At 38.7% G+C, this 144,179-nt stretch overlaps 2 protein-coding genes and 1 long non-coding RNA gene across 3 annotated transcripts; 2 read left to right on the top strand and 1 right to left on the bottom strand.

Moving 5' to 3' along the window:
• Positions 1–15,687: 15,687 nt before the first annotated feature.
• LOC127968774 (uncharacterized) lies at positions 15,688–16,706 on the top strand. Its single transcript, XR_008156127.1, has 3 exons — positions 15,688–16,062; positions 16,259–16,330; positions 16,603–16,706. It is a non-coding gene; the product is annotated as an uncharacterized LOC127968774 (long non-coding RNA).
• Positions 16,707–35,617: 18,911 nt separating this feature from the next.
• On the top strand, positions 35,618–42,332 carry LOC127981137 (CD209 antigen-like protein C). The gene is made up of 4 exons (XM_052585485.1): positions 35,618–35,873; positions 41,537–41,664; positions 41,985–42,091; positions 42,200–42,332. Exons 1-4 carry the CDS (start codon positions 35,618–35,620, stop codon positions 42,330–42,332), a joined length of 624 nt encoding a protein of 207 aa, XP_052441445.1.
• Positions 42,333–57,523: 15,191 nt separating this feature from the next.
• Positions 57,524–96,583, bottom strand: LOC127981121 (uncharacterized). Its single transcript, XM_052585484.1, has 6 exons — positions 96,557–96,583; positions 95,572–95,658; positions 95,137–95,229; positions 88,392–92,985; positions 85,133–85,212; positions 57,524–57,679 (listed from the first exon to the last, which is right to left on the bottom strand). The coding sequence occupies exons 1-6, from the start codon at positions 96,581–96,583 to the stop codon at positions 57,524–57,526; spliced, it is 5,037 nt and encodes a 1,678-aa protein (XP_052441444.1).
• Positions 96,584–144,179: the final 47,596 nt, after the last annotated feature.

Raw genomic sequence — 144,179 nt, 5'->3', positions numbered from 1 at the left:
GTACTCGCATAGTACCTGAAGAAGTTGATTAGCACGTCAGGTTAGCACATATTTTCAACTGCACATTGTATTGAACTTTTAATGGATGCGACTGATTTATCAATTTCGGCATCTTAACTTTAAACTAGTATCATTGGAAAAGTTTAAAGAAACAGGCCAGAAACAGCCAGGATCACCTACAGTTTACTCTTCCCTACTGAGTGATTCATGCAACAAGCGTCATTACTAAGTACATAGCGTTCAGCTGCGTCTTCTTCTTCTAGAGTCTGTTGCAATCTCAGATGTCGTTCTGTCACTATCTGGTGCAGGTCACAGCTGATGGGGTCGGTTCAGCCAGGTCCTGGGGGGAGCGTTATCACTCCAGTAGGTGTGTCATTGTCTGTACTGCTCCACAGCTGCATGTGTCTTCTGTCTGGTGGTAGCAATGCCAGCTAGGGAGTAGAGGCACGGGACTGGCGTTGTCTTTAGGCATCCTGTGATATTGCGGCAGGTGTCATTGAGGGCTGTGTCAATCAGTTTGGTGTGATGGGAGCGGCTCCAGTTTGAGCAGGCGTATTCAGCTTTGGGGAAGCACTGACTGGGCCCTTAACCAAGAAATGCTGCTACCATCCGACCATGTTACTGAGTGAGATCCTCTCATTGCACAGAATATGATGTGTATGAGTCAGTGAATGTGATAGACCAAAAACTTGTAACCAATCTCTTTGTAGGGCTCTTTACATGAAGTTGATCTTGGAGGATTATAGTTTCAATTCAATCATGCTCTGTAGAACAGTCTAATCCAGACGAGAGTAATTCCCCTACTATGCTACTCATGTTCATGCATGTATCATGCACATTAAGTAGACAAGCACATCAAACCCTCCCACATATACTCAAACCTTTCCCACATCCCCAATGTATCATCTGTTATATACATCAGCTTATGTACAGTATACACCAGCTCTTCCATAAGTTAAAGTTTGCATCTGAGTTGCAGCTGAAACATACTGTTGTGGAGCTGGTGTCTGTTAGACATAACACTGGCACAGTTTAACGTAGACATAAAGCCCTTATTATTGTTTTTAGATTATGTTGTTTTCTTTCAGATCGAGAAGCTGAATGCAGTGGGCTGGAGGCATATACTTTTTCTTGAGTACCCCAACAAGGAGGTCAAGATGCTGCTGACGGAGGGGCTCAAATTACGTTCAGGGGAGAAGATATGTGTTAATAACATGAACGCGATCTACAGCATGATAGTTGAAGATGATTCCACATTTACTGTGCATTATAACATCTTTAAATAATCCAAATTATGAAAGATTCGGGACAATGTTAAAATTAAAGACATCAAATAACATAATTCAAGTTTTATGAGAGATATTGGTTTACTTTGCATCACTCCTACCTTTCACATTTTTATGAGAGTTTTCTTTACCAGCATATTATTATCATTGTTGTAGTATATTATTATCATCGTATATTCTGTGTGTACACCTTTTGCAGAGACTCTCCTTTAAGCCAGCCCTGCCACCACCACCAACGAGAGGGCAGAGATTAGCACTGAGCCTGACTCTGCATTTTGTATTTTAAGGCGGGCGTACACGGTGTGAATTCGGATGGTCTGAAGATCATTTGTCCACACACACGGCATGAATGAGTTTATCTGAAAATTGTACGGACGAGATGATATACAACACGATTTTATAACCTGCGAATTCCAGAAACAATCTCACGAAGTTCATAGACGCGTTCGATTTGAAGCACCGCTGCACAGAAAGATCACTGTATGACATTAAAGTACTGCGAGAGCGATAAGAGAGCACACATATCCAATGCATTCGAATCGCTCTCGCCGTAGTTTGATGTCATACATGTGATCACTCTGTGCAGCGCTGCTTCAAGTCGAACGCGCCTAATATAACAGCTCTCCCTCTCTCATAACCAGGGGCGGCGTTAGGGGTGGGCTAAGGGAGCTGGAGCCCCGAATGTTTTTATTACCACCATGACATCAATGAGTTTTCATGCCCAATAAAGTAATTTAAATTAGAATATAATTAAATAAATAAATATCTCTCGACTCTCATGTCTATAATATCTGTCAATTTACGTGGTGTCATTCACACATGACGAAAACCGCCCACTGAGTCTAGTGCTTCTGACTGACATGTAAACTGGCCAACCATCGATGAGCGTCTGTATGATCCAGCCAATGAAATTAGATCTTTTGGAGCCAGGCGGTTTGTTGGCGTGTTGTATTTTACTAGATCAATTTATTTGAAAATTAAAATGGATATTTCAGAATTCTTCTTCTTCAAAAAAAAAAAAAAACAGCCCAGCCAACACTTGAACGCCAAGATAAAACAGCTTCAGGTATCTGTAAATTTTAATCATAGTATTATATTTCTTTTTCGGTTTTAAGTTGTGTCTGATTTAACGTTACATTTTGAACAGCTAACAGTTAACGGTTGCGCAGCACAGTCTCTAGGACACACACACACACACACACACACACGTAGAGAGAGAAAGCGGTTATAATGTTTGGTTTGCACGTTCTGTGGCAGACTTTTTGTGTCAGGGCAACAATGCAATAAACAAGATAATAATAAAAAGACATATTTCGCAAAGGAAATGGTTCCAAACAAAGCATGTTGTTGTGCTCTGTAGCAACACACAGCGGTGTTAACTGAATAAATTTGCTTGAGTAAATGATTCACTGACCCATTCATAAAAAGCAGTTGCTTACTTTATTTCTGAATGAATCATCCGTTTCAAACGATTCCATTGATTAAATGACTGACCGACTCACTCATTAAGGCAGTGGCATGCCGCCATCTAGTGGCAAAGTACCATGCATTTTTTATTTTTTTTCATATTTCTGTATTCCAATTTTTATATTTGATGGTTTTTTCTGGGCTATGCCCCGGATCTCAACTCACTCTAGAACCGTCCCTGCTCATAACTGCATATAAAATATTGATACAAGTCGTGACTGTTTCCTTACACGTACAGGTTATTTTTCAGCAATAGGAAACAGGGACGTTTGGTCACCCTGTGTGTGTGTTCTTGTATATTGTTTATAAATATCTGAAATAGGTATTACAACGTAAACATGGTTTGTGAGGACAATCCTGTGCCCTCGTAAACAAAATGGCTTTAAAAAATACTATACGATGCATTTTCCGTGATGGATAGAGGTATAGTGTATGAGGATATACATTATAGAATACCGTTACGCCTATGGAGAGTCCCTGTAAACTACATGTGCGTGTGAGAGAGAGAGAGAGAGAGAGAGAGAGAGAGAGAAAACTAAAAAGGCATTGGAGCACGTTGCTAGAAACCTCATACAGTGCTCGTTGTTCCTGTTAGACTTCAGCGAGTTTATCCTCCTTGGTCAATAGTCCACATTCGCCGTGGCGCTGCCATCTTCGTCTTTCTTCTTCTGTGGTTTTCCTAGTTCGTGATTGGTCAACTTCAGATAAATCAACAAATCGACTCGTTCAACCGCACGTCACGAATTCAAACCGATAGCTCACAAACTTTTTAGACATGTTTAAAAATGATCGGGAGGTCGGGAAGTGCTCGCCTTTAGTCTTAGAAGCATTTAAGTGGAAATTAAGGCAACTTGACAGGTTGGATCAGAGGCTCTGATAGCTGGTTTATTGCAGTGTAATACAGCAGGACACAGACTATAGAAGTGGAATATTCTATAGTAGGGGTGGCACAGTTCAACTTTTTCACGGTTCGGTTTGTTTCACGGTTTTAGAGTCACGGTTTTCAGTACAGTTTGGTATGTGTTATGTTTATGGAAAACTATACTTTCTAATAAAAAAAAGAAAAAGAATATTCTATTAAACTACAAGCAACAGCACAAATAAATACAACAGAGTAAAGATACAAACAATAAACAGTGAATTTCAGTTTTTTTATTTTATTTTTATTTTTAGGCAGGTCTAGCATATGTTTTTAGGTACAGAAATTGAATGAAGTTATCAAATGTAAAACAGCATTACATATTGGACTGTATAAATTTTACTTGCTTTTTAATCAAGAGCAGTGAGTGATTTCTTTGTTGTTGCTGTTCGATTAATATAAAGACTGTTACTTTAAGAGAATGCACTGATCCAACAGGCCTACGTTAAGCCGGCTATGTCTGCTGTAGGATACTTACCAAAACTGGCATTTTGACATAATTTTTGTGTGAATTTGTCCATTTAAACACAATACTTCAGAGAGAGCTTATATTTGCGCGTGTTCTGAGGCGCGGGTTTGCGCGCATGCACAAATCTTCTTACTGTGCGCGCGAGCTCGCGTCTTCTGGCTCTTAAATGTTTAAACTGACAAAGCTTAAATGAGTTTAGTTTAAACAGATATCAACGTGTGCTGTTAAGATCTCATCTGTGCACGCGTGCTGTCAACACTGGGGTGATGACGAAATAAATGTCTGCTCATATCCCAGCATGAGTCATTCACATTGAACAAGAGTGCATGGTTTGTACAGGGTTTTTGTTCTTTTTCTCATTTCTCATCGCTATTGTTGTAATGTCTGGGAATCAAGAATGTGTATTCATCAGCAGAAACATATTAGCTGAACACTGTTTGTTTTACAAGCTATTTATAGTAAACCATATTACAGATGCTTTGTCAGATTTAAGTTGAACCGTGGTCCCAGCGCCTGCTGGGTGTATGAGACTCCTCCACTGGCTCAACTAGGTACCCAGCTTGAACAAAGTATTTCATCTGCTTGTGTTCAGTATCCAAGCACTGAAAAGCTTTGGCTACATTTGTGAATTGCAGATTCAGCTGTTGACCTTCAGGAGTCTCACTTTGGCCAATCCTTTGTAAGAATGACAATGTCTGTCTTTGTAAAGCACCAAAAATATCAAAGACCAAACTAGATGTTTGCTGAACTACAAAGTGGACAGTAGACAGGGTCATAGATGATTTTGCCCTCAATTTTGATAAAAACAAGTCCACTCGATCTGTGAAAGTGTTCTGCTCTAACTCATCCCGTTCCATGTCATCAGCAGCATTATCTTCAGCAGCGTTATCTTCAGCAGCGTTATCATCAGCAGCATTATCTTCAACAGCATTATCATCAACAGGATTATCATCAGCAGAATTATCTTCAGCAGCATTATCTTCAGCATTATCATCAGCAGAATTATCTTCAGCAGCGTTATCTTCAGCATTATCTTCAGTAGCATTATCTTGAGCAGCATTATCTTCAGCAGCATTATCATCAGCAGCATTATCTTCAACAGCATTTTCATCAGCATCATTATCATCAGCAGCATTATCATCAGCAGCATTATCTTCAGCAGCGTTATCTTCAGCAGCATTATCTTCAGCAGCGTTATCTTCAGCAGCGTTATCATCAGCATTATCATCAGCAGCATTATCTTCAACAGCATTATCATCAGCAGCATTATCATCAGCAGCATTATCATCAGCAGCATTATCATCAGCAGCATTATCTTCAGTAGCGTCATCTTCAGCAGCGTCATCTTCAGCAGCGTCGTCATCAGCAGCATTATCTTCAGCAGCATTATCATCAGCAGCATTATCAGCAGCGTTATCTTCAGCAGCGTTATCTTCAACAGCGTTATCATCAGCAGCATTATCATCAGCATTATCTTCAGCAGCGTTATCTTCAGCAGCGTTATCTTCAGCAGCGTTATCTTCAGCAGCGTTATCATCATCAGCGTTATCTTCAGCAGCGTTATCTTCAGCAGCGTTATCATCATCAGCGTTATCATCATCAGCGTTATCTTCAGCAGCGTTATCATCAGCAGCATTATCATCAGCGTTATCATCATCAGCGTTATCAACATCAGCGTTATCTTCAGCAGCGTTATCTTCAGCAGCGTTATCATCATCAGCGTTATCTTCAGCAGCATTATCATCATCAGCATGATCTTCAGCAGCGTTATCTTCAGCAGCGTTATCTTCAGCAGCATTATCTTCCTCCTCAAAAGGCTCACTCTGAGAAGCCGTCAGTCTACTGTCAGACCTCAATGTCATTGTCTGAGGCAAGTGTGTTGTCTGGCTGGATACTTCTGCCTCAGACTCTACACGGCGCTGAAGCAGATGCCTCTTAAATGATCTGCTGTAATTAAATGTCCTTTGACACCTGGCTTGACCACACTCAAAATAACTTGATGAACTATATACATTATGCATTCTTCTTAGATGCGAAAACAAAAAAAACGAACATTGGCCCCAACAGTCTTTTTGCACTTAAAGCAGATATATCCATCTTAAATGTGCATTTCTTCAATCACAAGCAGCTCTCTCAGGTGCTTTTTAAATTTCAATCGCAGGCCTATTTTTGGTATCATAGCTTCTAGTGATTTTTCATCAAGCAGCAGGAGGGTTTCTTCATCAGTTTGTTCATCTGTAAAGAGAAAGAGAAGAAAAAAGACGAGAATAGAAGAAGGTAAGAAAACTGTCTTACTCAGAACACACTAGGTTACACACTAGGTTATAATGAACATACAGAGAGGTGCATTTTAATTTTACATGAATAAAGTTTATCTTTAAAGCTTGGTATCAGGACTTCCAAGATACATTCTTTCAGCTTCTTCTGTATAAAAATATCCATTATTCTGCAGCCTGTCAGTGGGAGTATGAGCAAAGAAGTTTTTATGGATTTTAAGTAGGCATCACATTTAAAAACATTAAAAGCATTCAAAATTAGACACAATGGTGTGTATATCAAAAAGATAAGCGCATGAGAAAGTCTAATACACTAACATTAACTTTTGAGCATATAAGCATATACTAAAAAGACAGCTTTGTACAAGGGCAGGGGTGGTCAATATCAGTTCTGCTCAGTTGTGCTCCAGTCTTGATAAAAAAAAGGTCACCTGCATGTAGCTTTTGTAGTAACCCTTAGACCTTGATTAACTTCTTCAGGTGTGTTTGATAAGGGATGGAACAGAACTCTGCAGAACTGTGGGTCTCCAGGACCGAAGCTGGCCACCCATGCACTAGGGCAGTGGTTCTCAACCGGTGGGGGGGGGGGGGGTCACGAGTAGGCTACAGGACGGGAAGAAAAAAACCCTGTAAAAAATTAACTTTTTAATCTCTAAACTACTGTCATAAAAAGTTGTTTTGTATATACATGAATCCTGAATACAATTTTTAATGTTTTGTCGATAGTGAGCACAAATGCAGGTGATAAAAGGTTTTATTAAGCGAGTCATTGAGTCGTTCATTCAAACGATTCGTTCAAACGGCCAATTCATCAAGAATGAGACAGATGTTTGTGAATGGGTCATTGAATCTTTGACTCAAACTATTTGATCAAAACACTGAATCATTTAATACACGATTGAGTGTTTCTGTGAGATGCGCTATGTTGTGATCTTTGTTTGGATTCATGCTCAATGAACCAGCTTTGGGGGGACCCAGCTTACAAAAGTTGAGAAACACCAATACCAATTTTTTGCCTGATACAGATTTTTTTCATTTCATCACTTATTTGAACTTTTCTCATTAAAACATGTTTCGATCATGTTTACAGTTATCAAAGGACAAAAACATGCATTAAGAAATACTGGATATTTTATTGCTGCATAATAATCTCTTTCACTAAACAGGGACATTTAATATTCAAGAGAAAAACATTATTATTATTATTATTTTTATTGTCTTACTCTATTTTGAACAGATTCCATTTGTTTCTGCAAATATTTTATTACTTTACTAAGAGAAAAATTGATTATTCAACAGACATATTCAGTGTCTTTATGTAGTTAATTAATAAAACATACAGTCTTAGTCTACAGCATCTTCTACCAAAGCGCTCTTTAAATTTACAGCTCCTTAAAATAGCAATGCACCAGCAATGTGGCTGAATACACCTCTTTTTTTAGACCAGCATGCCCATGGGCGCACAAATGGGCACAAATGAATTTGCTAATTAAACGATGTTGTGCTGGACGGGAAAATGCAAACGGTGCCGAACTAAAACTAGCGAACACACTTGTGCTCCGCCTTGCATCGCATTGCACGGGGGTACGATAGAGCAAAAGAGACTCAAATAGATATATATTTTTAGAAAATGACCGCTGACTTGCAGATAAGATCTGAGTTTTTCAACAGAAGTTGATTTTCTCACCCTCAAGCTAGGCGTATATGACTTCCTCTTTTCAGACGAATCCAGTTGGAGTTATATTAAGATGTCAAACAGGAAGTCATCAATCAAAAAGTTGACGTGTGGTGTTTCTATCACTATTAAAAGAAAAGTTTGTTACATTTTAACCCATATACACTACAAAATATCATTATATAGATATTAACATATGCACATATACACATTTTACGTTACAAAATGACACATTTACCCACATTAATATTAGGAATATAGCTCAACATTGGTATTAATCTACGTTCACTCTTCCCCCTGCACTAAAATGACTGTATCTAAAATGACTGTATCTAGATGCTGTAAATTTAGCTATGGTCAAACATGATGTGTGAAGAGTGTCATGTATTCAGTAACTGATGAGAGGAAGTGTGCTGAAGAAGTGTTAAGACAGACTGTCGCTTCATACTCTGCAAAATTCTTGTTGTTTATAGAATTCTATAAATCCAGCCTTACATCCTTCGATGAGATCAACTATATATTAAATCTGATAATACCTCAGCAGAGGATGATTAAACAACTCCACAAACAGCTTTCCCAGCTTCCCTTATCCCTAAACAGTTAGACTTGATTTCTTTTGCATGTCTACAGAAGTTCATATTGAGAATGAACAGAGGTTTATCTCTAGTCAATGCTGAACTCTACTGCAGTCAATCAGAAGAGGGACACAGTCTCGTCTCTCGACGTCTGTCTCAGTGTCACATACACAGAGTATGTTTTCAGTCATATATCTGAATAACTTTTGTTAATTGATAAACAATATTTTTCCAGTACATCCTCCACAGCAGGCGTATGCAGTGCTGAATCTATGTGATGAAATAAAGGAGTGTGATTCAGTGTCTCAGACATGCAGCATTATTACAGTGGAGAATATTAGTGTACCTCCAGAAATGAACATTAAGAGAATTACTCTGGTGTCATGTGTGAGTTAATGAGACATGTACTTAATAATTTGTGTCTTTACAAATATAAATGACTGAGTTTGGTTTATTTCTGTTATTTCAGCAGTCAGATGTGTTTCATTTGCTGAAGCTGTTGGAGCTTCAGATGCTCAGATTACTGTAGATCTGGTGACTCTTAACTGCAGTTTTACTTCACATTTAAAGCTCTGAATCTCTTGAGGCCTGTCACTGAATCATGGGTAACATCTCCTCCATCACCACAGCAGTTCAGATGGAAACAGACTTCACATCAATTTGTTCCAGTAGAAGAATAGGGCAAGTTTTATACATTACACAATTTAAGTGTTTTATCTATCTTTATGTTGACAATCACATGAAGAGGATGAAAAGGGGATCTGCTGTAAAAGAGAGTTTTCTCATGAAATGTGAAGTGAACCACCAACAGCAGGTTTTTGTCAGACCACGTCTGTAGTTTCTTCATCACACAACCAGAACCAGACACTCAGTGGTTTCTCAGCTCACTTCCTTTAGTCACAGTCTCTTCTGAGAAAACTCTCTTCAATAAAGTCTTCTTGTCCAGTAAACAGTGTCTTTGTGTCTTACTTTACAAATATCTCACAAATGTACACAATTATTCACTTAAATTCAATTAACATTTAATTCACATGAATGTTACACATAAAATAATTGTGAAAATGAAATGAACTTCTAGCCTGTGATTGTATAGTTGTTTTTGTTAAAGGGTCACTTTTATGCTCGTTTACATATTTATGATTTTGTTAAGGGGGTCAACTAGAAAAGGTTTACATGATTTAATGTTGACAAAATTATTTCTTTTTTTCTAATATTCACGAGTTCACACTTGCATATAATTAGCTGAAGTATTATAATGCATTTTTGTAATCAGTGGGCAACCAGGGCAGATAACTGACCAAGAGGACCCATGAAGCCTCTGACTGGAGATCAATACTCAGGACGACGGACGTGTAGGTCCTCTCAGTTGAGCAGATAAACAGTATTGAGCTCCCAGTGCTCTCGGCTCAATACTCACTGCATCAGACGGGTAAGCCTCGCCGGCCGGGGAGCGGGAAAAGGAAAACCTGACTGCTTAGGCTCTCGCCACATCCGATGGGAGATCTGGACATCGAAAGGGTAAGCCTCACCAGTGCGGGGAGAAAAGATTTGGACAGCATTTGGTGGGAGGTCGAGACTCTTGTCGTTGTATGGCTGAGCCTTGTCACCCGTCAAACAGGAATGAAAAGTTAGGAGGCTGTGAGACTCAATACTCAGAGCATCAAACTGTTAAGCCTCTCCAACCGTAGCATGGATAAAGTAAAGTTTATGTGGCTGGGAGATTCTCTGGCATCCAATGGGAGCATCGAATGTGTAAGCATCGCCAACCATAGAAAGGAAAAGGTAAAGTTGTCTAGCCGGGAGGCTCTCGTCGTTGTCCGATGGGAGCTCAATACTGACAGCATCGGAAAGGTAAGCCTTTTTTTGATCATAGGATGAAAAAAGTAAGTTGTCTAGCCTGGAGACTCTCGCTGACATCCAACGGGACCTCAATACTCACAGCGTTGAATGTGTAAACCTCGCCAACCGTAGAAAGGAAAAAGTAATGTCTAAACGGGAGGCTCTTGCCAACATCTGATGGGCGGTAAATACTCACAACATCAAGCGGGAAAGCCTCTCCAAATATAAGATGGAAAGGTAAAGTTGAATGGGCAATATTTGGCCAGACAGAGAAGAGTTAGAGTTGTTTTTTTGTTTTGTTTCTTTGAGTCGTATAAAAATAGAGGTTTGTGGGGGAATTGCGTCTGAGAATTTCTAAGGATGAGGTAGTCGAAGATGGACTAGGATGGCTAGTAAAAGAAGAGAAAAGAAAAGTTCGGGTAAAAAGAAAAGAAAAAGTAGTTGTCTAGCCAGGAGGCTTTCATCAAAATCCGACGGGAGCTCAATACTCACTGCATCGAACGAGTAGCCTCACTGATGTAAGACAGAAAGGTAGGGTTGTGTAGCCGGGAAGCTCTTGTCGCAATTAGATAGGAGCTCAATATTCACGGCATGAACAGGCTTCTCTGGTAGTCGGATGGAAAGGCCAAGATTGCTTAACCGGGAGTTCAATACTAAGAACATTTTGGTTGTCTAAAAGGGCTGACGCTATGAGGATTACTTGCATAATTGTTTAACAAATCCAAATAGCTGCTTCCGATAACATGTCAGAAAAACTTGTTGTACTCAAAAATAAAAAATAAGCGTACAAAAAATACATCGAATTTCCTGTGCCTAGTGTACCCCAAATAAGTGCCATGAATCAGCGATCTGGTCATTTGTCAAATCATCATATTGTCAGCACGTGAGAACGACGATATTATCATGGGTGGAGTAAGAGAGAGACTCTTTGCTCTTGTCATAGCGTAACCACTTAGTGTTTTAAACCGTGCAGGTGCACGAGAGAGAGCCTATGGAATCATTAAAAATATATAAATACAAAAATAAATTATATATATATATATATATATATATATATATATATATAAACTACTATATAAATATTATTTAAAACAGTGTTGTGGAAATTCTAACTCAATTACACTTTTTAGAGACTGAAAATGAAAAACCAAATGGAGTTTTGTCTTTGTATTGCTTTAATTCTCTGCAGAAAATGATCTAGTTTATGCACAGCTTGAGTCTGTGTGCAAAGAAATTACACGCAGACTCACTTCTTTTACAGCATGTAAAAAGATACATTGAAGGACAAACTAGGACCTTTGTGCCATTCATGTTGCTCAGTCCACATTACCCCATAACACATGCACATCTCATCGTAGATGCCTGGTTACTCTCAGTCCGTCCCTAGTAAACAGTTGGTTAACTGTCCGTCCCTAGTAAATAGTTTCCCGTTAAATGTTGTTTTTCAACCTAAAGCAGTTACAGTAGGTAGACATCCAAAACGCCCCTTCTACCGCCGTGTGTACCGGTAAACTGCTAACACTTTGCATTTTTGAATTATGCCTTATGTGTGACGAAAATTTAGTATTTTCTGTTTCAGCTGTTTAATCGTACTGGAGCCTCACGCACATATTCATTGCAAACAACAGCAGTTCACCATGACATTCGGCTCAAACAGCGGTCCACTTTGGCATATTGCTCATTATGATTTTTTTACGTCGATACTGAAACACGCGTGAACTACAAAGCCTATTTTACCTCACGAATAATAGTTAAGCTTCAAATGGGCAACATCACGAATATGGAAACTGATTTTTCCTGAGTGAGAGAATGTGAGAGCCCAACCTTACCTTATGTTTCGCTTTAAATTATTATTTTTTTTTTGTTTTGTTTATAACTAAGTCTATATTATTATTTACTGCAATTATATTTATCCATTAGAATTCTATATTTTTAATTATTGTTTTGTTCTGATATATTTGTTAAATTTAAAGGATTTGTTGTAAAGTGAAGGGAACTAAATATATCCTGTTGGTACATTATAACATTATTAGGCCAGCCGTTATTATTTCTAAATGTAATAAAATGCAACTTATACATGACTTTTTTTTTTCTTTCACAAACTTCATTAATTTTTTGGAGTGTTTTAAGACAACATGCAGCAAACGAAAGTAGGTGATTAATCCGTTAAAATGCAACTTATACATGACTCACAAACGTAATTTATTTTTTAGCGTGTTAAAAAATTTATTTTTTAAATTTGTTACTAATTATTATATACTGAGGAACAGAGCCTGGGCCTAATCTAGGCTATCTAGTTTTTTATTTATTTTTTCTCATTGCATTTTGCATAACTTTGTGCATCACATTCACTTCACACGCTCTGGCGCAGATCCACCTCCTGAGTTGCTCAGCTGTGGACGATTTAAAAATTGCTGCCCCATTTTATACAGGAATTGTTCTTTAAAAAAAATAAAAAATTATATTGTTAGTTGTCATTATATTGTTAAGACAAGTTCATTTAGACTATTGCACTGTGTCATTTTACCCTTTTTAACTCCTTGAGAATTTAAAGTTAGTTTATTAGTATTTAAATTCAAATTTAAAAAGGTTTTAATTGCTTACATTATTTATATTAATTAATATGTTATATTGAAGGAAGTTTGTGGAAGTGTAAATAAAACTGTAAGTGTAAATTAAATTTGCAATGCCAAAGATATGCTTGAAATGCGATTTACACCTTCACAAACTTAAGAAAAAAATATTTGCAGAATTTTACTGTAACTCATAAGTGTAATTCAAGTATTGTGAAACTGCAGCTTCATGCTAAGTCAAAATAAATATGATCTGCATGCATCTGACTTACATTTTTCTGCGCTTACACTTTTGGCATGTTGTTTTTCCCAAAAATATGGTCAAAAGTACTGAAAATTTATTTGCAAGCGATAACAACACTTTAAAGAAATGCAAAACAGATCAACTGCATAAAACCAGTCTGTGTGTGTGAAAAAACTTACTGTTGCAAATGTCTAAATGACATGCTGTGCATGTGGGGCAAAAAGTTCCCGAAATAAACCGATATGTACAGCTCCGTCTTTCTTTTCTCTGCGCTTACAATTTTGACATGATTCTCTCACTGACTGAGATTTGCAAGCGAGAGGGCGGGTCCACTACCTTCTGGTAGCCAATCACATGAGGCTCTGCTGACTCTCCATTTACTCTCATCTGATTGGTTAAATAAACATATCATATGCCAAAACATTAATATTCATTTAGTTCTGGATCGTTCTCACTGCCACTGCCAGAATGGTATTTTTAACGTACACATAGGCTACATTAAAAATACAAATGTAACAAATTATATAAAGCATGATACTTTACATTTAGGTTTTTACATGCAATTATCCAAATTAAAACCAAACAAGGTTTGTAATGAAGATAAAACAATTAAGAATAAATGCTGCATGTTGCACTCAGCATCACGCACCGCGTAAACCTTGCAAACATTTTACACACATGCACTTCATTGCAGCTGCAATTTTTTTTCATATTAAATTATATGAAAGGAAGTAGGGCTGGGTGATAAATCGACTTTAGCGATTAACTCGAATGTGTAATTTACATCGTTTGAAAATCTGTTTTCTTTTTAACATACACCGACGCACCACTCAGGGCTCAACCTGACAGAGACATGCTGCCGAACAGAGGATGAGCGGAGCGTGTGATTCTGACTGGAGCGAGGAGAGGATATTTTTAATTATTTTCGGGTTAAAGGTGCCATGTGTAAAAATTGAGGTAAAAATATCATAAAAAATGACCTACATGCATTAAAAGAATGAGAAGAAATAAGGGCGATGATGTCATAAAAAAAATGTCAAGTTATAGTGCTGCAGAGATATAAACATTAATTAGCATTAGCATTACTAGCCCCGGCCTGACAGGTGTCGTAATACCAGTCTCGGCCATGGGAGGCGGTATGCGGGCAACATAACCACCAGCCAACCTGCAATACACGAATAACTCACACGGCTTGTGGGCGTACTTGAACCTGATGACAATCATGTGGAAAGTACAGCCCACTACTTCATTTCAGTTCAGGGAAGAGAGCGGAAGGATGGCTGAAGCCCTTGGCAAGAGACACCTACCACCACCACCCGCTACAGGGAAACAACCGCGATCAGAATCAAAAATCAAATCCGATAAGAAAAGGAGCCGAACCAGAGTAAACATCGCCACTGCTTTCCATCGCTAGAGACAACTGATGGACTTGAAAGAAATGAGGTTCGACTCCGAACTTGCAACATTTCTTTTTGATTGGTAAGATGCTGTTAGTATTTCGCTAGAAGTTTGTTTTATATGTTTGCGTATTTTTTTCGGGAAGTTATAACATAGAAATGTATCAAAGGCTGTTCGATAAATGTGCTAATGTTAGCGATGGCTAACTGTAGCTGCGTTTGAAAATTAGCTAGCTATAACACCCACAGATCCGATCCGGTTTTCACCTGTTATCTACCAAAGCCCGTCTCTACCAAAGCCCGTCTTTACCAAGATGATGCTAAAATGTAACATTACCTAAGAAGCTTGAAATGTCTTCAATGATAAAGAACCCGAGAGAGAGAGAGAGAGCGCCCCGGCCGCGCGCGCACTCACTCACTATATTCAGAGCGGTCAAGTTTTTGCTAATGAAAATCAAACTTGATATATGCTGCTAAATTAGCATCAGGCGGTGTAGCAGTCGATTCTGTTCCCCTCGGACTGTCTGTTTCCCCTCGGGTTGCCAGGTCCCTGTAATAAACCCAACCAAAGAGTTAATCAAACATTTTCCCAAAGTTGCCTAAATTCCGCGGATTTGGCAACATTCCCGCATGCAAATAGACCAAACACACCTGGATGTAAGGAAAGCAAAAAGGGACAAATTTCTTGTTACACTGCCGCATAGTAAAATGATTCTCACACTCCCGTTTATGTTCTTTTTTTATTATTCATCTTGCAGTTGTTCCGTTATTTTTGTCTTATGTTTTTACATTTCAAGTCGAAAAACCTCTCGTCTTAAATGTATTTTCAAGTTTAAGATTTAGGACGGTATTTTGAACTATTTGACTTGCCGTACATTCAGTCACGCTTCTTGCACACGTTAGTTCTGATCGTACGTATAGTAACTCGCCAACTACGCAAGAATTGTAGTATGTTTGCGTAAAGGGGAACAGACATTCAGAGGGGAACAGAATCGACTGCTACACCGGGCAGCATACGTAACACTCTAAATAGATGTTGTCCCTATTTTCACTTGTATATGTGCAGCTAAGAATACTTTATCATTTTTAACTAAACTACAACAGTTTTGACGATGTTATGTAAAGTGATGGTGAAGTAAGTTATGCATTGGCGATCGACTGGCTAGCTGATTTTGGGATCTGAGACTAGTTCCGGCATTAGGCATAACATTTGTTACTGTAGTGTTGAACTGTGTTAATTTTTTTTTAGGTATGAAGGACCACTGTCATCCACTCCCATGAAAAAACGGCCAGTACTGACAGATCTCACTCTAATGAGCATCGGGTCAAGTGATTCTGATAAGTGAGTGTGCCTGCCTTGTCTCAAGTCCTACTTTGCCCATGTTTCCTCACAGGCATGTTTTACTGTGACCTAGATTCATTAGTCATTATCATGACTAATTGAAAAGTTCACATTTCTGCCACAGACCGTAATGTCACATTACCTTTTTATTCTTACATGTAGGTCCACTCATTTTTTTGTGTTCAACCTGTTACAGAGACAAGCATACCTCAGAAAAGGCCAGCAAGTGCTCGGCAGGTGTGGAAGAATTGGCCAGGCTTGAGTGCAGGTAGTTCATAATTTGCACTGTTATTGCAGTTTCTTCTAAGAGCTTTTCAGTGTTACTTCTTTCTGATTTTGTGTTAATTTAATATTCTATCTTATATAATGCTGTTTCTAAGCCTTGGTGAAATGAGCATTGGTGCAGAGGAACATCTGGATGAACAAGTCATAAATGACTTGAGGAATAGCACGTGCGTATTTCGATCAACTGAGTTGATGTTGTATCTGAAGAATGTTATCTTAGTGTATATTATGTTATTGACTGTTTTGTCTCATCAGGATTGACTGGGCAGTTAACCCTCCACCTGTAAAGGCATAAGATACTGATGATGAGGAGCAGGACAGCTCTGATGAAGAGTACATCCCTCCACTTTCTCTTCAGTAAGTTTCCTAATGTCTCTTGTACTGCAACTTAATACTACCATCAGGTCACAAATGTATAGCTGCACAATTCTTGGCTCACCATCTCAGCTACACTCTGGTATTCTGTTCCCCTTATTCTGACACATGCATTTTTTTTTTTACTTCCTTGTATGTGTATAAACTTCCGTTATGACACTTGCCTTCATACACATCCATTCTATTTTCATGAAATGTGAAGGCAAAACTCCTCACACTAGCCATTGAAACACAGGTTTTACTGATGAAAACAGCCTGGTTGTTCTGGTGACCTACTCTACAAACCTGTTTGATTATGGAGGCACAACTTTATAAAAAGACAACAGGTCAGTGTCATGTCTGCCCCCATGTTTGCATGTGGAATAAGGTGAATAGGTGACATTTTTCATGCGTCAGCTAGGATGTTGATACAAGGACTCAAATGCCAGTTCTTCTCTCCACAACTTTGCGAAACAGAGTAGATCCTTCAGACACTGCCTTGCAATGAAAATGTTTGTTCACATGTTTTTGGTAACATTTCTATGTTTGTACAGTTTGACTGAAACAGGTTGGGTGGAGCTTTACCAAATGTTTCAAATGTTGATGCGCTGCCAGTAATTGGTTTGGAAGAGACTGTACACGACCTCACTGCAGATTTTGAGTCTGAACCATCTACAGATCCTGACAGCTCCACTGCCTCACCAGCTGATTCAAATGTGCCAACTATACAGAAGGCAGAGGACATTGTTGGTGCCAAGGCATCGGTTGTGTATGATGACTGCTTGAAGTACCTTGCGGCCTTTGTTACACCACCAGTGAAACGGTGCACAGCAATAAATGTGACCGGTGCTACATGCCAACACCATCCACCATTCCTGGTAAACATCAAAGGGAAAGGCACTGCAAGCATGTTAGAATGGGTATGTGACACTTTTGTTATTACAATAACTATGTGAATGTACAATTCAAATGGACACAAACATGTACCCTTACCTCCAAATGTTTTTATGAAAAAGTTAACCGGTACAAAAACTACTATAGCTGTTATATAAGTCTATTTGCTCTTATCATTAGAGCTGTGCTGATGGACACATTGTGTGGCGATGGGTTTCACAGCCCTTGATGAAGTACGGACTCCAGGCTGGAGACTTTATGCTGAACACCAACATCCTGCTATCAGGAAACAACTATGCTTAAATTGCACTGCTATTTATATTTATGAACATGGCCATTTTTGGCCCAAACTATTTTTTCTCCATCCAAGACGCGTACTGCGTTGACTCCATCAAAAAGTACTGGATGGAAAAAAGGGCAGATGTGATTGCAAGACTTTTTGTCCTTGGTTAGTGATACACATACAGTTTATCTTTCTAAAAATTATGATGCAGTATTTTTATCTAACACAAACTACACATCTAGCTGATGGCAGAAACGACACTCCGGGTCACTGTGCGCAGTACTGTAGTTACACTACAATGGAAAACGACACATTGGAGATCATCAGTGTGGTCACAGTAGACAAAAGACAAACTGACAGATGGTCTGCCATGATGGAGATTTAATTCTTATTTAATTCCATTAATTCTTATACCCAGGCGGCCCAGGTAAAAGAACTGTCTGTCTTACTCCTTTGGCTGAAAGATATGAGAATATATTTGAGAATAACGCCTGAAACCGGACAATTCCAAGTGGTACCCACTGTAATTGTTGTTTCTTTTTATGTTGTTTATTACAATTGTTGACACTGTGGGCAGGCCTTTTACATCATGTCTGCAACAAGCATGAGTGGGCTATGGGCAGCTGTAAACATGGGCAGCTGGCAGACTCGGAGAAACAATGGATTCAAAGAGATTCTAAAGCACACAAGGCTCTTGTGGAGATAATCCTCAAGAAACGATAGTTGAAGGATGTGCACAAATACCTGCGCTTTAGGTATGTGTGAGAATTGGGGTGAAAGTGTTCATTTGACCAACAACTGCTCAGTTCTGCTTAGTTGTCATAATTTGTTCTGTTTTAATTTCATTACAGATCAACGGCAGACCTCGAATCCTTTCAAAATCATATATTAATGTATGCCAGCAAGCGCTTTGCCTTCAGTCCACCAGCCCTGGACTACAACTACCTTCGGGACCGACCAATTGAGAAGAGGGCAGATGGTACAGAGATGTAAGTATCACAAGAACTACTGAAATCTTTCTTGTTACTTGTCTCCATGTTTTTCTTTAACATTAATATTAACACCCTATTTTCAGGTACAGACGAGTGTACAAGAAGAATGCTAAACAGTACAGTGTCTATGTGCGCAAGACTCCCAAAAGCTACAGCTACATTGGGGAACTACAGACGCTGGTGGTGAGATGTAGGCTGGAGAGTGGCTCTGGAATGCCCAGGACAAGAACCCTAAGGCCAGATGACCCACGAAGTCTTGGTTTACTTCCACCTGTACCACCCCCACCAACGGCAGAGCTTGTACAAAGACAAGTCAGGAGAGGTCTAGGTATGCAAAAATTAACTCCTGTTTAGGGTTTGGGTGTGTACAAGCAAACATACCACTGGTTAATGGCTGTAGTTGAATGAATGTCCTTCTCTTTCAGATAGCAGTGTTAAACTGGCATAACGTGTACCTCAGTGACGTGTAGTAAATGAGTGCAAAATAATAGGATCTGGTGGATCCGGACACTGTTCACCCCATTGAAGCCAGAAGTGCAGCATCCAGTGTACGCATAGGTGAGTAAAATGCACTGTCAGGTTGCTTCATTTTTGTCTGACATGTAAAATGTATTGCAATCATATTGTCATTGCCTTTTGCAACTTCTTACAACTGTTCATTTCCACTTGTCACAGTACAAGCCTCCGGCAGAGAGAAGGATTGGGACCAATGGCACACCCACCAACATTCACACTGTCCATGAAAATATGAGTCAATTTGAATTTAGTTTACCATCTTACTTAATTTGAATTCCTGTAATGTTTTTTACAGGGTGACTAAAATTTGTTATAGTTTTTGCAAGTTTTGTAAATAAAACATTGGAACCAACCTATTATCACTACCATTTCATGCTTTACCCCAGGTCTTTCAGTCTATAACACATAATGTTGCAGAGTTTCAGTCTGTCTGTCCTAAACGTTATTAGAGAGTAATTTGTTCCAGACTGGCAAGAATTATTCTACTGCTTTCTTTCTTGTACACAAATGGTAAGAACTGGCCTCAGGGTTTGATTGTCAATGATGGACAGAAAGGTTTATTAAGTTTATTATTGTACCTGATACAGTTATACTAACATGTGGTAAAAAGAACATTTTACACACTGAATTCAGTCTTTCCAGTTTGAACAAATTGGTTAACGCAAAACAAAGTAATGTAACAACACAATTTACAGTAAACCTTATGAAAGTGAAATAAAAATAGTTAAATAGTTATGTAAACTGAAAGTTAAGAACAAAAAGGTAAACTAAAAGCCAGGAAGAAAACCTGTGTATTGGCCCTGAGGATCCGGAAATGTGTCCCTGATTTTACAGACACAACAACTCGGTATTACAAGTCTGTTCCCAGCTCCTAGGGACCCATGCTGCCAGTAAATGTAATGTCTATAGGCGGCATAATGAAACTCTCGGCTCTCTGACCCTGGTTCTCTGGCACGGCCAAGCACTGTAACGTCTTCCCTATACTGGCGGTGAATACGCAGGAAGCCTCCATCCAGGCAGTAATCCCTAAAGAGGTTGCTAATCCAGTTGTTTAGTGTCTGGCGGCAGCATTTTCTCTCCCTGTCGGTGGGCATGTCCCTGCAGTTCTGACAGGTTCACCATGGCACCCCTGGCAGACCAGCTGATGGAGGGAGGGCATTATTCTGGCCTAATGCCAGGACGTCAAACACCAAGCCTGGTTGCCACTGTAGAATATCATTTGTGAAGGACCTCAGTTGCTCAAAGCTCAAATTTTGCAGGAGGTTCTGCAAGGCCATAAGGTGTAGGTTAATTATGTGCAAATCATCACTGCATAATGTGGAACATTTACTACTCATAATATTCAATGGTTATCTCTTCTAATAAGCTAACTGTCCAGGATGACATGTGTGGCCAGTGAAATCCACTTGAAATACTACAAACTGGTTGGGCATAGACAAAGTTTAGTTTCAGGGACACCACGTCCAAGTAGCCTAACCTGAGTTGCGGACATTCTCTCACGGCGACGCTCCTCTACTCTTCTGTCCTCTTCAGCCCTGGCTGCTACTGCCCTATTTGCTTGTGTGCGTGTGCCGGTGCCCCTGCCCCTGCCCCTGCCCCTGCCTCTGCCTCTTTCTACAGAATCACCCCTTTTCTTTCTGGTCAGACTGCTCTGACTAGGCCGTGTCTGGCTGGACACTGGGGTAATCTTCATCATCATCACTCTGCCTTAACAGATAAAAACGGCCTGCTGGTTATTTATTTACGCAAATGTTGGCTCAACATTAGCGCTTGACATTGGCTAACATTACCATAGCTGCCAAAACATGTTACAATGTTTACGTGGTACAATTTCTGGTATGCTACGCTTTTTTAATATTTCAGTTAAGTTCAATTATTGTGATTTGATTTAGTATTGACTCATGTAGATAAATATTTGGTACTTAAGGTAGGTGTTATGTTTTCTAAACAAAAAAAAAATAAATCACCTAATGCTGTAAACATACAGAGAGTCCTATCAGCCCTATTGACCTCTAACGTTGACAAAAAAAAAACACTGATTGATCGATATTATGTATGAGGAATACATTTTGGTCATTTGTAGCCTACTGTATCTTTTTTTTAACTGTATTTTTTTTACTATAGTAGAGATGATCGGTTCACGTGCGCTACGGATCTGCCGTGTAACATTTACAAGTGCCAAAACGGTATTGTTTGAATTGCGTCATAAAATTGACAGAATCTGATATTTTTTTATATCATATCTAAACTGCTCTGTCTAGTCTGTTGGTCTCGGTGTCCTCTTTGCTTCGTGGTTTTTCTGTGCATGAGAAAATTGATGTGTGGCGTGAAAGCGTGTGAAAAGAGTCAATTGCGTGTGTCTCACGGTGAATGCTTGAGAGTTGGCAGCTCTGGTTACGTTGGTTGGCACTAGCTTGGTCAACATCAGCTGTCTGATGTTGACAGAATGCTGTCTGTCAAATTAATTTAATTCAAATAATGTGTATATACAACTCAAAATGTAATATGAACAAAACGAATAGGAACATATTGACTGGTAAAGGTGAAGGGGAGTAGCTTGAAGATGTCATGTTTCAAAATCACTTGACATCACCCAACGTTCCTCTGGAGGCAAAACGTCCTCTTAAGCCCTATTCGGACGGGACTAGTTTTACAGGGGGTCGTTAGAGAAATCGGTGTTTCACAGACGTACTTGGTGATTTTAATCCCGTCCGAATCTGCCACGTCTGTGTTTTTCTCACACAACCTCTGTGATAATTCCAGAGCAAATTACCTACTGTTTTTCAGCAAACTCAGTGATCCTCTGAGAAAACTAATCCCATCCGAATGCGAATGTCTGTGATTGCCGGTGATATTTTATTTCACAACGCGTTTCCTTGTGTGTTTTGGCCAACGTGAATTACCGTAGATGTTCTTACCACGCGCATGTTTGATATATTTGCTTAGCGGCAAATAAATAATAAAAAATAATAATACAAATAATAAAATCAAGAGCAAGATCGCGTTAACTGTTAATACCGGCTATTGTAATATCAGCATCAGGTAAGATTACTCACGTTCATTTATGTACTCAGTTACATAATGTTTTAATTACATTTAATTAAAAAAAAAGAAAAAAAAGAAGGAAAACAAGTTAAACTAAAGGAACCTCACATTAATATGGTTTTGCTATACTAGCCATTTAGTATTTATTGTGTAATAATACTAAGGCAATCATTCTGAATGAATGCAATGCACGCATACAGAGCGCGTGATCTCTGTGACACCCAGATGCACAAATCAGACCCTCCCACCTCTGTAATAAACACGGAGATACTAGTCCCGTCCGAATTGGTACATGAAAATCACAGACGTCAGGTGGTAAGAATCGAAACTCAAACGTAGTTTAGAAAACTAGTCCCGTCCGAATAGTGCTTTAGGCTTCGGCTATGGCTGTAGTGTTGTTGTGAAGGTAGCATAGAGACTATGCCGTTTCTTGTTTGTTACTCTAGAGTAGACCAATTCACTTTATTGAGGCATACTACCCCCATCTGGTTTGGAATGTGGAGTATGACTTGATTTTTTTGCCAGACATGACAGATGGCACCTTTAAAGCATGATTTAAACAGATACAGCACATTCACACGCAATCAAACAAATGTGATCTTACAGTGCTACTACATTATCAGTAGGCTATTTGATTTTGAAATCTTGAAGAAATTCATCGATCTGTTTAGATAAAATAACTGACAAAAATGTACTGTTATTTTCATTACAAGAAAAGCACAGCAGAAAGCAGCAATTAAAGATTTAATGCTTACAATGTTATTAGTTTGGCATGTAATAAGGAATCAAGTTTACACACAATAGCCTAAGCCACTTTGAAACTCTCCTGTTATTATTATTATTTTTTTTATAGGCTACGTTATGAACATAACATTTCAAACATACTGAAATGCTTTATCCACGGAGTGAAGGCAGTGCGTGTTTCTGGTATCAGTGCGCAGGATTGGAGTGATTATTAAATGCTCTGAGCGCGGAGGAGAAGTTGTTGCTGCTCACAGGCTCTGCTGCTGAGTGAGAGAGATGTTTCACCCAACGAAATGAAGACGCCCGAAAACTCAAAAAAAAAAAAAAAAAATATATATATAAACTATATACAAAGAACATTTACAACTATTTACATGCAGGAATAAAAATGATCCTGCCTGGAAGAGGGAGGAGTGAGGGCCAAAGTGAAGGAGAGGAGAAAGGAGAGAAAGTCTGCTTCATTGCCTGCAGAGATTGCTGCCTCTTTTAAAAAACTAATCTTGTTCCAGATTCAGCAGAACTGTGCTGCTTTCATAAATTAACTTATGTATTTGAAATTTGACGAATTCTTTCTTTCTTCTTGTTGGTGCTGTATCAAATAATAACATTTTGTACAATGAGCAGGCAGAAAAGGTTTAAACTCATTCACAAACCATCAGTGTGAGGCTATGAGTGCATACTGTAAGTGTAATATGGATGTAAACATGGCCATTACTGACTGTACACCCCTGTGGGTACAGCAGCAGATGTTGAAGGGACAGCAGTGGAAGCTGAAGCAGCAGCAGGTTCTGTAGGGGACCCAGACTCACTGCCATCAAAAGAACCAGCTGGCTCTGTCATGACAAAAGTAAATATAAATATTATTATATACATAAATATTAATATCTTTACACACCTTGCACATTATACCAGACAGAGAGAAATTAATTTAGACTTTTCATCGTAAAAAAAAGAACATATATGCCCTGTTGTGCTGCTTCACTTGTCACCAGATCTCCTGTCTCTGAGTGCCCTGCTGCTTCTGTCTCCTGGTCCTCGGGGTGCTTGTACCCTGGGGCTCGATTCTCCTCATCCCCCCTCTCCATATTCCCGCTGGTCTCCCGTGAGGGGACAAAGGGGTCGAGGAAAGACAGGACCACAGAGTACTTCCACTTTTTCCCTGCCCCTGCTGCTGACCCACTCCTCTTCTCTGTCTCCTTTCTCCTCACTTTTAAATATGTGTCCCTCAGACTCTTCCACTTTTTTCTGCACACTTCCTCTGAATAAACACATCAACTCAATATGTATATATAGCTCAAATTGAGTAAAGAGTGTTTTTTTACAACTTACCAGATTGTCCGACCTCCTCACTTACTTTCTTCCAAGCAAGATCCTTTTTATTTCTGTTTCTATAGAAGTATGAAGAAGTATCATACAGCTCCAGGTATCCACGTACAGCGATTACAAGTTTGTCCTCCATTGTTGTTTTGGATCTTCCCTCCGCTCGCTACGTCGTAATCACGTCACTACCAGAGCAAGCTCCTGATTGGTTAACACGGCACGAAATTTTGCCAAAGTTCAGATTTTTCAACTCGCGTGAATCGTGCGTCAAAATGCTTAATTCGCACCGCAGGTTGTCTATTCGTGTCTTTGCATTGACTTAACATTGAAATCACTCGCGGCAGATGCTCTTCGCATCTGGTGTCAACACACCTTAAGAGATGCACATTATTTCGTAAGTACCAAACTTTCATCTGTGAATATTAAATATTTTAAATATTTAAAGGGGGGGTGAAATGCTCGTTTTCACTCAATATCCTGTTAATCTTGTGTACCTATAGAGTAGTACTGCATTCTTCATAACTCCAAAAAGTCTTTAGTTTTATTATATTTATAAGAGAAAGATAGTCTGTACCGTTTTTTTCCCGGAAAAACCCGAGCGCCTGGTGGCGTGACGTGTGGGCGGAGCTAAAGAATCACGAGCGCAAGTAGGCTTTTGCGTTGAGAGCATCTGGAAACTCTGACATTACCGTGAGGAAAAAAAAACAAACCATGGCTAACAGTCAGATTCAGCCGTATATTTATGATCCAGAATCAGATCCAGAGACTGAAATTTAACAAGAGCAGCATCAGCAAAGGCTTCTCTATGTGGTATGTACTGAAACTGTATATATTTGCTAAGCGGTTTTGGAAAATGACTAAGTTCCACTTTATGTCGTCTTTTTTTAATTTTTTTTATTTAAGGTGTAGTTACATGTGGAAAGTGCAGTTTGATGACAACATCGCATGTTGTTTACTTGATGTGCTTACGCGCCGATAGCTAAGTTAACAACACACAGATATTTGAAGCAGTTTTACTCACCGCCTGCGGTTCCAACACACGATCGTGACCCTTTTTCGTGGGGACTGCATTATCCTTAAGAAATAAATGATAAGCAAATCCGGCGTCAAACTGGGCCTTGTTTGTAAAACAAGCATCTTCGAAATGCAAGAGGAACAAACACTTGCAACAACTCTGTTGATGCTCTGTAAAAATAAACTCCATCCACTGGTCCCTTAATGCTGTTTTTTTTTTTTTGGTAATCTGTGCAGGGTTGTCTTGCCCTGGCAACCAAAAACACACTTCTTTTGTGACATTTCGGTCCCTCGCTCTGATCAGTGAATGTCTCTGCTCTGCTATACGGGAGCACGCGCTCTTCCGGCAGAAGTGCCTCAGGACCCATATAAGGAAATTCCGCTCCATCTAACGTCACACAGAGCCATACTCGAAAAAAACTTTCCGAAACTTGTGACAAACCGGAAGGAGCATTTTTGGAACAAAAATACTCCTTCAAACGTACAAATTAATTTTTGAAACTTTGTCCATGTTTAGCATGAGAATCCAACTCTTTAACAGTGTAAAAAACTCAGTATGCATGAAATAGTATTTCACCTCCCCTTTAAAGGTCCCCTTCTTCGTGATTCCATGTTTTAAACTTTAGTTAGTGTGTAATGTTGTTGTTAGAGTATAAATAATATCTGTAAAATTCCAAAGCTCAAAGTTCAATGCCAAGCGAGATATTTTATTTAACAGAATTTGCCTACAAAAAACGACCCGTTTGGACTACATCCCTCTAGTTCCTGCAGTAATGACGCCAATAAAACAGTTTTTTCACTAACCTCCGCCCACATGAATACACAAAAGTGAATACACATGAATACACATGAATTACACAAAGGGCAACGCTGTTTAGCTTTGTTAACTAGATGTTAGGGCTGTGCAAAAAAACGAATGTGATTTTCATGCGCATCTCTTCAGTAAAAACGCTCCTGTGACTATAAATACATCTCCAGCACACACTCCTGCCCACTTGCTTCTCAAACCTTCTCCAAAACTAGTCCAACTAGCGTTTGCAGGAGGGCAGCGTGCACTCAGCTGCTGTCAAATCACAACACAGGAACCGCCGGCCCAATCAGAACTGGTTACGTATTTCTGAAGGAGAGGCTTCATAGAACAGGGAAGTCATCAGCCCATTTTTGTGACAGTGAAAACAGCGGTATACAGATAGGTGAATTGTGTGAAAAATACTGTTCTTTTACACGCGAAACATGAACACGTTATATTGCACACTGTAAACACAATCAAAGCTTCAAAAAAGCGTGTAAAGCGGGACCTTTTAACTATAGTGTTTTTCTTTCATTTTCCACATCAGCGAGGCAAAACTGACGTTTATTTGCGAAAATATGCTTTGATGCGCTTGTTTGATAACTTCTGGTTAAAGCGCCACTCAGCGGTCAAAGGCTGCAAATGCACTTTACAGACGCCGCGGCGGTAGAAGGGGCGTTTCGGATGTCTACCTACTGTACCTGTATAAAGCTGCAGAAGTAGTTTCCCATAATCAGATTTTAGTCTCTTTCAATATTGTGTGGAAGTGGAATGACTTACAGTTCGTCTTTAGACCTAATAATTACACATTTCCATTTGAGTGGTTGAGGATGGACAGCAAATATATTATTAGACAATATATAAATGTTGAGGATATACTGTATTTAGCTGAACATCTCTAAAACAAAATTATTTAACTAAAACACAGAATCTGCTTGTGGTGGATGCAGAAATTCCCCAATTCTCACTCTTGAAAGACACCAGGGTCATAATTTCAAAGAATGATCCATCAATTTGTATATATTTACCAAGTGCAGTATGTCTTGTTTGGTACCACATAATAGCACATTTTTTCTTGGTGCTACACATTTACCAGTGATATGTCATTAGTATGGACAGTAATTTGTCTTATTAGTTACCATATACGGACACTGTAAGGATGTGCCTGTTTGTACCCACTTGTCCGTAAGTACTACATATTTACAATGTATGTAGATTAGTAAGTACAGTACAGAAAAAAATTAGTTTCCATGTATGTAAACTACCTCTTAGTGATTGTTATTACCCACGTTTGTCTGTATGTATTATCATACATGTACTACTGTTAAGATCCGCCGTGTTTCTTATTTGTTACCATGTTCATACACTTCAGGTAAGTACCTTATGTTACCACTCATTTCCTGTAGGTACAAGATATGTATCAGGGAAGTACATGTACTGTAAAAGGAAGTTACATTAAATTGAAACAAAGTTAAATGATTTCGTTACATGTTTGTAATATGTGTGTGACAAATAAAGCCAATTTGTGAGGAACAGATTGACATTTATGCACCTGTCAAATCTCATTCAGTGTCATCTCATTATTTTTCCTAATGTCTCCATTAGTTCGTTAACACACCTGATTCATCGGCTCTATGATTGAAACTGTGATTAAACTCAACTGGATGTGAATGTCTGTTAATGCTTTTCTAAATCATAATATAAAGGTTAACCAGTTATAAATGAAGCAGGTTGAAGCCCTCTGCATTACTGTGACACAAATACACCTGTATTGATTATTTACTCATGTTAATTTTATTTGTTCAAATTTGAATCATAAACATTTATCTATTGAAACTGCCATTCAATATGAAATATCATCAGAGGTCAAAAACACTGGTTTCAAGCATGTTTGTATACTGGAAATAATAATTTCAGAAGAATAAATCAAAGTTTTGATTTGTCAGGTAAAATGTATCATGGATGAAGATCTGCTGATCAGTTAAAGCAGTCAGTGATGCTGCACACATGAACACAAACACATGAAATATCCCTTACACTGCCAGCAAACAGAGATTCGGTCTGTCTGTGGTGGCTCTTGTAGCGATTCAAGAGGTTTCATGTTTTCTGACACCTTTAAAAAAAAGAGAATAACGACCACAAAAAACGCTGAGCATCTCAGAACAAAATCTCCAGATGCTCTCCTGAGAACCAGACTGAAAACCTGATCAGCTGTCTGGACTTTTGATCTACCAGCAACAACCTGAACATTTCAGAAACTTTACATCAACACCTTGAACCTCATTTAAACACAATCCTCATAGTTGAAACACTTATTTTCAGTGTCCTTCTGCAGTGAGTTGAAGTTCCCTTTTACACAAATACTTGAAGTATTTGACAGGGTTCTCAAGTCTCACACTTTGGCCATGACTCACACAGTACGCACGCTCACACACCACACCGTGTATTTCTCACGCTGAAAAGGCAATGCCAACCAAGTTGTCCTGCAAGCTTTATATATAACGGTGTATATAATGCGGGAAGGAATGAAGATGTATTTCTTCATTTTATTTTAAATTATGTATTATACTGTATTACAGTTTTTTTCAATCGCTAACAAGCGCTTAACCATACTTTAGATACTTTTTCTAAACTCTTAACACAGACTAACACCTACAAAACACAATTGGCCAAATGGATAATTTTCTTCTCAAAAACACATTTTGTTAAATATATACTAAATCTTCATTTCAAAATAGAACACATCTTTCTCTGCACACACCAACTTTACCAAAACACTGGAAATCTGACTCAAAATTAAATTATTCTGTCAAAGAATAACACTTGTTTTCACCTCACAAGGTAAATGCAGTCAAGTACACCAGGTTTCAAAATACTGGCTATTGTTGACATTACAAAAACTGCATAGACTTTTCAGTCTCAGTTTTACAGGTATTTGCATGCAAAACATGCAATTCACTGTTTTACACTAAATTTCTTGGTTAGGAACTGTATGTCAAAATGTACAGTAATGTTCACATTCAAAAGCATTCCAGTAAAAAGCTATTTTTTTCCTTTACTGTTTACTGCAGGAGGTACAGTAGAAACACGGTATGATAGAACAGAAAAGGTTTGACAGTATTGCCTACAGTGAACAAAATATCCATGAAGCACATAAGAGCATTCCGAACAAAAAAACAACAACAGCAAAATGCCCAGATAAAAAAGGAAGGGGGGGGGGGTAAAATAAAAACAATCTCTCACTGCTCCTCTCACTGCATCTCTCACCGCTCCTGCTCCTCTCACTGCTCCTGCACCTCTCACTGCATCTCTCACCACTCCTGATCCTCTCACTGCTCCTGCACCTCTCTCTGCTCCTGCTCCTCTCACTGCTCCTGCTCCTCTCACTGCATCTCTCACTGCTCCTGCTCCTCTCACTGCTCCTCTCACTGCTCCTGCTCGTCTCACTGCTCCTCTCACTGCTCCTGCTCCTCTCACTGCTCCTCTCACTGCTCCTGCTCCTCTCACTGTTCCTCTCACTGCATCTCTCACTGCTCCTGCTCCTCTCATTGCTCCTCTCACTGCTCCTGCTCCTCTCACTGTTCCTCTCACTGCATCTCTCACTGCTCCTGCTCCTCTCACTGCATCTCTCACTGCTCCTGCTCCTCTCACTGCATCTCTCACTGCTCCTGCTCCTCTCACTGCATCTCTCACCGCTACTGCTCCTCTCACTGCATCTCTCACCGCTCCTGCTCCACTCACTGCTCCTGCACCTCTCACTGCTCCTCTCACTACTCCTGCTCCTCTCACTGCTCCTCTCACTGCATCTCTCACTGCTCCTGCTCCTCTCACTGCATCTCTCACCGCTACTGCTCCTCTCACTGCATCTCTCACCGCTCCTGCTCCACTCACTGCTCCTGCACCTCTCACTGCTCCTGCTCCTCTCACTGCTCCTCTCACTACTCCTGCTCCTCTCACTGCTCCTCTCACTGCATCTCTCACTGCTCCTGCTCCTCTCACTGCTCCTGCTCCTCTCACTGCATCTCTCACTGCTCCTGCTCCTCTCACTGCATCTCTCACTGCTCCTGCTCCTCTCACTGCATCTCTCACTGCTCCTGCTCCTCTCACTGCATCTCTCACTGCTCCTGCTCCTCTCACTGCATCTCTCACCGCTCCTGCTCCTCTCACTGGGCCTGCTCTTCTCCCTGGGCCCCTTGCTCTTACTCTTCCTCATCCATACATTACAGTGTTTGTCTTTTTCTGTTTCTGTTTCCAAAAACATCACTCTTCAAAGTCCTCCTTTTATTGTATAAGTGTCAATGTAATAGAAAAAAATAACCCCTGCCATTGAGTCTAAGCCAGATAGGAATCAGCTGTGGTTGGCCCAATTTACACAACATAAATCAGCTAAGATATATTGTTTTTGAACTGATATCATTGCAGAAGCAGAGGTTTTTATACTGTATCTAAGGTTTGGAACATTGTTTTTGCTATTGTGGGATGTTGTGTGTTAACATTTGTAAATACTACAAAAACGATCCATAATTTTGTTGGGAGGTATAGCTTGTCTGTTCAGAAAATGTAAGCATTGTGGAAATTTATTTAATGACTCCATATTGTGTGAAAACGACATGAAATGTGTGAATGGTATGGCCACAATAGACAGATGCTGTGCTAATTGTGTTTAGAGTTTTGAAAATGTGACAACTGCTTGGACAAATGCTTGTTAGCGACTGAAAAAAACTGTAATAATATTTCTAATTACATTTGGGGGGGAAGTCGTGGCCTAATGGTTAGAGAGTCGGACTCACAATCGAAAGGTTGTGAGTTTGAGTCTCGGGCCGGCAGGAATTGTGGGTGGGGGGAGTGCATGTACGGTTCTCTCTCCACCTTCAATACCACGACTTAGAAAGGCACTGAACCCCCAACTGCTCCCCAGGCTGCCCACTGCTCCGGGTGCGTGTTCACAGTAGCCGCATTTCCCCTGTCGGGCCAGTGCGAGCCAGGGCTTAAAGCGGGTCGGGCGGGGCTCATAGCCCCGGGCCAGTAGCACGAGGCCAGAATAGCGCAGGGTTTCCACAGTGGAGCTTGAAGCACCGCTGCACGTCACTAAAACACTCCCTTTACACGCCTCTCAGAACAACGTCATGCAAAATTAATCACACATAAACACACTTATTTCTATTTTATTTCTTTATTTATTTTTAACGCTTATGAAAATAGCCTGCTTATTCAGTCGAGTCTGTTTCTGTTTATTAGCCACAGTATAGCTGTCATATTTAGAATGAATGGATGGTGAATGGTAATATCTCTATTCTTATAATAGCTCCCGAACAAAAACATTATTAGGCTATATTCTTTTATGATAGGCAACATGAGATAAACTCTCGAGACGAGGCTTGTGACAGATAATATAAGTTACTTAATAAATACACGATTGTGATAGAGAATAAGAAGCTGACGTCTGATTTCTTCAAGCGGTCATATTTACCATGTTTACTATGGTAATATGTTTAGCCTGCATATCTTTTACATCGCTTATAAATATTTCTGCCTTGTTTAGTGATTATAATCCAGATCGGATCAAGTTATTTCAAACACTCGCTGCTGACTGAAAGAAAGTTTTGAGCTCGACTTAATTAAAAAAGTGTTTAATGCTGGTGGTAAAGCTGTTATCTTTCTGAAATGATCCGCAGTGCAGACTCGCTATTTTTATAAAAGCTCCCGAACAAAAATCATTATTATATTTTGATGATATGCAACGAGGAGCTAAACTCACGAAACGAGACGACAGATAAAATGTTACTTAATAAATACACATTTGTGATAGAGAATTAGAAGCTGACGTCTGATTTATCCAAGCGGTCATATTTACCATGTTTACTATGGTAACGTTAATGTTTAGCGTGCATAGTCTTTTACATCGCTTATAAATATTTCTGCATTGTTTAGTGATTATAATCCACATCGGATCAAGTTATTTAAAACACTTGCTGCTAACTAAGAGTGAGTTTTGAGCTCAACTGATTTTAAAACGTCTTTAAGGCTGGTGTTAAAGCTGTTATCTTTCTGAAATGATCCGCGCTGACGCTCTCCAGACGCGGAGAAACTCCGCCTTTGTTCATAACCCCTCCTCTAGCCCCAGCTGGCCCACTTTGGCCCAAGGTTTTCGTCGGGCCAAAAAACCTGGCCGTTGACCCCGAGGAAGCCCCGGCGAGGCACGATCAAGCCTCGGAAGTGACAGTGGAAACGCGACTGGCCCTGGCACGCACTAGCACGCCCGGTCTTAGCTCGATAGTGGAAACATTGCATTTGTATTCTTGTAACACTTACAACACAAAACACATTTCATAAACTGGAGTGTGTACTCTTGTTCACACACACACACATACCTTAACCCCTTACTAGTAACCCCCCTTTGTTGGCATGGAGACAGAAATGACATACCCAAAATAAAAAGGTTTCTGCTCATGATTCTTTCTGACTAGATACATAATCAACCTTTGTTCACAAAGCTGACACTTCAAAGTTTACTGTTCAGGAATCAGAATCACTCAGACTATTATGATAATAGAGATATATGAGCTCAAACATAAAAACAAAAATAAAAATATTAAAAACATATGTTTTAAATATATTTAAAAAATTGTTGATGTAGGATATGAGTTTGAAAACAGTGTAGCTAAGGCCACAAGTCTTCCAAAACTTCATAAAAAATGTCATAATCGAATCTGTAAAACTGTGAATTTTATGAAATATTTTCTAAGGCCATGTCATGTGTGTTTTTAGAGAAGGCTAATCAGATTGATTTATGGCCCTTGTCATCTTTGTAAGATCTCACATGTAAGCTCTCCTGTGTATTTTGTGTGTGTTGGCTTTGCAAAACTCCCCGATTCATTGTTGTATTGTTCTCACGAAACGAGTATCTCACACCTCCGCCAGGTATGACACATTATCCGCATTATTCTTTTATCATTATTCTTTTGTTTTTATTCCACCTTTATTAGCCTTGATTGTGGTTTTTCAGGCTTTACAAAGCAACAAAGCAGCGATCTCACTTCAGTCCCTCTTTGCATTTAGCCCTTATTTATCAAAAGTCTTACTATAAAAATACAACAAAACATTTTCTTACGACCTTACGTGAATTATTGAGACAAAAATGCATTATGAAGAAGAAATGCACCTGCTATTAGTAGCATTGGAGCTAACGTTAGCATCAAGCTACATCAGACAATTTATGAAATTATTAGTACACTTTTACTCAAAACTCACTTTAAACCCCGATCGAGTGTTTATAATAACTTCCTTTAGCGATCAGGGGTGGAATTTGGTCGTTTACTGTTGTAAAAATATGTTATTTGTAGCCTTTTTCATTGCTGCACAAGTTAGCATTTCCGATGTACATTTTTTTTATAAAAACGCCCCAGATCTCAAGAAAGTCTTATAGCAAGCTTTACTATCGTAATCGCGGGTTTATTATTTGGATATTTCGTGTGTACAGAGGTGTTTCAGTGTTGTTTTGGCCAGATAACTACCAGGAAGTGTGCAGGAAGCATGTGACATGATGTGGCGGTGTCCGGTTATGACACTCTAATATTTACATGGCGAAGGCCCAATCAGAGTCTGAGCCACACAGCACGAGCTGCCGGCACAGCAAACACATACACAGATCGCTGGGAGAGGCTGTTTATCATCAGATCACGTAAATCCGTGGAAAATGAATAGAAATGACAATTCTGTCTGAAGAAATATGAAGTAAACATCAGTAAATATATCCATATATCTCCGCAGATATGCATCTTTGGTCTGTAAATCCTTATTGACGCTGTTCAGTGAGTCTATGTGAACACAAATAAACCGCTGCTGACGTGACTGAATATGAGTGAGTGGTGAATTTCTATTCAAAATGTGGCATAATACGGATTTATTATTTTGCACTCCTGACATAAATCACTAAATATCTGTCACTGCAACAATGTTTTATCAAAATATTGGTCAAATATCGAAACTAGAGTCTTTAAACTTTCAATTGATGCACAGTTTGTCCAGATGAAGTAAGACAGTGATGTTTAATGTGCTGTGAAAGTGAAACAATAATAAACTGGGGCCGTCGGCGATGTTTGCACGTAAAGGGGTTTTAATACACTAATATGTCCATTTGTTCCCAATGTCCCACCACACAATAAATCATTATACCATTTCTACTAGACACATTCAAAATGCAAAAATATTTGTTTTTCCAAACTGTGCAATATGAGCAATATGTTATATTTTTGTAATTTTTGTATGTGTAATTTTGAAATATAACATTAAAGAGTATGTTTGATGTGAAGAATTGCTCTGTCATTTATCATTTAGCAATTAATATATTTAACTATAGTTGTAAATTCAATTTGTCCTGGTAAATTATCAACAATGAGTCAAATTGGGGGTGGGGCTCCATTAAGCTCCTCCCCTAACTTCATGTGATCTCACTCTAAGCTTTTGAAAAAACTTGAGAACCCTGATTTCCAAAAAAAACACTTCCTTTCTGCATAAATACTGGCCACACAAACAGATGAGGAACACAACACAGTCCACTACAGAGAGAGAAACTAGTGTTAGTTTACTGAATGTGGAAATGAAAATATAGAAAAGGGTAAAACTCAGCAGATTCAACGCCACGAGAATCCAGTCATATAGTATGGATAAAGGTTCAATAATGGACTCAGAAGACCGAACAGAAAGGATTGTTGATATCTACGTCAGTGCAGAGGCTGTAAGAGACATGAAACATAAGAACGAGACAGAAGACTTCAACAAAGAAGATCCCCGAACACCTCGACACACAGAAGACTTCAACACAGAAGAACCCCAAACACCTCGACACACAGAAGACTTCAACACAGAAGAACCCCAAACACCTCGACACACAGGTAACTGAGATTTAAGGACATTTTCTGATTATTCACTCTCTTCCAGGTCCTCCAGTATGATCTGACATGCTCCATTTGTTGATGGTGGTTAATGCTTTATTTTTGTCCTGAAAGTGACTGATCGTTTTGCTAGAGAAGACACTTATTTGTCAAATACATTGAAACTCAGATGTGTAAATAATCAGCAAACCATTTTTGAGTGAACTGTTCCTCTGCATTTACTCACAAAACACAAGAACATAAACCACACTAATAAACGTCTGACAAGCGTTAAAGTTAGTCTACAGTTCACATGTTTCAGAAGATGTGAGTATGATATGAGGAAGTAAAGTGACTAACATCATATCTATCCTCTTCAGGAAGTGATGGTGTGACGATCTCCAGAGCAGCTGGTGTGTGTTTGGGGCTGATGTGTGTTCTTCTGATGACTGCAGTCATAGTGTTGTGTGTCACCTTCATTCAAGAGAGACAACAGCTGCTGACTAAGATCACCAACCTCACAGAAGAGAGAGACCAGCTGAAGACTAAGATCACCAACATCACTCAAGAGAGACAACAATTACTAACCAACAATATGAGCCTCACAGAAAAGAAAGACCAGACACAAACCAACAATATGAACATCACAGAAGAGAGAGACCAGTTGAAATCCGAAAGGAATGATCTTAAGAAGTTTGTGGGTAAGTTTCTTCAGCCTTAACTTGATGTAAAGCAGACTGTCCTGGATCTGTTGTGTAGCTAATGCTTGTAAATTGACCTTTCTTTATCAATAATCATTATAAACATAAAGAGTTAGAGATCTCAGCTGAGTATAAATAATAATTTGAGACATATCTTAAATTGACTTTATAAGTCAGTATTCATTTAATTGAGCATAAGCATTTTGTCTTTACGGTTTTTGATGCTAACACAATTCATGAAACAAAATTCACCATTTTCTCACAACTGTAAGCACAATCTCAAAACTACACACCAACTTGTTCAAACTTCCAAGTTAAAATCAGATATTTACAGGTTTTTTCAATTGTTTAAACACAATTTTGAAAACAGGGCTCGGTTTTTCAAACCCCTTCACACAATTAGCACAACACTACACCAAAGTAGCACAACACTTCTATACAATGTCTTATAAAAACCTTATTTTGTTGTCATAAACACAACCATCATATGGTCTGACTCTGTTTGAATCCGTTAAACACTCCTGTGCTCAACCTAAAACACTTTTAGCATTTACACAAAGTGTAAAAATAAATTCACCAACACCACATGACACCAATTGTGCAGACTGATGAAAATATTTATTTATTTTCATGTACTCAAGTCAGTCAATACTGAACATTTCAACAAAACATTTTTCAGTTTTCATATATTACAGTATTACTGAACGTACCACTGTACTCTAAGCTTACAGTAATACTGTAACATTACAGATCCAGTTCAGTACTGAAAAAAAGAAAAACACTAAACACCTCCGCCTAGCTGGATCTGGCCACAGGGCCTCGTCAACATCACAGGCTATATTTTCATTTGCAAGGCAACGTGGGAAGAATCTTTTCGAGTGACGAATCCACCCTTGTATGGATGCTGGTTCAATTTGATCACATAGCTTGGAGGAAGCATGTGATAGCAATGTATTGCATCTGGTCCCTTTGGTTTGCTGCTGTGATGATATTGTGTAATCGGTCTAAAAATGTAAGAATGAGTTCAGTGTTGTAAGGACCCAAGTTGGGATGGCGGTGGACGACCCCATTCTGTGTAATGGCAGCACAAAGGGTAATGTTACCCCCACGTTGCCCTGGTACATTGACAATAGCCCTGTGGCCGATGATGTTTCTTCCCCTTCTTCGTACTGTTGTCAGGTTAAATCCAGCCTCAATGTAAATAAACTCATGCGGGACTTCCTCTGAATCCATTTGCAAAACTCTCTGAAATACAGTAAAAGATCACATTGTGTAGATCAGTATACTGTAGGTCTGCTATACAGTAAAATAACATGTACAGTAAAAGGTTATGTGTGCAGTACACAATACTACAGTCAGTGAACAACACGTACCACCACATATTCACGCCGCTGGACTTTCATCTGAATTTCTTTCTAATGGCACTTTATACAGTTGTTTCATCAGAACTTGATGTTTTCTAAGGATACAGGCTATTGTTGACAGAGAGACCTGTTTGACATTATTGAAAATTAGGTGATCATTGACAATATGGGCTTGAATTTCTCAAAGTCTGATTGCATTATTGGCCAAAACGAGGTTTATGATCTCTTCCTCTCCCTCTTCCCCCTCTCATCCACACTCTCTCTCTTCCTCTTCCTCTTCCTCTTCCTGGTACTCTCTGGATTCCCCCTCTCATCCGCACTCTCCCTCTTCCTCTTCCTCTCCCTCTTCCTGGTACTCTCTGGATTCCCCCTCTCATCCGCACTCTCTCTCTCCCTCTTCCTGGTACTCTCTGGATTCCCCCTCTCATCCGCACTCTCCCTCTTCCTCTTCCTCTCCCTCTTCCTGGTACTCTCTGGATTCCCCCTCTCATCCGCACTCTCTCTCTTCCTCTTCCTCTCCCTCTTCCTGGTACTCTCTGGATTCCCCCTCTCATCCACACTCTCTCTCTCCCTCTTCCTCTTCCTGGTACTCTCTGGATTCCCCCTCTCATCCGCACTCTCTCTCTCCCTCTTCCTGGTACTCTCTGGATTCCCCCTCTCATCCGCACTCTCTCTCTTCCTCTCCCTCTTCCTCTTCCTGGTACTCTCTGGATTCCCCCTCTCATCCGCACTCTCCCTCTCCCTCTTCCTGGTACTCTCTGGATTCCCCCTCTCATCCGCACTCTCTCTCTCCCTCTTCCTCTCCCTCTTCCTGGTACTCTCTGGATTCCCCCTCTCATCCGCACTCTCTCTCTCCCTCTTCCTCTCCCTCTTCCTGGTACTCTCTGGATTCCCCCTCTCATCCGCACTCTCTCTCTCCCTCTTCCTCTTCCTGGTACTCTCTGGATTCCCCCTCTCATCCGCACTCTCTCTCTCCCTCTTCCTCTCCCTCTTCCTGGTACTCTCTGGATTCCCCCTCTCATCCGCACTCTCCCTCTCCCTCTTCCTCTCCCTCTTCCTGGTACTCTCTGGATTCCCCCTCTCATCCGCACTCTCCCTCTCCCTCTTCCTCTTCCTCTTCCTGGTACTCTCTGGATTCCCCCTCTCATCCGCACTCTCTCTCTCCCTCTTCCTCTTCCTGGTACTCTCTGGATTCCCCCTCTCATCCGCACTCTCTCTCTCCCTCTTCCTCTCCCTCTTCCTGGTACTCTCTGGATTCCCCCTCTCATCCGCACTCTCCCTCTCCCTCTTCCTCTCCCTCTTCCTGGTACTCTCTGGATTCCCCCTCTCATCCGCACTCTCCCTCTTCCTCTTCCTGGTACTCTCTGGATTCCCCCTCTCATCCGCACTCTTCCTCTTCCTCTTCCTGGTACTCTCTGGATTCCCCCTCTCATCCGCACTCTCCCTCTTCCTCTTCCTGTTACTCTCTGGATTCCCCCTCTCATCCGCACTCTTCCTCTCCCTCTTCCTGGTACTCTCTGGATTCCCCCTCTCATCTGCACTCTCCCTCTTCCTCTGACACCATCTATTTTTGTTGAAGACAGGTGAACTTACCTGTTGCCTTTTTATAGTGCTTTAACCTGATGTGTGCACACCTGGTGCCTGTGTTTAACCAATTGGTTCATGGGTGTGTTCATTTGAAAGCCTTTGTTTTGAAATTGCAAGGAAATTACATCATGATAAATTTCTGTGTCAAATGCATACAAGTGTGTTTAGTGTTTTGCAAATCACTGTGTGTAATGTTTTGTAAAAAGTGTGAAGCTGACATTGTGCTTAAAGTTGTGCAAATCTAGGCCGGTGTTTTGCTCCTTGAGTGTAAGGCCGGGTTCACACCGCAAGCTGCAGCAGAGCAGAAGCAGCGCGTATTTTTTTCGGTGCCTATGTTAACAGATGAGAGCGTTCACACTGCGCGCAGAGGCTGCGCGGCAGAGCGTTGCAGGAGCAGAGCAGAAGCAGCAGTGCCGCGATCGTTTCGGCGCTGGGTCTATTTTTGCTGCGCTGCTGACGCTCAGTTAAAGTGAAAGTACACCTTTGATGGACAAAATAAATATGGTTTCACACAAAAAGTGCTCTAAATGCACAAAATAAGCACATCTAGGGTGTTTTAACAAGAACTAGAGTATGTTAGGAAAGAAAATTAATATAAAAAAATATCAATATAAGATAAAGTGACACTGATCATGGCCAAAATACACATGTACTGAAACGAAAAGTAATTTTGCCCAAAATTTGCATTAATGATATCGTATGTGCTTTTTGCAAATTACATAAGAAATGTATGATATTTAAATTCACGTATTTTTCTGTTTTTTTTTATTATATTATTATTAATTTTTTTTACAAAATCGGTCAAAGTACTTACAGTTCTAAACAAAAATAAACTTTTTTTTGCCGAAATACAAAAACAACTTTTATACTGCTAGTTTAGCCTTAGAGATTTGCATCTGCATCTCCATAATATAATGCTGACAATCATAAACAACAGCACGTGGTGTCACAGGCGGTGATCTTCAGAGTGCACCTGGAAAGACAATAATGGACGACACTCGTCTAATCGTGGAAGTTGAGAAATATCAAGTTCTTTATGATCCACAAAATGTATTTTACAAAGACTTGCAGGAGAAGGAAAAGCATGGGATGAAGTTTCAACGGCTCTTATTGCAGATGGTAAGTAGCCTAATTGTATAATATTTTTGACGCTTTCACTGGCACACGAGCAAACAACTCAATATTTGATTCAAAATTGATTCAACTGCAACCATTTATTTACAATTTCTAAATTACACATAAGCACACAAATAAAAAAAGCAGGTGATACGTGCATATATAATAAACAAGTAAATGCTGATTTCAAGATGAGCAGGAACTCAGGTTGTGAACCATTTACAATACACAGAATTTAAAACGGTATTAAATTGGTTTTCAGGGTGTCCTTTGGTAAATTTGCTTGCAAACAAACCCAGTGACAAGATGGTAATATGCACAATGTTCTCTCCTACGTCGGTTAATGGGATTAACCCAAAGTCTGCGTCTTTTTCATAGTCTCTAATAACAAATATAGCGCGATGGCCTTTCTTCTATCAACAACACGTACTGCACGGAAAACAAAGACAGCAAAACAAAGATGCAACAAAAGTTACAATGAAATTATTAATTTAAAAAGCTTCTTGCCAAGTCTGTTTATTTAAATGTATTTTAAATGGAAATAAAGCAATGCGAACTAGAGTACTCTGTCCAAAACCCGCTGTTCAGTTGCGCGCTGCCTCCGCTGCCGGTGTGAAAGCAAAATAGGCGCGCGCTGCTTCTGCTCTGCCTACCTGCTGCTAACGCGCTGCTTCTGCTCTGCTGCAGCTTGCGGTGTGAACCCGGCCTAAGGTTTTGCTAATTGTGGGAAAGTTCTAATGTTAGTGTGTAAGCAATTGACAAAACTGTAAGTCAAAAACATGATCTTTTGTGATAATCAATCTTTGGCCTCAGATAAGACACAAACCTGTCAAATACACAGAGTACTTCAGTGTCTAGAGAACACTAATGAGATCAGTTTAAAACACTGTGTCAGAAACCTTCCTTTGAGAAACAGGTTTCCTTCTGAAAGTCATTGTTTGTTACAGTATACAACATAAACAGAGCGTACAGATACAGTGAAATTAAGAGATAAACTGTAAAGAGCTCTTGCAGTAGATTAAAAGCACTCGCAACTATAATAAAATATACACTACTAGTACAAGTACTATAAATAACCTTTTTAATTTGGTTTAGATTCAAATTTAGTTCAAGCCCTAGTAAAAAAATATATATTTATTATAACATTTATATTTCAGCTTTATTTGTAGTGCTGCTTGTGCACAATGCACATCTCTCAATATTAAGCCTACAGTGTGTTTAAATGTCACTGTTGATGAAGATTGTATGATCTCTGAATAATATTTAATGTCTTTAAATGCAAGATATTTCAAGTGTACCTGAAGTATAATTGCTATAGTCCCACTTTAACACAATCAAATAAACTTCAGTGTATCTTTAGTTCCACTTCAGCACTACTTCTGCACAATTCAAATGAATAAAGTACAAAGTTAGTAGTTCCAGTTTAGCAGACTTTAAGTTTACCAGTTTAATATACCAAAAGTATAATTGCAGTGTATTTTTATTAAGTGCATAAATATGTAAATGTTTGTAGTATAGTTATCATGAAATAAATGTATTTCAAATGCATTTTAATGTATTTATATTTCACTAGGGATGTCTTATCTGTGTTTATAGATGGATTGAAGTGTCATCAATCAACTCTTTACTTCTTTTCCTCTGAGAAGAAGAACTGGAATGAGAGCAGAAGATACTGTAGAGAGAGAGGAACAGATCTGATCATCATCAATAACAGAGAGGAACAAGTGAGTGTGTGTGTATGTGTGTGTGTGTGTGTGTGTGTGTGTGATCGTGTGTGTGAGGGAGAGAGAGAGAGTGTGTGTGTGTGTGTGTGTGTGTGAGAGAGAGAGAGAGAGTATGTGTGTGTGTGTGTGTGTGTGTCTGTGTGTGTGTGTGTGTGTGTGTGTGTGATCGTGTGTGTGAGGGAGAGAGAGAGAGAGTGTGTGTGTGTGTGTGTGTGTGTGTGTGTGTGTGTGATCATGGTGTTTCATTTTTAAATTAAGGAGAATGTGCTGAAATGTGTCTTTGCTCATGTTATAAATCATGTTATTGTTTCTCTTCTCAGGATTTTGTGAAGAATATTTGTGGTTCTGATCATTTCTGGATTGGTTTGACTGATGTTGAAGAGGAGGGCAGATGGAAATGGGTTGATGGCAGCACACTGACCTCTGGGTGAGAAATGACTGAACTGAACTGATTATTATCTAATAAATGATTGTCTCAGTCAGTATCATATCACACAGAAAGCAGCTCTGATCTAACTCTGATCTGTTGATGCAGGTTCTGGGCGTCTGGAGAGCCAAACGACTATCTGGGAAAAGAAGACTGTGCTAACACTCGTTCATCAGGATGGTTTGATGCTCAATGTGATGGTAGTGTTAAATGGATCTGTGAGAAGAGTATTCTTAAATGATACATTATAATAGAAATGTACATATATGCAGTATGAACAAATAAATATGTCAGTAATTTTACTTTTTTTTTAATGGCACATTAATTAGGTTATTCTGTAAAAACAAATAAAAAATAAATAGAAAAAAACATTGTAATATTAAAATTTTCATATAAAACTTTTTAAAATAATTTTGTTTTTAATTTTTGGATCTGAACTAAAATCTGAATGTGAAAAACAACAGCGATGTTTCTACAGACTGAAATGAAATCAGTAATACACTGATATAATAGAAATATTCATAAAAACAGCATTGATCCAATATTGTTAACCAAAATGATCATGATTTTAGGAGTATTACTCAGTACATCAGTAAAGTTTGATTTGAAATGTGACTCTTGTAATTACAGTATGACAATAAACCAACTTGACGATGATTTACTTGTTTTCAAAAACTGGTTTATTTCCTGAACCATGTGAAGATAAATAATAATGGAAAGTTGCATAAACAGCTTCTAATGTTTGACTGAGAATATGAACAATAGTCTGACTGTAGAAATCAGGATATGTAACAAATATTCTTCTTTATAAACACTTTCTAGCATCAGTATGATCGGTACATCACCAAATATAAGGAGTCATTCGTTATCACTATATGAAACTATTACATGTTATTTATTTAAAACATCTTTATGACTGTTTGTTTTATGCTAGTGAAAGCCAAAAATTGCTTACACAGCAAGCCCAGATTTTACCCCAAAATGACTGACAGTCCAGCCTCGTTAAAGTGAGTGAATAATGGACTGAAGGAAGAGCATCAGATGCAGTCGCTGCTAAAAACTGTTCATCCGTCTGAACTTCTGATGAAACGACCTGAAGCTCATCAAACATCGAAGGGTTTCAACACCTGGGCCCGTATGTATAAAACTTCTAAGAAATGCTCTTAAGTATAGTCTTAAGTGTCAGAAAATACTTAGTAAAGAGTAGGACTTTTCTAAGAGTAGGAGACATTTATAAAGCAGCTAAAAGCAACTTTAAGTAAAGTATAAGACTGATTCTTAAGTGCTGACTGAAGTGGGACTTACAGTCTTGTTCAAAATAATAGCAGTACAATGTGACTAACCAGAATAATCAAGGTTTTTAGTATATTTTTTATTGCTACGTGGCAAACAAGTTACCAGTAGGTTCAGTAGATTCTCAGAAAACAAACAAGACCCAGCATTCATGATATGCACGCTCTTAAGGCTGTGCAATTGGGCAATTAGTTGAAAGGGGTGTGTTAAAAAAAATAGCAGTGTCTACCTTTGACTGTACTAACTCAAAACTATTTTGTACAAACATTTTTTTTTTCTGGGATTTAGCAATCCTGTGAATCACTAAACTAATATTTAGTTGTATGACCACAGATTTTTAAAACTGCTTGACATCTGTGTGGCATGGAGTCAACCAACTTGTGGCACCTCTCAGCTGTTATTCCACTCCATGATTCTTTAACAACATTCCACAATTCATTCACATTTCTTGGTTTTGCTTCAGAAACAGCATTTTTGATATCACCCCACAAGTTCTCAATTGGATTAAGGTCTGGAGATTGGGCTGGCCACTCCATAACATTAATTTTGTTGGTTTGGAACCAAGACTTTGCCCGTTTACTAGTGTGTTTTGGGTCATTGTCTTGTTGAAACAACCATTTCAAGGGCATGTCCTCTTCAGCATAGGGCAACATGACCTCTTCAAGTATTTTAACATATGCAAACTGATCCATGATCCCTGGTATGCGATAAATAGGCCCAACACCATAGTAGGAGAAACATGCCCATATCATGATGCTTGCACCTCCATGCTTCACTGTCTTCACTGTGTACTGTGGCTTGAATTCAGAGTTTGGGGGTCGTCTCACAAACTGCCTGTGGCCCTTGGACCCAAAAAGAACAATTTTACTCTCATCAGTCCACAAAATGTTCCTCCATTTCTCTTTAGGCCAGTTGATGTGTTCTTTGGCAAATTGTAACCTCTTCTGCACATGCCTTTTTTTTAACAGAGGGACTTTGCGGGGGATTCTTGAAAATAGATTAGCTTCACACAGACGTCTTCTAACTGTCACAGTACTTACAGGTAACTCCAGACTGTCTTTGATCATCCTGGAGGTGATCATTGGCTGAGCCTTTGCCATTCTGGTTATTCTTCTATCCATTTTGATGGTTGTCTTCCGTTTTCTTCCACGTCTCTCTGATTTTGCTCTCCATTTTAAGGCATTGGAGATCATTTTAGCTGAACAGCCTATCATTTTTTGCACCTCTTTATAGGTTTTCCCCTCTCTAATCAACTTTTTAATCAAAGTACGCTGTTCTTCTGAACAATGTCTTGAACGACCCATTTCCTCAGCTTTCAAATGCATGTTCAACAAGTGTTGGCTTCATCCTTAAATAGGGGCCACCTGATTCACACCTGTTTCTTCACAAAATTGATGACCTCAGTGATTGAATGCCACACTGCTATTTTTTTGAACACACCCCTTTCAACTAATTCAACTAATTGCCCAATTGCACAGCCTTAAGAGCGTGCATATCATGAATGCTGGGTCTCATTTGTTTTCTGAGAATCTACTGAACCTACTGGTAACTTGTTTGCCACGTAGCAATAAAAAAATATACGAAAAACCTTGATTATTCTGGTTAGTCACATTGTACTGCTATTATTTTGAACAATACTGTATATATATATATATATATATATATATATATATATATATATAAGCTCATATATAAACCTTACAAGTCCAGAAAAGTGGAACAACAGTATAAGCCTGACCAGGCTCTCTTTTGCTCAGGCAACATGAAATGGGAGACCGCACGTGGATAAAGATACAAAATTGTGATTTATTACAGTAAATATGTGAGATGAGACATAAGCAATAATCAGTATAAATGATATTGTATGAAATGAGAGTTTGGCGTAATCAGTCATATGGCAAAAAGGCAAACAAAAAGCAAAACAATGTCAATACAGGAGAGAAGGAACCTGGAATGGCAGCCATGACGTCCTTTTACACTGCCCAGACCACAATCAAACGATTAAAGACACCTGCCTGGTATCTCCTGCCTGAGAGACCCAGACACAAACAGAATGTTTAACATGTCCCTATTCAAACTCTGGAAAACAAATGTAGTATTAATGTTATCTTTACTGAATCTAACGGGTTAAATGAATTAAGAGTGTTAAAAAAAAGACACTTTTCCCATATTCATTACCTCTTCATTTTCACTGGTGTCTGGACTGCTGAAACCACTTTCATTCTCCTGTTTATCTTCCAGTTCTACAGCAGAGCCCTGAGGGTCTAAAACAGCCTTGTATTGAAGGAGCACCTCTTTCAATGTATCCAAAACTTCAGACAGAGACAGGAAAGGCCCTTGTTTCACTTGTCTGTAAGTGAAAAGTGAAAAACAAATCCAAATTACCGTGACATAGCCATTGCTTTGTAATATTTGTTATAACTCACCAAAATTAGATGGTCAGTGTAATGTTTTTCAACTGCTTTCTAGTAAGATATGTCTCTTGTTAGGTAAAGTTAAAGTATGGTGTCCTTATCACCATCACTTCCTGTTTGATTGGTATGGTTACAAAGATGAAACTTTTCTTCTTTTATCAAAGCTGCAGTAGGGAACTTTTGACGCTCTAGCGGTTAATAAACAGAACTGCTTGCGTCTTGCGGAAGAACATCGTAGCCGGAACTACTTCTCTCTGTTTATGTCTATGAAGAATCACAAAGGTACTGGGTTACTCCGCCGCGGTACCCCCGAAGCAATCTAAAATAGTCCGAATATAAACACTTATTATAGGTGTACCCTAGTGATTCAGGACAAGCTAAAAACAAGGTTTGGAAAATGGATCCATGGTGTACTCGCTTATTATGTTCATTTTTCTACATTTTGAACACAAACAAAGTTACGGACCGCAGCTCTGATTGGTTATTTTTTACCGGGAGCGCATGACTTTCTGCAAATGGCAATAGACACTGGAAGGAGCCAGAGGAGCTTGATTTTTTTCACAGATTATCTGTCTCATATTCTACTGTCAGGACATAATGATGTAAATTTTTATGTAAAATATATTTTTAAAATGTAAAAAATATATTTTTTTACAAAAGTTCCCTAGAGCACCTTTAATTGCCTGAAACTTCTGCAACCATAAGCAGTGCTGGGCCATCTCCTGAACAAGTATTGTCCTTTCCTCCTCCAGTCTCATTTTCAGCATGGCTTTGTTAAAAATGTTAACTTGTCTTTGATTTGTGCTGCAACAGAGGCAAAGAAAATGTATAAATAACAATTTTGACTCGATTCTTTACAAAATAAATCAGAGGCCTCATGTAACTCCGCTTACCGCTACCATGAACCTCCCACAGACATGGTTGGGGCTCCTTTTGCAATTGCTGCCTGTGGCACTGCAGGTTGTTTTGATAACAGCCTTCAGCAGCTCTCTGTATTGATTTTCAGATGTTACTTATCTTCCTCTTCACAATACCCCATAGATTCTCTGTGAGGTTCAGGTCAGGTGAGTTGGCTGGCCAGTCAACCACAGTAATATCATGGTCAGCAAATCACTTGGTAGTGGTTTTGGCACTGTGGGTAGGTTGTCAAGCTTTTATTTGTAGCATTTATTTAATTTTTCTAGTTTTGATTCTTGGTTTTGTTTGACTATTCTAAGTTGGTTAAATTTGTAGTTTCTTATTTTGTTAACCTTTTATTAGTTCAGTGGCTTATCTTTCCTTGTCTTGAGTTTATTTTGGGTTTTTTGTGGAGCTTTGTCCTGTCTAGTCTTGTGTTAGAGTTCCTGACCTGTCCCCGTGTGTCCTGCCCTGGTTCGACCTACCTGGCACTTGGTCTGTTTCAGAGTCAGTGGTCAACAAGTGTCTGAGCTCTGCTCTATGGTGCCTTGTGTGGTCTCCATCAGCCTGGTTTTGCTGCCCCCTCTGTTGCCAAGTACTCTGCCAGTTGTTTCCTGAAGCTTTCCCAGTGGCCTCCCCTAGCTGTTCCTGTTTACTGTTTTTCTGTTGTGTTATCTATTGTTCACTTCACTACCCTCTTCATCAGCATCTCCATTAAGATTGTCAGCAAATTGAAGCATAAAGTGCTGCAAAATCTCCTGGTAGATGGCTGCATTGACTTTGGACTTGATAAAACATAATGAACCAACACCAGCGAACGTCACGGCACTCAAATCATCACTGACTTCATAAACTTCACACTGGACTTTGGATTCTGTGCCTCTCCAGACTCCAGACCTTGTTTTCCAAATATATGCAACATTTACTTTCATCTGAAAAGAGGAAAAACCACTGAGCAACAGTCCGGTTCTTTTCCTCCTTACCCCAGGTGAAATGCTTCTGATGTTTTTTTTTCTGGCTCAGGAGTGGCTTGGTTTTAGGAATGTGACTGCTGTAGCCCTTTTCTTGAAGATGTCTGAGTGTGGTGAACCTTGATGCACTGACCCCGGCTTCAGTCCACTCCTTGTGAAGCTCTCCCAAGTTCTTGAATCTACTTTTCCTGACAATCTTCCCAAGACTGAAGTCATCCCTGTTGCTTGTGCACCTTTTCCTACAACACTTTTTCCTTCCAGTCAACTTTCTATAAATATATTTTGATACAGCACTCTGTGAACAGCCAGCCCTTTCAGCAATGACCTTCTGTGGCTTACCCTCCTTGTGGAGGATGTTGATGATTGTCTTCTGGACAACTGTCAAGTCAGTAGTATTTCCCACAATTGTGGTTGCATGTTGTGAACTAGCCCAGGAGGTACCCTGTATTTATACTCATAATTAATAAAACTAATCAAGCTCAAAATGGAATATTCAATTTTTTTTAGATAATGAATTTTAAATTTTCCCAAGCTGTACGTCATAACAACCAGAATTAAAACAAAAAACTCTTGAAATAGTTCTGTTTGTGTGCAATGAATTTAGAATATACAAAAGTTTACTTTTTTAAATTAAATTACAAAAAATAAAGAACTTAATTTTTTTAAGTAGTCAAGGATGAATTTTGTTTGAGCAAAATGGTATACACTGTGCTGCATCTATAGAGGATGCATTACATATGTATTACCTTATTAAAATTGAAATCATTGACCATTTTAGAGGTTTCACACACAGGGCTCTGTTCGGGCTAATACAGGGTTGTTTATGATCAAAGTTATACAGCTCCAATTTAAGTTACTTTTGGGTGCAATAACTTTTACATCAAATGTAAAGTTCAATTCAATTCAATTCAAGTTTATTTGTATAGCGCTTTTTACAAAATAAATCGTTACAAAGCAACTTTACAGAAAATTATGTTTCTACAATATTTAGTAGTAGCTAGTAGTTTGTGCACATTTGACAGGATTTTAGAAAAAATAAAAATAATAATAATAATACAAGACGTAGTCAGCTAGACGATGAACTATCAATATTATTAATAAGGTTATTATATGATTCAGTCACACATTTAGCAATAATTGTTAGTTCTGTTTGTTGATTCAAGGTAGCATCATCTGGGGTCCTCTGAGGGTCAGCATCATCTCTTCTCAGGTGTTCTGGATCCAGACTGGAGCTTGTTTAAATCCTAGTTACCACGGGATGTAAATCCCGTGGCGAAACATAGAAACAAAATACAGACATCATTAGCATAGCTGCTGATCCAACAAAGTAAAATTAGTTTAACCCAAGTTAATGAATAAAAATGCACCTTTGAACAGATGCAACTACACTCACAATTAAAAAGATACATTATTCGAATGCTTGGCGAAAGAGATGTGTTTTTAATCTAGATTTAAACAGAGAGAGTGTGTCTGAACCCCGAACATTATCAGGAAGGCTATTCCAGAGTTTGGGAGCCAAATGTGAGAAAGCTCTACCTCCTTTAGTGGACTTTGCTATCCTAGGAACGACCAAAAGTCCAGCGTTTTGTGACCTTAGGGTGCGTGATGGGTTGTAACGTGGTAGAAGGCTAGTTAGGTACGCTGGAGCTAAACCATTTAGGGCCTTATAGGTAAGTAATGATAATTTGTAACTGATACGGAACTTAATAGGTAGCCAGTGCAGAGACTGTAAAATTGGGGTAATATGATCATATTTTCTTGACCTGGTAAGGACTCTAGCTGCTGCATTTTGGACGACCTGTAGCTTGTTTATTGACGAAGCAGGACAACCACCTAGAAGTGCATTACAATAGTCCAGTCTAGAGGTCATGAATGCATGAACTAGCTTTTCTGCATCAGAAACAGATAACATGTTTCGTAGCTTGGCAATGTTTCTAAGATGGAAGAATGCAGTTTTTGTAACATTGGAAATATGATTTTCAAAAGACAAATTGCTGTCTAATATAACACCCAGATTTCTGACTGTAGAGGAAGTAACAGTACATCCGTCTAGTTGCAGATTGTAATCTACAAGATTCTGTGTAGTGTTTTTTGGTCCAATAATTAGTATCTCTGTCTTATCCGAATTTAATTGGAGAAAATTGTGTGTCATCCAATCTTTTACATTTTTAACACACTCTGTTAGCTTAGATAATTGGGAAGTTTCATCTGGTCTCGTTGAGATATATAGCTGAGTATCATCAGCATAACAGTGGAAGCTAATTCCGTATTTTCTAATAATATTACCAAGGGGCAACATATATATTGAAAATAGAAGGGGACCTAGGACGGATCCTTGTGGCACTCCATATTTTACTGATGATAAATGAGATGACTCCCCATTTAAGTAAACAAAATGGTAGCGATCGGACAGGTAAGATCTAAACCATCTTAGAGCCTGCCCTTGAATACCTGTATAGTTTTGTAATCGATCTATGAGTATGTCATGATCTATGGTGTCGAACGCAGCACTAAGATCAAGTAAGACTAGAAATGAGATGCAGCCTTGGTCTGACGCAAGGAGCAGGTCATTTGTAATTTTAACAAGTGCAGTTTCTGTGCTATGGTGGGGCCTAAAACCTGACTGAAATTCTTCATACAGATCATTTTTATGCAGGAAGGTGCTCAATTGAGCAGACACAACTTTCTCTAAAATTTTAGACATAAATGGAAGATTTGAAATAGGCCTATAATTTGCCAGTACACTAGGATCTAGTTTTGGTTTCTTAACCCCTTTGCGTGCAAACATCGCTGACGGCCCCAGTTTATTATTGTTTCACTTTCACAGCACATTAAACATCACTGTCTTACTTCATCTGGACAAACTGTGCATCAATGGAAAGTTTAAAGACTCAAGCTTCGATATTTGACCAATATTTTGATAAAACATTGTTGCAGTGACAGATATTTAGTGATTTATGTCAGGAGTGCAAAATAATAAATCCGTATTATGCCACATTTTGAATAGAAATTCACAACTCACTCATATTCAGTCACGTCAAGAGCGGTTTATTTGTGTTCACATAGACTCACTGAACAGCGTCAATAAGGATTTACAGACCAAAGATGCATATCTGCAGAGATATATGGATATATTTACTGATGTTTACTTCATATTTCTTCAGACAGAATCGTCATTTCTATTCATTTTCCACGGATTTACGCGATCAGATGATAAACAGCCTCTCCCAGCGATCTCTGTGTGCGTGCAGTAGTCACAGCTCGTGCGGTGTGTGACTCAGACTCTGATTGGGTCTTTCAAACGTCAATCTTAGAGTTTCATATCTGGACACCGCCCCATCGTGTCACATGCTTCCTGCACACTTCCTGGTAGTTATCTGGCCAAAACAACACTGAAACACCTCTGTACACACAAAATATCCGAATAATAAACCCGCGATTACGATAGTAAAGCTTGGTATGAGAATTTCTTGAGATCTGGGGCGTTTTTATAAAAAAAATCGAAAATGTACATCGGAAATGCTAACTTGTGCAGCGATGAAAAAGGCTACAAATAACATATTTTTACAACAGTAAACGACCAAATTCCACCCCTGATCGCTAAAGGAAGTTATTATAAACACTCGATCAGGGTTTAAAGTGAGTTTTGATTAAAAGTGTACTAATAATTTCATAAATTGTCAGATGTAGCTTGATGCTAACGTTAGCACCAATGCTACTAATAGCAGGTGCTTTTCTTCTTCATAATGCATTTTTGTCACAATAATTCACGTAAGGTCGTAAGAAAATGTTTTGTTGTATTTTTATAGTAAGACTTTTGATAAATAAGGGCTAAATGCAAAGAGAGACTGAAGTGAGATCGCTGCTTTGTTGCTTTGTAAAGCCTGAAAAACCACAATCAAGGCTAATAAAGGTGGAATAAAATCAAAAGAATAATGATAAAAGAATAATGCGGATAATGTGTCATACTTTGCGGAGGTGTGAAAGAACCGTTTGGTGAGAACAATACAATCATGATTCGGGCAGTTTTCAACAGTGAAACATACACATGTTTACATGTGAGATCTTACAGAGATGACAAGGGCCATAAATCAATCTGATTAGCCTTCTCTAAAAACACACATGACATGGCCTTAGAAAATATTTCATAAAATTCACAGTTTTACAGATTCGATTATGAAATTTTTTATGAAGTCTTGGAAGACTTGTGGCCTTAGCTACACTGTGTTTTCAAACTCATTTCCTACATCAACATTTTTTTAAATACATTTAAAACATATGTTTTTAATATTTTTATTTTTGTTTTTATGTTTGAGCTTATATATCTCTATTATCATAACAGTCTGAGTGATTCTGATTCCTGAACAGTAAACTTTAAAGTGTCAGCTTTGTGAACAAAGGTTGATTATGTATCTAGTCAGAAAGAATCATGAGCAGAAACCTTTTTATTTTGGGTATGTAATTTCGGTCTCCATGCCAAAAAAGGGGGGTTACTAGTAAGGGGTTAAGTGCAAAAAGACTGTTGGGGCCAATGTTCGTTTCTTGTTTTCGCATCTAAGAAGAATGCATAATGTATATAGTTCATCAAGTTATTTTGAGTGTGGTCAAGCCAGGTGTCAAAGGACATTTAATTACAGCAAATCATTTAAGAGGCATCTGCTTCAGCGCCGTGTAGAGTCTGAGGCAGAAGTATCCAGCCAGACAACACACTTGCCTCAGACAATGACATTGAGGACTGACAGTAGACTGACGGCTTCTCAGAGTGAGCCTTTAGAGGAGGAAGATAACACTGCTATAGATCATGCTGCTGATGATAACGCTGCTGAAGATAACGCTGCTGATGATAACGCTGCTAAAGATAACGCTGCTGAAGATAATGCTGCTGAAGATAATGCTGCTGATGACATGGAACGGGATGAGTTAGAGCAGAACACTTTCACAGATCGAGTGGACTTGTTTTTATCAAAATTGAGGGCAAAATCATCTCTGACCCTGTCTACTGTCAATTTTGTAGTTCAGCAAACATCTAGTTTGGTCTTTGATATTGTTGGTGCTTTACAAAGACAGACAATGTCATTCTTACAAAGGATTGGCCAAAGTGAGACTCCTGAAGGTCAACAGCTGAATCTGCAATTCACAAATGCAGCCAAAGCTTTTCAGTGCTTGGATACTGAACACAAGCAGATGAAATACTTTGTTCAAGCTGGGTACCTAGTTGAGCCAGTGGAGGAGTCTCTCCCTGGTGTCTCATACACCCAGCAGAGGGACTCACAGACAGACACTGTAAAACAGGTGGCAGTGCAGGATACTTTTCAAAGGATTCCCTTACGTCCACTACTGAAACTCATTCTTGAGAGTCCAGGGACAATGGAGGAGATGTTGGAGAGGAAAATAAGCTAAGTGACTCAAACAATCTGGATGACACCACTGTGTTCAAAACAAGTTATATTTTCCTCACTGAGCCCTCTGTTCCTCTTCTGTTGTATAATGATGACTGTGAAAGGGTTAATCCACTGGGCTCTAAGACCTCAATCCACAAATTGGGATTCATCTATTTCACTCTTACAGTTTTTTACAATCCCTTTGACGTTTTTTTCAATACATTTAACAAGTTTCCTAAACTCTTAACGCACCAACACACCTAAAACACACAATTGGCAAAACAGTTAATTTCATGCTCAAAACCACACATTGTAAACTAAACCCCAAAACTAATTTTCAAAATACAATAATAAACTAACAAAATACACTATGTCTAACCAAACACTGCAAACATGTTTCAAAATCAAATAATTATTCAAAACACTAACACGTTCTGTTTCAACAGGAACATTTAGTCAATCCTAACACTATGACAAAAAACACGATCATCAGTTGAAATGACAGAAACTGCATTATTTTATGTGTCAGGTCTGCCCTTATACAATAGACAGTATATTGTATTGATCACAGATTGTGTTTTGCACTGTGGTTTCTTTTGAAGCCTCTTTACATTTTTGTTTTGTTGGGTTTAGTAAATTCATGCACTTTGTCTCTTTTGCTGCAGTAATTCGGTACAAAAAATTAATAACCATCTCACAGTAGCTTTATAAAATGTAAAGTTTATGTACATTTGGCCAAAATCTAGAAAAGATGATGCTGTATTGGCTTTGACTAATCGCAACCGGTTATTGACTAACGTTAGATCTCTATTTTTTCCTTTTCTGTTTGAGTAAAGAAAATACTGTAATTTATTTTTATATTACTATTATTGTAGAGAGTGAAATGTAAGGTTAAAATTAATGTTCTATAACTTTAAATAAGATCTGAAGGTAATATCCCGAGAACATAGACCTGCGATTAGGGGGAGAGAAAAGTCTGCGCGCAGTTGTGAGAGGTAGCGAGGGTAATCAGAGACTTTGGTGTAATCAGATGTGGCTAATTCCTGATGTTCACCTCTTCATGTTTAATAAATCAAGTGTTATGATCTGCTGAGCTCCCTGTCGGTGTCCTCCTTCCAACAAAGCCAAGAACCCACGAGCTAGCGCGGTAAGAACTGTAAAGCCTGCATATAGAAAACAATGTGGATTACATTATTATTAGGCAAATTATAGGCCAGTGGTTCCCAACCTTTTTCAACTCGCGGCCCACACAACCAAACACATATGTTTGCGCGGCCCACTTCAAATAAATTTACTGACCCCGCTATTGTTGGGTTAATAACTTAGTACTCAGAAGCTAGATTTTAAACTATATTTATTGAATAAACTAGGGCTGTGCAATATGGACAAAAAAATAAAAAAACTATCGCGATTTTTTTGATCAATTTTGCAATTGTGCTTTTACAGTCATAAATGCATTCAGGATTAATTTGAAACATATTTCCAAAAGAAAACCAATCAGAGCTTTATCAAAAAGTTGTAACATCTCTAGAACAGACATAAGTCAAAATTATCACTATAGTGAAGATGTAAAAAAATGTATAGACTTGTGGCAAAAAAAAAAAATAAATAAATAAAAATCCTGTATACAGGGACTTTTTTTTCTTTTTTGCCATGCATTGTTCATAGAGCTCATTAATTGTAGCGGTGCCTCAGGTGTTTGCAGTGTGTATACAGTATGTGTATGCGGTCAGCAGTGAGAGCGCATAAATATAACGCGAAAGCACATTAAAATAATGCACGAGTGCGAATCTCTCTGTTCGCAGCAGATTTCCTTTGCTCTGTCACATAACCGGTCGTGCTTGCTCAGATACACGCTGCTTTGCGAGGAGAGAGTGTGCACACTTAAAACGTGTCTCCTCTCACTTAAACTGCATCCTGTTCACTAACAAATTCACTCTATGCTCATGTGTTAGACATGAATTATTTTCGCACGTTTTTATTTCTAGCCTTTTACCGCAGTGAGAACGCTCTGATCCGTCAACATTGGCTCAGAAAAAAGGCGCCTCACAGACAGTGTGTGAACCTGGAGTTATTCGTGATTTTAGGACGTTTTCTTTTAATCGCACAGCCCTAGAATGGACTGGAAATGAACAGAAAATAATTGGCGGCCCACCTGCAATACCACCGCGGCCCACTAGGGGGCCGCGGACCACAGGTTGAAAACCACTGTTATAGGCAAAGAATATTGTTTTTAAAAAATAATGTTATTAACCAGCATTTCTTCCACACGAACCGGTTTCAGAAAGGTTATAATATCAGAGGAATGCAGGAACAGAAACGTTCAAATATAGATTCTGCTCGGAGTGAACTCTCAAAACAGCACAAAGAACCAAAACAACCAAGAAGGCCCTGCACTCATAACCCGAATAAGTAGAATCTACTCAAAAAAACTGAGGTAACTCATTGTCTTAAAAAATTTTTTTACACTGATCAAATTTTAAATTTTATTGAACATGTCATTTTTTTTAGCAACAAAAGAAACAAAGTCATGGCCTAATAAGCTTCTAGTGTGTAGTATCCTCAGTGATGACATGAAAAGAAAAAAAATCTCTTCCTCTTTACCGCCAATCATTACAATATTGTACTGCACCTCTTCAAATTTGGTTGACAAACTGGCAAGATAAAACTCAGCCCTGCTAAACACAGGTATCTTAACATTTATACTTCAACACTTAAAGGGATACTCCACTTTTTTTGGAAATAAGCTCATTTTACTACTTCCCCAGAGCTAAACAGTTGAGTTTTACCGTTTTCAAATCCCTTCAGCCGATCTGCAGGTCTGGCGGTACCACAAGAACCTTTACTGGGAGGATATTGTGTAGTACTCTCACACTTGATGTCCGACGTTGCATCTCACTTGCCCCAAATTTGACAATCTCTTCTTCGAATTAAAATTGTCAATAATTGTTCTAGTGGTGTTAATGTTGAAAGCTGTTCTGTGAAAGTTGGTTGGTTGGTTATCTTGCTTGGGACTTGTGGCACAGAATGTTTAATGACTTCCTGAGGAATTCGGCTCGTGTTTCAACCACAGTCCTGATCGACTCTTTGATTTGTCTGGTTCGAGTCAGATTGGCTACAGCAGATACCTGTATCTGAGAGCCCAACTCTACCTCCCTTCCTCTTCCGCCACGTCCCACCCCCACCCCATCCTCTCTCTACTCCACTCCTCCATCTTGACATTTGTGAACTCGATCATTAACAAAAAATGGTTTCTCTGACTAAAATTAAAAAGCATGTGTGAGACCGAATAAGAGTGAAAAATAAAACTTGACAGTAGATAACCATCTAGAGCCCATACTTTCCCCTCCTCCTCGCTCTATCTCCCCTCCTCACAACCCCCAATGCTTTCTCTATCCCCCATGTAACATGTTTTAGGCTGTCCATCTCTCCTTACCCTCTCCCTCTTCAATTTACTTTACCTTTACTGCCAATTAACAATAAAAAAAAGTCTCACATTTGATGACTTGGGAAGAGGAGATGCTGGATCTTACATTGCAAGCTGATTCTTGAGTGTTTGACGTTTAGGTTTCAGATCTGTCTTACCTAAGTTCAGAAGTACCTGTTGAAAAAACTCTAAAGTGTTCTTCATGTACTTTGGGTAGTTGAGGTGCAGTGCATAGGTAAGTCCTAAGACAATGTACATGGCCTGGGGCAGGCTCTCAACATCCATCACAATGTTACCCTCCAAAATGATTTCCACTGAGGATGCAGTGTGGTGAAGGTACTGCGTGTGTTGGACAGGCAAAACGTGAAGATGTTAAGTTGTTTTAGCTCAAACACATAATTACAATAAGAAAGGCCATTAAAAAGTACAGTTTACTTAGAATTCATAATTAATGTAAAGAAATGACACGTTTAAGTAATACAATCTCAGTTTGTTTGAGTACACACTATTGATTAAACCTAAAAACTCAATTACAATAAGAAAGGACAAGAAAAAGTTGAGCTTAATCAGAATTAACAAGTAGTGTCAGCTGACACCAGAAAGCCTGAGTTAACTAGATACTCCTCTATGAATTACTGTATAAAAATAACTCCTCCAGTGTTGGCAACTTTAGGCAGTGAACCGATGATAAATGAGTCCGGAGTTACATTCTGAATCTCACAGGGAAAATCAAAAGACAAAAGTGGGGTTTCCGTCACTCAAGATAAAGAGCTAAAGCCTGACTCCCTTTTGACCTCTTCCTTGCATGAATGACTGGAATCCTCTCTAAAACCCACAAAAGACATGCTTTAAATATCAAAATGCTTCAGATCATTCCAAAATAAGGCTAAGAGAACTTGATTTGAATAATTCCACATCATGGATGACTTTCTGGAAAACCAGGCAACACATCACAGTCACCAGATACACCAGAGCCAGAGCCTCGCTCACCAGACACATTATCACTCTCTCCAGCATCTCCACTTCTGAGCTTCTCACCGAAAACTGGTCTAAGTTGTAACCAAACTCTCCCACTGCAGGCCCCCAGATATCAAGTAAAAATCGTCGGGCCCCTCTGCCCCTGAAGCCAGTGTGTCCAGCTCGTTGTCCTCCAGTGAGAGCTCTCCGGCTGCTGCCACAATGGCAGGGCCCAGATCCTCCTCCATCTACTCTAGATGAACCAAAAACAACTGATAGCAGCTCTCAGAGATGTGCTGGGCCCCCGCTATGACAGCAGCAACATTCACAAATCTTTACAGAATAAGTGGGAACCCAGTGTGCCTGTAGCTTTCTCTATATCTGTTTATCACTATTATCACTAATTTCCAATTAATTCTGTCCACTTCAAGCATCTGCTTTTCCTGACCTTAATAATGGGGGGGAAACTTACATATATATATATATAAATATATATATATATATATATATATAGATATATATATATATATTACATTTCTGAAATGGGAATGCACTGCAAGCATCAGTAGGCTACTGCCAAACTTCTTTGCCTCTAGAAGTTCCCATATCTGCTTTGTTACAAACATTCTTGAAAATATTGAAAAGATCTTACTTTGTGTTCAGCAGAAAAAAAAATGTATACTGGTTTGGGATAACTTGAGTTTGGTAACTGAATATGGAGTAGCTTGCTTTTGGAAAAGGATTTTATTTTATTTTTTTCCTATTTTATTTTCAAACATTTGATATGGGGAAATCATTCTTATTTTATAGACATTTCTATTCATTTTTATTGTGGTCAATTTTGATTTTACATACCAAAAGTATGAAAAACATGTCATGCCACTAAGACGAAGTGTTTTTAAAATAAATTTCACATCCTAATGTGAGTAGTAAACAAGCAAGTGATGTTCAACCTTATGTAACCTTTATTATACATCCATTAAAAGTGCACTAGAGTTTTCTTTCTTTTTTTTGGTTCGGTGTATTCTGACTTTTGACATTTACCATTTAATGTTTAAAATATCTAAAGTAGTACATCTAGTGATGAATATTAAAATGTTTATGACATGATGATTTATAATATTTAAAGATTTGTTATTTTTATAAGGCCCTATATACTCATATTATTGAAAACTGTTGAATTGCATATTGAAATCCTTTAAATGGATGAGATGTCATGGGGCCTTTTTATCCCCCAGTTGTGTAAAACCTTCATTGTGCAAGGCCTTCTCCAGTACTGATACAAATTATGTTTTGCATAATATCTGAGTCAATATTTGTTCATAACAAACGTTAAAAGCGAAATCTGTACCTTATCTATTATTTTTATTATGATAATTTGATTAAAATTTCTTCAATAAACACAATTTCATTGAAATGCAGGCACAGAGGCAAATTTAGTTTTTCTTTTACAAATTTTATTGTATAAATATATAAATAAATAAACTACTACATTTTTCATCACACAGTCAATTGTTAGTATATTTTATTTTATTTGGGTGACTAACAACAAATTGAAATACGAACCAAAAGTAATAAAGAGAAATGACAAACGGTTTGATTTTATAATTATAGCCTATTGTTGTTGTTGTTATTTCGTTTTGTTTAAAAAAAATGGAAATATGAAATGAAGCTATGAATTAACTGTATATGCTCTCCCCCTACACTAACCCTGTCCCTAAACCTACGCATCACACAAATCCTTCTGCATTTTTACATTTTACAAAAAAATATTTGTTGTGTTTATTGATCCATTTCCCCAGGGGAAATATGTATGTGTGTATACACACACACACACACACATACATACATATGACATGATACCGCATAAGTTCCAAAGGTCAGTGAGGTATATGATGTATATTAAATAAATATATATATTAAAAAAATGAAAATAAATAAATAGATAAGTATGTTTTTGTCTCATTTTCACATATGTTTAAGTGGCATTGAAATGACAAAAAAATAAGTAAAATTAAATCAAAGCTATAAAGACCTATTAAAAATAAATAAAATAACTAATAATAAATGAAAAAAAACACAACTAAATAACTAAAACATCAACAAAATAAGAAAATAAAAAAACTAAAAAAATCTAAATAAATAAAATTAATATTAATAGATTATAAAACTAAATATAATTATTTTTATTATCATCTCAGTGATACTAATGTAAAACCCAACTGTATACTTCTTGGAGGCACATTTATGAAACGGTTCATACAAAAGTGAGTTTATATCCTGGGATACAGACACCTCAGATTGTTTAGTTTTGTCTTTTTTGTTGTTTTTCATTATCCAGTGGTCACAGTCCATTATTATATTACCATATTCACACAGTATAATCCAAACCATGCAGCATAATAAAAGCGGCTCATGTCACTCCATTTGAGCCACAATCATGAAATCTAAAAGTGATGTAACTGACATCATCACGTCATCTTCATCTTATTTTGATCTCTTCTCTCTCCCATCAGGTATGACGATGATCAGATTCCCAGTGATAAGGAGCGTTATGCCAGGTAGGGCTGTCTTGGGGAGGTTCCCTCCGGATAGCTAGAAATCAGGCCCCTGCCGCCGTCAGGAGCGACCTTGGCCTCACACGAGCGACTCTGTCTAGATGTTATCTTAAATGGGTATTTAATTATCCTCAGCTGACACTTTCATCTGAAATTGTCATGTTGCTTTGAGCCATTGCGGTCCGTGGACTAATACAGCGGCCTGGATGCCCAAGATTTATCGTTTTGCATTTTCCACTTAAAAGATTGGTTCGCATCTGTCAGTGTTCGGTTTATAGCTGGAGTCTCTGCTAAATCACAGAATGAAGTAAAAAAGTCTTCAATTATCCTCTCTGGCACTTTTTTAACTGAACCTTTCAGTTGAAGAAGAAGTGTTGCGGCTGATCAGTCCAAGGAAGAAACTATGAAAAGAAAGCATGAGCCAAATAAATTGATTTCTGTGTATTGAGGGTTCCCGATGCCTTCACTATAGGAATTCATAATTATGCATTAATCAATCAAGGTCAACATCTAATGCATATAAGTACATGAGAGCAGACATAGGTAGGTGGTAATAATTGAAATTTCAAAATTGCAATTATACAAGTGTAAGAAGGATTTGACAAATACGCAAAAACACACAATTTCTTAAATATTATGATATTCGATTGAATTACAACAGTGTATATTAACATAAAAAAAAATTGGGGTCAGTAAATGTATTTATTTATTTGATGAAAAAAAAACTTTTATTCGGCAAGGTTATATTAAATTGGTAAAAAGTGATAGTAAAGACTTATATTGTTAAACCGATCTCTATTTTGAACAAATGCTGTTCTTTTTAGCTTTTTATTCGTCAAGACCAACTTTAAGTTGGCTTGAGAAAGCCTGGCCAGAAAGTTTTAAAGTTTAAAATTAAATTTTAAGTTAAGTTAAAAACTTTGTTAATTGCTATGCAGTTGCTAGGGTACCCATAGTGGTTGCTAGGGTGTTGCCATGCAGTTGCTAGGGTACTCTGAGTGGTTGCTATGGTGTTTCCATGCGTTTGCTAGGGTACCCATAGTGGTTGCTAGGGTGTTGCTATGCAGTTGCTAGGGTCCCCCGAAGTGGTTGCTAAGGTGTTGCTATGCGGTTGCTACGGTACCCTGAGTGGTTGCTAAGGTGTTGCTATGCGGTTGCTAGGGTACCCCGGAGTGGTTATTATCTTGTCATTATTGTCTTGACGAACTTTTTTATCTAGAATGTGAATTTTTATGAAACTTGTGAATGTGAATAATCTACCACAGCTTTTATAATTATTGGACCATTTCATAAACGGTGGAATGGTTTTTATACTGTACACACCATATACAGTATGCTGTCTCTCTGTCAACTACCCAACCCCTAAATTTACATTTTCAGAAATCATTTTGTTTGATTTATAAGCTTGTGTTCTCAGGGACCTAAAACCATGTCCCTACAAAGCCAAAGTTTACTGTTATTTCTATACCTGTAGGGACATTTGGTCTGCATAATGTATGGGATACAATTACACACATACATTTACATTCATAGATGTTTAAGAGCCAGTAAGATTAAAATTCTAAGCTTCCTATCACTGTTTATAAGTCCTGTACAATGGGTTTAAATCCATCCAAGTTTAAAAAACATTGTCATTTTGTCAAAATATCATTTCAAAATTACCTCAATTCTCAGAGATCCCCAAACGGTTCACGCGAAGCTGTTCAAAAGATTCAGTTTCCTTAAACCCCACCTTTCGGTAGCATACTGTGTTCTGATTGGTCAACTAACATAGTCAGGTTTGATTGGTTGTTCCGCACACAACTTCACGGTAAACAACGCATTAGCATCTTTTTGGGGTGAATTATGTATTATTCCTCTCACCGCAAAGCAAACAGTAAAATAAAAAACTTGAATGCAAAGTGCTCCTAGTGACGTACATAGAGATGGGCAAAAGATTTGAAACCTATAACGACTCGTTTCAGCGATTCAGAGTCGACTCCTTACTTTAGAAGCCAATAACTTTATAAATTGTGTACTTTTTGGTTTAATTACTTTGCACATTGTTTACACTGATGGACAGCTGCATCATACACTGTATCTCTTTAAACTTGATGTTTATAGAGATGTACTTATTGTTAGGTAACTCGGTCTTTAGAAATGTACATGAAGAGGAAGAATTCTAGAAGATATACTTTAATCATCAAACATAAAAGAACAAGGAAGAATTCAGGAGAAAACCAGATAATCAATGAGAACCAACAGAGACTGACAGGAAATTTATAGCAAACAAAGGGAACTTAACGAAGAGCATCTCAAATAAAAACTAAATCAATCTGTTATTAAGACAACTAAAGAGTATCAAGAAAAACTGAACAAAGGAAGACCAAAGGAAGCAATGAGAATCCAAAACAGACAAGTGACGGTAATGAACATTGTTACATTTCTAACATGAATGAACAGTGCTCTAAACAAGTACAAATAAAAAAAGAACAGCAATCCATCACATATTAAGAGTGATAAGGTCTGGGAGTTTTTTAAGCTACCCCAAACTTTGGAGATTGCATGATACCAGATATCATAAAATGACAAAACTCTTCATATTCCTGAGCAATGGGCAACTTCAATGTTATGGTGCATGTGTTTGCTTCTGGGAAAAATCTGCCGGTTTCCATTTAGGTTCTCATGAAGACGTGATATTTGAATCCAAACACAGGTAAAGCAGATGTCCCAGAAGCAAACACAGGGACAATCCTCATGGGTGACTTTCATTTTGTCCCCACCATCCACTTCCTCTGCTGCATCTGCATCTGCAATAAAAAAACAAAGCACCAATATAAAACAAAGGTTCAAATAATTAATTAGTCAGGTCACTCAAACAGGTGAGTCTAAACATTTATTTCCACAGTCGCACATGTACGAGTCTATAGTCTGCCCTGACTAGGGGTGTGCGATGTTGACAAAAATGACTATCTCTAGATTTTCTGGGATTTTATATATATTTATATTTTGCTGAAAGTGTTGTGTGTGTGTGTGTGTGTGTGTGTGTGTGTGTGTATTATATTATATGGGTCCTGAGGCACTTCTGCCGGAAGAGCGCGCGCTCCCGTATAGCAGAGCACTGAGAGCACAACAGACTTCACTGATCAGAGAGAGAGCGGCGCGAAATGTGACAAAAGGAGTGTGTTTTTGGTTGCCAGGGCAAGACAACCCTGCACAGATTACCAAAAGAGAAACAGCATTAAAGGACCAGTGGATGGAGTTTATTTTTACAGAGCATGTATAGTTTATTTCTTAAGGATGATGCGATCCCAACGAAAAAGGGTCATGATCGTGTGTTGGAACTGCAGGCGGTGAGTAAAACTGCTTAAAATATCTCTGCCTCCTTGTTAGTGCGTCCGCCTCCCATCGGAGACCCGGGTTCGAGCCCCACTCGGAGCGAGTCGTTGCTGCTGCTGCTCTCGTTCAGTTTCAGCCTCGGGATCTGATTCTGGATCATAAATAAACGGCTGAATCTGACTGTTAGCCATGGTTTGTTTTGGATGATGTTTTTTTCCTCACGGTAAAGTCACAGCTTTCAAACGCTCTCAACGCAAAAGCCTATTCGCGCTCGTGATTCTTTAGCTCCGCCCACACGCCACGCCTCCAGCCGGTCGTGTTTTTCTGGGAAAAATCGGTACAGACTATCTTTCTCTTATGAATATGATAAAACTAAAGACTTTTTGTTATTTTTTTTTTGAGTTATGAAGGATGCAGTACTACTCTATAGGTACTCAAGATTTACAGGATATTGAGTGAAAACGAGCATTTCACCCCCCCTTTAAACGGTTCATTCATTCAGGAACAAAACACCTTCGTGTTGCTCAGAGACTCAAAACAGTGCTGTGGCTGTGTTTGAAATTATTATTATCTTATGTCAAAATACAACATAAACAGGAAATATTGTGTCTAAAACACCACTTAACACTCTTAACTTCTTGTTTATTTAACTATTGTAAACAGTAAAACGGCACTCTTTATTTCTCGAGTCAAGTTTTCGGATCACCAGTAGTTCTTTCAGACAGTTCGATTCAATAAACCGGTTGAAGAAAACGGTTCACCGGTTCTTTTGCGCTTGACGTAATGGCGCCATTTGCGATGATTGCCCTTGATTCAAGCCTTTGGTTTACCCGCACTCATAACACTAGCACAGAATCAGTTCAGAATCAATCACCAAAAGAATCAGTTCAGTTCAGGCGCTCTGTGTGTCGGTCTGCTTCACGCTGAATCACACATGCACAGTATCATAAGCTCCTCGGTTTGCGAATCGGACACGTCTGACAGAAACGGTTTTTGACTCGTGAATGAGTCTTTCGTTATCTGGCTCGGCTCGGCGTTCATCTTCAGTTCTCTCTTCACAGCAGTTCAGTCAGTGTACTGTTTGAGTACATGAATTACTCCGGGATATTGGTTTGTTTTAACTCAGAGGGAGTGTCAGCCACATTAAAAAAAGTTAACAGCTTAAAACTGCAGTCGGTAACTTTTGACGCTCTAGTGATTAATGAACAGAACTGCTTGCGTCTTGCAGAAGGACATCGTAGCCGGAACTACTTCTCTCTGTTTATGTCTATGAAGAATCACAAAGGTACTGGGTTACTCCGCCGCGGTACACCTGAAGCAATCTAAAATAGTCCGAATATAAACACTTATTATAGGTGCACCCTAGTGATTCAGGACAAGCCAAAAACACGGTTTGGAAAATGGATTCATGGTGTACTCGCTTATTATATACATTTTTCTACATTTTGAACACAAACAAAGTTATGGACCTTAGCTCTGATTGGTTGTTTCTTAACGGGAGCGATGTATTCCTGCAAATGGCAATAGGACCACTGGGAGGAGCTTGATTTTTTTCACAGATTATCTGTCTCATATTCTACTGTCAGGACATAATGACAGGTTTAACAAATATGTAAAAAATACATTTTTACAAAAGTTACCTGCAGCTTTAAGTCATTTGTGGATTAATGCGTATTGGAGATGTGAACCGATTTGGTGAACTGGTTCAAAAAGATCCGGTTACATCGAATGATTCATTCGCGAACCGCATATCACAAACAGCTTTGTTTTGAACTCTCTCACAACAGACACGGAAGAGAAGACAATGCTGAATAAAGTCATAGATTTTACTATTTTTGGACCAAAATGTATTTTCGATGCTTCAAAAATTCGAACTGACCCTCTGTTATCACATGGACTACTTTGATTAGGAAAACCTTGATTTTTCCAATGTCTTCATGTACAAGTTGCAGTTGTCCTGATAAAAGTTGTACAAGTTGTCCTTTGCCACACAATATGACTTGTTATGTGCTGCTATCTTCTGGGCCTGCAGGCTGTCAGTGTTGTCTGCTGCCTTTTCTACTCTCTTCCTTCCACGCTCATGGGTTTGGTACTCTGTGGTGAAGTTGTTTCTGCATGATGGATGATACTTAGCTTCCATTAAAAAAAGGTCCCTGCCCTGCACCTTGCGATAAAGAGCCTCTTTCTTTAATTCATGTGCCCTAGGTTCAATAACTTTCCAGCCTGGTTCCTTGAGTTTCCAACTCTGAAACTTTGTAAGCTCTTCAGTCTTGCCCTTGAACTCGAAGTTTGCTTTGTCACAGAAAATGCACTGATTGGGAAACAAGAAGGAACACCTTCTTGGAGCTCCTTCAGATTGAACTGACCATGATTTGACATGGCGCTGAGAGTCCCTTTTCAATGATAATGATTCACCAGATGTAGAAGCCTTTGACACTTGTTAACAATCTACACTCATTTAAAGGGGGGGGGGGGGGGGGGGGGTGAAATGCTATTTCATGCATACTGAGTTTTTTACACTGTTAAAGAGTTGGATTCCCATGCTAAACATGGACAAAGTTTCAAAAATTAAGTTGTACGTTTGAAGGAGTATTTTTGTTCCAAAAATACCTCTTCCGGTTTGTCACAAGTTTCGGAAAGTTGTTTTAGAGTGTGGGTCTGTGTGACGTTAGATGGAGCGGAATTTCCTTATATGGGTCCTGAGGCACTTCTGCCGGAAGAGCGCGCGCTCCCGTATAGCAGAGCACTAAGAGCACAGACATTCACTGATCAGAGCGAGAGCGAAATGTCACAAAAGGAGTGTGTTTTCGGTTGCCAGGGCAAGACAACCCTGCACAGATTACCAAAAAAAAAAAAAAAAAAAAACATTAAGGGACCAGTGGATGGAGTTTATTTTTACAGAGCATTGACGGAGTTGTGCAAGTGTTTGTGTTTGTTCCCTGCATTTCGAAGATGCTTGTTTTACAAACAAGGCCCAGTTTGACGACGGATTTGCGTATCGTTTATTTTTTAAGGATAATGCAATCCCAACGAAAAAGGGTCACGATCGTGTGTTGGAACCGCAGGTGGTGAGTAAAACTGCTTAAAATATCTCTGTGTTGTTAACTTAGCTATAAGCACATCAAGTAAACCTTGTACACCTTTAAAGAAAAAAAAAAGACGACATAAAGTGGAACTTAGTCATTTTCCAAAACTGCTAAGCAAATATATACAGTTTCAATACATACCACATAGAGACGTCCTGCTGTAGTTGTTGCTGCTGCTGCTCTTGTTCAGTTTCAGTCTCGGGATCTGATTCTGGATCATAAATAAACGGCTGAATCTGACTGTTAGCCATGGTTTGTTTTGGATGATGGTTTTTTCCTCACGGTAATGTCACAGCTTCCAAACGCTCTCAACTCAAAAGCCTACTGGCGCTCGTGATTCTTTAGCTCCGCCCACATGTCATGCCTCCAGCCACTCGTGTTTTTCCGAAAAAAATCGACACAGACTATTTTTCTCTTATAAATATAATAAAACTTAAGACTTTTTGGAGATATGAAGGATGCAGTACTACTCTATAGGTACTCAAGATTAACAGGAGATTGAGTGAAAACGAGCATTTCACCCCCCCTTTAAAGGATTATTAGGTACACCTGTTCAATTCCTCATTAATGCAATTATCTAATCAACCAATCACATGGCAGTTGCTTCAATGCATTTAGGAGTGTGGTTCTGGTCAAGACAATCTCCTGAACTTCAAACTGAATGTCAGAATGGAAAAGAAAGGTGATTTAAGCAATTGTGAGCGTGGCATGGTTGTTGGTGCCAGACGGGCCGGTCTGCGTATTTCACAATCTGCTCAGATACTTGGATTTTCACATACAACCATTTCTAGGGTTTACAAAGAATGGTGTGAAAAGGGAAAAACATCCAGTATGTGGCAGTCCTGTGGGCGAAAATGCCTTGTTGATGCTAGAGGTCAGAGGAGAATGGGCCGACTGATTCAAGCTGATAGAAGAGCAACTTTGACTGAAATAACCACTCGTTACAACCGAGGTATGCAGCAAAGCATTTGTGGAGCCACAACACGCACAACCTTGAGGCGGATGGGCTACAACAGCAGAAGACCCCACCGGGTACCACTCATCTCCACTACAAATAGGAAAAAGAGGCTACAATTTGCACGAGCTCACCAAAATTTGACAGTTGAAGACTGGAAAAATGTTGCCTGGTCTGATGAGTCTGGATTTCTGTTGAGACATTCATATGGTAGAGTCAGAATTTGGCGTAAACAGAATGAGAACATGGATCCATCATGCCTTGTTACCACTGTGCAGGCTGGTGCTGGTGGTGTAATGGTGTTGGGGATGTTTTCTTGGCACACTTTAGGCCACTTAGTGCCAATTGGGCATCGTTTAAATGCCATGGCCTACCTGAGCATTGTTTCTGACCATGTCCATCCCTTTATGACCACCAGGTACCCATCCTCTGATGACTACTTCCAGCAGGATAATGCACCATGTCACAAAGCTCGAATCATTTCAAATTGGTTTCTTGAACATGACAATGAGTTCACTGTACTAAAATGGCCCCCACAGTCACCAGATCTCAACCCAATCTTTGGGATGTGGTGGAACGGGAACTTCGTGCCCTGGATGTGCATCCCACAAATCTCCATCAACTGCAAGATGCGATCCTATCAATATGGGCCAACATCTCAAAAGAATGCTTTCTGCACCTTGTTGAACATGAACATGAAACATGACAAATAACAATAATGTTATGCCACTTTCTATATCATTTTTTTATTTTTCGGGTTCCGGTCGGGTGCAGCAAAGGGTTAAAAAAGAACCCTTTGGGACATTATTTCAGCTTGGCACCTGGCAGATTATGAAAATAGACACTTTAAGGATTTAAAAAAAATCAGGTGGCATAAAAAAGCTGTGGGGTGCGCGTGGACCCCTATTTCCATCTAGACTATATTGTTTGATGTTTTTTCATTGATGCAGTCTTATTCACTTTTAGTTTTTTTTTCTTTTTTTTCAGATTAAATATTTCATCTAGTAGTGATATTGCTGTGAATTTCATGTTTTTCAATATTGGTTTTCAAAATGTACTTAATTATAAGTAAATATGCTATAAAATCTATTTTCAGTGTTACTAGCAAACTCTGATAGCAAGGTAAATTAGTGTCAGTATTTTCTAAGTATTATCTTTCCATATATTGCACTTGACAAATACGCTATTGTGACTTTTCTTTTGCTGAATATTTTGTATATTTAAATATATTTTTAAAAAGTACAAGATTGGGCTAACTGAATATATGTGATATCAAATAAGGGTTAGCACAAACGTAATCTAAATGTAATCAAAAAGTAATCAGATTACGTTACCAAAAATGTGTAATCTAAGAGATTATATTACTGATTACCGTTTTTTTTCATGTAATCTGTAATCAGTAACTGATTACAATTCATAAGTAATTTACCCAGCTCTGTTCTTAATTTAACCAAAAAATTATCAAAAATGAAAAAGACCTCACAAAACATTAAAATATAATCTCTCAATAGAAATATCTTTGGTTGAATTAAAGTTTCAATGCATTTTTACGTGGAGATGTTGCAGGAAAAGGGGAAACTAGTTTTCCTTGATTTACTGAAGCCTACGGAGTAAAACACATTTTGCAGCTGCACAGTGAGGCTCAGTCATTGGCTGTGATGTGGCACCTGCACATCCAATGGCGCGGGTGAGGATTAGCCTATATAAGTCCCTGAAAAACACTGTTTTAGCAGGTTTAATGACTGAAGGGACAACTAACCAGGTTACTACGGCGGATGCGGATGGTCACGCAATACTTGTTCCCTACTCAGTGAGTAAAATTCAGCTGTGGGAAAGTTTGATAGGCAAACTTGACTTTGGTTCTACCTACAGACTTACTCATGTCAGTACCAGAGTGTTTGCTGGGAGTATGTACCTGACGACCAGCCGAAGAAGTGAAATCAAACAAGTGGCCCCTTCTCCATGGTCTGAATGATGTAATTCAATTCAGAATTGACGAAGGTCAAGTCGTTGTGCTGGAAGGAACCATTACCTCAGCAGAGGTTGCGCTTTCATGTCGGTGTTCCCGATGCAATGCCAATGGCAACAAGAGTTTGAGACGAGGTCAATTCCATCGTTGTTTTCACCTCAACTTCTACAAGCATTCCCACCAACAGTCAACGCTTCTGTGACTCGGGGGCCAGTTCTCCTCTGGCCGACGAGTGAACAGTGTATGAGTTCAAAAGGCTTCTTCCTGTGACCAATGAACATATGCAACGTCACCATCATGTGTATCACGTGCCATGAGGAAGTTGAGCAGGTGCGCTGAGCAGACATGCAGAACGCGAACTCTTTCCAAGAGCAATCCATTTAATCTCACATTCGTCTGCAATATCTCAAACTTACTGATGCAATATAGTTGTGTGTGCATATAAAGTAAGTGTATTTTATTGTTCTTTATTTAAATCTGCTGATTGTTTGTTCCCGCGAGTGAGATTCATCTAGCACTACTGAGCCATGTGTATATGTGTTTATGACCATATATATAGTTGATTTGTCACCGTTAAGCTTGCTTTCATGTTCATTATATCTGATGCAAGTAATGTTCAGTATTTACTGTGAGCTATGTTAATGTTTTATCGAGTTATTTTGAGACTAATGTGTTGCCGTTTACAATACACTAAATGTGTTCCCAGTCACGTCTAGTGCAGTAATAGCTCAATCTTGTGGGCTGTCATAGAACGACTGCTCTAGTTAAATGCTCAGACATTTACAACTGCTTTAATTTGTGACTTAATTTTATATTTTGAAATATATTATGTGATCAAACTGTCAATACTAATACTTTAACAGATGTACTTTGACTAAATGTAAATGTTAAAATAGTGATTTTTATAAAGTGTAAATATACATTTTAGAACAATATGACAAAATGACTATTTTAAACAGCAGGGGGCAGTAAAATACCACTTATTGGCTTATACGCCATGTTATTCATATCATTTTCAAATTTTTAACTGTTTTAGAGGCAAATTTTGTCTGATCTGTCTGAAAATGATTCATGTTTGTTTAGAGTGATATTTCACATGTTACGACTTGTTTTGAAGAAGCTCTGAGCATTCATTGAAGAGATAAAGGCTTTTGGGGCCACTTGGTCAAGGCCACATTTTGATCTGACCCTATTATAGCCGTCCAAATGCAAACTAAAAAAAAAAAAAACACAAATCACACACACATACACAGACATAGAGACATACATATTTTCTTGTAGATTCAGTTTTTTTACTATATGATGACTAACAAGGGTGGTGCTCCGGGAGTATGGGGTCGGCGGCTCCCTACTTAGGGCTGTTCGGTCCCTGTACGACCGGAGCAAGAGCTTGGTTCGCATTGCCGGCAGTAAGTCAGACCTGTTCCCGGTGCATGTTGGACTCCGGCAGGGCTGCCCTTTGTCACCGGTTCTGTTCATAATTTTTATGGACAGAATTTCTAGACGCAGCCAAGGGCCGGAGAGTGTCCGGTTTGGGGACCATACGATTTCGTCGCTGCTTTTTGCGGATGATGTTGTCGTGTTGGCATCCTCAGACCAGGACCTTCAGTGTGCATTAGGACGGTTTGCAGCCGAGTGTGAAGCGGCTGGGATGAGAATCAGCACCTCCAAGTCCGAGGCCATGGTTCTCAGTCGGAAAAGGGTGGATTGCCCACTTCAGGTTGGTGGAGAGTTCCTGCCTCAAGTGGAGAAGTTCAGGTATATTGGGGTCTTGTTCACGAGTGAGGGAAGGATGGAACGTGAGATTGACAGACGGATCGGTGCAGCTTCTGCAGTAATGCGGTCGCTGTACCGGTCTGTCGTGGTGAAGAAGGAGCTGAGCTGTAAGGCAAAGCTCTCGATTTACCGGTCAATCTACGTTCCTACTCTCACCTATGGTCATGAGCTGTGGGTCATGACCGAAAGGACAAGATCCCGGATACAGGCGGCCGAAATGGGCTTTCTCCGTCGGGTGGCTGGGCGCTCCCTTAGAGATAGGGTGAGAAGCTCGGTCACTCGGGAGGAGCTCAGAGTAGAGCCGTTGCTCCTCCACATCGAGAGGAGCCAGCTGAGGTGGCTCGGGCATCTATTTCGGATGCCTCCTGGACGCCTTCCCAGGGAGGTGTTCCAGGCACGTCTCACCGGGAGGAGGCCCCGGGGAAGACCTAGGACACGCTGGAGGGACTATGTCTCCCGGCTGGCCTGGGAACGTCTCGGGGTCCCCCCGGAAGAGCTGGAAGAAGTGGCTAGGGAGAGGGAAGTCTGGGCATCTCTGCTTAGACTGTTGCCCCCGCGACCCGGCCCCGGATAAGCGGAAGATGATGGATGGATGGATGGATGACTAACAATATTTTCTGCAAATTCGTTCTTTAGAACAACATTTTGAGGTTTATATGTGGCATATGTTGTCCAAAGTAGTTATTTGAATGGAAATGATGTGATGAAGTTTGACAAAAAGTGATAGTAAAAGTTAGAATAGTTATTTTATAAAGTCTAAATGTGAAAAAGAAAACTATATTAATAAATATTTATACCAGCAGGTGGTAGCAGAGTACCGGCTCATCTCATTTTAAAAATTATTGTGTTAATATTTTTCTTGTTAACTCAATTAAATATGCTTACACACACAACAAACATTTTGAAAATAACAATATCAGTGAGCAGAATTAGACTAATAATATGGCTTAAACCTTGTCTGTCAAATTGGGGGAATAATATTACCACTGACTCTCAAATCATTATTTAACTTATCCCAACAATCAGTCCAAAATAAATACAGTATATCGAAAATGTACTCAAATGATAAATTATACAATATAGACCAACAAATGCATTAAATTATATTGTATATCAAACGTAAATCTTGTTTAATCATAATTTCCTGAATTGGTTGATGTAACTGTTCTCTGTGAGGAACAGCTGAAGAACAGCTGATGGCTCTGAGCTTAATGTCAGAAAATTTCTACTAATTGTATAAAATAAAAAAGGCACTATGTTTATGATAGGAGTCACATATTTTAGGTCTATTAACTACATTTTTGTCTATAAAGTCTTAAAACCACATTCTGTGATACAACAATAGTATTTACAAAGAATATGGTGGATTCACAACTGTCATGATATTGACTGGAAGCAGATCGAGGGATATAAACGGTGAAACAGATGAACAGATGTTTGAAGTAGAATATTGCACGGCTGGAAAAGGCCTTTTGCTAAAGAGATCCCAGAACCCAGTGTGTGTGTATGTATAGTATTACAGATTCTGTCTCTCTTTTCCTCTCTCTCTCTCTCTCTCTCTCTCACACACATACACATACATCCACACACGCAGGCTTGGGACAGAAAATCGGCCGTGGCATTTTGGAGTAGACTGGCCCACTACATATGATCATAAACACCACCAGGGTTCTAAATTAACTTTTTTGATCACCAGCCAATGTGGCTGGTAACTTTCTAAAGTTACCAGCCAATCAGAATTTCCACTAGCCATTTTTTTTTCCGGTAAAAATAACAAATGATGAGTGCCACTGATTGAATTTGATCATTTTATTAACATTGTTGGCATGAAAAACACATATAAAGTACAATGCATACAACAAAATACACACTGACTCAAATTTAAAATGATTAGTTCCCACCACGAAATTGCTTGTTGTTGTTTTTTCTTTCGCGTAACTTACATGCGGCAATCCTGACAAAACATTACGACATTCTTGTGATCAAACACAAGCCATTTATGACCCGTCAGCCATTTGGCATTACATTTTATTTTCTTTGTTTCTCTGTCGATATCCTATGGAGCCCCGCACGTCACCTGTAGGAGAAAAAAAATCAATCCGTCCCCTCAGTTTATAAACCGTACTCACGAATTCATAAACTGTTCCCTCGGTTTAACAAATCGTGCCCATGAATTTCCAATCCGTGCGCACAGATTTTGTAAACCGTACCCTCGGTTTTTGAATCTGTACCCACGAATTCATAATCCATGCGCATGCTTTCCCAATCCGTTCCCACGGATCTGTAAACCGTAGCTACTCACGGATTCATGCAGCAAGCTCTTGTTAACATACAACTTTATTGAATATTATTATGTGGAATAGGTTTAATAATAATAAAGGAATAATCTTATAATAGCACTTGATTAAAATTAATATTGAATATTATTATGTGGAATAGGTTTAATAATAATAAAGGAATAATCTTATAATAGCACTTGATTAAAATTGTACAATAAACCTGGCATTGTGACTAACTCTGGAGTCATTTTTTCCTCGGTTGTAAATTGTTTTGGATAAAAGATTATTATTAAGCATAACCTGTATAATAATAATGATAAAAATAGTTATTTTATAATTTTAATTTGTAGGCTAAATAAATGAGTACAAGAAAATAATTCATGAATTGCTTTATTTTTAAATAAACTTTGACAGTTTTGTAAATGCTTGTGTACAATTCTTTCTTAATATGCATGAAGACTTATTTTTGTGATTTTATTGTACTAAGCTCCATCCACCCCACCTGCCGGAGTAAGATGCATGTTTCACTGTTAATGTTATTATTAAATAATGAGGCCAAAAATAACATTGCATTCAGTTAGAGAGAAAAGGAATGAAAACATAACTAGCAAATTATGTTTTGTTTAGCTTTTTACCCTTATTTCACCGCCGCATTTAGTTTAATCTTAATTTTTTTCTTTAATAGCTAACTCCCTCCTCTTTCAGTCTATGCTCCATGCTCTGGCTCCATTCGTTCTTCTTCCTTGTGTTTTCTGATGGAAGCTCTATTCCTTTCCATGTTTTTCGAGCTGATTTCACTGCAAACTGCGTGCAGACAAAATGAGCATATGAAACGTCATCATGTAGCATTACAGCACAGTGCCAGGGGGATAAATGACCGAGAACAGAGCCTCATGTCATGCATCACCAGCCAAACTGGCTAGTAAGTTTTAATTAACACCCGCCAAAATGAATTTTAACCCGCATTTGGCAGGTTGGCGGGTGTTAATTTAGAACCCTGAACACCACCCATCTTTGCATGCCCTTGAATATGTTTTTGTTCAACTCTTATTCATTAAAACCAGTAATGCCATATAATGAGTGAGTAGGAACGAGTGAGAGTTAAAGGTGCAATGTGTGATATTTCTGAGGATCTTTTGACAGAAATGCAATATAAGATCCATAACTATGTTTTCAGTGGTGTGTAAATACCTTACTTAATGAACCGTTATGTTTTTATTAACTTAGAATGAGTCATTTATATATACATAACCGCGACCACCCCCTTCTATGAAGGTCGACATATTGTGACGTCATGTTTCTACCGCAGGCAACAGCGAACAAACAGCGCTACAGAGCGCGTTTCGTCATTAACTTGAATGAGAAGCAGCAGAAAAAGACGCAGCAGAATACTCTGGTTGTCCCTGACTCTGCAAACGTGGAGAAAAACATGCTGTCTGAACGACGCCTCGGACATCGTAACGTTAGCTATTTATTCACCTTACCTAGCTCTTATCTTATACTAACTAGCATGGAAACAAGCTATGATAAAGTCAGTGAATAAAAGACTAACACAATGATAAACAATTAAAAATAGCAATCGCAATAACATATGGTTTTACTGAATAATTAAGTAAATATAATTTAATATAAAATGTAATATATAGAGAAACCTCATTGCTTTACTCTCTGCTGACTCAGACGATGACATCTTCCGATCCTACGTCGGCCACCATAGATTCTCAGTCGATTGACCGGTTGCAATTCGCAAATCTCACCACTAGATGCCGCTAGAAATCACACACTGCACCTTTAACAGATGAAATAAATACAAAATTGTAATTTATTAATACAATCGAACTATACTCCACAGTGATGCATCCAAAAATAAAAGCTATAAGCTGCATTGGCGTAGCATTAACAGTGTTTCCCACAGGATCTTTGGTAAAACTGTGGTGGGTGGACCTCTGTCCCTCTAGAGGGATGTAGGGGGATTTGGGGCCATGCATATTAACCCATATAATCCATATTAATCCAACGCATATTAATTGTGCTTATTAAACAAAGAAAAGAAAAAACCTCTTTTAGTAACAGTCTCTGTCTATATTACACAACTACATAATAATAGTTATAATATTAATCTGATGATAGTAGTCTATTAGCCATATTGTTAAACAAATGCACTGAAAAATAAAGAAAACTTTCTTAATTAGTTTTGTACTATTTTCTAAACTTGAAAGAGATAAGCACATGATCTTTTATTTCGACGGACACTGCATCAAGCTTTTATTTTGGTGGAAAACATGGATAAAAACGCGTCTCATTAAACCTCTCCTTCTGATGAAGGTCCTGCTGCTGCAGAAAACATATTTTGACACATTTTACAGCGTCTGCTTGAAAGGCCTGTATCTATGTTTCATGCTATTTCTCTGCACATTTCTTGCGTTCTCAGATTATTTTGACAGATACGTACACAGTTTGACACTGCACGCTCACTCAAAGACCAAAGGGGGAGGTGTTTAAGATGTGATTGGACCAGCCCAGTGTCAATCAAGAAAATAAGCAATTGGCCGCTGATCTACGCATTTCATGGGCCGGTCTGTCAGTGGGGAAAAAAAACGCTTACTTTCGTTTGACCAATGCATTACACCGGCACTAACCCAGCGCTGTCAAATAAACAAAACAAAACGAATGGGCCGCCGATCTATGAGTTTTATGGGCCGTTAAAAAAAAATATCGACCCAAAAAGCACGTCGGGCCACCGGGCATTTGCAGCCCTGCACACAGACATATATAGCCTTTAGTGCTTTGTAAAATCTATCGCCAACACACAGCACATATTTACACATTCATCTAACAACAAGGATACTTTTCTGATGACTAAATTCACGACAAGAGTATTATTGAGAATATTAATAGATTTCCATTTATTTTATATCAGCTAATGATATTTCTTACCCAAGATTTTACCCTAAATTTATCACAAACATGAGCACTATATTTTAATAAATAATATTTTTTCCTGATAATAAGCCTACTGATGAATGTGTTAATTAGGCAGTTTTCAGTTTGTAACAATATAAGTGAGGCCATTTAGTCTTGAAATATATCGTCAAAACAAGTTGAAGTGCACAAGCATACGAAAGCACACACACAGCGCTCTTTTAAACTGTAGAGCATAAATTAAGATCACCTTTCTGTAATTATCGTTTCATTATAACTTGATCCTTACCAGCATTTACCGTTTGGGATGTGGATAGATCAGGTCTATCGTGATGTCTACTGCATGTTATAAGTACAACTTTACCGAGTTGTTGTGTACAGATCATTGTGTATTTCTTATCTGTTGTGTTGTTTAGAATAATTACCCAATCTGTGTCTTGAATTTCTTGTCCTTCGTTATGTTAATGGCCGCTGGTGGTGTTCATTTGAGTTATATTGCACATATTGTCTGGATGTTCATTTTTTTTCATGTGAAAGTAACCTCATGGACATAAAGAATTTAACACTATAATGCAAAATGGTAAATAAAATATTTGTCTTTTAGTCAAATTTGTGAGCTGATTTTATTTACTAAATGTAGTAAACCGTTGTGCAGACAACGTGAAGGATTGATCTAAGGTTAAATAGTTAGGCCTACATTGAATATTGCTGTTGAACCCTGTGTTCTTCAGAAAAAGACCCTTTTTGAACCTTGAAGAACACATGTATGATTGTAAGGAGTTTTACACAGTTTTAGAAATTGAATTAAATATTGTTTTATTGCAGGGTAAAATTGGAAATGGAAAAAATCTTTAAATAAGTTACAACAATATACTATAAATCACTGAACAAAACTTTGTATATAACCTAGATATGGCTGACAGTAAAAGAATAGAACAGAATTACAGACACACACAAACATGAAATGATTAAACTAGTATATTAATACTCAATAAGCATGCTTAAACCCACACACAGATGCACACATTTTGTTATATATATAGATAATTAAAATAAATGATGGGTGATAAAACCTATTGCAAGTCTTCTGTTTTTATGGGCTTCTATGTCATTTTTCAGGTTTCATTGCAATCATAATCTGGCATAATTATAAACATTAGATATATCTGTATGAATAAATTGGTAAACTTTGACTCAATGTGATCTGTAATGCTTGAACAGTAATATTAAATAATAGTAATATACATTTTTTCTAGATGAATCCCTCAACAAGCCCCATAAACTGTAATGTTTTAGTCTTTAGTGAGCTCATTAGTGGTCTTCCGGTGACATCTAGTGGTTATAATTGCAATTTTTTTATTCAACACTGGGTTTTGAAGCTTTATAAATATTACAGTGTTCTTTTTTACCTAATCTCTGTTAAATTTTGCATGATTGTTTAGAAAAAATACAGATCTAATGCATGTGTGATTATATTAACCCTTTTTTTTTGCAGTTTAATGCCATTCACAACAGAAATCTTTTGTTTTTTAGGCCATTTTAACTGTTATAGCACCAGCTATTTTCTGATCTTAATGAAACTTTGCATGCTTGGTGGGTCATCTTTCACATGTTATAACCAAGTTTCATAAAGTTTTGAGTTTTTGTTTCAGTTTTATAGGCTTTAGGTTACATGTGGCCACGGCCCTTTCCTAAATGACCTCTTATAGCTAACCAAAGGACAAAATGCAACATATTTTTGAAAATTATTGATCTAGAGAGTCCTGAGAATATTATTGCAGTGGTTTGATCAAGACTGAACAAAAAACCAGGTGACCCAAAACATTCAAATTCGTGGACCAATTTTATGAAAAAGGCTATAACTCGGGAACAAAATGAGATTTCTTCACCAAACTCAGAACTCATATGCATGAACAAAAACTTTAGTCAAATTATTTTTTTTTTCCATATCTGCCACTTGGTGGCGCTACAGGATGAAAAAAAAACTAAAATGGCTATAACTAAGCAACCGCTGATCCAATCAACTTGAAAATTGGTATGGCCCAATGTGGCATAAGTGTCTATGAGGAATTTCACTTATCTTAAAAAACATGGCCGCCATTGGCCAAACAACTTTAAGCACCTATTTGACAAGGTTAATGGAAGTCGATCGGAACGAAACTCTGTGGGCATGTTCGACTAGTATTTTGAAAGCAATTGGCCACAACATTGGGTTGTGGAAACACTTTAAATGATTTTAAAGCAGCAAATAAGAATATTAGAATGATTTCTGAAACATCATATGACTGGAGTAATGATTAAAAAAAACAGCCTTAAACTCACAGGAATTAATTCCATTTTAAAGTATAGTAATATTATTTTACAATATTATTGCTTTTGCTGTTAAATGCAGTTAATGCAGGCTTGGTTAGCAGAAGATAATTATTTGAAAGTCATTAGCAATCTGTTGAAAACATTCTGAGTGATATACTATAGTGTTATACTATTGCCATACACTTGCTTTTTAAATGAGAAACAGGTATGTCATCAGCTAGAGAGAAAAACACAGAAAAATCTGACTACACCCAAATGACACTCCGAAGCTCTTATTGTTAAAAATTAACACATTTAAATATGCATCTTATATTGTAATAATACTATTGTCCTGTTAAACTAATAGAATTGTGGTAATTAAAGTTCATGCTAAGTTTGAAAACATTAGTTATTAATGATGTTGATCTCTTTTGGTCATTAAGGCTGTATTTATTAGATCAAAATAAAGTAAAAGCTATAATATTATTACATATATTAAAATATATATATATATATATATATATATATATATATATATATATATATATTAAAGTGTCATAAAATATATCACTTGATCTTACAGACATCATTACAATAATTTGATGCTCAAGAAACAATTCTGATTATTATAAATGTTGAAAAGAGTCGTGTTGCTTCATATTTTATTATTCAGAATTCTTTGATAAATAAAAAAGTTTAATAAACAGCATTTTTTTCCATTTACCAAATATATTTATTAAAATTGTTAAAGCATTTATTTAATAGAAATATTTGAAAAAAAAAAATGTCTTCATTTTTGTTTCAACAAAAATGTTAAGCAGTAAAAAATGTTTTTAACATTGATAATAAATGGTAAATGTTAAGCAGTAAATCAGCCTATTAGAATGATTTCTGAAGCATCATGGATCACTGAAATTTCTTTTTGAAAACAAATGTTGCGTTTCCAAATGTAAATTAAAGCAACTGTGCCGCAGCTAGCATTTACAGTTAGTCGACTCTGAAAACATAGCACTATTATAGCAAACAAGAATCGCGTCAGACTATAGCCTGCATTTATATAATTACATTACAACCATTGTGTATTTCATTACAGTAGTAAGCAATCTCATATTCTCTGAAGTATTTATAAAAAAGTTACCTTCAGCGCTGATTCTGTCCTGTGGTGCTTTGAACCATTTCAACCTGCAGGTGGCGCCGCGAGCCGGTATAGTGCTCTCGGCACTCATTTCCCTCGTTTTATCCTTTTGACAGTTTCTTTAAAAGGCATTTGCGAGATTTCAATCATCATGCAGTAACCAATAACCAATTCCCAACCGTTTTACATTTAATTTCATTTAATACTTCTGTTGTTGTTACAACATTGTTTTACAACAAATTGATTTTGAAATCAAAAGATCAATGGCAAAACAACAGTAAATACAAACCTTTTTCGGTTCGGGAGGGAGAGGACGCTGGCGCTGTCTGTTTGCCGCTTCTCCACTCGAGTTTTGAGTTTTAATTTGATTTTAATGATTTTATTTTAATGATTTAAATGACTGTAACTAACTAGTACGATTCGTCAGAATTCAAACTGGGATTGTTGTATGGATCATATCGATTTAGATGACTCTACTTGACTGGTAGCGGTTGGAAGCAAGTGCCTGAGGCAAATTTTGTATCGAACTAGCCACGGCTTTTCCTAGTTCTGCATGCATTTCTAGCGCTTACAGTTTTGTGGCGCCTACCAGGATCCACTTTTCCAGACGTGGAGTCCGTGCGGCTGGCATAATGAACTACTCGGCCACTCAACTGATGGAATATAACAACTATAACACTCCATCATGTATATCAGTCATTAAAGAACTTGGTCTCACAGAAACCTGGCAGAAACCAGATGTTTTTTCTGTTTTAAATGAGACTTGCCATCCTAGCTACTGTTATCTTCAAAAAGCTCGTAGCTCCGGCCGTGGTGGTGGCTTGGCTGTCATCTACCGCAGTCACTTGGATTTGTCCCTTTTGGACATCCCCGAGTTGTCCTTTTTTGAATGTCTGGCATTTAATTGTAAGCCTCCATTCCCTATGACAGTACTATTAATTTACCGGCCACCCAAATCAACCTTAAACTTCATTTCAGAGTTGTACAATTTTCTTTCAACTATCTGTGCAACCTCCTCCAATATAATAATACTCGGAGATTTTAACATTCATGTTAACAATCCTACTTGTCATATTGCTATAGAATTTTTGCAATTACTGGACTGCTTAAATCTCAGACAATATGTTGATGTCCCCACTCACATCAAGGGGAATATTCTCGATTTGGTAATACTGAGTCAGCCCTTTTAAGCGCACCATTTGTATATGATCTGGGTGTATCTGACCATAAGGTCATCTCCATGGAGCTGTCCTTTCCGTCTCCCTACATGAAGCCTAAACGTGAAATACGTTTTAGAAATTTGAAAAAGATTAACACAGAAAACGTGACCTTAAGCCTTCAACATCTCCTTTCTTCAAATATTTCATCAGTCACTGAATCTGTGGAATTTTATAATCAGACATTGAGCCGCATTTTGGATTTCCATGCACCCGTCAAAGTTAGGACAATTACGTTTTCCCGTTCAGCTCACTGGTTCACAAGTGACCTGCGAAAAATGAAGGCAGCTGGACGTGCCCTTGAACGGTGGTACAACTCTTCTGAACTAACTGTTCATAAGCTGGCCTATCGGGAACATCAAAAAGCCTATCTGAAGTCAATCAAAGAAGCACGGTCACAGTATTATTCAAATATTATTCAAAATAGTCCTGGCAATTCCAAACAATTGTTTGCCACCATAAATCATCTCCTTAAACCCCAAAGTGCTCCTCTTACAGGAGCTACAGAAGAAAAATGTAATGATTTTATGACCTTTTTTAGAACCAAAATTGCTAAAATTCGTTCCTCTTTTTCTGTTTCATCTCCCTCATCTTTTCCAACTGCCGATCAGCAGTCCGGTTCGAGGTTACTTTGCTGTTTCCCAGAAGTTACTCAACCAGAGGTTGAGGACATCATCAAGGGGATGAGATCCTCTACCTGTGCCCTTGATCCCTTCCCTACAGCTCTGGTGAAGGCAAATATTTCTGTTATCAGTCCTTTTATCACTATGATAATAAACCAATCAATTCAGTCTGGTCATGTACCATTTGTTCTAAAAACGGCTATAATCAGACCACTACTCAAGAAACCTACCCTGGACCCTCAAACTCTTGCTAATTATAGGCCGATATCCAACTTACCATTCCTTTCAAAGGTTTTGGAGAAAGTAGTTGCCAGGCACCTTCACGATCACCTCAAGTACAACAACCTTTTTGAAAAGTTTCAGTCTGGCTTTCGTTCCGCCCACAGCACAGAAACAGCCTTAGTGAGAGTGACAAATGACCTGCTAATGACAGCTGATGCGGGTTCACCATCACTCCTTGTCCTCTTGGACCTCTCTGCAGCTTTTGACACCGTTGACCACGGTATACTTCTTAAACGGCTGCACCACTCTATTGGTCTCAATAACACCGTCCTGTGCTGGTTTGAGTCATATCTCACAGATAGATCTGAATTTGTGGCCATGGGAAGCTCTAGGTCCCGTTTACACGCTGTTGATTGCGGGGTTCCACAGGGCTCAGTTCTTGGACCTATTTTGTTCATTCTTTACATGTTACCCCTCGGTAAAGTCATCAGTCGTTTGGGAATTTCGTTCCATTGTTACGCTGATGATACACAATTATACATCAAAACTGACACTCATTCATCAACTTCATCAACAATTTTATCAACAGTCACTGCCTGTTTGGAGGAAATAAGGGCATGGATGACTCATAACTTTCTCCAGCTGAATAGTTCAAAGACAGAAGCTATCCTCATTGGTTCCCCTCATCAGATCAGATCATCTTCCATAACCTGCATTACATTCTCTGGCCAGGATATTCCCCTATCATCATTAGTCACCAATCTTGGTGTCAAGTTTGATCTTCATTTAACCTTTGAGGCGCACATTAAACATCTTTGTAAAACATCTTTTCTCCACCTCAGGAATATAGCCAGACTCCGCCCCACACTTACCCTACATGATGCTGAGAAACTCATTCACGCCTTTGTCTCCTCAAGATTGGATTATTGTAACGCTCTTCTCATCGGGATTCCTAGCAAGAGCATCCAGAAACTCCAGCACATACAAAACAGTGCCGCTCGGATCCTGATGAGAGTGCGTAAATATGAACACATCACACCAATTCTTCGATCTTTGCATTGGCTTCCCATTTCTGCTCGGATTGAGTATAAAGTCTCCCTTCTCACACATCAGTGCATCCATGGCAATGCCCCCAGTTACCTTCAAGAACTCCTTACTCCACAGACTTCAGTACGTTCCCTCCGCTCCACAAATACCCACCGGCTCCGTCCCCCTAAGACTAAGTCCCGTACAATTGGGGACAGAGCCTTCTGTGCCGCGGCCCCTCGGCTCTGGAATGCTCTTCCTGAACACTTGAGGGCTCCACAAACGACAAATGGTTTTAAAAAGGACTTAAAAACGTATCTTTTTAAAAAGTTTTTCAATGTTTAAAACTTTTTTTCATGTTTAATTTTGTTAGTTTTAGTTGGCAGTTGTTTTTTAACTTAATTTTTAGATTGTGTTTTTTTTTCTGCTTTTATTGTAGCACTTTGAGATTTTCTTTAAAATGTAAAGTGCTTTATAAATAAAATGTATTATTATTATTATTATTATTTTTATAAATTATATAAAAAATCAATTTTTTGGAATTTATTGACATCAAGTAGTATTTTTTTATTAAAGAAATGTTAAAATAATTAAATCAGAATAATAAAGAACATACATACAATTTTATAATTAATCTGCAATGATTAATTTGGCATTAGGTAAAGTGTTTCTAAAAACAAAACAAATAAAAAAAGTTTTATATTTTTAAAACTTCACATTGTATAAACTGTAAGTTTATGTTTTAAAGTAAAATTATTAAATAATACAAAGTTTAAGGTACAAAACACCTGTATGCAGCCCTTCTTAAATGCTTTGCTCAAGCATATTGTAATATTTATGTCAGCTAGGGAAGCATAGGTTTGGTAAACACTTCTTTTATTAATCCAGTATATAGAAGATGAATGAAAGCCCAGGCAATAGAAACCAACCAACCAAACAAACAAAAAACCAACAAGAACTAAATAGCTTAGGAAAGCTAAGACACTAATATTGAACTGCAAAAAATAGTATAAATACACAGAAATAACCATAAATTAACCAAACACAGGTCAGCATAATGGATAACTGATTAAACAAATCAGAACACAGTATAAATACATAAATAGGCACAAAAAAGAATCCAATAACAGTCCTACAGCAGAAACAGAACATTACAGTACCCTTCCAAAAGGCTATTACTGATGATTATGACTGATCTTTATTAACTATGATACTGCATTGTGGAGCGTCAGACTGTGCAGACTCAGAAAGGCTGTATACCAAAATGAATGGAGGCAGGCGGATGAAGATCCACGGGGATGCAGCGGGACTGAAGGGCCAAGGTTGACGTAGATGATCTACAGACCAAGGTAGAGCCAGAGGGAGTGATGAAGATGCTGCAGCTGAAGACATGGAGTACAGCAGATCCAAATGATTGGAGAGTGCAGGCGAAGTCATTTGTTTTAAAGTAGAAGTTGTTGCATAATGTGTACTGCGCTATAGTCCAAAAACACAATACATATTTCTTTATTGCACATTTATACATTGTTAAGATAATTAAGAAATAATATGCATGTGCAAAACATTATTTTTCAGTAGCATACTTACAGCATATTTCTATAAAGATATCTTGCTTGGCAATACTGGAAGCTTCTTTGATCGAGCCGGAGAGATGGAGACCCACTGTAGAGCCTTAGATGATGCAAACCAGGACGTAGCTGGGTAGGTGGAAGACCAAGGCAAAATCAGGAAGGCTGAAGTTCAAGATATTGACAAAGTGCTTGAGAACCAGCGTAATGGTACTGGACTGTAGGGCCAAGGTGGAGAAGGAAAATCAGCAAACCGAGGTGTAGCCGGTGGGAATGATGAAAAAGCCGGAGCTGGTGGAATAGAGAACCTATGTGGAGCTGAAGAATTGGAGGGTGATATGATATTTCATTTCCTCATAGTCTTACAACACAATGAAACAAAAGTATTGTTGTTTATTGTATAGTTTTATGCAACAATTAAATCTATTCATGAATAATTTACATATAAATAGCATTTATAAATAATATTTTAAAGTTTTTGTGAATAGTAAATATGCTTACATGCAGTCCTTGTGAAGATGTTTTTGTTGAGTAAGAAGGGAGGGATGTCTTCATGAAGCTAGATGACTGGAGATCTCTGTTGGAGTCTGGAGCAAAAAGAATGAATAATCAGGGTGATTCCATTGGACTTGAGGGACAAAGTGGAGATGGAAGATCTGTGGACAAAGTGGAGCCAGTGGGATTTTTAAATTATAAATAATAAAAACACACAGCAAGTCTTTATGAAGATGATATTTTTGTTCAGCAAGAGTTACCTTGATGGAGCCAAACAGATGAGGTGCCGTGGTGGAGCCAGAGAGACAGAAGACCAAGTCAGAGTCAGAAAGGCTGGGCACTAACATGGAGATAGAGGGCTAGAAAACAACAAGGATGCTGTTGAACCACAGGGCCAAGGTGGAGTCAGAAAATGTGCAGACCGATGTGGAGCCGATGGGAATGAGGATCATGGTGGAGCAAGAGAGATGAAGGATGTCAGTGGAACTGAAGGATCTGAGGCTGCAGTTATATCCATAGGCCTGGAAGTCTATTGTGAACCCAGTGGATGACAAACCAGGGTGGAGTCAGAAGGATGAGGGAGTCCGGTGAAACAGAGGCATGACTGGCCACAGTAGAGCCAGAGAAAGAAGAAGCCATGGTCGCCAATGACAATGAAACACAACTAAACATCTTAGCAAACTGAGACAATAGTAATAAACTAAAGAAACTAATGAGCTGGAATACACTGAGATAAAGATGAACTGAAATAAAGAATCTTGAACCACCAAGTTTTCAATCCAGCACTTGAACTTTGGTTATTATGCAAAACCACAACAATGGGAGTTGACATTATGTGGTTAGATATAACTGTAATGTACACATAAAAAACCAAATGGCATATACAATTGTAAATGCAATATCATTTTTTTTTTTTTTTTTTTTTAAACAGGAGAAGATCACTTAAGCAGACAAAGGATCAGATGCTTAAATATTTTTTACAAAGATTGAGAAGTTCAGTTTTCCGTAAACTCCAGATTTTGTGGCTTGAGAAAGATTTCTGCTGGGAAATGTGAAAGTAAATCCACACTTTTTAGGCATCTTACATTTTGTTTTTAAAATTTACTGAAATGTATAAATAAAATCAGCACTACATAAAATAATAAAGACATTACATCGTAGATAAATAAAACAGTGCTGTAAGTAGAACTACATAGCTGCAAAGTATTAAGCATTAAATGTTCTGTACAATGGCAATTTTGAATAAAGAAACCAGACTTTAGCAAATTCAGGAAAATCAAAGTATAATGTTCCTACTTTACAATACATTTATTTTTTATGTAAATTCATCTAAGAAAACATTAATTTTAAAAGATGGTTCTACTTACACACTGACATAATTTTCACCAAATGCAACTACTTTACAGCATGAATTTAGCTTGTGGGTCACCATATATATAAATATACTATATATATATATATATATATATATATATATATATATAGACTGTTATTTAAAAATGTCAAGTAAATAAATGTATTCAATTTGACCTACCTAAACCTAGAATCTGACGACCCAATATAATAGTCTGGTACCATTCAAATGTCAAGCTATGGCCATGCTATAAAGTCATTGCACTAATGGGTGTGGTTTTGCATAATAACCAAAACTTGCAGATTCAAGCTTTAAAAAAAAAAAAGAAACAAAAATGAGACCTGGGTTGGCTGACTCAAAAAAAAAAAAAAAAAACGTAATCACACAAAATAAATAAGTCAATAAATAAAAAATAACAGTCAAAAGATGGGGGAAAATAAATAACCTACAGCATTATGTTATCGTTTACTGGTAAAAATAGAATAGAAAAATTACCCATTGTTAGGGTTTAACAACAAAAGTCACAAAAATAAAAATTGTGAAATGGACAATAATTCATTGCAGTTTTGGAACATTGGAAGTGCTGGACAGTTTTGATAATTGCCTTTAAGTGCAGACTTATAATTCATAATTAATTAGCTTGGTAAAGTCTGTATATATCTATTTCTATAAATATTATTTGCACTTATTAACATGATGTCATTCATCAATTTCAGCAACATGTCCTACTCAAAATCCATTTCTCTGACTATGGATTGTGGGGTTGATTGACACAGCACAAAATAAACAAAAATACTGAATAATGATGATAATAATTAATTAATAAAACAAAATATTTACATCTTTGCAAATATACATTAGGAAGTCTGAAAACACATTTGTTGATTATAACTTTATTAACTAATAAAGTTATTAATATGGTTACTTTATAAAACATATTTTATATTAATAATATAAATATAATAAATATTATACATTTATAATATTATAATAATAATTTAAGATAATGAAAATATTATAATAATTTGGTCTAATTCCAGAGATAATACATGCAAATAAACAACAACCTGCCCCTGCAGTGAGAGTAACTCTAGATAGCCTTGAGCCAAATCACATGTCCTCAATGGTGGCAGTGAATCATTCCCAACTTGGAGAACAAGTGTTTAAAAAAATTGCAAGTTTGGTTAAGTTATACTTGAGAAGTTGTTGAGATGCAAACTTAAAATCATTTAAAAATGAAACCTGTGCCAATCAACCCCTGTGTCAGCCAACCCAGTCTCCAGAACCTCCCGTCCCCAGGGAGCCGCCTCGTCTTATGTCTTGCCTCCCTGCCCACCCCCTCCCCCAGTGGCAGGCGGAATCTTCACACACATATCCTCATACATGACTTTGATTACAACAGTGAAATGAGTATTTCCTGACGAAAATTTTGCCAGAAAGTTTGCACAACATTGACACTTATACCTTCCTTATTATGTTCCCTTTTCTATGGTTTGATTTTCAACATCACAACAGTGAAACAAGTATTGCCTCATGAAAACTATAGTACGTTTGCACAACATTGACACTTATACCTTCCATATCTTTCGTATAAACATGGTCTATTAATGTTCCCTTCTCTGTGGTTGGACTTTGAACGTGTTGATTGTATCCATGTTCTTCCATGAATTTCAGAACTGTAGATGAAGTAAAAATGTCTTCGTTAAAGTCTCCCATGATTATTTTCTGTCCCGGATGCTTTTCCATCTCTTCAATAACATGTATTAGCTGCTGTCGAAACATGTCAGTTTTATATGAACTGGGCCTATACAAAAGCGCAGCAGTCAAATTGACATGTGGAACTATAAAGTATAAACATTCTAAGTTCCAGCGCTCAGGAGTGAAAACATTACACTCGACTTTCTCAGAACAATACATTCCAACTCCACCACCTTTCTGATGTTTTAATTGGGTAAAAAGAGCTGTACTGTTGTCATAACACTTAGCTCTTGGGTTGTGCTTGAACACAAATTCTGGTATTTGTGGTTCCTGTGCTTTCTCGTCAGCATTTAGCCATGTTTCTGTCAAACAAATACAGTCAGTGTTCATCAGAACTGTATGCGCAAGAACATCTTGAAAGTGAGCTTTCAGACTTTGTACATTAAGCAGTGCTATTTTGAATGTACCATGGGACTCAGTGGAACTGTCCTTTTCCAACAGAAATTTTGTCATATCTTTCATAGCCAACTCAATTTTGTCATTACAAAATATAGCAGACTCTTTAAAGTCCTCAATGATTAATCCACTAAGAGATCTTACTCGGCTCAAAGCAACATATGCTTGCCCTGCTGTAAAGATTTTCTTCAGTGATACAACAGCTTTATCTACTGTGAGTCCTTGCACTTTGTGAACTGTACATGCCCAAGCCAATCTGAGAGGAAACTGACGTCTTATACCACCATCGTTTGTGACATGGTCTTCTTGTACTTCAATAACTGTTGAATTTTGGGAAAATCTCTTTCTTGTTCTTGATCTTTGAATTTTACCAACGTTTGCATTATCAAACTCCACATGTATAGCTGATGGGAAATCATCATTATCATTTTGACTTTCACTTACGTGGACAACTGTACCAAACGCTCCATTGACAAGACCATCAGCAACATCAATATTTTTTTTTAACATAACCCTTGCTCCAATACCCAGCGAAACAGATTTAGACAAACACGAGTTGAAAACTTTACTATGAAATCCAACTTTACGTTCCATTCGTCCAGTTTTTGAGTTTTTGACATAATCTTGAGCATGTATACTGATTGCCTCTGGGCAACATTCATGTAGTCTTTCGATGTTATATTTATCAACTTCAGCATTTGTAGCAAATATGTGAATATCATTACACTTCTTCCCTGTTTCACATTTTTTCAACATAGCAATGTCATTAGACAAAAGGGATTCCCCTTTCTTGTGTACTCTCAGTCGATTTAACATTTCAGCAAAACTCGGATCTTGTTGTCTAACAACTTTAGTTAATTCTGCAACTTGAAAGTTATTCTCCCAGAGGTTCACTCCTTTTGTATCAGCATACAGAGCAGTTCCTTTTACTGGAGGAAGTTGATAGAAATCCCCAACACAAAGAATACTGACTTTTCCAAAGAGAGAGTAGTCACCAGTTTGTTTTATCTGTCGTAGTCTTCCATGAATGTATGACAAAAGACGATGGTCAACCATAGACACTTCATCAATAATCAAAATATGCAACGAACCCAATTTTGTACGTAATGAGTTTATTTTATTATCGCTAAGAGGTTGATATGGCAGTCTGACATTTGCACCAATTGCGAAATTATTATGAACAGTTCCGCCTCCGATTCCAAAGCTGGCAACACCCGTCGATGCAGTCAAAAGTACAGTAATATCATCAGGATTCTCAGAAAGCTGAGACAACAGTCTAGTAGATTCATATTTTATTGCTTTAATTAGATGACTTTTTCCTGTGCCTGCTCCACCAGTAAGAAATAATCTAAATGGTTCAGGATTTTGTCCAAGTACCTTCTGTAGACACCACTTCTGCACTTTGTAGAACACAGCAGATTGTTCCTCGTTTAACGACCTTAGTAAATGCAACGCCTCATCTCTAGGCATTGTAGTGTGATTCGTTTCAATGGTGCACACAGTTTGAGGGTTTGCTGTAAGATCTGGAATAAGTTCTTGACTGTCATCTTCATCAAGCAGTAGTTTGTCCTTCATCAGGTCTATGCATTCATCACGCTGTTTCTCAGTTTCAGGACATATCTCAGCCCAGGCATCTTCTAAATCAAGATTTTGCTCCAAAAGCTGTTTAGCTTCATCTATTTTGTCACTTTCCTTTTCAAATAATGCTCTGTTGCCATCAACAACTGATTTCACTTGTTTCAGTTCACAACCAATTTTTATGACACCACTGTTGTAAAACTCTTCATAAGTGTTATACTTGCTAGGCTTCAGATCAGACTCATCATAATGTGGTAAGAAAAGCTGCAACAATGAATGATAATATTTTTCTGGATCTTTTGTGGGAGAAAACCTAGGATATCTCACTACTGCAGGTTCAGTTCTTGTCCTCCGTTTTACATGGCCATTGTTGTTATTCAGTTTAATTATTTCATTTTCTGCTGTTTTGTTTTGTGAGGAAACCTCTGATTTTGCCAGAACTCTGTACTCAGAACAAAAACTGGCGAGACATAGATTTTCTAGTGGTTCTTTCTCTGGTCTGTTCTTATATCTGTCAGTGATACTTGTCATCCAAAAATTGCTTTCATCATCACACTGGTCATTTTCCACTTTATTTTGAAGCACATGCAAAGGCAAACTCATCTTTACAGGATTTTGTCCTATTGGAATAAACTGTACTTTGCGGGAACATTCCTTCAAATGCATGCCTGTCAGCCTGTACACCGCCTCTTGAGCAGAAATTTCTCTGTTGTGCAGATACATGCTTCCCAACTGTTTTAATGATGCTTTAGCTTCAAGATTTCCATTCATTGCTTCATTTTGTGCACGCTGAAGCAGAAGTCCCATTTCTTGTTCTGCTTTTGTGATATAACTAAGTATATAGACCACTACAGAAAAGGCATCTGTGACATACTGAATGTCCATATTTCCTTGCCAAGCACGCATCAAATCTCTGTTGTATTGATTTACCCAAACATCTTTTGGGTTTCTTTTCAAGACAATGCTTTTCTTTTTGGAACATTCATTGTATGCTTTTTCAAACATAGTTTGATTAATCCCAATAGATGAAAAAAAGGCATCAACAGAATCAAAATTCACATCAGAATTTAAAGCAGCTTTGACTTTCTTTATAATTTCACTGGCTGTGGTATCTTCACCCTTGCCTTTCGAGTCATCTGCATTTCTTTCTCTTGTAATGAAGGTCCGACTAGATGGCGGTCTTGGAAAATTAAATCTACAAACTGTATTTTTCTTCCGGCATGTTTTTGAATGTCTTGTACTGTGCTTCTGAACACTGTTCACTGTCTCATAAAGTACAGTGTCATTTTCTGGTGGTGTCTCACAAGTGATGTAGGTGTCAATAAAATCAGCAACCACTGCATCATTATCTGCATCATGATCATTGAGCTTCGGAGCATCTTCCACCCAAAACAGACAGTGAACATGAGGAGAACCACGTTGTTGGAATTCAACACGATAAAAGTAGTCTTTTATCTTGCCAATAGGCTTGGCTGGTGACATTATGACATCTTTTAGAAAACAATGCCATCTGTGATCAAACATCCTTGCAGCAGTGACAGGATTTCGTCTTATGAGTCCACATTTTTCAGACCAGTCGAGCTCATCAACATTTATTTGTTTACCCTCTTGTTTAATGATGGTGTTGAGCATTTCAGGCCATCTCATATCAGCAGAACTGAAAGATGCAAAAAATGTCGGTATGCCTAGTTGTCTAATAAGAGCAAACAGATCTTTTTGCGTAGACATCCAATAGGGAGGCGTCCCTCTTACTGGTCTTAAGAACTTATATCCTTCATCATAATTGAGTATTCTTTGCAAAGAGTCTGAGTTTGTTAGCATATCTGGTGTGATCTTTAGACAGTTTTTCTCTGAACCTTTCCTCAGTGCAATTGAGACATTTGATATAATTTGATCAACTTCTGATATATATTGTGCATAAAAAAGAAAGTCTGTGCTCTGTGCAAAACGTCCATCTGCATTTAGTATTCTTGCTTTTAAGTATCGTGTCAATGTGATTTTTTCCGGTCTTTCATCGTGAAATGTCGGACCACCAGTAGGATAGAGAACAGGGAAACACTTTGCCTCATTGGATTTATCAGACAGCAGCCTAATAGGACTGTTACCTTCAGCTGGAGCTACGTTTAGTACATCTTGAAAATGTTGATCAATTATTTCTGAACCAATGTCAACAGGTTGCAGTGATGTGTCTGACAAAAGACCACTTTGTTCTTTAATATATGTTATATCTTCCTCTGGATCATCTGCAGCTTCTTCCTCATCTTCATTTTTATCTGTTAAATCTTGTTTCTCCATTTCAAAATCATCAGCCTCATTCTCTACTTCATCGTCTGCATTTAAAGAGTTTACCCACTGCTCATTAAACTCCACATCATTATACCACTTATTATGTCTCACCAAATAAGACAGCGCATGTCTGACACGATCAGTGCTGACACATTTATATTCATAGTGGCCCTTATACGTTAATTTTCGTTTCAGTTTTATTCTTATCATGTGGTCATCACATTCATTACGTGGAAGAATATTTGAGACATCTGCGATATTAACAGGGACCGAGACAACCGGGCCGTGGCAGCCTTTCTGATTTCCACGAGGAAGACAAAGCAGCTTCATAAAAGGAATATTGCGTGCGATAAGATGTTCCTCCAATGAGTTTAGACCTTTTAGCTCTTTGGGAATGTCCACCAAATGCATGTTGTTTGCGGCACTCTCTTCAGGCAATTTTCCACCAAGAATTTTACGATGGCATGTGTAGCAAATCCACAATTTACGAGCTTCATTACCTGATAAATGGCATCTATTCTCACATTCATTATTGCATGTGTGTAAATACTTTTCTGTGATGCATCTTTCAGCCAAATCTGTGATTTGTTGACCTCTGATTTTATAGCAATCCCTTTTACATTCAATAACCTGTTTTCTAAACAACAAACGATGACAAACAGAGCAAACAAATTCTGGACCTGTACTGACTTCTTGATGGAACTGATTAATAGTGAAATCGATATCTTTCTGTCTTTCCCTCTGTTTTGCAGAAATTTCAGATCTTTTTTGTATGACACTCATTCGAAAGTTTACATTGCCGTGGTATTTCGTTTTAGAGTATTCACGTACACTTGCTTTAAAGGTGGGGTTTTTTTTATATTTATTCTTTGAATATTCACATACACTTGCTTTAAAGGTGGGGTTTTTTTTATATTTATTCTTTGAATATTCACATACATTTGCTTTAAAGGTTGGGTTTTTGCGATATTTATTCTTAGATTTTTCACGTTTTGACTGCTGTACATTAGTATTTTTCTTATATTTATCTCGAAGATTATCAAGTTTTTTCTGCTTAAAATCACTATCTTCACAGTATTTCTTTCTAATGTTCTCATTCTTTTTCTGCCGGTAATCACTGTCTTTGCGGTATTTCTTTCTAATGTTTTCAATCTTTTTCTGCCTGTAATCGCTGTCTTCACAGTATTTCTTTCTAATGTTCTCAATCTTTTTATTCCTGTAATGACTGTCTTCACAGTATTTTGATCTTAAGCTGCCTATTTTTTTCTGTCTGAAGTCGGAGTCGGTGTGGTATCGGTCCCGTTGTCTTTTACTCTTAGAATAGTCAGTGTCATCTAATTTTCTTTTTCGCAAATTGCGACTTTTGCTCTGATCATCCACTTCAGTATTACATGCTTCTGCACAGACATTTTCTTGATTTTTATGTTTAACACACGTAACAAATTCATAGTGATTTCCATTGCAGTGCTTCAAATAGATTGCGTTATCTGTAAATAACTGTTCGGTAGGTATGTGTGTATTCCATCTGTCATCATTAAAGGTCATTATATTTATTTTTAAAAGGTCAGCTGCACAAAACATTTCAACATGACTGCCCCACGTTCCAGAAAAATACATTTTAGACCGAGTCACATAATCTTTCACTGATCTGTATTCTTCTGATAGATATCTCACGAATCTAGAACTGTTAGCTTCCAGATGTTTGACAACTGCGCGTCTAATTGTCAGGTGTTTCTCTTGGTTTCCGCAAACAGCTTCGGCTATTGACCTAAACAAGCAATTACCATCTCCTTTAATACACTTTGTTTTGCACGGTACTCCTAAAGAAGAAGAATGTGTATCTAGAACACCAACGCTTTCATTAGTCAGTCGTAAACGTGCACACAGAGCGTCCTTATCTGCTTTATTTAATGGTTTGAAACTGAATTCAGCATTCACTGTATCTCCGATGATGATGACATCATCCAATGATAAATTCGCTTCCTGATCTGCAGAGTTTAAACTCAACTCGGTATTCACTGGGTCTGCAATAATGACATCATTCAACGTGCTAACATTTGCAAGTTTTGACTCAGTTTGCACTCGTCTCTTTTTCTTACTTGAATCCAAGTATGTCTGATCCAGTTTGTGCGCACTTGCTTGCTTGTCTCCACGTCTGCGTTTACCGTGGTCTTTGATACACTTACTGTGCTCCGCTGTGCTTGTAGCTAAATCATGCGCGACACCTACTTTCTCTTTTTGTTTACCATGTTCTCGCACACACTCGCGATCCTCCACTGTGCTTCTGGGTGAAACATGACTGGCACTGGCTTCCTGATCAGACTCAGAACTTGTCTCAATAGTTGTGGTCTTACCAATTACCGTTGCTTTCACAGACGTCACTTCAAAATCTGTTCCCTGGGCATTCAGTGACATGGCAAGATTAGTAACATGATTAAACAACATGTATATGTCATCACAATAGACTACAATGCTTCTTCCATTACCTTCAGGCATACCTTTACGGTTACGTGAATGGGGATCGACTACAGCAAATGTTGACCCTGCCTTTATCACTGCACAGATGTACTGTTTAATGTTTAACAAACATGCACCACACTGAAGCAGAGCCCTCTGTAGAGCTTCTTCTATAGTCATGGACACATCTCGCAATGATTCATCATAAAAATCAACACCAAAAACACCTGAGAAAGATTCTCCATGCTTTATTAAAAATGTTGTGTTATCAAGTGTGTGTAGTCCTGGCAGTTCTGCAACAGAAATATGACCCAGCCCTGTTCGATCGTTGATCTGCCCCTGCAGTCGCATTGATGTGTACAGCTCATCTCCATGGAACAGCAAGGCATTCAGGTCCTCTGTTGTCCACGTCAGCACATCCTTCAGCACACTCACCATGACTGCTGTCATACTGTTCACTGCACACTGACGGTTTCTGTTCCAGCCAAACCGAGCATCACCCTGATGGAAGGAACCACGCACGACTTTCTGAGGGAAATAATCAGAGTTGGTCACAAGTGAAGCTCTAGTAACATCACTCCAGCGTTTCTTAGAAGTTTTCTCAGAGGAATTTTCACAAGTTTTGGGAGCCTTACGGCAGTAATTTGGACAAGTATTTGCATCAGAGGAATTTTCACAAGTTTTGGGAGCCTTACGGCAGTAATTTGGACAAGTATTTGCATCAGAGGAATTTTCACAAGTTTTCTCAGAGGAATTTTCACAAGTTTTCTCAGGGGAATTTTCACAAGTTTTCTCAGGGGAATTTTCACAAGTATTTGCATCAGAGTTTTCAGTAGGTGCCTTTTTTGGTAGAGGACAGATATCCTCTACTAAGTCTATGAAGGAGCTGAGCGTGTGACGCTCAGCATTCCTCTTCTTGGCTGCCTGGGAGCGACGGAAACCTTTTCCACGTGGCATCTGCAATGACATAAAAACACAACAGAGAATATTATTATATTATTACACACCATTACTCTGTGTGTTGCATTGATGGCTACTATGAGACATATTGCAATAAGCTAAATTGATATTAAAATATCACATTAAAAACTATGAAATGTGCTAAATTACATGCAATTAATTTTGTAAATGCAATGCATGTTGGAGAACATATTATTGTTACTACAAGTAAACCTATTTCTGTTTATGCTATTTTAACCAGTTGGCAATACAGTCTCTGAAGCATGACACAAACCTATTACTCACCAAAAAAAAACAAAAAAAAAAAACCTGACACTTTCGTCAGGTAAACATGTCTAAACACTTGCTCATATATCTAATACAACACATAGGCTTAATTTCACAGAGAAGCCTTACAGTTTGCATTAACTGAAGTAAGGCCTAATCTAATTTTTATGTAGCTCACCAGATATTACGGTCTAAACTGCTTTCACTTAAAACCACTCGCACATAAATTTTACTGTAGTACCAACTTAGCCCTTATCTTTGAAACAAAGCATAGCATAAAATATCTGACATGTTTCTATGCATTCTACACCAGAGAAATCAAGGTATGACATGATTAACACACAATACAATAACACTGGTTAAAATGCTGATTTATATGGATTTAAATATTCTGGGAAACATTTGGAATCATGTAATCATGTATTTTAAAATCTACTGGTTTAGGATATTTTAATCTAAAAATGTTACATTTGTTTTTATTAATTTTTATATTTAACAATGAGAGATAAATAAATACAAAAGAAACTAATTTTAACACACAAAATTCCATCCTACAAAACATACATTTCAACTTTGTGACAAGTTGCATTGACACTAAACAGTACACCGCATGTTAGATTTCACTTACCTCAGCACTGCTCCATTCATTCCCCATTTCACATAAAAGACAACAAACATAAATTAGTCAATACTGCTGCATTCCATCATAAATTGCAATCCATTATGTTACTTTTCACACATTGCAATATGTTAGACTGATATCAGATTATCATATTAAGATATAACATTAGATTAAAAGCTGTGATTTCTGTTGCTAAATGACATTAAATTAATTTTTCAAACATTGTATGGTAAAGAAAATGTATTACAGTTACTACAAACAAACCTATTTCTGAATATGCTATGTTAGCCACTTGATATTGTAGTGTTATGTCTGAAGCATTGCACAAACATGTTATGCACAATAAATCACGATAACTAGACAGTAAGACTAACCATGTTAAACTAACAATCATTTGTTTTCTGTCAATAAATGTATCTAAATAGTTGTCTACCTGTATAATATATAGTTGTTTTTTTAGAAAGCTTACATTTTACCTTAATTGAACTAAAGCCTAACTTTTAAAATTTACTACACTACTGTGCAAATCTTTTAGTCATATGAGACATTTCAACTCAATCTGACCAATATTGTACGTACTTAGTCTGTTGCATGTATAATTTAACTTACCTCAGAACTGCTCCATTCGTTCCCCATTTCACATAAAAAGACAACAAACATAAATTAGCCAACAGTGCTACATTCCATTAAATCATTCAATTAAATACATCTCATATTCCCTTAACCAATCTAATTTAACTTCTATAATCTTTAGCATTTATTGTATCAAGCACATTCATAGTCATTGTCCAAAATCAGCCTCGTTTAATTAACAGGGACATTGTAACATATATCTGTGACATATTGTTTGAATAAACAAATACAGAATTACAAATAATATTATAAACCTTGCCGTAATGCAATACAAATTAATTGTACTTAAATTAAAATGCAGCATTGCAACAACCGCGATTACTTTATACTTTACAAACATCAAAATATCACCCGCAATGTGATAAATACATACAAATTTGCACGTATTACAAATAGCTAAATCTCACCAGTCCTCTATTGGTGTACAGCAGTGAAAACGAACCGTCCGGAAACAACTGACTAAACTGAACTGACTGTTCCTATTTTCTATTAGTAAACACGATGACGTTTTTCTGGCGGCGGAAAGATTCCTCTGACCGCTTCTCTAACGCTAGCTATAATTACAGATGATTAACGTTATATTAATCGTCAGTTTGTTGTTTACACACATGCACATAGACATTTCATGCACGTCATAGTCGTGAGATGTATAAAAAAATAGATGCATAACACAAACCATAATTCATAACAAAAACAATACTTTATTTATGCAAACGCGAGCAGTTTTGACGATAATTTCTGTCTAGTCTGCGCATTGTATAGCGTTTATCCACAGCTGTCGTCGGGGTTTTTGTCTGCCAGTGGCAGCACGTGTTAAAATATCACATTTGAGCCTGCACTACGTAGATTCTGGCACACAGCAACACAATAAAATAATATTTTAAGCTCCTCATGCAGTCGCATCTGTGCTACTTTGAATATGGCCGCCTCCACTTTTTCATTAGTTTTGCCTTCAGCTAGCGCTGTGACGTAACTGTGACGTCTGCACACACAAAAAACCGAGGAACCGGTCAGTTTCTGTATACCGCCCATTTACGCCAAAAAAGGAGGTGGATATAGTTCGATAGTTTCTAAAAGTAATCAAGATACAACTGTATAAAATCCTCTATACGAAACTGACAGAGCAAAAAAACCGACGAGGTTTACAAAGCAACATTAAACACAGGCTAACGTTACAATATCCTAATGTCATTGATAACCGAAATACAACAACAAAAGCTATCCATATTTCTAAGCTATTATATTATGACTTCTAAAAATGGCCCAAATATAAATTACACATTTTGTCACCGTGCTGCTCGACATAGTCATAATCAGCCATCCATACAATTAAACTAGCACAGGATTACAAAAAACAAGATTAATACTTTCAGTTAGTAATACAATACATAACATTAGTTTCTGTACTTCGCCGAATCCGATCGGATACTTTCACTACGTCTGAAGTACATAACACACGCCACATAGGATAATTTTACGATAACACGTTTTTAATACAACGAGGCCATACAGCGATAGCTGCCTCAGAAACTGTACATCTCTTATTCAATCAAAAAATAATGCCTAATTAACAAAAATAACCATACAAACGGACAAACAAACATCAAATTACTTAAAACATTAGCATTAATATTATGGATGACCAAAAATAAAGAACTAATTAACCAGATTAAAATCAAACCACGAGAGCACATTTCTTACCTTCGAAGGTACAACACAAAATGGCGGCCCCTAAAAGCGACGTCACTTCCTTCTTCTTCTTCTTCGTCTATGTATTTTAATGGCGGTTGGCATACAGCTTGGTGGTGCATTACCGCCACCTATTTATTATTCGTTAATCAATTAAACGAATCTGTAGCGTCAATTTTATTGAATAACAGTTCTTATCGGTTGGTGACTCTTGTAATATGCGGAGAAAATAAACCTAATACAATCTACAATCTGTTTAAATCTAAATATTTTCTCGGATTTTTATGCAAAAATGTAGTTTTAATATGACATAAATACTTATCTGTAAAGAAATTTGTGGAATGTTTTTAGCTTTAGCATTTTGACTTTGTTCAGTACGCCGAGTATGAATGCAATTTCCACAGATATTGCATAAATTATGTTTACATTAAAGCATGTAAATTATAGTTTGATATGACTTAATTAATTAAACTAGCCTTGGCAATAAATTAGATACAAGTAAAAGTTAATAGTTGCTTTCACAGAACTCGTTATTTAAACGATGTGCTGCAGACGTCACAGTAACTCAACTCCCTCTACTGACTTTTCAGAAAATGCACTGCAAACCCATTACAACACACTCAAGTAGTCTAAATAAAACACACACACACACACACACACACATATACATATATATATATATATATATATATATTTTTTTTTTTTTTTTTTTTTTTTTTTTTTTTTTTATTTCCTGGACATGATTTAAACTTGGTCAATCATGCACATTCCTTATGTATACTTCTATGAATCATCTACACCATTTAGTCCACATCAGTGATTTCAGAAACATATAGGTCTTTTATAAACATTAAAAATAGACGTGAGAAAATGGCTGTTAAGTATTGATTTTTTTTAATTATATTTGTACTGATTATAATAATCATGGTTCTACATTACAATATCATTTCAAAACTTGGTGTTAGGTTGTTTAATGACACAATCATATAACAGAATTCTGTGGGAAAAAAGCTACTTTACCCTTTCAACTTCCATTCCAAAAAAACAAACAAAAAAAAAACCTGTCTTCGACAATTTATATAGCAGCATTTCAAGAAAAAAAAAAATCAACTGCTCTCATCCAAATGTAAACTCTACCATATTTAGTTGGCAGACTACTGGAACCTCAATTGCAACTGGGTTCTACAGTCTACAGTCAGTAAAAAATCTAAACTTAAATGCTGTTAGAAATGTTATAACAGGCCAGTATTACCTCTTATATCAATGAACCAAAGCAAAAATCATAATCAATACACACACACACATACAAAAAAAAAAGGATAACTAAGCACAAAATAATGGATTTGCCATAGCCATTCCTGTCCACAGACCTGAACCCTATGAAAAACATAAGAACAGAGTTAATCAACATGAAGCTGGGAATCTGAAGTGTCTGCAGTGATTCTGTAAAAGGGAATGTCCTCAGGTCTCTAACTGTCCCTAGGCATCCATGCAAAAGAAGACAAGTCAGTGTGTTCTATTGGTCATAAAACTGTCCAGGCCAACATCCCAATGCACCAATGTCTTCAACTGGGGATCTCATAAAACCTGCAATAAAAATAGTACAATTTAAATTCCATGGTACATAACCAATATAACAAAGCTGCCCAATCCTGTTTCTAAAGATCTACCTCCCAGTAGAGCCTATGTCTAACTCTAATTCAACACACTCCTGTATAATTATCAGCTGCTCCTAAAAATGTTTATTACCTGCTTTGAGTATGGAGCTGAACTTTGCAAGAAGGTATACCTATAAGATTAGGATTGGTAACACCTGCATCATATACTATCTCAACTGCTATCTGTTATTACAAAGTATTATTCCAAGTTTAATTTCACTTCAGCTTAAAAGAAAACAAATACAACGATGGACAACTAAAATCCATGTTTGTTACATAGGAACACCTTTCACTAATGTGCTATGAACTAGATTTGTCCACAAATTCCTCTGTGATAGTAAAAGAAAACACATTAATAACAATAAAATGGTATATCCCCATGCGGTTTTTTAATAATCTGACTAAAGTACTTTTTAAAACGTATCATCTTTAAGTTTGCTTAATAATACTAGCCTTTGCTATCTGGCAAGACCTTACGAGAAAGGCATAAAAGTAGCTTTTTATGTTAATTTACAGTCATTTACATTGCTTACAACTGCTTATTTATTGTTTGAAATTTGAATTAAAACTTACAGAAACTGAAAGCTTACACTTTGTTTCTTATCACAAGCAGAGTTGCCATTTTCGCGTGAAATTTACACGGGCAACGTCAAAGCCTGAGACACAGCGTCAAAGCTTTTCTCCCTGTTTGATCAGATGACCAAATACAGTGCACACCTTATTAATAAAACACACATACAGACAACAGCCCAAAATATGAACATATTGCTACCTTAAAAAGCATTCGGGTAAACAACTTCTGGTTTATGGTATGTTCCGAAATGCATGATCAACTTGGATCACATGTGCATTAATAACAAATCACATTACAGCTTTGACGTCATTGAACACAGAAATGAAATGGTTCAACTATTATATGAATAATCAATAAGCATGATTACACACACACACACAGAGAGAAGTACATGCCCACACATTTTGTTGTATGTAGATATTTGAAATAAATTATAGGTGACACACAACTCACAGAAAGACTTCTTTTCTTACATTTCTATGTCAGGTTTCATTGCATTCATATTCTGACATAATAGTAAACATTTGATATACATGTATGAATAAATTGTTGAACTTTCACTCAATGTGATCTTAAATGCTTGAACAGTAATATTAAATAATAGTAATATATATTTTTCTAGATGAATCAATCATCGAGACAATGAACTGTAATGTTTTAGTCTTTAGTGAGCCCATTAGTGGTCTTCCAGTGACATCTAGTGGTCGTAAATGCAATTTATCATACAACACTTTCTCTTTAACCTTTATAACTGTTATATGTTGTCTTAACTTCATTCCAAAGAAGCATACGCAATTTATGTATAATTTCACAGTCTAGATAATAGTACTGCACTGATTTTAAATAACCTAGATATGGCTGACAGTAAAAGAATAGAACAGAATTACAGACACACACAAACATGAAATGTTTAAACTACTATATTAATACTCAATAAGCATGCTTAAACCCACACACAGATGCACACATTTTGTTATATATATATAGATAATTAAAATAAATGATGGGTGATAAAACCTATTGCAAGTCTTCTGTTTTTATGGGCTTCTATGTCATTTTTCAGGTTTCATTGCAATCATAATCTGGCATAATTATAAACATTAGATATATCTGTATGAATAAATTGGTAAACTTTGACTCAATGTGATCTGTAATGCTTGAACAGTAATATTAAATAATAGTAATATACATTTTTTCTAGATGAATCCCTCAACAAGCCCCATAAACTGTAATGTTTTAGTCTTTAGTGAGCTCATTAGTGGTCTTCCGGTGACATCTAGTGGTTATAATTGCAATTTTTTATTCAACACTGGGTTTTGAAGCTTTATAAATATTACAGTGTTCTTTTTTACCTAATCTCTGTTAAATTTTGCATGATTGTTTAGAAAAAATACAGATCTAATGCATGTGTGATTACATTACCCCTTTTTTTTTTTGCAGTTTAATGCCATTCACAACAGAAATCTTTTGTTTTTTAGGCCATTTTAACTGTTATAGCACCAGCTATTTTCTGATCTTAATGAAACTTTGCATGCTTGGTGGGTCATCTTTCACATGTTATAACCAAGTTTCATAAAGTTTTGAGTTTTTGTTTCAGTTTTATAGGCTTTAGGTTACATGTGGCCACGGCCCTTTCCTAAATGACCTCTTATAGCTAACCAAAGGACAAAATGCAACATATTTTTGAAAATTATTGATCTAGAGAGTCCAGAGAATATTATTGCAGTGGTTTGATCAAGACTGAACAAAAAACCAGGTGACCCAAAACATTCAAATTCGTGGACCAATTTTACGAAAAAGGCTATAACTCGGGAACAAAATGAGATATCTTCACCAAACTCAGAACTCATATGCATGAACAAAAACTTTAGTCAAATTATTTTTTTTTTTCCATATCTGCCACTTGGTGGCGCTACAGGATGAAAAAAAAATCAAATGGCTATAACTAAGCAACCGTTGATCCAATCAACTTGAAAATTGATATGGCCCAATGTGGCACAAGTGCTCTATGAGGAATTTCACTTATCTTAAAAAACATGGCCGCCATTGGCCAAACAACTTTAAGCACCTATTTGACAAGGTTAATGGAAGTCGATCGGAACGAAACTCGGTGGGCATGTTCGACTCATTGCCCTAAAGGTCTGTAAGTATTTTGAAAGAAATTGCCCACAACATTGTCACCTCCCACAGAACACAACAAAGCGATTTGATTACAGCGCCACCTATTTTCCAAAAATGATAATGCATCATTTTACTGGAGTTTTACTGGCTGTTTCAATTACACTCTTCCAATAATTGCTTTTCTTACTCGTTGCATTTGGTCTGATGCTCCATGCCATGCTTAGCTCCTCGCTGTGGAACTTTTATTAACGATTTTCAGCCATTTCAATTACAATCATGCAATTATTAATTTCATTATTCATTGTTGCATTTGGTCTGATGCTACATATGCTTAGCTCCTGATGTTGCCGCTGGAATGCTTGGCCCCGTGATTGCTGCTTGCAGCTATATTTAGGGGCCAAGCACCGAAGGTGCGTAGGCACCTATTGTAATCGTTGGCGTTATTATTATTCTTCTTCTTCCGCCGCAAGTCTATGGCAGCCCATAGAACCGATTGCGGGAAAGTTGTATAATTTGGCACACTGATAGAGGACAGTCCCAACATTAACTATAGCAAATTTGAAGTCTCTATCTCCTACTCTCTAGCGCCACCACTTGTCCAAACTTTCAATGTTTGTATGCTAATAACTTTTGAACCGTAAGCCAGAAAATGGAAATTCTTTTTTCCTCTGAATCCTTGGCTCATGCCAAGTCGAATGAACCCCAAAATTCAAAAATCGCAAGGTTTAGTTTTTTCGCTATTTTCAATTATTCGAAAAACCTACTTTTTCAAACTCGTCCTAGACGGTTAGTCCGATTGCCACGAAAATTGGCTCAGATCATCTTCAGACCATGCTGGCAAAAAGTTATGGAATTCAAGTTGATTCGTCCAACTGTTGTCGAATGACACGTAAACAAATTTGACGAAAAGCACGCAAACATGCACGTGAGGCTATATCCCGGCAACGGTTTGTCATATTGAGACCAAACTTGGCGTGTGTTATAACAAGCATGAACTGAGACTACCTGCAGTGTTTCGACACAGCGCCACCTAGTGGTCAGGAGATATGAAAAATGCATATTTTGGCTTATAACTACTGAATGGTTTGGCCAAAAATCACACAACTGGTCTCTTTAGATTCAGTGAGTCATGTCGAGTCAAATGATATCCAATTTTCCTGTGTCGGCCATTTTAGGCGTCGGCCATTTTGAATTATGATTTAAAATGCTGTATTTTTTGAACGCAGCATCGTATCGTTTCGCAAATAATTACAAAAATATTCGGCTCCATGCCCTGAAGGTACTCAAAAAGTTTGGTGGCAGCGCCACCTTGTGGCCAATAGTTATAATGAAATATCACATAAATGCTAATAACTTTTGAATAAATTAGTCTATTAAAATTAAAATGGTCTCGCTATATTCTGTGGGTCATGCCGAGAGTATTGATACCAATAATGTGAAAATTGGCCTTACTTCCTGTCCGCCATTTTGCTTAATGTTGAAAACCTACTTTTTCTAACTCCTCCTAGACCGTTAGCCCAATTTTCACCAAATTTGACGTGCATCATCTTCAGACCATGCTGGCAAAAAGTTATGGATTTTGTGTCGATATACGTAACGGTTCTCATTTAGCGCATCAACGAATTTGCTGGAAGGGTGCCAAAATGCATTTGAGGCTGTATCTCTGCAACGCTTTGACATATTTGCACCAAATTTTGTATGTGTCATCGCCACCTCACACTGACCATGCCACAGAAATTTGGTGACAGCGCCATCTATTGGTCAAGAGTAATAAACCATTCATTAACCATGAATAATTACACTTGTAAAAATGCTAATAACTTTTTATTGCATTAGCCCATTCGAATGGAACTGGGCTCAAAATATTCCCTGGTTTATGCCGATAACATAGATACCAAATATACCATAGTAAGCTGAACTTCCGGTCCGCCATTTTGATTTATGTTGAAAACCTACTTTGTCGAACTCCTCATCAACCGTAGGTCCGATTTTCACCAAATTCGAATCAAATGATCTTCAGACTATGCTGACTCAAAGTTATGGCTTTTGAATCGATAGACAAAACCGTTTTCGCATACCACATCGACGAATTTGAGGCACAATGAGAAAATGACACTTGAGGCTGTATCCCTGGAATGCTTTGGCATATTGACACCAAACTTTGTGTGTGTCATTGAAAAGTCACACAGAGTACACCAAATTGATTTTATAACAGTGCCACCTATTGGTCAAGCTTGATAAGCCAAGTAATCATGCTACTAGAGGTGGTATTATGATTTTTTTTTGCCATTTCAATTACAATAATTCCAAAATTGCTGTTATTGCTCATTAATGAATTTGGTGTGATGCTTCATGCGATGCTTAGCTCCTACATTTGCCGTTGGAGTGCTTGGCCCCGTAATTGCTGCTTGCAGCTATATTTAGGGGCCAAGCACCGAAGGTGCGAGGCACCTATTGTTTTTGTTCCGGTTCTTATTATTATTATTATTATTAGGGGCCAAGCACCGAAGGTGCGAGGCACCTATTGTTTTTGTTCCGGTTCTTATTATTAGGGGCCAAGCACCGAAGGTGCGAGGCACCTATTGTTTTTGTTCCGGTTCTTATTATTATTATTATTATTATTATTATTATTATTCTTCCGACTGGGAGTCTATGGCAGCCCATAGAACCGAATGCGGGAAAGTTGTTTTGGTTTGACATTCTGATAGAGGACAGTGCCAACATTTAGTACACCAATTTTGGTGTGTCTAAGACATTCCCTCTAGCGCCACCAACTGTCCGAAATTTCACTTTAATTTTGTTAATAACTTTTTAACCGTAAGTCCAATCAACAAAATTCTTTTTTCCTCTGATTTCTGAGCTCATGCCGATTCGATTGCACCCTATGCCGTCATTTTCCGTCATAGAAATATGGCCGCCATTTTGAATTCTTTGAAAAACCTACTTTTTCGAACTCGTACTAGACGGTTTGTCCGATTCACACGAAAATTGAACCAGATCATCTTCAGGCAGTGCTGACCAAAAGTTATGCAAATCAAATTGATTCGTCAAACCGTTTTCGAAAAACGCTCAAACAAATTTTACAAAACGCTTAGAAAAACAGTTGTAAGGCTGTATCTCTGCAACGATTTATCGTATTCAGACCAAACCTGGTACATGTCATAACAAGCATGACCTGAGGCTATTTGCTGCGTTTCGGCGCAGCGCCACCTACTGGTCCGGAGATATGAAAAATTGCTATTTTTGCTTATAACTTCTAAACAGTTTGTCCAAAAATCATAACATTGGTCTTGTTAGATTCAGGGCAACATGCCGAGTCGACTGATATCAAATTTTACCATTTCGGCCATTTTGTCTGTCGGCCATTTTGAATTTTGTGCTAAAATGCTGTATTTTCAGAACGCATCAACGGATTGTTACGAAACATGGTATGGGTCATCAGCACAATGTCCTGAAGGAGTGTGAGAAGTTTCGAAACAGCGCCACCTAGTGGTGATCATACTTTTTTAAATGCTTATAACCTTGGGTGTGGTCGACTTATTTTCTCGAGACTCACCAAATTAGACTCCTGAAACCTTACAGAGTCCTACGATACCAAACATGCTAGGTTTCGCCTTACGGTTTGTGTAGCGTTGTGATTTAGCGCTTAAAAAACATCTGGCTATATCTTCGAAACCACTTGTCTGATCGAGACGAAACCACCGTCAGAAGTTCGGAAACATAGGTCGATAGCTATACGCCAATGCCCAAATGCCAAAATATTGATGGTAAGGTGTAGTAATATTCAATCAAAGTCAAGAGTCAGTCATTTTTTACGTGCTTTTTCATATAAATGTCTATAACTCTGAAGTGAATTGAGATATTTTCACCAAAATTGACACACATATGTATGGGCTCACTCTGAGCACACATAAAAAGAAATGGTGGGACTGAGCCTCTTGGTGGCGCTATAATAGAACAAAATATGAAATTATCATTGACTTCAATACAGTTTTGTGAAATAAAATGCAATACTAAACAAATGCATTGATGTAATATTACGAAACTCAGAATGTGCCAACAACACCATCCCCTGAAGGTACTCAAAATATTTTGAAACACCGCCACCTAGTGGTCAACAGTTATAACTCAATTTAAATAAAGGCTAATAACTTTTGAATAAATCTGGCTATTGACATGACGCTGGTCTTTTTAGATTCCTTGGGTCAAGTCGAGAACATAGATACAAAGTTTTCCTTATTTGGCTGAACTTCCTGTCCGCCATTTTGATTAATGTTGAAAACTTACTTTTTCGAACTCCTCCTAGACCGTTAGTCAGATTTTCACCAAATTTGACGTGGATCATTTTCAGACCATGCTGGCAAAATGTTATGGATTTCGTTTCGATATACGAAACTGTTCTCATTTAGCGCATCAACGAAGCTGCTGGAAGGGTTCCAAAATGCATTTGAGGCTGTATCTCAGCAAAGCTTTGACATATTTGCACCAAACTTTGTATGTGTCATCGTCACCTCACACTGACCATTCCAAACTAATTTGGTAACAGCGCCACCTATTGGTTACACGTGATAAGCAAATAAATCCTATTACTAGTTGTTGTGTTTATTGTTTTCAAGCCATTTTGCCTAAAATAATCTTAAAACTTTCTTAATTACTCATTCCTGCCGTTCGTCTGAAGCTTGCTTCTGTAGTGCTTGGCCCCGTTATTGCTGCTTGCAGCTATATTTATTATTATTATTATTCTTCCGACTGGGAGTCTATGGCAGCCCATAGAACCGAATGCGGGAAAGTTGTTTTGGTTTGACATTCTGATAGAGGACAGTGCCAACATTAAGTACACCAATTTTGGTGTGTCTAAGACATTCCCTCTAGCGCCACCAACTGTCCGAAATTTCACTTTAATTTTGTTAATAACTTTTTAACCGTGAGGCCAATCAACAAAATTCTTTTTTCCTCTGATTTCTGAGCTCAAGCCAATTCGATTGCACCCTATACAGTCATTTTCCGTCATAGAAATATGGCCGCCATTTAGAATTTTTTTTAAAACATAATTTTTCGAACTCGTCCTAGACGGTTTGTCCGATTCACACGAAAATTGAACCAGGTCATCTTCAGGCAGTGCTGACCAAAAGTTATGCAAATCAAATTGATTCGTCAAACCGTTTTTGATAAACGCTCTAACAAATTTTACGTAACGCTTACAAAAACAGTCGTAAGGCTGTATCTCGGCAACGACTTATCCTATTCAGACCAAACCTGGTACATGTCATAACAAGCATGACTTGAGGCTACTTGCTGCGTTTCGGCGCAGCGCCACCTACTGGTCCGGAGATATGGAAAATTGCTATTTTTGCTTATAACTTCTAAACAGTTTGTCCAAAAATCATAACATTGGTCTTGTTAGATTCAGGGCAACATGCCGAGTCGACTGATATCCAATTTTACCATCTCGGCCATTTTGACTGTCGGCCATTTTGAATTTTGTGCTAAAATGCTGTATTTTCAGAACGCATCAACGGATTGTTACAAAAAATGGTATGGGTCATCAGTACAATGTCCTGAAGGAGCGTGAGAAGTTTCGAAACAGCGCCACCTAGTGGTGATCATCCTTATTTAAATGCTTATAACCTTGGGTGTGGTCGACTTATTTTCTCGAGACTCACCAAATTGGACTCCTGAAACCTTACCGAGTCCAACGATACCAAACATTCTAGGTTTCGCCTTACGGTTTGTGTAGCGTTGTGATTTAGCGCTTAAAAAACATCTGGCTATATCTTTGAAACCGCTTGTCTGATCGAGACGAAACCACCGTCAGAAGTTCGGAAACATAGGTCGATAGCTAAACGCCAATGCCCAAATGCCAAAATATTGATAGTAAGGGGTAGTAATATTCAATCAAAGTCAAGAGTCAGTCAATTTTTACGTGCTTTTTCATATAAATGCCCATAACTCTGAAGTGAATTGAGATATTTTCACCAAAATTGACACACATATGTATGGGCTCACTCTGAGCAAATATAAAAAAAAATGGTTGGACTGAGCCTCTTGGTGGCGCTATAATAGAACAAAACATGAAATTCTCATTGACTTCAATACAGTTTTGTGAAATAAAATGCTATACTAAACAAATGCATTGGTGTAATATTACAAAACTCAGAATGTGTCAACAACACCATCCCCTGAAGGTACTCAAAATATTTTGAAACAGCGCCACCTAGTGGTCAAAGGTTATAACTCAATTTACATAAAGGCTAATAACTTTTGAATTAATCTGGCTATTGACATCATGCTGGTCTTTTTAGATTCCTTGGGTCAAGTCGAGAACATAAAATACAAAGTTTACCTTATTTGGCTGAAGTCCCTGTCCGCCATTTTGATTAATGTTGAAAACCTACATTTTCGAACTCCTCCTAGACCGTTAGTCCGATTTTCACCAAATTTGACGTGGATCATTTTCGGACCATTCTGGCAAAAAGTTATGGATTTTGTGTCCATATAAGAAACGGTTCTCATTTAGGGCATCAAAAAATCTGCTGGAAGGGTGCCAAAATGCGTTTGAGGCTGTATCTCTGCAATGCTTTGACATATTTGCACCAAACTTTGTATGTGTCATCGTCACCTCACACTGACCATTACAAACTAATTTGGTAACAGTGCCACCTATTGGTTACACGTGAAAAGCCAATAAATCCTATTACTAGTTGTTGTGTTTATAGTTTTCAAGCCATTTTGCCTAAAATAATCTTAAAACTGTCTTAATTACTCATTCCTGCCGTTCGTCTGAAGCTTGCTTCTGTAGTGCTTGGCCCCGTTATTGCTGCTTGCAGCTATATTTAGGGGCCAAGCACCGAAGGTGCGAAGGCACCTATTGTGTTTGTTGGCGTTATTATTAGGGGCCAAGCACCGAAGGTGCGAAGGCACCTATTGTGTTTGTTGGCGTTATTAGGGGCCAAGCACCGAAGGTGCGAGGCACCTATTGTTTTTGTTGGCGTTCTTATTAGGGGCCAAGCACCGAAGGTGCGTAGGACCCTCTTGTTTTTGTTGGCGTTCTTATTATTATTATTATTATTATTCTTCCGACTGGGCGTCTATGGCAGCCCATAGAACCGAATGCGGGAAAGTTGTAATGGTTTGACATTCTGATAGAGGACAGTGCCAACATTAAGTACACCAATTTTGGTGTGTCTAAGTCAATCCCTCTAGCGCCACCAACTGTCCAAAATTTCACTTTAATTTTGTTAATAACTTTTTAACCCTAAGGCCAATCAACGAAATTCTTTTTTCCTCTAATTTCTGAGCTCATGCCGATTCGATTGCACCCTACGAAGTCATTTCCGTCATAGAAATATGACCGCCATTTTGAATTTCTTTAAAAACCTACTTTTTCGAACTCGTCCTAGACGGTTTGTCCGATTCACACGAAAATTGAACCATATCATCTTCAGGCAGTGCTGACCAAAAGTTATGCAAATCAAATTGATTCGTCAAACCGTTTTCGATAAACGCTCTAACAAATTTTATGTAGTGCTTACAAAAACAGTCGTAAGGCTGTATCTCGGCAACGACTTATCCTATTCAGACCAAACTTGGTACATGTCATAACAAGCATGACCTGAGGCAACATGCTGTGATTGGGCGCAGCGCCACCTACTGATCCGGAGATATGAAAAACTGCTATTTTTGCTTATAACTTCTGAACAGTTTGTCCAAAAATCATAACATTGGTCTTGTTAGATTCAGGGCAACATGCCGAGTCGACTGATATCCAATTTGACCATTTCGGCCATTTTGACTGTCGGCCATTTTGAATTTTGTGCTAAAATGCTGTATTTTAAGAACGCATCAGCAGATTGTTACGAAACTTGGTATGGTTCATCAGCACAATGTCCTGAAGGAGCGTGAGAAGTTTCAAAACAGCGCCACCTAGTGGTGATCTTCTTTTTTTAAATGCTTATAACTTTGGGTGTGGTTGACTTATTTTCACGAGACTCATCAAATTGGACTCCTGAAACCTTACCGAGTCCTATGATACCAAACATGCTAGGTTTTGCCTTTCGGTTTGTGTAGCGTTGTGATTTAGCGCTTAAAAAACATTTGGCTATATCTTCGAAACCGCTTGTCTGATCGAGACGAAACCACCGTCAGAAGTTCGGAAACATAGGTCGATAGCTAAATGCCAATGCCCAAATGCCAAAATATTGATAGTAAGGGGTAGTAATATTCAATCAAAGTCAAGAGTCAGTAATTTTTTACGTGCTTTTTCATATAAATGTCTATAACTCTGAAGTGAATTGAGATATTTTCACCAAAATTGACACACATATGTATGGGCTCACTCTGAGCACACATAAAAAAAATGGTGGGACTGAGCCTCTTGGTGGCGCTATAATAGAACAAAACATGAAATTCTCATTGACTTCAATACAGTTTTGTGAAATAAAATGCTATACTAAACAAATGCATTGGTGTAATATTACGAAACTCAGAATGTGCCAACAACACCATCCCCTGAAGGTATTCAAAATATTTTGAAACAGCGCCACCTAGTGGTCAAAAGTTATAACTCAATTTACGTAAAGGCTAATAACTTTTGAATAAATCTGGCTATTGACATGACGCTGGTCTTTGTAGATTCCTTGGGTCAAGTCGAGAACATAGATACAAAGTTTTCCTTATTTGGCTGAACTTCCTGTCCGCCATTTTGATTAATGTTGAAAACCTACTTTTTCGAACTCCTCCTAGACCGTTTGTCAGATTTTCACCAAATTTGACGTGGCTCATCTTCAGAACATGCTGGCAAAAAGTTATGGATTTCGTGTCGACATACGAAACGGTTCTCATTTAGCGCATCAACAAATCTGCTTGAAGGGTGCCAAAATGCATTTGAGGCTGTATCTCTGCAAAGCTTTGACATATTTGCACCAAACTTTGTATGTGTCATCGACACCTCACACTGACCGTTCCAAACTAATTTGGTAACAGCACCACCTATTGGTTACACGTGATAAGCCAATAAATCCTATTACTAGTTGTTGTGTTGATTGTTTTCAAGCCATTTTGCCTAAAATAATCTTAAAACTGTCTTAATTACTCATTCCTGCCGTTCGTCTGAAGCTTGCTTCTGTAGTGCTTGGCCCCGTTATTGCTGCTTGCAGCTATATTTATTATTATTATTATTATTATTCTTCCGACTGGGAGTCTATGGCAGCCCATAGAACCGAATGCGGGAAAGTTGTTTTGGTTTGACATTCTGATAGAGGACAGTGCCAACATTAAATACACCAATTTTGGTGTGTCTAAGACATTCCCTCTAGCGCCACCAACTGTCCAAAATTTCACTTTAATTTTGTTAATACATTTTTAACCGTAAGGCCAATCAACAAAATTCTTTTTTCCTCTGATTTCTGAGCTCATGCCAATTCGATTGCACCCTATGACGTCATTTTCCATCATATAAATATGGCCGCCAATTTGAATTTTTTGAAAAACCTACTTTTTCGAACTCGTCCTAGACGGTTTGTCAGATTCACACGAAAATTGAACCAGATCATCTTCAGGCAGTGCTGACCAAAAGTTATGCAAATCAAATTGATTCGTCAAACCGTTTTCGATAAATGCTCAAACAAATTTTACGAAACGCTTACAAAAACAGTCGTAAGGCTGTATCTCTGCAACAATTTATCGTATTCAGACCAAACCTGGTACATGTCATAACAAGCATGACCTGAGGCAACTTGCTGCGTTTCGGCGCAGCGCCACCTACTGGTCCAGAGATATGGAAAATTGCTATTTTTGCTTATAACTTCTAAACAGTTTGTCCAAAAATCATAACATTGGTCTTGTTAGATTCAGGGCAACATGCCGAGTCGACTGCTATCCAATTTTACCATCTCGGCCATTTTGACTGTCGGCCATTTTGAATTTTGTGCTAAAATGCTGTATTTTCATAACGCATCAACGGATTGTTACGAAACATGGTATGGGTCATCAGCACAATGTCCTGAAGGAGCGTGAGAAGTTTCGAAACAGCGCCACCTAGTGGTGATCATTCTATTTAAAATGCTTATAACCTTGGGTGTGGTCAACTTATTTTCTCGAGACTCACCAAATTAGACTCCTGAAACCTTACTGAGTCCTATGATACCCAACATGCTAGGTTTCGCCTTATGGTTTGTGTAGCGTTGTGATTTAGCGCTTAAAAAACATCTGGCTATATCTTTGAAACCGCTTGTCTGATCGAGACGAAACCACCGTCAGAAGTTCGGAAACATAGGTCGATAGCTATACGCCAATGCCCAAATGCCAAAATATTGATAGTAAGGGGTAGTAATATTCAATCAAAGTCAAGAGTCAGTCAATTTTTACATGCTTTTTCATATAAATGTCCATAACTCTGAAGTGAATTGAGATATTTTCACCAAAATTGACACACATATGTATGGGCTCACTCTGAGCAAACATAAAAAAAATGGTGGGACTGAGCCTCTTGGTGGCGCTATAATAGAACAAAACATGAAATTCTCATTGACTTCAATACAGTTTTGAGAAATAAAATGCTATACTAAACAAATGCATTGGTGTAATGTTACGAAACTCAGAATGTGCCAACAACACCATCCCCTGAAGGTACTCAAAATATTTTGAAACAGCCGCACTTAGTGGTCAAAAGTTATAACTCAATTTACATAAAGGCTAATAACTTTTGAATAAATCTGGCTATTGACATCATGCTGGTCTTCATAGATTCCTTGGGTCACGCCGAGAACATAGATATAAAGTTTTTCTTATTTGGCTGAACTTCCTGTCCGCCATTTTGATGAATGTTGAAAACCTACTTTTTCGAACTCCTCCTAGACCGTTTGTCTGATTTTCACCAAATTTGACGTGGATCATTTTCAGACCATCCTGGCAAAATGTTATGGATTTCGTATCGATATACGAAGCGGTTCTCATTTAGCGCATCAACAAATCTGCTGGAAGGGTGCCAAAATGCCTTTGAGGCTGTATCTCTGCAAAGCTTTGACATATTTGCACCAAACTTTGTATGTGTCATCGTCACCTCACACTGACCTTTCCAAACTAATTTGGTAACAGCGCCACCTATTGGTTACACGTGATAAGCAAATAAATCCTATTACTAGTTGTTGTGTTTATTGTTTTCAAACCATTTTGCCTAAAATAATCTTAAAACTGTCTTAATTACTCATTCCTGCCGTTCGTCTGAAGCTTGCTGCTGTAGTGCTTGGCCCCGTTATTGCTGCTTGCAGCTATATTTTTTTTTATTTTTGTATAGGCTATGTTATGAACATAACATTTCAAACATACTGAAATACTTTTATGTATTTTATACAGTAGGTGGCCAGCCTTTCTCGGTGGTAACTGTAATTCAGTTGCGTGTTAAAATCATTCGCGAAACTACCGCCAGGTGGCGCAAAGGGAAAGATTGCGAAATGAATGTAATTGTAAAATGAGATAAAAGAAGGAAGTAAAACAACAATAACATTATGATATAACATTGTAACATTTAAAAAAAAAAACTGTTTTTTTTTTTTACAATTTGTTAATTTTTAAAATGTAGGATAGTCTTAGACTAGTCTACTAAACAAAAATTAAAAGAAGACCTTAACACAAAGGATCATATGCATGCTATTTTTATTAAACAGTAAATAAATATAAGGCCTATATTATATATATATATATATATATATATATATATATATATATATATATATATATATATATATATATATATATATATAAGCTAAATGTTTTAATTTCATTTTCATTTCGGTTCATTCTTGGTTTAAAAAAATCTTCAGGTTCCATATGCAGAGCGAAATGGGAACGGTCCAGCATTTAGCAATAATTAGTATTAACTCTGTTATTATTCTTGATTTTTCAAACTACCAGCATTTTTGAATTATGCCTTATGTGTGACCAAAAATTAAGTATTATTTGTTTCAGCTGATCGTGCTGGTGCCTCTCGCACATAATGGAAACAGAAGTCGTTCACCAGACATTCGGCGTGAGCACTTTGACATATTGTTAATTATGATTTTTTTTTTTTCATCAATACTGAAACGCACACAGCCTATTTACCTCATGAATAATAGCTTAGTTAAGCTTCAAATGGGCAACATCACAAATATGGAAACGTTTGATTTCTCCCGATTGAGCCTATAGCCTATTTTTTTCCTCTCACAAACTCTGATTTATTTTTTAGCGTGTTTAAAAAAAAACAAAAAAAACATGCAGCAAACGAAAATAGGTGATTGATCCGTTAAAATGAAACTTATACACGACTCATATATTTTTTTCCTCTGACAAACTTAATTTATTTTTTAGCGTGTTTCAAAAAATAAAGAAAACATTCAGCAAATGAAAATAGGCAATTAATCCGTTAAAATGTGTTACTCTTGGTTAACAGTACTAATTATAATTATTTTACTTCAGAACAGAGCCTGGGACTAATCTACCCAGATAGCAAACTGACATAGAATCAACTTAGAATCGACGTTTCTTGCGGCGTCGAAACGACGTTGATCTCCGACGTCGATCCAACATCGTTTTGCTCATTGGGTTAACGTTGATCCGACGTCAGGCGCGTCATTCAAAACTAACGGAAAATCGACGCAATTGGTTGTCTTACCTAACGTTGAATCGACGTCGATTTTCAGTCAGTTGAAACGACGTCAGAGAATCAATACGTTTTCAACATAAAATCGATCTAATTGGTTTGCTTACCTAACGTTGAAACGACGTTGATTTCATTTGGGTAAAACTACTTTACTATTAAGATTTTCTGCTTGTTTTAAAAATCTCACACCTTACTACTAAATAAATTAGCATGTATAAGTAAAACTTTATTAAACACATCACATTCAGTAACAATTTCTTTATTATTTATACAATACAGTTTATACACGGTTACAAATGTGTAGAGCACAACCCATCTAAGTCTTGCAAATCAAATGCTTTTACAAACAAATACACAAATAGGTATAAAGTATATTATATGCTAATATAAACTGTGTCAAGTAACAAATGAAAAGCTATATTCACTGAATAAAAAATAAAAAAAGACCAAATGTCTTTGACTTATTTTCAGTGGGTCACAAAAGAAGATGCAAGGCAGAACCTTACAAACTGACAGCCTCAGTCACAGTTCACTATCATTGCTTTTCTAAAAATATTATATATATACACATATAAAAAAAATAATGGTGACTGAGGCTGTCACTCTTTGCTTTTGTGTTCCACAAAATAAAAGACATATGAGTGAGATGATGATTTATAAAGAAGACAGAGGTACATAGATCAATCAGTTTTCATTTGCAATCAAAACTTGAGTTGTTTGTAATATCAGAGATGTGACCTTATCAGGTCAGGTTTGATCGTGTAGGCCACAATTGAGACACTTTGTACATTTATTATAACAAATTTGAGCACTTGTGACATTGGAATTTGTATTTGTAGAGAATATTTCAATAAATCATCAAGAAAATGTTTTTGGAGTTTCAAGCTTGTATTTTGTTTCTTTCTCTCTCACAAACACAACAAAACCTTCTCAAAATCTTCACTACAGCTGCATAAATCCTATTCTACAAATTAACAATTTCACAGGCTCAGTTATACCAGATTTATGCAGGGCTGCATTTCATTTTGCTCATATTATTGAATATTTTTTTCCTGAAATGTGTTTATTAGAACTGGACATATTTACAGACTTTATGAGAATAGTAATATTTGTAGACAAGATCATGGTAGAATGACCCGCTTTTATTAATTTGAACACCTGAGTCTTCAGCCATTTTCCAAAAGCACTTACCTTTTCTATTCAGTTAATTTCTATTCACTTTGCTCTAATTTGTAAAAAAAAAAAAAAAAAAAGTAAATAACTTATGTGTAGTGTGCTAGACTAAAGCCCCTTTTAAATGCACGGTGGTCCCCAAAAAAAAGGCAGATCAATGTTTGTGACGAAAAAATATGTGCGAACTGTAATGAAGCAGAGATCAGTTAGTTCCTCAATATCCGTTCTGAAGCTGACATCGTTCGCCAGCTTAAGTGAAACAAAACGCGTCACATTGTAATGTCGTGTCTTTACGAGATCTTTATGGTTTGTGTCACCGAAAGCACAAGCTAAATAGTTGTGGAAGTTTCATTCAGTTTAAAATAAATAACACTAAACTTTATGGCTTCTTCTATTGAACAAGCTGTTGTGCCGTTATCGGTCGAGGTAGGGCATCTGGTAGGTGCTCACAAAGAACGGTATTTGGAGAACTTTGAGATCATAGGATTGGATACCAATCCTTACCTTTTTCCTCCGTTTTCACGGACCTCATTAAATCGCCAAATCTACCCGACTTCATTCCACACAATCTGTAACACTATGTGGTAATGGGGTTGGTGTTGATATCAAAGCTTTTAAAAGTCTGGATGCTTACCAGTTCTTTGTAACGTAACGTAACCTGTTTTTAGAGGACCTGGTCGTTCGTGGCTACCCACTTAAGTTACCGTTGTTCATTTGGTGTGCCAATGGAACTTTCTAATGCAGTTGATCTACTGTATAATGTTTTATACCAAGTACCACCTAAGAAAATATTTGGCTGTCCAAGTACCACCACAATGACCAATATTAAAATTACAGTAGCGTAGTAGGCCTAACTATTCAGCTAACGTTACTGCTCTGCACAGTTAAAAAACAATGCAGTTTTATTCCTAATAAGAATATTTATTGTTGTCAGCTACTTTAACATTGTAAATACACAGTTTGACCATTATCAAACTGTAGTAATAAAAGTAGGGCTGCAACTAACGATTATTTTCATAATCGATTAATCGGACGATTATTTTTTCGATTAATCGATTAATCGGATACAGTTTTTTTTTTTCAGTTTGATTTTTTTTATTATAACTAAATAAAACCCTAAATCAGGGTATTTATGTTTAAAAGTGTACTTTAAAAAGTGCAAAAGCCACACATTGAGTTTTACTAATATAATCTTTAATTTTTACATTTTAAAACTTAAAACACAAAAGTTTGTCCAGTTTTTAAACAATAAAACTTCTTTAAATATCCAAAATATAAATAAACAAAACAAAATATTGAGTTGTGCTGCTCATATAAACTTCACATTATGAAATTAGGACACAAAGATGTTTGTAATAATATATTAAGCAGCGTATTTTGTTGAAATATCAAAATTATAAATAATAAACAAACAAACGTTACTGTTTGATACAGAGGTAGAATGCAGAAGAAGAGGAAAACTGTCACTGTTCAGTGTTGTTCATAAGAACATGTTTCTTATTCACTCTTCCAAAACTTTGAATTGGAATGCAAAAATGTCAGCATGTCCACATGCTCCGGGCTGAGGCTGGCTCTCTTTTTGGAAGCTATGTTACCTGCAGCGGAAAACAGACGCTCAGATGGTGTTGAGGAGCTTGGGATACACAAGTAGGATTTAGCTAATTTTGCCAAAGTGGGATATTTATCTTTATTATCTCTCCACCAATCCAAAGGATTTTCTTCCTTGGCTAGGGGCCTCTCACCAAAGTAAGCTAGGATTTCATTTCTTATTTGAGTGTTGAGGTCCTCCTCAGCTTTCTCCTCTCTGCTCTCTTCATCACTGCTGCCTCCAGACTCAAGGAGTGAGTCAAGCAAAGATGTTGAAGGTTCAGCTGCAGTTCTTATGGTTGAGGTGGTAATTTGCTGTTGCACCATCTCCCTTCTTGCTGCAAGTGCTTTAGCTTGCACTTTAGCTTGAACAGTTATAATTTGCTCAGGTGACAGAAATTTCAGTCTTCTGTACCTTGGGTCCAGAGCAGAGGAGAGAACCACGGGATCATCCACCTGATCAAAGAGTGTTTCCTTCCATCTGTTTTGAAGCTGCTCAACTGCTGTGACTTGGAAGGACTTCACTGAAGCTGAATCGTAGGCAGCACCTTCAGTGGACTTCAAGAGCCCTTTCACAAGTGGAGGCAATGAAGAGACTGTTATATATTCCTGCCCACTCATAAAAACAGTGGCACATTCAAATGGCTTAAGAGCAGTGCAAAGCTCTTCAAGCAGACTTCCACTGGTCTGGTTTCAAGTCAAGATAGCGTTTGTCTCTGTGAGTGAGGGATGGGTCAGATAGAGTTGCAGTTACAGGCCACCTCTGTTCAATCAGTCTGTTAATCATGTAGAATGTACTGTTCCATCTAGTACTTACATCCTGAACAAGCTTATGCTCAGGTGTGCCCATTTGTTTCTGTTTGTCTTTCAGCTTGCTGCAGGCTTGCTCACTTTTTTTGAAATGCTCCACAAGACATCTTGCAGCTCCAACAGCTCTTTGAATGCCTGTGTTCTTTAATGCAGCATTAATCACCAACTGCAAGGTGTGGCCAGTGCAGCGTATACTGCTCCACCCATGTTTCTCCTCCAGTAATTTTGCAGCGGCCACAATGTTCGCACCATTGTCATGTACAATGGCACAAATTTTCTCAGAAGGGATTTCAAACTTGACTGCTACTTCTTCCAACCACTCTGCAATGTTGGTTGAGGTATGTCTGTCTTCGAGTGGCATGGTGGTAAGGCAGACAGATGTCATCTTCCAGTCATTCCCAATGTAATGGCATGTAATGCCAAGGTAAGCTTCAGTGGCAACACTTGTCCATATATCAGTAGTTAAAGCCATTCTACTGTTGGTGGTGTTTATAGCACTCTTAATTTTTTGGAATGCCTCCTGATACTTCCTCTCCATTAATTTTGTGAAGTGGGTCCTTGAGGGAAGAATGTATCCTGGGTTGAGTGTGCCTACCATTTTTTTGAATCCTTCATCTTCCACCATTGACATTGGCCGCATGTCAGTTACCAACATATTAAGTATGACATCTGTTACAATGGCTGCTTGTTGAGGAGTGCATGGGGGATTTCTCCTCTGAACAAATTCACTCATGGTGAGCTGTTTCTTTCTGAAATAAAAAACAACATTTGAGTATGCAAGGAGAGACAATTTATGTGTAAATCAATATTTGCATTGTTTTTAATGATAATTACTGTTGGCAAGTTGACAACCATGATTAATGAAAAAAAAATCAAAATTATATACAACATATTATGTTTTAACAATTTTTGGTAAAACAAATTTACACAGACATGATGTTCAGATGTAAAGATATAAACCAAAACATCTAAAATATATAATAAATTCAATTTTTATTTAAAATTAAATGAATTATAATGATATATTGATCAATTAAATATAGAAAGAATGAAAACAAGCGTGTGAACGTAGTAGAGCCGCAGTAGATCGAAACTTTTTAAAAACTTTTTATTACATGGCTTGGTTGAATTCCAATGTAGAATGCGGTCTGTTATTTCTTGATAACAGACCGCTCGCTGCGAAATATAACACATCGTTGTCATGAAAAACAGAGCGTTGCTATGGACGCAGGATTCTAACCGTAGAGACGAAACGGACTATTTTCTTTAGTGAAAGCAATACAATCGTTTTTAAATCAATAAACTCAGGACAGGAAAAATTATGCATTCGCTAAAAACCACTGACTACAGTGACTAAAAAAACAATCTTTTACTACTGCTGTTATTAACTGCCTTTATATTTAATTTGCCTTTAACCATTTAATTTAACCTATTTCTGCGGTAGCGCTATTATAATGCATCACTTATGTTGCAAGCGAACTGATTGCGCAACCTGATGCTCGAGACAAAATAGATCTAGTGTGACTGTCCCGAAGTTGGTAAACAAAGCTGTTTACACAGTAGCATTGAATTAAACCAGACTATACTATTTTCACATCTTCATATAATGAGAATATAGGCTACAGTTTTTGCTTACCGTGCTGATGTTTCACCTTCATCAGTGACAACGTGTTTCAGTCTTATTTGCTGCATTTAATGTAAAATGCTCCCATGCCTTAGATGACTTGGGGCGCACACTTTTTTCTGCTGCCGATTGATCTGTCATTTCTCTCCGATTAACATTACTCTCTGCCATTTCGCGTGTGACTGTTGTCATGAAAGTGACGTCATCAGTAACGCTCCCCGTTACGTGAGCAGACCAACTAATAGACAATGACATTCGTTGACAACGATTTTCATAATCGATTATTATCGATTTTATCGATTAGTTGTTGCAGCCCTAAATAAAAGTAGAAAAAAAGTAAAACAAAAAACATTTTATTACACGAACGAACACGAACTCGTACTCGTTTGGCTTGCGGTCCTACAGCAAAGCTCTTCTGCCGTCCGTCATGGCGTTCACAATTCGCGCGAGTAGAGGGTGACGTCACGTGCAAAGGTTCACGAGTTCACCCTTACATCTAATCTGAAGGCAAATAGTAGGCATATTTTGGCGTGCTGTCCTGGGGGAGGGGTCCGGGCCCGGAGCATAGCCCGAACCCAAATAACTCCCCCTATCCCAATTTGGGATAAATAGATTAGAAGTGAGGAGTTGGGGTGGAGGAGGGTTGCCGAAAAACTGTCGTGGGACAGGAGGTAGGAAGACTGGATATATATACGCGTGCGTGCTATAAGATGATTAGCTAAACGAGATGCACCTGTACCAAATTGGATGATTATCTGATCGTGCTTCTCCCGAACTTTGTTAATAAAACCACATTTCACGAGTTCACCCTTACATCTAATCTGAAGGCAAATAGTAGGCATATTTTGGCGTGCTGTCCTGGGGGAGGGGTCCGGGCCCGGAGCATAGCCCGAACCCAAATAACTCCCCAAAAGAAGCTTAAAGCCATAGGACAGCAGCCAGAGAGATAAAATTTAGTTGCCCCCCAAAATATGCGTGTTGGGAAGAAAATGCAGAGCGACCTGGAGAGCCCGTGCAGTGTTCGACGAGAGCTGCGGCTCGCAACGTCTTACCAGCGAGCCCTCCATGCCGCTTATGGGAGGAGCACAATGCCAGATATCAAGAAATGAGGGACTCTTGCTGCCTCCGAAGGGAGCTGCGGCTCTGCTGCACCGGAAGGGAGAGTCCCTCTTGCGGCTGAGTACGAGGCGCGGTTTGTTGCATCTGATGGAGGGCTCTCACTGCGACTGAAGGGAGCCAGCGACTGTATCCCATCGGGAGGGAGATCCCTGGCCGCCATAGAGTATGCAACATAACTCGGACGGGGGGTTCACACTGCGACCGAAGGGAGCCGTGGGTCTACTGCACCAGAAGGGAGAGCCCCGTCAGATGCTAAATAGGCAATGAGATTCGAGCCGCGGTTTGGCGCGTCGGATGAAGGGCTCCTAATGCAACCGAAGGGAGCCAGCGGCTGTACCCCATCGGGAGGGAGATCCCTAGCCATCGTGGAGCATGCAACATAACTCAGATGGGGGGTTCACACTGCGACCGAAGGGAGCTGTGGGTCTGCTGCACCGGAAGAGGAGCCCTAGTCCGATGCTGAGAAGGCAAAGAGACGCGACTGTTGGAGGGACTCCCGCTGCATCCGAAGGGAGCTGCGGCTCTGCTGCACCGGAAGGGGGAGTCCCCCATTGCGGGTTTATGGAGGCACGGTTTTTTGCCTCTGAGGGTTCTCCCAGCCTCCGTAGGGGGTTCGCAACTCTGCAGCAGGAGTGCTGCCCCGGAGGGGAGAGCCCTGATTGACGCTAACTAGAATACGACTGTTGGAGGGACTTTTGCTGCGTCCGAAGGGAGCTGCGGCTCTGCTGCACCGGAAAGGCGAGTCCCCCTTGCGAAGCGAGGCATGGCTTGATGCGTCTGATGGAGGGCTCTCACTGCGACCGAAGGGAGCCAGCAGCTCTATTCCCCCGGGAGGGAGAACCCTATCCGCCCTTGAGCATGCAACATAACTCAGACGGGGGGTTCACCCTGCGACCGAAGGGAGCCGTGGGTCTGCTGCACCGGAAGGGAGAGCCCCATCAGATGCAGAATAGGCAAGAAGATTCGAGGAACGGTTTGATGCATCGGATGGAGGGCTCCTGCTGCGACCGAAGGGAGCCAGCGGCTGTGTTCCCCCGGGAGGGAGATCCCGGTCCGCCCTTGAGCATGCAACATAACTCAGACGGGGGGTTCACCCTGCGACCGAAGGGAGCCGTGGGTCTGCTGCACCGGTAGGGGAGCCCCGTCCGATACGGAGTAGGCAAGAAAACGCGACTGATGGAGGGACTCTCGCTGCGTCCGAAGGGAGCTGCGGCTCTGCTGCACCGGAAGGGAGAGTCCCCCTTGCGACTGTATAAGCGGCTTAATTTGATGCATCGGATGGAGGGCTGTCACAACGACCGAAGGGGGCCTGTGGCTCTGCTGCACCGGGAGGGATACCCCCATCTGCCGCTGAGCGCGCAGCGCAACTCAATGACAGATGAAAGGCTCACACTGCGACCGAAGGGAGCCACTGCCCAGCTGCACCGGAAGGGAGAGCCCTGTCCGATGCTGAAATAGGCAAGGAGATTGTAACGATGGCTGGAGGGCCCTTACTTTGGCCGAAGAAACGATAACTGAGAGGCTTCTATTAATCAAGTACACAACATGATTTAAGGAGGAATAGTTTTTTTTTTTTTTTTTTTTTTTTTTAATGTCTGATGAACAACAACCGAGGGCATCTATCGGATTATGTGAGAGGCCCCTTTTGAGCTGCTTAAGATTAGGGCCGAAACGATTCCTTGAGTAACGCGATTACAAAAAATGATGTAGGCAAATTCCTCTGCTTCGAAGCCTCTTTTAATTTATTCTAAATCTCACGTCAGGTTCTTTCGCAATGATTTTTTTTTTTTTTTTTTTTTTTTTTTTGAATGAATTAATCAAAATAAGTAATTGCACTTACATCCGATTCACGAATTAATAGCTCTAAATATTAAGACGGAACAGTGTTTAAATGTAAATCCTGCATGTTCTGTGCGTCTCTGTTAATGAATGGAGCAGGAGCGCGACTTCCTTTTTCACACACGCACTGAAGCGCACATTACGCTCATGGTAATTTCTGCGTCTGCTGTCTCACTAAATAAGGACTTGAACACGTGAACAACATCTCCAGAACTGCTCTGACAGTCAGTTCATGAGCATTTGACTTTAAGTAAAACTAGCGTCACATCACATACACAGAACTGAAAAGGTACGTCAACCCGACTAAATAAAGGTCCGGGGTCCTGACATTTTATCCTACCCATCGGATTTACTGTGCATGCGCACATCAGTATAATTAAGCAAAAACACATTTTGTAACTCGATTAATTTTTTTTTTTTTTTTTTTTTTTTTTTTATATAATTATTTATTTATTTATATCTATATAACATAGTTTATAATACTGTATTTATTTATTTATTTATTAAGGAATAATAGCTGGATTGATTTGAGGGCATGAGATGGTCGAGTGAGCAACTGACCTGCAGACTGCGCATGATATGTTGCGACAGCTAAAAAATACGCGGCTGTGAAGATCAGCATCCAGGGCGCCCCAATAGGGGCATTGATTCCACTGGGCTACGCGTACTGCACATTTGGCTGAAAATAGCTTGTGGTAAGTAAAAAAAATGGGTTCCGCCATAAGACAGCGCGAGTTCCGCGACTATAGCCAGATAGTCATTGAGCTCGCGCCGTCTATAGGGAAAAGCAGAGCAGATTACCTCCGTATAGCGGCTAGATGCGATCGTGAATTCGGAAAAAGAAAGGGGGCGGGATGAACTGGGAGTCGAATTTTTTAAAGTTACTGAGAAATCTCCGCAATCTATTTGTCGGTAGGAATCAGCCGGAGGGAGCAGAGAGAGAAGAGAGGAGAGATCAACATCCGCACCTGCGAGAATCTGTGATTTGATGGAACTAGGCACGGGGGGTGGTTCCATAGCGGCGGCATTAGGTGGAGTATGTAGAGGGGTCGCTGTGAATAGAGTATACTGCGGTTTAGCTTGGGTAGAGGAGTTGGAAGGAAGATGAGGAGGGGCCATAACCGTTTGCGGAGGCATCCTCACGCACGGATTATCCCCTGGAGCTGGGGTCGGCCCGTAGGGAAAAGGATAGAAGGAGAAAGGCGGAAATGAGGGAGGGGTTGCACCCGTTTGCGGAGGCATCCTCACGCATGGATTGAACCCCGGTGCTTGGGGAAGCCCGTAAGGAGAGGAAGATGGAAAGGAGGAAGGAGGCCAGCCTGCTTGTGTTGCTAGCTGAGGATTCCCAGCTTGGGTGTCTGCAACTGGGGCTGCTGGCCATTGGTAGGGAAAACAAAAAGTGGAGGGGTAAAAGTAAGGAGGCTGAGCTTGAGCGGCTAGCGGAGGCAGCCTCGCGCTAGTCTTTGCAGCCGAAGGTAAAGTAGAAAGCAGTGGAGGTTGGAAATTCGCGCCCGTAGGCACTGTTGCATGCGGCGAGGCAGCTGAAGGAGCTGCAGAGATAGGTTGTGAAGAGGGAGGCAGTGCGATGGGAGGAGCGGCCGAATTTGGGGCGTGGCCCCGACCTGCTGATGATCTGCTATGTCCTGACGCTTGGGGGGAGCCGGAACTTGAGCTGGAAGAAGATGACATTTGTGTGACACGTTGTTTAGACCTGTGGGCTTTGGTTACCTTTTTGGAGGTAGGTGGATTATTTCCCAGTGTGCTATAAAGCTCATAGAGTTGAGCTTTGCTCATGTTGCGAGAAAACCTGACATCTGAATTTGACAGCGCTTGTCTTAATCCTGCGACGGTCCATTTTCCAATGGGTGGGATGGATGGTGAAGCCGATGCATGTGATGTTGATGGTGATTGGATTGGCTGTCTCGATGGTGGAGGTGAACGGAGACTTCGAGGTGTGTGCGTATCCGGCCTATTTCGTCTTCGCCCATGCGCTGAGGCCTCGGGCTCGGCGCTGCATCCCGGTTGAGAAGGAGGTGCCATGGGGTCAGCAGAGGAAGCTGCTTTAGAGCCGGTGGCTTGCTGGGGAGCTTCTAGCTCATTGTCTGAAGGGAAGAGTTCGAGTTCCGACATCTGGCGGACGAGTGGATGCCGAAAAACTGTCGTGGGACAGGAGGTAGGAAGACTGGATATATATACGCGTGCGTGCTATAAGATGATTAGCTAAACGAGATGCACCTGTACCAAATTGGATGATTATCTGATCGTGCTTCTCCCGAACTTTGTTAATAAAACCACATGTCTATACTGTTATTCTCATTTGTAGAATAGGGTTTGTGCACCTCAGAATATGAAATGGTCTAACTGTTGTGTTGTGTTTGCTGGAGAGAATTAGTTAAAAAGAAACATTGTTAGTACTAAAAAACATTTATCTGTGACTTTCAATTTACAAATATGAATGTGTGACTATTCATTACAACATTTCCACTGTCACAGGTGCTCAGGTTTCCTATAATAATACCTTCACAGAACATAATAGTAGCAGTCAGCTATCAATGCAAAGAAGTCAGTGTGGTGTACTGTAGGTACAGCTGTCCAGGCCAACATCTGATGGGCTGATCTCTTCAACGGTCATCCCAGGAAGCCTTCTATAAAAACAAAATCCATCATACATTACATATATAACAGGGCTGTACAATCCTGTTCCTGGAGATCTACCTACCTGCAGAATTCAGATCTGACCCTGATCCAACACACCCGTCTGTAACTGTCAACTGCTTTCACTGATGTGCTGTGAAGTAGATTTGCTGACAAGTTCCTCCCTGAAAGTACATTGATAACACTGTGAAACTCTATTTTCTCAGAGGATCGTTTAATAAAGTCACAATATTACTGTAACGGCATCAGAAAGGGGGAAGCGGGATCCGGTGGACAATCAAACATAGCTTTAATAATAAAATAAAGACAAAACATCGTGCCAGCCCCTCGCAGATGACACAAACACAAAATAAAGTCCAGGCCTGGTCCTCTCTCGTCCTTCACTGTTGTTGCTCCTCTTTTGTATCCCTCACATCTCCTCCGTGGGACTCGAGAACGGTGAGTGGAGCAGGTATCCCTCATTTCTAGGGTTGGGTATCATTTTTATCGATTTCGATTCTGATTCTGCTTATTGATTCCGATTCTTATCGATTCCTAGTTTAGATTCCAATAAGATAAAAAAATCCAATATTGAAAAAAAAAAATTAAGTAAAACATTTAAATGTCAAACATGTATTCTATTTTTTACAATGTATTCTGTTGCAGCTGAATAACATGAGCAAAAATCAGCAGCCTACAAAAAACTGCAAGAGGAATTTTGCCTGTGCGTTAAAAAAATACCATAGCAAAAACAACTAGATGAATATACATTTCAAATATTAAAGTGTTAAAGACAAGTAAAAAGTCAGTAATAAGATAGGAACAAACAAATCAATAAGCAATATCATAAATAAATACAACTAAACAAAATTTCAGGTACAGACACTGTAATTAAAAGTTTAAAAACACCTCATTGTTTTCTTTTTATAAATAAAATAAAGATTAATCAATTAAAGTTATTAAATATATTCAGTCAAGATCAGTGAATGGTTTTCTTTTGTTCTTTGATTAACATTAATGACAGGCAGCGCGTTTATTAGGCTGTTGTCTCTTTAAGCAATAATACTGTACACGTGTTTTCTTTCTCATCTGTTTACGTTCATGTAAGTTGAAAACGGTTGTGTTTATGATGATATACTGATGTGGTTTTCTGTATATTGGTCGACAAATATGAAAGAAGTCAGTTTCGACTCTGAACAACCTTTCCTACAGTGGAAATACACGGAACAGTCCAAGAGCGGACACAAACCGGTAACCCGCAGCGCAACCGCTGCTCTCTGTGCACGCGCTTGCGCTTCATGCACAATGCACACAAACAGGGTGCAAATTATTTCTGTTCCTGCACTTAATTATTTTTAATCAAATTGGAATTCGAACGCTGGAATCGTTAAGCAGAATCGAAATGCACGCGTCTTATCGAATACACGGTTCTTGGAAATTTAGAACCGGTTCATCCCTACTCATTTCCCAATCACTCCACCGGCCTCGCTCCGTTCCCAAGGCTCTTGGCCCCACCCCACTCATCACAATTACTTTTTTAATGATCTCAGTAATAACCTCTTTAAATAAAATTAGCATTGCTAACAGGCGAGCGCTTATGAAAAAGGCATGCAACAGCTTTTTATGTTCATTTACAGTCATTTACATTTGTATCATAAATACATAGGAGTACAAGCAGAAAATGTAGGAGCACACCTTAAATCACCCTGAAAACTTACCTTTTAGGGCAATGATTACAATATAAGGATTATTTAGCAGCTTTGCATGTTCATCTATAGTTTCCATCATCTGAAATCTTTGTGAGGTCTGGGATCTTCTGAAGTCTCCACACGCGAGGCTGGAGAAACAGGAAAACAAAAGGAGAAAGATTAGCATAGCTGTTCATATTTCAAACTAAAGATTTATTTCATCACATTTAACAGAAGTGAAACATGAGATGTTTTCTTTGTGAATGCATGTTAGAATGTCATTGAACGTTCAGTGAGCTTGATTGACAGGTGATCTGACCTATCATAACGCCAATACTGCCATCTTGCCTGACAAACAAATTACTATATTTTCCGCACTATAAGGTGCATCTAAGAGCCTTTCATTTTCTCAAAAATCGGGCGTGCACCTGATAATCCGGTGCGCCTTATGTGTACACTGAGTTCCAAAATCTGTAAAAATGTTGGTGTGCGACTTTGATAAGCGCTCCGTTTACCTGACTGTCGGACCGTTTCTCGCTGACACAGGGACGTAATACGTACACTACGTACACTGGCAGCGATCAACCATGATGAGAGGGAACCCGGCATGTTTGATGAAGAAAGCTGTTCAAAAGCTGTTGCCCAGCTGTTCAATTCAGACACAGAAGATGAGGACTCTGATGGATCTGTGGGAGAAGATTGATTAAAAAAATAATGTGAGTGTATTGTTAAATAGTAGAATAAAGTTCAACTAAACTCACTGTTTTGAGCAGTGTTTGGAATAACGGCGTTTAAAAGAACGGCGTTAGGTAACGACGTTATTTTTTCAGTAACGCGGTAATCTAACTAATTACTTTTGCCGTCGTTACAACGCCGTTAACGTTACTGAACGTTAAAAGCGGTGCGTTACTATGCATTGATTTAATAAACTATGCAATCCGAACGGATCCCTGGCTCACACAGCGAGTGAGCAGGTGGGTTAATGACGAGATAAGCGGTTGTGATTGGCTAAGGCAGAGTCATGTGTTTCATGGTAGCCAATCAGAGCCATGTTTTTACACACATGCCGGCACACGCGCCAGCGGCGCCAAACACACACACGCAACAGCTACACAGAAATTCGCAGTGAGCAGAGATGGCGAGTCAGGAGCAATCCGATGAAAAGTTGGCATTTTCAAGGTGGAAATATAAGCACTACTTAATATTCATTGTGGTCAAAGGCAAGAACGTGCATGTAATGTGTACATGCAATGTGTGACACGCATCTACAAAGCTAGTGGCCAAAAACACTTTTCTTACAAAGATAATACTTGAAGTGCAGGATAAAACTCTTGCTGTCTGTTGACGTGCAATAAATATTGAAAGTTATGTACCTGTCTGTTCTACTCATTTCAATTGACTTGTGAAAACTGAAAAAAAAAAGTACAAATTCTCTGACGTGTAGCAACTTTTTTTTTTTTTTTACAGTAACGAAAAATAGTTACTTTCCCTGGTAACGAGTTACTTTTATTATAGAGTAATTCAGTTACTAACTCAGTTACTTTTTGGAACAAGTAGTGAGTAACTATAACTAATTACTTTTTTAAAGTAACGTTACCAACACTGGTTTTGAGACTGTGCCTTATAATCCGGTGCGCCATATGGTGCAGAAAATACGTAGACAGGAGAGTAGATTAACTTCGGGGGACTCAAACTTGAAAAATGTTGTATAAAGACGTGTGACATCTTTTATTTTGTGGTTCAATTAAATATGAATCAATCGGTTCATGTGTGCTGCTTGAACTGAGGCACTACAGCGATCTGTAACACATTAAATCAGCACAAAACACTATTTATTGTTTGAATTTCTGAAAAAAAAAGGGGGGGGGGGGGATTTAAAAGCTGACAACTTGTTTCATACCAGAAGTGACCTTCTCTGTCTTCTTCTGTCAGTGTGTTGTCAGTTTCCTCTTTGGTCCACAATGTATTTTTCGCTGTGTGAGAACAAGGTGTGTACTGTGAGAGCAGCATGGCTTGTCAGACATAGCTACAGTATTTAAGGAGGGATGGTTGTTTTGCGAAGGGTCAGTTGATTGCTACGATCAAAGCTGATTTTTCAGCATCATTACTTCAGTCTTTAGTGTCATATGAACCTCCAGAAATCATTATAATATGCTGCTATTTGCCAAAGAAACACTTCTGATAAATATGAATGTTAAAAAAACAGCGCTGTTTTATATTTTTGTGTAAACCGTTTATAACAACATAGTTTATTTATTTATTTTAAAGCTTGATTGTTATATAGACCCCAGACTTCTAAATGGTAATGTAGACTACATTTTTTTAAATAAATTCATATTTTTATTCAGCAAGGACACATTAAATTAATCAAAAGTTAGTGTCAAGAAGAATTTTCTACTTAGCAAAGAATTCTATCTCTCTCTCTCTCTCTCTCTCTAAATATATATATATGTACATATATACATTCATATATTGAGCAGCACAACTGTTTTCAACATTGTTAATAATCAGAAATGTTTCTTAAGCAGTAAATCATCATATTAAAATGATTTCTGAAGATCATGTGACACTGAAGACTGGAGTAATGATGCTGAAAATACAGCTGCACATCACAGAAATAAATTACATTTCACCAAAAACTGCTATTTTAAATTGTAATATTATTTCAGAAATTGGGAAGGATAGCATTAGTGTATGTTTGGGGTAAACCTGCTAGTCATATGGATCTGTGTGCCTTGGAGATGTTGTTGGACAGGTTTGCTCATCATGGGATGCAGAAGATCATCAAGCACTAGAAGAATCTAGAAAAATAACAAGCAATCTGTCACAGAGCCAACAATATTCAGTATACAATGACAATTTTATCACAAGAAACCAAGCTACTAGAAATGTAGAAAAGAGAAAGAATATGTATTTAATAAATATCGTTAACAGTTTTTATCAATATTTGTTTATCAGTAGACGAGATCAAAATGCGTTTGAACTGTGACTCTGATGTGATGACGTCACTGATTAACGGTAACGTTAGTGTATATTTAGGTTAAATAAAAAGCCTATTTTCAATCATCCATTGAAAAATGACCAGAAAATATTTTACAGAACTGTCAATGCCTCTCATCTACACATAAATGTGTTATTAAAATCCCAAACTCTTCATAAAAGCTCAGTTAGCATACGTTACCTCCTCTGATAACGGTTAAGATGCTCACGGACTTGTTCGAAAACACTAAACCATTTATATGAAGTAAATTCAACAGATGCTGGTCAAATACAAGGAAAAGAGATGTCAGCAACAGTGGCCTATGATATTTGTGCAATTTTAATTTACTAAACTTACCGAAATCAGTGAAAACAGCAGCGAGACACGAAGCGTGCAGCTTGCCAGTGTTGTCGATCGCCCGTTTCCATGACGCAGAATTTACAGAAACACTCAACTCCCGATTAACCCATTACAAAATCTGCTTGTGTGTGTGTATACTATGAGACCTAATAGTTGACTTAAACCTTTAACGCTGGCACTCTATTTGTTTTTTCTCACCGCTTGTTTCCTTAAAAAAAGAAGAAAAAAAATTCCACTTCAGAATTAAAGTAACTTCCCTGCTAACACACGACGTAACAGTTACGTAACGTACTGGTAATTTTTGGTAATTCCATGACTTACCAATTGACAACGTAACTACGACGTCGCATGCCCGTAATTTTATTACCATCACGTCAGTACGTCCTTCCAACGTGACCAGATAACCAAGAACGTCCCAGATAGGTCCTCTATTGGTAATATATTGGTAACTTCATGACTTACTGGCAACGTAACTACAACGTCTAACTTCATGACTTACTGGCAACGTAACTACAACGTCGTATGCACGTAATATCATTACCATATTTTTTGTACGTTCTTTATATGCTCTCTGAGTATAGAGCTATTTAAAAGTGTAATTAAACTTCAGACACAAGATTAAACGTTCCTTAAAGATACAATTTGTTTCTTTTCACCAAGTCAGAATATGGACATGCTTTTAATATATAGTGACGTGACATACAGGCGCGCGCTTCCACAACTGACGCACCGCGCGCACCGTATTGACAAAGAGTATACTCTTTGGTATTGACAAGAAAAGAGTTGTGAAACTTTCTATCTCGTAAGGAGTTATAACGTGAAATAATGACACAGACTGGCTACACCATCTCATCTGCAGCAGAGATTGTTATGTATGTTGTATCAGAAGGACAGCGCGTTTGTTTGAGGCACTTTTCACTTCAACTGTGTCTGACAGGAGAATTAGCTTTCTGAGGTGAGTCTTACAATTTATAACAAATAAGTAGGTTGATAAAATGTATAAAACAAAATAAAACAAAATTCTAACGTCGCCAAAACCTTTTTTTATTGTTTTATTAGCCTTCTAACCGTTGAGTTACCATGGCAACCGCGTACACATCAGCTGCTGGAGAGGAGAGGACTTGTCTGACATTTTCTGTTTCTCGTCAGTTATACCAAAGACAAGGCCAACAATGCGACAGATTTGTTAAGTAACACGTTAATATTATCCACAGTCTACTTTAAGTACTTTTTGTTATTATTTATACCTCTGTGATTATGGTATTTTTCCTGAAATGTCTGCTATCAAGTATTACGCTAGCATAGAAACATAATTAACGTTATAGCATATTAGATTTGAGCTCTTATTAATGAAAGTTTGGGTTTTAATTACATCTTATGCGTAAGATGTTTTGATTGATTTGTAAATGTTTTTGATGGTAATTTGTCAATAGATAAATTAAGTAAATTTAATCTAATTAATTTAACCTAAAAGTCTGCACTATAGAGTCTATCAGTGACGTCACTTGCGGTCTAAAATGGGCTGAAACTATTTCAAACCACTGTTTCAAGCTTGTTCTGATTTATCATTGTAAACAAATATTGATAAAAAAAAATTGTACAGTGATTTCAGGAGTGTCTTAAAAACCCTCTAAAACGAGGGAAGTTCCAAGAAAATGTCTAATGGGAGCTGCTGACAGAGATAGAAAACACAGGTGATCCGAGAAAGCTTATTAAATAACTTCATATTTATTTTTTACAATATATCATCATGCATCTGTAAAATCTAAACATGTGGATTCTGGTATCTTAAGATATTGTTGTATGTTTTCCATATTACTATTTTTCTTTTCTGCATTTCCCCTATTCTCTAGTTTGTTTATTTCTAATAAGGAGCTGGAGGCCGTGAAGAAACAGATCCATGATATCGTGGAGAAGCAGGCCCAGATGAGCGAGTGGAGAGCTGTGCTGGAAACATTCAGGGGTTGATGCTCATAAGTCCAGGGTAAGTATAGAGCTAACCCTCCTACCACCTCTACTCTGTGTGGGTCTCTGCAAAGGTCCGGTGTACCCAGAACGCGATCTTCCCAGATGTCCTTCACCCTATTTCACAGTGTAAGACATGAACCAGGCCCTGGGCGACGACCTCTCTCCATCCGCTGCCTCCGGTCTTCAGGATCTCCGCCAGAAACCGATTCGCTCCACTTCGCGAGACAGAACACAACGCTGTGATCATCGGAGACTCCATCGTCCGGCACGTTCGTGCTATGTTAGCTGAAGGTAAAGTCCACACTCACTGTTTCCCTGGTGCTCATGTTCTTGATATTTCTGCACAGATTCCAGTGATCCTGAAGGGTGAGGGGAGCATCAGAGTGGACGTGCTTCACGCTGGGCTTAACGACAACACGCTGCGGCAGACGGAGACACTGAAGAGAGACTTCAGGAGCCTGATCAAGACGGTGCGCAGCATATCGCCTGCACGATGATCATCGTGTCAGGACCACTGCCCACATATAGATGAGGACATGAAAGGTTCAGCAGACTTTTTGCTTTAAACGAATGGTTATTGTCATGGCGTAAAGAACAGAAACTGCTTTTTGTTAATAATTGGAATATTTTCTGGGAGCGTCCTAGGCTTTTTAGATCTCCTGTTGGACAACATCTCCAGGACACTTCGCTCCATATGATTAGTAAGCCAATTCTCAAATAACTGCTATGATGACTTTTGTTCTTCCCACTTAAATAGAAGTACTTGTGCTGTCCAATCAATAAAGATTGTGCTTGTTCCAGTGTTAATTTTGACAGGCATTTTTGATTTAGCAATAGTCTAAACTCCACCAAGCTACTGTTATAAGCATGAGCCCCGTCAGACTGGTCGTGGCGGAGGTGTTGCAACAGTATATAGTGATATTCTCAATGTTACCCAGAAAACAGGATACAGGTTTAACTCATTCGAAATACTTCAGCTTAATGTTAGACTGTCAGACATGCAAAACAAATCTAATGTATCTCTTGCTCTGGCTACTAGGGGTGTGACGAGACACTTATCCCACGAGACGAGACACGAGACAGGGTTCATGAGAGCGAGACAAGATTTTTTTTATATTTTTTTTTATAAATCCTCAATGATAAAATAAATATTTCATTTTTCTCTACTCCTTTTTCGTAGTACATACATTTTCACATCAATTTATTAAAAGTAAAAAAAAAAAAAAACATATTTAGGGCACTATGAAATGTTTCATTTTTTCCCCAGCATATTATTTTTTATTATTATTGTTAACAAATTCTGTATTTTAGCATGTCTAACTATTTGAATGCATAACACAACTTAATTTATTCATTTTATTTTTTCTTAAAGGTAGTTTTAATGATATAGATATCATACCTCAAAGTGTTGTTACTGACCACTTCCTTGTATCGTGCATGCTGCATATTACTGATATTTACTATATTTCCAAAATGAGCATTATGAATGTAATGTACATTACATTTATAACAATCATTGTTAATGTTTGAATTGTATTTCAGGGCAGTTTGTGAAGACAGATAATCAAGAGAAGTCAGTTCCAGATCCACCTTCCACACCAGACCTCTCTCTCACGAGGATTGCTGTCTACTAGCATATTGTGTTCTCTTCAGACTTCGGGGGATGCAGATATTACTCGGGGACACGAACATGAATATTGCAAGAATAGAGAAAGTAAGAATTACTTAAGATTTTAGAATTTAATGTTAATTGCTTAAATATATATATATATATATATATATATATATATATATATACATATTTAGATATATTTTTGTGGCAGTGTGAACTGGCCATAATGCTGTATGATAGGTGTGAGATTCATTAAACTTGATTTGGTATAATACATCTGTTCATAAGCTATTGCATATTATTTTCAATGAATTATTTGTAGTGGTTTGGTTAAGGGTGTGATTAGCTGACCTATTATTGTGGGAGCTTGTGATTAGTTGATGAATGTGTGCATTGTTAATGATAATATTTAAATGCAATGTGCTGAGTGCTTAATAAGACTTGCATGTTTGTGCATAATGACCCTGGATGCTTACAGAAGGGTATAGATATTTAAATATATGGAAATGTATTTATTATTAATATATCTCAATCTATGTGCTTCTGTATGGGCTGAATGCTTTCATTCATATTTCGCTGTATATCCTGTTTTTATTAATAATCTGGGTGTATTACTGTTCATATTTGCTTGTTAATAAATTAACTGAATTCATTTTGAGTATTCATCATTCACAGCTGCTGAAACAGCCTTTAAATTAGTTTGGGCATATGAGGACATAAATTAGGTTCAAGTACTGCATGTCCGCCCATAGAATAATTATAAAAAAATGACCAACTGATTACCAGCACACGACCACCGATCCGCGACGTTGCCACGACGTCGCAGTTACTTACTGGCAACGTCACAAAGTTACGTTGTGGCGACGTATACGCACCTTTCACTTTTCCGGTTGCCACGACGTAACTAGTAACGTCGCCACGACGAAACTTTGGTCACCAGATTACGTCGCAGTTACGTAACAGTTACGTAATGTTGTTAGCAGGGTTAGCCTATAATATTCAGTGGCAGACGGACAACCCACGAGGCTATATAAAATAATGAATAAAAATACATTTAATTACTCTTTTTCTTTCTGTGAGAGTGCACGCGCAGATCTCCGATGCCTCTGATCAAGTTTCAACATAGATCCGACGTTATGATTTAGATCAGATGCGTCGGCTGTGTCGGTTGATGAGTCAACGTGATTTCGACGTTGAATCGATGCTTTATTTTCCACTAAATAACACTCTGATGTTCCGACCAAATAGTGAACGTTGATCCAACATCGAAATTTGATCGACGACCGATACTGACCTTTACAACCAAAAATCGACGTTGAATCAACGTCTGCTTGCTATCTGGGTAGGTTACCCATGTTTTTTTTTTGTTTTGTTTTTTCATTGCATCTGAAAACGACTTTGTGCATTACATTCACTTCACAGGATCTGGCGCAGATCAGCCTCCCGCAAAGCTCAGCTGTGGACGATTTAAAAATGTTTGATATAAAGCAGTGGTTCTCAACCCGCGGCCCGTCACGAATTCTAATGCGGTCTGCACAACATGCTGAAAAAAAAAAACATTTATCAGTTTGTAAAATTTTATTGTTTACATCAATTTAAAAAAAAAATGCTACTAATGAAATATAAGCTATATCCTAATGTTTTTAAGTGATTTTTTTCTTCTTCATATATTATTTTCAGACATGAGCACTGGCATAAGCATTTAACGAGCACATACAAGCGCGCACTTTGGTAGAATTCAATTCAAATAGTCATCAACAGCCATTAGGTAAATTGCCTTTAAGGTAAAATTGCACATCAGAATGGACAAATTTGATTTTAAGGGAGAAAAAAAAGAAATTAAAAAAATGCCAGCGAATGAACATGTACAAACTGTGAATAGTCGCAGTATCAGTATTGAAGGAGAATTTCCATGGACCCGAATTGATTTTCGTTTTTTTTTTGTTTTTTCGCAACTCACTTGAAGAAGTTCAGATAAATGGAAACACCATACACTATGTAACAATCCTTAATTGAAGAAATGTGGCAAAATATCTCAAGAGAGAACCTCATATTATTAAATTCAAAAGTGCTTTCCATATTTGGATCAAAATAGGCTACATTTGTGAACGCACATTTTCTGAAATGTTGCGCGTCAGGTCATGCAAGCCTGCATCATAAAGCCTCTATAACACTTTCTGCGTCCGCGAGTCCGCTATGGACCGCTAGGTAGGCGTGACGTAAAAATCGTCATTGGAGAGTGTGTGCAGAGGCTCTGAGCAGACGACCGCGCAGACAGGTGCGCCTGGTCAGTAGGCTTCAAAAGCAAAATTGCACATGTGCAGGCAGAGTGAAGAAGCTCATTGCTACTCGAACCTGTGCAATCCATCAATAAAAGAATATAAAGACAGCGATGTGCAATAATTCTGGGCAATTGCAGAGCTGGCCATCAGCCTGCGCATTCAGAAGTAGGCTATAAATTGAAGAAGTCTGCGTCCGCGCTGGCCGTGTACGCGTCCGGATTGCTCATGCGGAAAGTATAACACAGGTATTACAATCGCAACTTCTTTGTGTTACTCCTTTCAAGCTGTATCTCACAAAATTGGTCAGCTCCCGACAGCATCAGGTGTTTTATTTATGGGGAGTAGAATTGTTTATTTCAATGAATGTAATAGATTATATATCATATTAGTTAGGCTATAATATTATAAATCAGGTTGGTTTGTATTGCTGACGTAATATGTAAATTATATGCGTAGACTTGCACTTGGACCATAGTGCGGCCGGCTGGAAAAAAAGGTTGAGAACCACTGATATAAAGGTTGCTGTCCCATTTTATAAAGGAATTGTTCATTTAAAAAAATCTAATTATATTGTTAGCTCTAATTATATTGTTAAGACAAGTTCATTTAGAACTTTTTTTTTTACTTATAAACTCCTTGAGAATTTAAAGTTAGTTTAATAGTATTGTCATGATCCTGGTCTTTTCCCCTCTCTCTGTCTCCCTCTTGTGATCACTTACTCACTCTTTCACGCACACTTACCCACTCCTCCGCTCATTATCACTTTCAGCTGTCTCCCCTTTCATTCCCTCACCTGTCCCTTTTTGCCCTTGATTGTCTCTGCTTCTTATTCTCTTTCTAGCCCTGTCTCATTGTCGGATTATTCGATGACCTTTCGTGAGATACACCTGTTCCCAAGTCCTGTCCTGTCTTGTCCGTGGATGGTTTTTGTCGTTGTTTCTGCTGTGAGTAATTTTGTCATAGGACTGTGTATTATCCGGCTGTGCCTGTTTGCAGAGTACCTGTGCAGCACCTGCCCCTGGCCTTTCACACCGCCGGCGACCTCCTCTGTTTATTGACTGGGTGTTGACATCCCGGGGTCCCTGCCTCTGCCCTCGTGAAGATTTGTGTTTTTTTCTTAGACCCTGTCGTCAGGCCATTTCTGTTTTGGGCTGAAAGAAGTCCGTGATTTTTGTTCTCTTCATTCTGAGAGAGACTATTTTCTTTATTAAAGACTGTCAATTGCACCCCTCCCTGGTCTACCATCGTTCTTACCCCCTAACCGAATAATCCGACCAGAGGATGGACCAGGCGAGTGGTAATCCCCTCCAGAGTGCGGTGGAGCTCCAGGGTGCTCTGCTGGGGAAACATGAGGAGGAGTTATCCACCACGAGACGATCCGTAGAATCCCTGACCGCCCAGCTCTCGGGTCTAACTCAGCAGTTCCACCACTACCGTCATGAGACCACTGCAGCAGCCGGACAGCGCGACCCTTCTGAGCCACGCATAAACAACCCTCCGTGCTATTCTGGTGAGCCTTTACAATGCCGAGCCTTTCTCACCCAATGCGAGGTTGTTTTTTCTCTCCAGCCGTCCACCTACGCCAGGGATCGATCTAAGGTGGCTTATGTGATTTCTCTTCTCAATGGACGGGCTCGAGAGTGGGCAGCGGCGAACTGGGAGGCAGAGGTAGACTGCGTCTTTAAGTTTTCTCTGTTCAAGGAGGAGATGATCCGAGTATTCGACCGGTCTGCACATGGTGGTGAAGCGTCCCGTCTCCTATCCACCTTGCGCCAGGGGAGGAGGTCAGTCACAGACTTTTCAATTGAGTTTCGTACTCTGGCCACTACTAGTGGATGGAACGGCCCGGCACTAATCTCCCGCTTTCTCGAGGGCCTCAACTCTGAGATTAAGGATGAGGTCGTTGTCCGAGAGGTTCCTGACAATTTCGACTCCCTAGTCGAGCTGGCTCTTCGCATTGAAAGACGCTTCGAGAGGCGACGGAGGGCTCGCGGATTGGAGGCTTCGTTACTCCCCTCTTCCACAGCTACTCGTCCGCCACTGCCCTCTGCTGCTGATCCTGAGCCGATGCAGCTAGGGGGGCTTCGCATATCTACACGTGAACGCCAGCGCAGGATTATGGATCGTCTATGTATGTACTGCGCTGCCGCTAATCATTTCGTCTCCAGGTGCCCAGTAAAAGCCAGCGCTCGTCAGTAGGCGGAGGGTTGCTGGCGAGCGCTACATCATGGGTCTCTCCATCTAAGTCCTGCACTTCCCTTCCCGTTCACCTCCGCTGGCTGAGATCGTCTGTTTCCTGCTCAGCATTACTGGATTCGGGGGCGGAGGGGAACTTCATTGCCGAGACTTGGGCTTTAAGACAAGGTATTCCCCTCTTAGATTTGCAAGACTCCACCCCCCTGTTTGCCCTAGATGGTAGTCCCCTTCCTAGGGTACAGAGAAGGACTTCACCATTGACTCTTACTGTTTCAGGAAATCATAGGGAAACTATTTCTTTTTTTATTTTTCATTCCCCTTTCTCTCCCGTGGTTTTAGGCCACCCGTGGTTAGTTCTTCATAACCCCCAGATTAACTGGGCAGAAGGCACTATTCTTTCTTGGAAATTGTCCTGTCATGTCGATTGTCTGTCTTCTGCTGTGCCCCCTGTCTTGCCCGTAACTGTTTTTCAGGAGGAGCCAGGTGATTTGTCTGGGGTTCCGGAGGAGTATCACGATTTGCGGGAGGTCTTCAGTCGTTCCCGGGCCGCTTCTCTCCCCCCTCATCGCCCGTATGACTGCAGCATAGATCTTCTCCCAGGTACAACGCCCCCCCGTGGTGGACTATACTCATTATCCGCCCCCGAGAGGGAGGCGCTCGAGAAATACCTTTCTGAATCACTGAATGCAGGTACCATCGTTCCTTCCTCGTCTCCAGCGGGAGCCGGTTTCTTCTTTGTTAAGAAGAAAGATGGCTCCCTGCGCCCCTGCATAGACTATCGGGGTTTAAATGATATCACTGTCAAGAATCGTTATCCATTGCCCCTGATGTCCTCCGCCTTCGAGATCTTGCAGGGAGCTAAGATATTCACTAAGCTCGACTTACGTAACGCCTATCACTTAGTACGTATTAAGGAGGGGGATGAATGGAAGACCGCGTTTAATACGCCCCTCGGACACTTTGAATACCAGGTTCTTCCCTTCGGATTGGTTAACGCTCCCGCGGTCTTTCAAGCCTTAGTCAATGATGTCCTACGAGACATGCTCAATGTTTTTGTATTCGTCTACCTTGATGACATTCTAAATTTTTCGCCGTCTCTCCAGGTGCACGTCCAACATGTTCGTCGTGTTCTTCAGCGCCTATTAGAGAATTGACTTTACGTTAAGGCCGAGAAGTGTTCTTTCCACGCCCCCTCAGTTACGTTTCTGGGCTCGATCATCTCGGCAGAAGGGATTAGTATGGACCCTGCTAAGGTCCAGGCTGTTACCGACTGGCCCGTGCCCGATTCCCGTCTTGCACTACAACGTTTTCTTGGGTTTGCTAATTTTTATCGTCGTTTTATACGTAATTTTAGTCAAGTAGCCGCACCCCTTACAGCTCTGACCTCAGTCAAGTCCCAGTTTAGATGGTCCGCTTCTGCGCAGGCTGCGTTCGACACGCTTAGATCGCTTTTTACTACCGCACCTATCCTTCTCACCCCTGACTTCTCTAAACAATTCATAGTCGAGGTCGATGCCTCTGAAGTCGGGATCGGGGCGGTGCTATCCCAGCGCTCCTCCGCTGATGACAAGATACACCCCTGCGCCTTTTTCTCCCACCGTCTTTCTCCTGCTGAGCGCAATTACGACGTAGGCAACCGCGAACTGCTCGCCATCCGTCTAGCGTTGGGCGAATGGCGACAGTGGCTAGAAGGAGCTCCCGTCCCTTTTATCGTCTGGACAGATCACCGAAACCTAGAATATATATTCGCAAGGCCAAGAGACTAAATGCTCGTCAGGCCCGCTGGGCGTTATTCTTTACCCGTTTCGATTTCACTATCTCGTACCGTCCGGGTACCAAGAACGTCAAACCTGATGCACTATCCCGTCTTTTTGACTCCTCTGCATCTTCTGAGCCTGAGGAGATTATTCCCCCGGGTCATGTTGTTGGCACGGCCGTCTGGGGAATAGAGAAGCTGGTTAAGCGTTCCCTTTCTCGTGTCATAGTTCCGCGCAACTGCCCTAGGGGGCTGCTTTTCGTCCCTGTGTCAGCGCGTCGGGCAGTCCTTCAATGGGGACACACCTCTAAATTGACAGCCCATCCCGGCGTCCAGGGCACCATCGCTTTTATCCGTCAGCGCTTTTGGTGGTCTTCTTTAGAACGGGACGTGCGACGATTTATTGCCTCCTGCGATACGTGCGCCCAGACTAAGACTGACAGTTCCCCTCCGGCCGGTCTACTTCGTCCGTTACCGGTTCCGACTCGACCGTGGTCTCACTTAGCACTCGACTTTATCACCGGTCTTCCTCTCTCTGGGGGGAACACCGTTATTCTTACCGTGGTAGATCGTTTTTCTAAGTCGGCCCATTTTATTCCCCTCGCTAAACTCCCTTCTGCCAAGGAGACCGCCCAGATCATGGTTGACCATGTTTTTAAGCTACATGGGTTACCCACTGATATTGTGTCTGATAGAGGCCCCCAATTTTCTTCTCAATTTTGGAAAGAGTTTTGTCGTCTGATTGGGGCATCCGTTAGCCTCTCGTCCGGGTTTCATCCCCAGACGAACGGCCAAGCTGAACAGACTAATCAAATTGTCGCCCGTATGCTCCGCAGTCTCACCCATCAGAATCCCGCATCATGGTCACAGCAACTCTCTTGGGCCGAATACGCCCATAATTCGCTCCCCTCCTCTGCTACGGGCCTTTCGCCCTTTCATTGCTGTCTCGGTTATCAACCTCCGATATTTGCGTCCCAAGACTCTGAGTCTAATGTTCCGTCCGTGCAAGCTTTTATTTGCCGATGCAAACGCACCTGGAGGAGAGTGCGATCTGCTCTCTGTCGAGCTAGAAGACGCATGACTGTTACGGCCAATAGGCGCAGAGTTAAGAGCCCTCGCTACGTTTGCGGCCAGAGAGTGTGGTTGTCCACTTCAAATTTACCTCTCCGGTCCGAATCACGCAAATTATCTCCCCGCTTTATTGGACCATTTCGCATTGTAAGAATCATTAACCCTGTCGCAGTTAAACTTCACCTCCCGCCTAATCTACGTCGAGTCCACCCCGTGTTTCACGTCTCTTGCATTAAACCAGTCATCCGTCCCCCTTCTCGCCCGGTGCGCGTCCCTTGTCTTGTCGATGATACCCCCGTCTACAGGGTTCGCCGCATCCTCGACATGCGCCGTCGGGGACGCGGTCGTCAATATCTGGTCGACTGGGAGGGGTATGGTCCTGAGGAGAGAAGTTGGGTTCCCTCCCGGGACGTCCTGGATCCTTCACTCATCGATGATTTCCTCCGGACCCGCCAGTTGTCCCCAGGAGCGCCAGGAGGCGCTCGTTGAGAGAGGGGGTACTGTCATGATCCTGGTCTTTTCCCCTCTCTCTGTCTCCCTCTTGTGATCACTTACTCACTCTTTCACGCACACTTACCCACTCCTCCGCTCATTATCACTTTCAGCTGTCTCCCCTTTCATTCCCTCACCTGTCCCTTTTTGCCCTTGATTGTCTCTGCTTCTTATTCTCTTTCTAGCCCTGTCTCATTGTCGTATTATTCGATGACCTTTCGTGAGATACACCTGTTCCCAAGTCCTGTCCTGTCTTGTCCGTGGATGGTTTTTGTCGTTGTTTCTGCTGTGAGTAATTTTGTCATAGGACTGTGTATTATCCGGCTGTGCCTGTTTGCAGAGTACCTGTGCAGCACCTGCCCCTGGCCTTTCACACTGCCGGCGACCTCCTCTGTTTATTGACTGGGTGTTGACATCCCGGGGTCCCTGCCTCTGCCCTCGTGAAGATTTGTGTTTTTTTCTTAGACCCTGTCGTCAGGCCATTTCTGTTTTGGGCTGAAAGAAGTCCGTGATTTTTGTTCTCTTCATTCTGAGAGAGACTATTTTCTTTATTAAAGACTGTCAATAGCACCCCTCCCTGGTCTACCATCGTTCTTACCCCCTAACAAGTATTTAAATTCAAGTTTAAAAAAAGGTTTTAATTGCTTAAATTATTTGTATTAATTAATAATATGTTATCATGTTTATTCTTGTAAAAAAATACGTGTTTATTCTTTAGGAAAACAAGGGAAAACATAAGGGACAATCCGAATATTTGTTTTGCTTTACCTATTTATGTAAGCTACAATTATTCAAATAATAATAATAATAATAATAAAATAATGTCATTAAAAAATACCATTGGCCTGAGTAATTTTGACCATTATAGAATTGTGATTTTAAAGATTAGTCATTTAGGTGGTAAAAATACTGTGAAATTAATAATGGCATGGATTTTAGGGCATAACATCTGAAGGTTTATGAAACATTAGCCAATAAAGCATTTTTTTAAACAACGGAACTTAAAGTTGTGAACTAAAATATTATTTCAACCATACAGCATGTGAATAAATAAAATGCATAATTTTCATAACATTTCATTATTCATAAAATGCATAACGTTTCTGGTGTTTGGATATGTACTTCA

Source organism: Carassius gibelio, chromosome A4 (genome assembly GCF_023724105.1).
Source record: "Carassius gibelio isolate Cgi1373 ecotype wild population from Czech Republic chromosome A4, carGib1.2-hapl.c, whole genome shotgun sequence".
NCBI lineage: Eukaryota > Metazoa > Chordata > Actinopteri > Cypriniformes > Cyprinidae > Carassius > Carassius gibelio.
The sequence above is the reverse complement of the archived record's forward strand: the minus strand, read 5'-3'. Positions and strand labels throughout refer to the sequence as shown.

Coding starts and splice junctions, on each gene's coding strand:
- LOC127981121 (XM_052585484.1), bottom strand. CDS start 96,583: ATGGGGAATGAATGGAGCAGTGCTGAG. Junction 95,230..95,571: donor TCAGCTCCTTCATAGACTTA/GTAGAGGATATC, acceptor TATTTCCCTCAG/AAAGTCGTGCGTGGTTCCTT. Junction 85,213..88,391: donor CAGTTCCACTGAGTCCCATG/GTACATTCAAAA, acceptor TCTCCATGTTAG/TGCCCAGCCTTTCTGACTCT.
- LOC127981137 (XM_052585485.1), top strand. CDS start 35,618: ATGACTGCAGTCATAGTGTTGTGTGTCACCTTCATTCAAGAGAGACAA. Junction 35,874..41,536: donor TGATCTTAAGAAGTTTGTGG/GTAAGTTTCTTC, acceptor CTGTGTTTATAG/ATGGATTGAAGTGTCATCAA. Junction 41,665..41,984: donor TCAATAACAGAGAGGAACAA/GTGAGTGTGTGT, acceptor TTCTCTTCTCAG/GATTTTGTGAAGAATATTTG.